This window comes from Pocillopora verrucosa, chromosome 10 (genome assembly GCF_036669915.1).
Source record: "Pocillopora verrucosa isolate sample1 chromosome 10, ASM3666991v2, whole genome shotgun sequence".
NCBI classification, from domain to species: domain Eukaryota; kingdom Metazoa; phylum Cnidaria; class Anthozoa; order Scleractinia; family Pocilloporidae; genus Pocillopora; species Pocillopora verrucosa.
Genome location: NC_089321.1, coordinates 4726891 through 4855414, shown reverse-complemented (window position 1 = coordinate 4855414; position 128524 = coordinate 4726891). Strand labels below are relative to the sequence as shown.

Below are 128524 nucleotides of genomic sequence, written 5' to 3'. Positions count from 1 at the left end.
TAAATATATACCAACCCATATTTGCGACTTCACTCTCCTACACTTTTAGTCCATCTATCTGAGGATAAAGTAGAGGTAATAAATAAGTATACACCAAGACGTATGTCTAGCAAACAATGTTCAAAAATTGATCATGTGCAGGCACTTTCGTTTCAATGTCCTACGATACGTTCTTGATCATTTGCTTTGGTAGGAACCCGAGACAACCCAAATTTAAAATGCACCACTTCTATCTCTAACCCAGGTCGATGAGCTTAACCTTTAATAGAATAAGAGAGAGGGTAAGTTTTGAGCTCGGTAAAGAAATAGAGAAAGATGGTTTTCGTCTTGTCACGAGCGTGGGACAAAAAAAAAAATTTTTTTACCAAGAGTACTTTTTTTTACCAAGAGTACTTACTCCAATCGTTCTGAAGAGAAAGAACATCGATAATAATATAAACTGTCACAGCTTCATCCAACCTTTGAAAGATCTGAGAAAAAAAAACAATCAAAAAACCAACTCAGTTCATAATTTATGAATTCATATTGAAATATCTCGAGCAATACTTTAGAGCTCAGTAAAATAAACAAGTGAGAATTTTCACAAGTGAAAGTGAAGTACACACAATATGCTTTGACGACAGTCATTTAAATAAATTATTTGCAGACGTTCAGATTTTTTCAGCAAACGGTACGTGCTTCCAAAGACCTTTACATCAGTCGATAGAAATTTCTAACACATGCTATGTAGCAGATCGTCACCATAGCATTCTATAGCTACCTCATGAAGATCCTTGAAAAGCAATAACAACCTGCTGGCTAAAAGGATACTGAAGGAACCATAAACATGCAGCTTCTCTTAAAAAGAAAACTCTGTGAATTCTACGTTGTTTGCGATGCTGAATTTTATCAATTATTCGGTCAATATTGTGATACATTTTTCACCAATCTAAAAAATCTTTCAGTTTTGAAATATTTCGTACTTAGCCAACAAGAAAATAAATTTACAACAACTTGAAGCATTCAGGGATTGATTTGCAATTTCCAAAGGGTATATTAATGAAAGAGGGGCAGTGGAATCTACCAAATTATTAGTTATTCGATCATAAGGCAAACATGAGGCGATGACGAAAGTAAGACTATTCATTCAATCTTATTTATGCAATTACTTTTTTGGAATCGTTGAAATCTATTCGGATAACACGAAAATTCCTTCAACCCAGCTTATCAACCTTATTGTCCGGATTTCTCCATTATCTGAACTTTTTCTCTGGTCCTAATTTTGTCATGAATATTTGTTTTTCATGATCAAGATCCGTTGCCATATTCTTTTTAAAACTACAGCGTTGAAAAGTGAAGGGAAGGCGAGTTTGTTTCGCTTTCAAAAAGCAAAAGCAGCGCTCGCACGCGTTGTAACTAATGAAGACCATTCAAACGAGGTCTGATTGGTTTAGAGTTGCTTTGTTGCCAAGTTGGATTTCACGCTCTATTGGCTTGTGCGGCATAGTAGGCAAGAAAAACAAGCCACACAGTGTCACGAATCTTCATTCGTGATCATCATTTCTTTGAAGCGTAAGCAATCCATTATTTCGATAAAAGACAAACAGTCTATAACTTTTGGCTTTCCAAGAATTATCAAAAATTCTTGCCTTTCTTTATAGCAACACCCAGTGCAATATTTCTGATATCATACTTTTTTCTTTATTGAACCATATAAGTTAGAGCGTTTTTTTATCTTTCCCTGATTATATGGACGTTAATTAACCTGGTTATCTAAAGAGACTTTCATATTTGCATGCGGTGGGCATTTAAAATTCAGAATCATTCCATTCTGAAACGAGGTGATCACACCTGGAGATGCAAAGCACTGCATCAGTGTGTTTATCGTGGTACATTATAACCTTCTCCTCTTTCAAACGTTGCTGTTTCAGCTTTCAAGCCGTTCAATTACAGCTGATACATCTTCTCAAAGCGTCACCCAAATTCCGAGAAAATCGTCGAATGGCATTTAGTTGCGTCATAGCATTTCGTTACTGATAAGTTTTATCACAAAAGTTCGACATCAGAACGCGGTTATTCTTTGATCACTGTAGTCGCAAGGATCGCTGGAAAGAGGTTACGAAATGGTGGCGCTCTGCAACTCGCCACAAGAAATTGTGTTCTGTCTTAGCGAGCGGTGTCGATGGTCGGCGAATTGAAACGAAACCCGATCGCATGAAGGGGGTTTCAACAAATGACCTGGCTATGATTGATGAACTTTTCTAAGTGACCGTGATGATCACGTGAAAATTTGGATACAGTTGTCATCTCTCAGATATTGCATCTTTCATTAGTTGCTGAGCAGTATTACCTCAACAGTTAGCGGTGGGATTTCGCGTGACTGAGAATTTTTAACTTCCTTGTTGACTTAAGGTTACCGAAACCACCAGGTTTCTGATCATTCAGAAATTTATTCCAAACTGTAGATTGATGCAAAAATTTATATCATGATTCACTAAAAACAGGAAAGATCGCAGCAAATTTGCATTATTTTGTGAGGCAACATCCGACCTTTCGCAACTTGAAAGATACTTCTCGAATTCCGCAATGGTGGTCCCAAATTTTTAGCGTAAGCAAAGCATGTTCTAAACCCTGCTTACTTTGCTTTTCATTCAAACGCTTCCAAAAGCGTTCTTCATTTGTGAGATAGCGGCCAATGCATCAACATTTGCATTTCACGAAGGGAATTTACATAAACATGACCCTTTCTAAGAATTCAAGGATTCTAGGAAATGAGCTCTAACTTCTGGTCATGTCTTCTCCTCGAGAGAGGGGAGAAGGTACAACTCAGACTTCTTGGTAGGGACCTAAGCTACAAACAAGTATTTAACTCATCTTCTGCTTCCTCTCTGACAGAACGCTAATCAAATAAGATTAATTTTGCAGCGACTCGTCTTCATCACGTTCCATTTTAGCTTCAAAACATGCTGGCGTCTAAGGGTAATTAGCAAGCGGAACAGAATGGTGATTTAACTATTTGAATCTCCAAATCAATTTCGTTGCGTTCAAATTTAGGTATGTTTATGATGCTGATCTGATTTGACATGGCGTCGCTCTGATTCACCACCACATTCTAATATTCCGAAAAACAACCTGGTTTCGCCGTATAGAAATCTTTCCCTCTCAGGATACTTAGCCATGTTCACACGTTACTCACCTTGTATAAAACGGATGAAGTAGCCCAAACCAACTTCCCACGATTTACGAAATGTCTAGTCTGGATGTGGAATGGAGACCTCCTTCGATTAACAAATGTTGACTGGTTTCACGTGATCATCACCGATCCAAGATGGTGGATACCCGGAAGTGAAGTTAGTTTGTCATGTCACGCAATTCAGGAAAACCTTTTCCTCGCAAAATGTGGTTAAAAATGTATCATTCCTGGATAAAGATATTGTGTCCTAAAAAGACAATTTGAAGCATACGACGTTCAATTGGCCCTTTTACGATGCTGTCTGCATAAAAGTACGTGAAAGGTGATAGCAAATCGTTTAAAAACTCTTCCAGTTTGCTGATTGTTTATAAGGATACCTTTAGTGATTATCGCTTTCAGCCGCTCGGGTAAGAACCGAAACTGTAAACATTCAAATTAACGGTGAACAAGCAAGGAAGGTTAGGAGGTATTCAAGTGTCTCTCGCAAATATTTCCCTTCCTCTATTTTTGCCCAAAAAAACAGAACGTAACAAAACAGACATAATCGATTGACGGCTTGATCATGTACATAATGATACATCATCTGGGTTGTAGTATCAAGTCCAAATTCCAAATGTCATGGATTAGCTGGGGGCGAAGTTCTGTCTAAATTGTCTCCGCAACCCCTGTAAGAGGATCCTCTTTGTTTGATGATCATCTCTTAGTAAAATCTCAAGTCTTCTTCTTCGGGCCTTCAGAGTGGAACTTTGACGCTTTCGCCATATTATCTACGAAGTCCTCAATCCCCTTGCAGTTTTTAAAGTACTTAACTCTATTTCACGGCTAATTTTTTAAAAGTAAGTAATATTAAGCACTAAAAATTGAATAAAGGTTGCAAAACTTTGTGAAGCAAATCTCCGCGCCTGAGTAAAAAAATATATAATAATATAAGTGCGTCAAAGTAAACAAGAAGTCGAACCGGAATTATTTGTCAAACTAAGTCATAATTTCCCATCAAACAGAGTATTTTAGTCCACAGGTAATAAGTTTAAAGCTCAATCAACGAGGGAGGAGTTTCGCAAATTTTCTCTGTGCTTTTTCTCGCGCCTCGAGCAGGCTAAGGCGCCTATATTTCGATAGATTCCTAGCGCGGTCATGGCCTAGTAGGGGGTGAAGATGAGGGTTGTAATTATAAACAGTGATGCCAACTTGAACCACACAAACATCAGGAGAAATATCTCGCAAACTGCAAGTCTTTCAACGTGGCTTGATCGCTGAGTTCTAGCGCAGTTGTTGTACAGTAAGAGGCAAATTGACATTGGTATACGAACGGTTGAAAAGTCCACTAAAACCAGTGACATCGACAAAACGCCTCTGCTCGTTCGATCGCATCGTGTAGGAAGCTTTGGAAATATTTTCCACACATGGAAAAATATGTAGGGGAAAGCCAAAAGCTCCCGCCACAACCAAATACAAATTCATAGAGCCTAGAAAGGAGAAATTCAAGTTCATTTCAGGTGAGTCGTTGTGGTGATTTTCTGAATTTTGATCATGCACAATTTTTAGTGGCTATCGATCCTTCTTTATCGTTTGGTCTCCACAGCAGAATATCAACTCGTACGGTTTTGATGTCGCGCCAAATATGCGTCAATTATCGGGGAAACAAAGGATCAATCAAATTGCTTGAGGCCAGAAGCACTAAAAATACATCTTTTGAATGCCCTTTGAATCAGAGGCTTTCATTGTAAACAAACTTCTCGACAGGGCCCCAAACCTCAAAGTCTCGAGCGGAAATGTTTAATAATGAAGAATGCAAAAGAAAAGTCCATGGGTGGCCCGTAATAAAGGAAATATTTTCGGCACAATAATTCAATAATCATGAGAAAACATTTTTTTCAGACCTGTCTAGGCTTAAAAAATTGCTGGCCTTTCATTTTCAGGAATTTTTAGAAGCTTTCTAAAATGTTCTGATTAATTTCAACAATTTCTGATCTGCAAGCAGCACAGGACCGGGTTAAACATCAGGTGGTATTTATGGCCGCATATTTTGGACTCTGCAGTGTTCGCTGGGAAAGTGAAAAATGGGAACAGTAAATAGAGAAAGTATGTAACCGTGTTTCTTTCTTCTTTTTTTTTTTACTCTTCTCTGGCAGGTCTAAAAAGAGCAAGAATTGAACCGATAAGGGTTTGTTATGATAACAAATTAGGCCAATGTTAATCCACAAAGCTTGCATGGAACTCATAGCAACAATGAGATTCCCGTGTCATCAGGTCTTACCATAACATTGAAGATTTGAGTATACATTTGATATGCAATAGACGTTTACTTAAACAATGTCACTCTGACACATGGTCTTTTAGATTTCCACAACTATATATTTCGCCTTCGAAATTAAAAACGTCCCTCTACATGTACATAAACGGCTTAAAAGGTCGCAAAAGATGCTATATGGGTAGCCATAAGAATTAGTCTGAAATCTCTCATGCTTTACAAAGATACAATGGAGGGCCAGGTTAAATCGACAGACATGAATGGGGAATATGAAAGCTTAAACCTAAAACAGTAGGCAATCCAGCAAACTTCCGCTAATGATAGTTTACTGGTTTTACATCATAACTAAAGAGTTTTTGTCATCAGTTGATCCTATTGGCCGATAAAAAGCGCCTTTCAAGTAATTATTAGTTAAAACAAGAATGAGCTTTCACCTCCTGTAAGTTCTAACTGACATGACCAAACGTGTGACTAATCTGAAACAGAAAAAATGCTGCTGCTGACACAGATTACGAATTTCAAAGCGGATTAGGCCAGTGCCAGCTACTTTAACTCTCAAATGATTCCTGACCCTTGCGATAGTAATGTAGACTATCTGGATGAGCCAGTTTCGTTATAGACGTTGTGACTAGCTGATCGACGGAAGAAGCAGGAGTCTTATTTGATTGAATAGGGAATAGCATGAAGAAACTACGTCAAGTTTTTTTTTTTTTCGCTTGATGGTCTTATTTGGCTTCTCTGCATTCATCGATTTGATCAGGATTAACTTGAGAAAGATGGGGGAAACTTGTTGCTTTCAGTTCTTTTTTTTTCTTTTTTCTTTTTTTTTTTTCTCCTGTTTTTATATTTTTTCTTTTGTTTCCTTTCGGTATGGAGGACAATTATCCAGGTCAATTTTTTCCTCATCGGCTTGGTTTTCCAGGAAATAACAGAAACCAAAATGCAGTTGCTCGATAACTCTGAAGTTTGGTTACCTGTAGGTGAATTGAAAGTACATGCATTTTTGTGGAACGTTTCAGGGGAATTGTTACGGTCTGCTTTTGTAGTAGTTGATTGGTCAAAGTCGTTCCCATAGTAGTTTGATATTTAGATAAAAATTCTGTAGAACAATTTTTCTCTGATCCAGAAAATCAGACATTAACACTTACTCCTGCACAGTTGAAAAAAGATGTGCACATAAGGTTCAGAGCCACCTTAATTATCAAAACCCTTACGGTGGTTCTGAAGCGCATGTATAAATTAACAATTGGTTCATACGTCAGCGTGCGTTCATCGAGATATAAAGCACGCGGGAAATTTGGAGAGCACTCAAAAAGATTCGTGCTCTGCAAACTTCCCAAGTGCTTCATATCTCGATGAACGCACGCTGACGTATGAACTAATTGTTTTATAACATTTTCAACCCGATGGAACCTTTTTTTCCTCGAGGGATTTGTTTGCTGACGTAATGAGCTTGCACAATAGGAATATGAAGCAAGCTCACGCAGTTGAATTTGATTAGACAAATTTACTAGCTATGTTATAATCAAAATTTTAGCTATGCAGAAAGATGAAACTGGATATGCTGACTGCAATTCAATAATAGGGTGTTTTTAAAGGCTATGGAGGTGCAAAGGCCCTGTGTCACAAAAATGATCCCAACATGTTGAGAGATCATGGAGCAATTATGAAATCTTTCAAGGGAATGCACGTAAAACTGTGGTAGTATCGATCCATTGGGGAACTAACTAGTCTTCAAATTAATCTACGCCACCTTTTAAGGCATATCCCTTTATTGGTTGTAGTTTCTCTAACAGACTTTACGTCATGCAATAGTTATATTTTAGTCTACTGATATAAATGATGCGGACACCAACGTCTCTAAAGATGCGCATTAACAGTTTCGAGGCTAGACAATTTTTAAAAGAAAAAATTTGATTTTGAAATAAGAAAAAGTAAACTCGATCCTTCAATCTAACTCATAATGAAAGGTGGCTATCACTAAAAATGAAGTATTCGTAGGATACATGCAGGTTTTCCTGTAGAAGGTTTTTTACTGAGCGCTGAACACACCTGTAACCGTTTTAGTACTCTAGAGTGACATGAGAAAAACTGATTTTGATCTGATCTAATCTCAGATAAAGAAGATCAAGATACATTTCAATACTTAGTTTTAAAAAATCTGCCTTTGGAAAGACAGGTTTTTAGATCGAGGGCGTTAGAAATAAAGACAAGCTGTACGGTCATGATCAAAATAATTCTAGTTTTAGAAGATGCACGAGATGGTTGTCACATTGCGGGCACATTAGACAACCATGCTTGATCTCTATCCTTGCATCGAATCCTAACCAGATTGACCCTGCAAAATGAAATAATATAAGGTATGCTTCATAATTTCTTACTTTAATTTTTCAAGATTTTTTTTCAGACTACGTTCATATGTACAAGAAAAAGCGAAAGTGAAAATTCAAATGGTTTGATAAATTTTAAGTCAATCAAAAATGTGCAGCACAACATATTATGTTTCACTTTGATTCAGCATGGTTGAAGTAAATTTTAAAAAAAGCTAGTACCTTCCTTTTCCAATCTCCTTCAAGCTACCAGTTCTTCTATTTCGAGGGCTTTACACCTCTTGGTAAAATTTATTTTTATTATCATTACGTTATTAGCACTCGCAACAACAAAAATTGCACATCCTGCATGGTCCTTATCGCCAAGGCAAATTTTCTTTAGAAGTAGTATACACAAGCAACCATTCTACCCTAAGAGAAATTTGTAACATATTTTTTCCAACTGCTTTTTTGGCGACCAGTTAGGCACGCACAAAAAATAAAATGCACAGTTTTTGGCCTTTTATTCTCAAGAGTTAAATGGACCTGTTTCATCTGAATATCTCATCGATATCATAAGCAAACGCAAACGGCCTAGTTTCCTTTCCACTTTCGTTACAAACGTATGGCGCCTGATTCTTCAGCCTTATGCTTTCTGAAACGTGCTGCTTGACGAAATGTTGCCTCGTCATCACAACTCATGTCAAGAGGGCGGCAGCAATGACCTAGATTTGAACTGCATGTTCTCTTGAATTGGATGCATTCAGTAAACATATGTTTCCCACGTATTTGTTCATTTCTCTTCAGCTCTCACCTTAGGTTATCCTGCTCTGTACGCGTGCAACAATTTTCTTAGCTAGCTGCAAGGCCTGCTGGGCCATCTCGGCAGAGTACACCTCATTTGGAATCTGGGGAAAACACATTCTGTCTGGGTAACGCATGCGTGTAGAATCACCAACTAGACACTCTAACTGCATCGCTAGATTTGATAGCTCGGGGTCATTTAGATCGCAGCAATTCTCTAGAAGGTTGTGGACCCTTGTCCTATCTGTATCTATTGCATACTGTGCCGCCTTCAAAGCCTTCTCTGCCGCCTGTGAGGAAGAAAAAATAGAAAACTTCAACCCTGTCGATTTATGAGTCATGTTCAAGTTAATTCCGTTAAATGTTTCTTTCAGAAGCACCTCAATTAAAGATAAAAAACGATTTAAGTGTCTGCAATATAACTTCTACCACTTAAGAAAAAAAAAAGCCTTTAAGACCTTGGAAGAGCAACTAATGACATTCCCCTCCGCTCACAATTGACAAGTATATATATGGTCGTAAGGGAAAGCCAAAGAGATACGATAAGTTATCAAAATAAAAATGGCTTAACTTAACTAAAGGAATTCTATTATTTTACTAAATGCTATACCACAACATTGAAATAATGATGGCAGCACATCAAAACTATTATAACTGATGAATAAAGGTGGTAAGTCTCTAAAGAAACTGTGGTGCTGCGTCGGTGAGAGAATATAACGGGGTTATTTAATATTATCAACTGAGTTGATAACGTAGATCGGCTATCGTAAAGAGTTTTAAAGCTGACGTTTCGAGCGTTAGCCTTCCGTCATAGCAAAGGGCGCTGAAGAAGTGCTAACGCTAACGCTCGAAACGTCAACATAAAAACTCTTCACGGTGGTCAATTTATGGTATCAACTCGGTTGATAATACTAAATGACCTTATTACATCTTACGTTTTCTCTTACCTGGTGACATTTGAAGCATGCCCACTCATAAGAAGGTCTCTCGTAGATTATGTCATTGCTTGCTGCCTGGATATCTGCAACCGCTTGTTTGAACCAACGTCTGGCCTCCCCTGGTTGAGGATTATTCTTACGATGTCGTGGTCTTCCTCTGTATTCCCGGCGCTGCGTGTTATGTTCCCTTGCACGACCTGCCCATGAATTAAAGAAGCTACCGTAGGACCCGTCTTGATTTCCAGCTTCAGATCTTGTGCTTGGGCTACCTCGAGGCTCTCCTCTTTCCAACCGTGAAACTTCGCCCTGTATGTGCTGACATACCTCTTTGCAGAATTCCTCATCGCCAATGTTTTTATCAGGGTGCCACCGCAAATACATCCGCTTGACTATTTTTCGTCTTTTGTCTTCTGGAAGAGTCCACGCTTCCTCTAGAAGGTCTGAGATCTCATCGAAAACTCTCTGTCTGCTTCTTGAGTTAGGGGGCTGCCTAGGCCTATCACGAAGGACTATCGCATTTGAAGATGACTCGGTCAAACGGTGGAATTTGTACAGGTCCGTAGCATCGACAATTTTTTCTTGGCCATTTCCAATGTTGACTCTGTAACGCCTTTTCACGCGGCTGTTACATTCACTCGTTACTTCTTCGATAATTATAGCATATATGTAGGTGGCATCTCCTCCTTCTCTAACTAAACTTGGGTCATGCAGCTCAAATCCTACATAATCGCCTGGTTCAAATTCTTCAAAGTCGTCATTTAATAGGTGGTGTTCATCTTGAGGAATAAAGCTACCAGGCTCAGGAAGAATTTCTACCTCTTCCAAAGGGAGAGAGTCATCTGGTCGTACGCCCATAGTATCGAGCAGGGACTGTATGTCGTTTAGGGAACAGCTTAACATATGGGAAATCAACAACGCACTTTCTCCAAGAAGTCCAAAACACACTTCTTTGACCACGCGAGAGACCAACAATATTGTCCTGGTGTATGTGTCCGTCCCTGTCGCGACATTGACGTATACCTTTGAAATTTCTTCACCAGCGGCTAAAGTCTTCTTCACGATGTATGGAACTTCTGCTTCACTCTCTGGGATGGGATTTCCGTCGCAAAAAATTGATGTCTTGAGGCTATTTACGGCAAAAATCCCGATAGTGCAAAGCCTTTTCTTGATACTTTCAAACACGGTGTCATCAATATTCCTCTTCAGTCGACAGTTCTCGTCTCGGATTAACCTCACAATGCCATAAAAGAACTGTGGTGACGAAAGCTGCTGCTTAAGTTGGGTAATAGCAGTACTCGATATAGTTTCAAAACTTGGCGAGCTGATATCTTCTTTGACAATAGAGGATAGCATTTTTGGCCGCAAAGATTCTGGTAACTTCATCATAAGCTCTTTGTAGTTGGTACTGGCATTAATGCTATATACATTCATCTGGCGTGGGTCGAGCAAGAGATTCTGTCGGAAATTATACAATCGATCTCGGATACCGGGCGAGACATCATTGAAAATCAGCTCCGAAGACTTGTACAAATTGAGAGGCACCACATTAGCATTGCCGTCCGTCTCCTTGCGTGTCGGAGAAATTCCAGGTAAGTAAAGTTGAGATATGGCATTCACTTCTTCATCATCTTCCTGAAGCTTATCAAAGAATCCTTTGACTGCCTTGATACACACTTTTACTTCATTCGGGTCTAGTTTCGAACTGTGGCACTTGTTATGCAGCAAGTCTAACACCATGGCATAGTGGACTATAGTGACAGATTTTGAGCAGCCAAGCTTCAGGAACAGACTACGGAACCTACCGAATTCCATTGGAATTCCATAGAGAAATGGCCTGATCTGCAAGTCCTCATAAAGCTCAAGGACTGCTTGACGCGGTAGAATGAACTTCTTTCCACTTTCCACCAAAATGCAAGGTGTATTCGCTAAAACTTTCTTTGCATCACTGTTCTCGATGTTGTTGGTTTGCAAGAAAAAGTAGATACGTTCCATTACTTCAGTTAGAGTTAAACATCGTTCTTTTGAAGCATTTATTTTTGCGCTGTTTTTTCCAACTTGCGAACATATATTTTGGCAGTGAGCAACCACAAGGTCCACTGTTGGCTCGTTTTGAATCTGAAGCTGGGAGACAAAAGCATTGCAGTAACTGTCTAAGTTGACTTTTGGAGGACAGGCATTGCGAAGATCAGAAGAACGATTCTTTGGATTAGCCCACCCTGGAAGTAAATGTGCATTAGTCCAGACTATTTCCGAGTGACTGACGGGAACTGCTCCTTGGAAGGCAAAATATGGTGTCTGACGACCTATGTAGCCTCCAAATGGTTGGCAAATTTCTTGCAGGCTTTCTTTGACAGGGTCCCCGGCTACAAATGGGATGTCGTAAACATCCTGTAACAATCCTTCAGCAATTACGTTTTTTCGGTTCATGAGATGATCGACCAAAACGCTCGATTTCTTGAACGTGACATCACTTGGAGCTGATACAGCTTCTCGTGCAACTTCTGTGGCAAATGCCCTAAAACGTTCTTTAGACACGCGGAAAACGAGACCTACGCTTTTCAAAAATGTTAGCCATTCTCCTGAGTCGAAGGGCTTCGCCGGAAACAAATCTACCGAAAGCATGATGCGAAAAACACCGTTTCGGGGGTCATAAAAAGAGGATGCGGTCTTCAGACTTCCATCTACAGAGGGAACAAAGGGAGTATTTTTCAAACAATTTAGCAGTTTTTCCTTTTCATCATCCTCAGCATATTCCAAAATCGTTTTGCGGATGTATGTCAGGTGAGACTCTCGTTCCCCTTTGCAGAAGATTGAGAAATTGGGTAGAATGAAGGTACAATAGAAATCAACAGCCGAAAAGCAATGCAGTTTAAGGAATTTGAACAGCTCAGAAATACTTGATCGCTGTTCTAGAAACACTATGTTAAGCTCACTCTCGAGAACGTCAATTCCATTTCGTGGTATTCCAACTGGTAGGACGTACACTTTACGATCATTGAGTCTTATCAAGCCACCGTGCGTTGCCAGATAAAAGGGAAGTCTTCTTAACGTCACTCTGTCGTCATCTCCCAAGAGTCGTTCACTTCTGCTGAAGTATTCTAGGACTGTAAGACATTCCTGGGGTTCCAACTTTCCTTCCAGTGACTGCTCGTCTGATTCCATCTTATGGTTAAGTGAGATGAGAATTGACGAGGGAAACTTCAAAGATGATACAAGCATGCACACTAAGCTAACTGAATTTGAAGACAGAGAGGTATGTACGCTGGTAGATGAGAAAACACTTACGTTAAGCTCAGGCAAACCAACCTTTCTCAAGACATCAACAAGCTTAGCGTTAGAGGAATCCGCAGTGGTAAAATCGATAGCAAATGCTGCTTTTCTTAGAGGGAGCAGATAGTGTTTAGTAGTTGGAGTTGTGCCCATAGGAAAGAAAACAGCCAGTAGTGACTTTCGTTCTGCTTTTTTTGTCTCGGTTACTGGAAGAATGCTCCAGTCCATTAAAGGCTCGAGTGTCGTTTGGACCTGGTGAGTCTTGAGTTCTCCATCTTTTTTAGCATCATTCATGATACCATTTACAAGCTCAGAAAGGAAAATCCACGCTTTGAATATCCACCCGCGGTTGGGTATTTCCCTCTGATTGGGAGACCACTCAATAAACCTTCCGCTTCCATAGGTTTCCAGTGATAACGTGTGAGGGAGGTAGGTAGCGAATGAGGTGGCATCAAGAGGCCTTAGACAAGACAAACGATTGTCATCAAAACCTTTAAAAATTCTTTTGTAAACTTCATCATGGAGGAATATGTGCGGAGACCCGGGTAGAAGATCTTTGTATTGTGAGAGAAACTTGGGATCTTCATTTGAAAACAACTTAAGATGTTGGTCTTGTGTAAGAAGGAGAGGAAGACCAGGTAACGCTTCCAGAAAGTTCTCGTCATTTCTGCAATACAGTAACACAGTAGTTACTCCAAGAACACTTTTTAATGATGTTTTATGGACGTCGCAAGGAACTGGTCCAATCGAGCACAAACGGTCACCAGAGCTGAGCGTTTTGTAGAAATCAATGACCTTACGGGGCGAAACACAGCATGTCGTAACTCCAGCTCGCTGAAACGAGTTATGCAACGCTAACGTTGAAACTACCAGGTTAAAGCCACTTTCAAGTAGTATGTCCTTGAACAGCTTTCGAAGTCTTGCAAGATTCTCGAACGCTTCTTTACTCCTTCCGTGTGATGCTGCGAAGGGTCCTTCTACATTAAGATCGTCAAAAAATGCTTGATGCTTCTCAATTCCAGTCGGTGGAAGCCAGGTTATCTCAGCAGTTGCGCTTTCTTCGGTAATTTTCGATGCACCATTAAGGGATCTCTTCTTTACCACTGGTAGAACCTTTGCTTCCATCTTGTTCATTTCCTGATACACTGAATGAACCAGTGTCTTCCAGTATTGGTCGGAGGGAATTTTGATGGGGAAATATGACTCATAAACGTTTAGTTTGCTGATGATCTCACATTCAGTTTGGGGGCTTGCGTCTTGCGTGGTGGGCAGTTTAAGGAACTTACGTACTTCAACCAACATCGAGATGTAACAGGATGTGACAACATCTGTTAACAGCGCATTGTTCCAATCACTTCGATATCCACCACGGTCCCCTTCATCCCTCCACAAACTTCTTCTTGCCTCGTGGTCCAAGGCAAAATGTCCATTTACGTGAACTGGAAGGTTTGTCTCAAGAGGAAGAGGAAGAAAACAATATGCTTTCTTTTGTCTTGGGGAAGTATACCTAGAATGTCTCTCTAAGAGACATGCAACGCCACCGCGAGGAAGCATGCCAAGCTCTTGCCTCCTAAAAGCGTTGAGAATACTTTCTTCTACATCTTTTTCAAAACCAACCTTTTGCACAATTAGCCACTTTTCTGCGTTGCCACGAGTGTCTGTTATATCTAAGACGTAGGACACTTTTTTTACCGGTATCTTCCTTGGGTCGATTCCCCCTTTCTCCTTTGCCGATTTCCCAATCTGTTTGATGCAGTCGGTAAATGCTTTTCTTTTGGCTTCATCTTCTTTTGACAATACTGCTTCAACTGTATAGGAATTCGCCAATTTTCCACTTGCTTTGTCAACTTCACAAAGAGTTATCTTTCTGACGTTCTTCACAAAGAGCAGAACCTCAAACAATTCTTTTTTAAGCCCCTCTATCATAAAATCCAGTTCTTTAACGGACACACAGTTTGAACTTATTTTCGAATCGCGAGTCATTTCTTTGTTCCTTAGCGGGAATCTGAACATAGTTGCGTTGTCAATCTTGAAGTGATCCGGCAAGTAGCAAGGAAATATATCAGGGAATTTCTTCCTGAGGGTAGCTGTATCGTTGAACCTTCCACCTGGTTCTAAAGGCGTCGCACCTGGAAGATACTTGCAATGTGGGTCAAATACGCACAGAACATCCCCAATCTCTTCTCCCTGAGACACAAAAGACGGAACGTCAGTCAAATGATAAACGGCGTTAAAGCCTACTCCATACTGGCCAGTTTTGTTCGGATCCTCACCCTTACTACCTTCACCGAGAGTCTGAATGCCTTCAAGATCGTCGTTAGTGAAAGGCTTGTTGTTATACACACACAAGGCGGGCCCCTGCAGAGGTTTCCAACAATCTTCGAACACTTTCACATCTGGATGGTGCCTTGGGTCCTTTATGAAACAAATCTCGGTTGCTTGTGCGTCGTCTGCATTTTGAAGAAGTTCTTTTAAAATTTCCTTTTCGCAGGGGTAACACTGAAGAATGCGTTTCAGGCGAGTTGTAAGTTTCTCTTTCTGTCCGAAGGAAATTCTGACCATGTGTTTTTGCAGGGCTTCTTCTCGACGAGTTTTAACACCAAGTAAGTCACAACTTGACCAAGGAATTTTGGCATGAACAAAGTGCACTCCTTCTTCGTCAGGCATCCAGGGGCAGTCCTTGAAACAAAGCTCGGATACTGCTTTCATCACTGCCCTTGAGTCAGGAAGGTAGATGGTTCCCCATTTTTCTTCCAGCAGAGCAGGATTACCATCATTTGATCTTAATGTTTCTCCCAGTTGATTTGCTAGACGCACCGCAACTCTAAGGTTTTCTTCGTCTAACTCGTTCTCAGAAAATTGCCCTCTCATCTGATGTAGACTTGAAATAAAATCTTTCTCTTCAAAACGTTCCCTTACACCGGCAAATCTCATTAGCTTAGGGAAGTCTTCTGCTAATTGTTTTGGAAGCTGGTAAAGATAGGGTGAACAGTCATCGCTGACTTGAAAAGCCAACTGGTCAGGATAGAGGAACTTTCTTCCGCAAAGGATAAACTTCTTGTCTTTCAACAATTCCTTAACGGCTGCACCATTCCTTGAAATGGCGTTCTGTAGGTGTAAGTACAGTGCTTTGCATACTGTATTTATCTCTTCCATGGCACTCAAATCTAAGGACGCAACGTTGGACGACAATGCCTGTTTCAATTGCCATGCTATATGGTCTAAATTCGCGTGCTTTTTGTTAAGATTCAGCAACGCTTTGACATCTCGAGAGACAAACACCCCGATAAGGGGTTCCGCGCAGCACAAAAGATATTTTTCGTCTTCTGCGAAGACATCTTTTGGGGCGAGTAACGCATCATTTTTGTACTCCTCGCTTTTCCATTTGAGAGGAAAGTTCTTTGGTTTCCTTTGAACGGGAATAAATCGAGCTTCCAACATTCGCTTTCTTACAGAGTCTGGTAGTGGTTCATCGAAGTACTTTATCTTCCTCTCTAGAAATCTTAAGAATTCCTTCACTCTCTTAAATGCTATTTCACTGTTTACTGCATTTAGTCTATGGATACTTTCCGCTCTTTCTGCCATTTCCTGCCAAGGAAGGTAATCTGATGCCATTCCCAAAAGCTCAAGCTTTGCAAGTCGTCTAGGATTCAGAAAGGTTTCTGCATTTCCACATGGAAATCTGCCATCTTCAGGTAGGAAGAGGCGAGCAGCATCTTTGCCTGGGTGAATGAGCTCAGAGGGACGTGCAAGAGAGTTTCCAAGTGGAGATGCCGGAATACAGGAGTGAGCTTTGACCAAATCATCACAGTTGTTATCCATTGCATGCAACACAAGCATATCTCTCATTTCTAAAGGAACTGCGGAAATACTCGGGAAAAAGACTTGACGGAAAAATCTATTTTTGTCGTAGATTTTTGAGTTAATCACTTCCCCACTTCCACACCTTTGGAAAGAATTCACGATAGACGAAGGGAGATCAATAACCACGGCGCGCTCGCTCATTAAGAGCTGGAAAACTTTGAATGAAGTATCGCCAATCGAAGGATCGTGTCGAAGAACTGGATGAAGAAGTACCACCTCATTTATAGTAAACCAGTTCTCTCCATCAGAAAACAAAGCGTGATCTCCAGTGGATATCTGCGTGTAAAATGACTGCGTGAGGTTTCGGAGGTTTGGGAATACTTCATCGGCTTTTGGCCACAAAGAATGGAACCTATAAGATCCGTCAGTTGGAGTAATTGACCTTAGATCTTCAAGGAGGCACACATAAGCTGAGCAAATGGAATCTACTATCAGCGCTTTGTTCCAGTAGACCCCATAACAATCTTTGTCGCCTTCGAGTTTTTCTTGTAAATGGCGTCTGTTCGCAGCTAATGCAAACGCTCCATTTATGTGTACTGGAAGGCCACTATGAATAGGAAGAGGAAGGTAGCAGAAAAGAGTCCCATTGACATCAATTCCATCATCGTTCTTAAAAACAGGTATAGGCAAAAATTTGTCGGCACCGCTCACAGCCAGTTGAACAGCCACCCCTCCTGATGGAAGAAGGCTAAAATCATTCTCAGCAAACTTCAGTGCAAGTCCATCTCCCATGGAGGAGACTATGAGCCAGGTTGTACATTCGGGATGAATGGTTGCTGCATCAGGTTTAAAGAAACGTAGACCGCATTCCGTGAAGACGCAGTGGACGTTCACCTTCAAAGAGGACTTTGTCAGTTCGATTACCTGTCCCTTCCTAAATGCTCGAATAACTCGCGATGACGCTTGGAGGAAACTGCATTGCTTCAAAAAATTCTGGTCGTCGTAACTCAAAATGTTTGCAGTGGGAGGAAGGGAAACAGGGACGGACAAGGCTCTTACTATTCCCTCCTGAGACAATGATTTGGTGACCTTGAACATCAATTTGACTGTTTCGTCTTGAACTTCGGGTGTGGTCAAGGAAAAAATGCTCACACGGAGGACGTTCTGTGTAAAGAGAAGTAAGGTTTCGGCTCCTTTAATTAGCATAAGCAGTAATTCTCGCATTTGTGTGTCGTCATACACCAGCTTCTTTATCTCACTTTTCAAAGCCTGCTCACTTGTTCTCAACGGAAATCGAAACAGAGTTCCATTGAACGAGTTGTCCTCTTTTTGAAGATTTAAATCACAGCCAAATATACCATTGAATGGTTTGAACTGGTTTTTAAATTTTCGAAGCTTCGTCACATCCTTGTTGACATTGATCTTCATTCCAGGCTTCGTTTTTTTCTTTAGAGCCTTCCCGAGATACGACGTATGTGGATCAAAAATCACAAAGTTATTTCTGCTTATGAACATAGGAACATCTGTTAAATTGTATACCGCATTGAAGCCCAGTCCAAACCTGCCAATCTTTTCTGTGTCGTGCTGTTTCGTTGCTTCGTTCAATTTTGTAATGTTCTCAAAGTCTTCCTCCTTAAATGTTGCATCATTGTAAACCCACAACGCGGGGCCTTGGCAACCCCTCATTCCCTCGTCAATCAGACAAGTCATTGCTTCCTTATTCTTTCTCTCGTCATACAGAAATTTGACTTCTGTGGCGCCAGCATCGTCGGCGTTTTGAATTAGCTCTTTCAGAACTGAAAAGCCATCCGTGTACTCTTCGAGAAGGCGATTAAGTCGGGTGGTAAGTTTTTCTCCTTGTCCAAACTCTTCTCCAATTGCCAGCTCATCAGCATCAAGCAGTCGGTTTGTTATACTTGGCACGCCAAGACGCTCAGCGGTTACATTTGGGACATTTGGGTGTACGTAAAAGTAGTCGATTTCTTCGTCGTCATTTTGTTCTCCATACATGCAACTGTCTACGGGCTGAAGTCTGACATAGGAGTTGTCTTCTTGATAAGTTGGGATCAGGATGTCTCCTTGAAGCGCCTCCGATAACTCTCCACTCGCCAACTCGTTCAGGATATTGACAGATAACTGAAGATCGTGTTTCACTTCTGAAGGGCTCATGACACTTCCGCTGTCGTGTTTCACTTTGATCATCCTTAGAACCTTTACCAGAACAGATGGATCGCATTCCCTCTGCATACCAAAGTACTCAAAAAGACGACAGTGCTGCCTGAAGTCCACAGGAAGACAACGTATGTAAGGTGCGAGATCAATCGATGGCCTTGTAACGAGTAAGTGACTTGGTAAAGAAAATCCATCTCCATTCCATACCCAAGGAAAGACGTTGATGGCCTCAAATTCCTCGTCCACATCATGGTGGTACTCACCAAGAAACCTGTATATTTCGGCCAGCATCACAATGTAGTACGGTTTCTGCACTTGTGAGTAGCACCTCACCGCAGTTTCTAAATGCTGGACTACTTGGTTTACACGGGGTTCATCTTGCCAGCCGAAAAACTGACTGATTGTTTCGGTTTTATCCACGTCAACAACAGGCATTACAGTTCCAATTAGGTTTGCAAACTGGTGACTCTTTAATTCAACAGGCTTGAAAAATTTTCTATTTTCTTCTTCTTCTGTTTTCCAATATGGAAGGCTGGGAGGGTAACCATAGGGTCGCTGTTCTTGTCTTGAAACCCAAGGAATAGTTCTTAACAAAATCCACAATTGTTGTCCACTAACCAGGTCCAGCATCTTTTGAGAATCCTCGTTGAGAAAGCGCACGATTATTTTAGATTTCTCCTTCAACGACGGAAGGTTGGGAAACTTACTTATCATCTTAGCACTTTGATAGAGGTCGGTCGCGGTGACGTCATCCTCGCCTTTCATTCCCAGCTCTTCAAGAATCACAAGTACTGAAGGGCTACCGTATGTGGAGGAAGGAAAAACATCCTCATGGACGAACAGATTCTTGATAATGACGTTTCTAGGGTCAAATAGCTCACAAGGCCTTGCTCGTCCTTTCTGTCTGGAAACGAAAGCCAATTCCTGCAAATTCCTCTTGAAACAAGCATTCTTGCGAAAAGCACTTGCATAACGATCCAACACATGCTCCATCAGCTTGTCAATTTGCTCTTCCGAGTAGCATCCTCGCTTGATGTCTGGAAATACAACCTGACATAGCAGTTCGACGGGCGTTAGAATCTTAACTCCAAGGAGACGTGCCAACGCCATTGAATCGTCTTGAGAAACATCAACGAGGTCTCCTCTCAGTGTAATTGGAAGAGGCTCAGGGGGTGCAGCACGCAGACCTTCCTTTGCTGACACGAATTTCTTCGCCAAAGTCTCAAAAACTGGTAGAGAGCACAGAACATCATACTCCACTTGATACAACTGCTTGCATTTGATATTGACTAAGAATGATCTCAGGAGTTGTTTTTCCTTAGTAGAAAGTACTATACGTACAATTTCGAAAAGTTTTCCGTTAGTCATCATACTTGAGGAAACCACCATTGCTTTCAAAACACCTTGAACGGATGGTGGATGTACAAACCTTCCTAAAACAGCTGGGTGGTGGCCAATAAACGAGGGATAATCGGTCATGATAAGCACACCAAGCTTGACGAGGATATCTGATACATCATCGTCTAGGTAATGACCATAAAAGTGCTTGACTACTACTCTGGAAGGTTCACAAAGTCGCGCCATGGTGACTGGTGTCTTTGACATGTTTAGCGGAAGCAGCGGTAGTTTACCGAGACTAAGAATATCGCCTGCATCGGCAAAACAGTTTTGCAGATATCTCCACACGACCCTGATCCACCCTTTGGGTGGATGACTATGGTTTCGATCTTCAGGGTACCACAGGACGGTGTTCCCCTCGCTCCACTCGAACGGCAGTGCTCGTGGAAGTAATGATTTCACATCGTCTTTACGGAGTATCCTCAGCTGTGTGGATCCTGAAAGAAAGTTAGATGTCTAAAATTGATTACTTCCTTTGTGAAAACCAACAAAAAGGAATTGGGCACACGACAAAAAAAAATCAAGGAGGGCAATAAAACAGGCTAAACATCAGACGCGCAACACTCAAATGTTTAATAGCTGAATTTTGTGTGACAAGGGTGGTTAGTAGAGATTTTTAGTTCGGAAATCGTGCCAAAGGAATCGATAGTCTTACATCAAGAACTATCAAATGAGAAAGTAATGTTACCTTGCTTTCCTGCGGATTCAAGCCTCTGAGTGATTGCCTCGCCGATCGTTTCATCCAAAAAACGATGTTCTAGCCCTGGGAAAAGTTCTCGGGGATGTTCCCTAGAGCAGATATACACGGGTTCCGATTGGTTGTTGAATTTGATGAAGTTCCCATCGGAAATTGGCAAAAGCTCCAAATCACAGAGCGAGTCAAATTTGCCATCTTTAAGACAAAAATTAAGGAGCAAAAGTTTTTCGTGCCTATTAAGTTTCTTGTAAAATGACGGAATTTTCTTCATGGTCGATCTCACGAGGCTGGGTTTGATTTCCTTGACAGAGGTATAGTTAGTAATAGCCTTGATGACGTGTTTTGGTACAGTGACAACGGGCACGTTAGCTGACAGCAACACTCGAAGAACTACTTCCCTGTTTCATTTTGATCAAGTAGATCAAAAATTGCTTCTTCCACTGTAATCCAGCGTCGAGAATCTGCATCGGTGGAAACAACATTGTGCTGTAAAAGTATACTAAAAAGAGGATTGATGAGCTTCGTCCACTTCTGGTCAATGCAGGTAATATTTGGCCACGCCCTGCAAGACAACAACCAAGATATCTTGATCACATTGAATTTCAAAACAGCAAGATTGTTGCTGTAAAACATATGAAACTTGAATTTCTTCGTAATTAACTTTAACGACATGGGTTTTTCATAATGAAGGTAACCCGTGACTGTTGATTTCAAATCTGAGATCAGAAAAAAGCTATTTAGATTACCGAGTGTTTGTAATAAAAAAGATAATGAAGTATTAATAAGCTCTGAGAATCTTTCATAGACAAGAATTCATTATGCACGCATGTATGTGTACCTTGTTATTGGTTATGACTTTCTGGTTACACTTAGCTAAAGAAAGCTCAGTGGTGAGTGAATTGATAGATATTACCACTTACTTGTAAATTGATGTTCTTGGTAGAAAACACGAGACCCATTTTGTAGCTTGCAAAATTAGGGTCGCATATGCCCTTGGTGTGGCTTCCTCCAGGAGACACTTATTCCACAACAGTGACTTGTCAGTCAGTTGCCGCCAACCCATACTTTCTCGCTCTTCTTGATCTGCATTTGGAGACTTGATATATCGCCTATTTTGGCTTAAAGCGAAGAACCCATTTATGTGCACTGGCAGACCTGTCAGGCTCCTCATCGGAACTGGTAATGGCAGGAAACAGAACACGTGGCCTTTGATATTTGGCGTCTGCATTTCAGGACCATTAGGCAATGGCATGGCAACACCCACTATGGGTAGATAGTTTAGCGCTTTATCTGTCATCAACTGTTTGAAGTTCAATGAAACTTCTCCCCCACAAAAGTAGTTGGTGACAAGAAAGGAGTACTGCTGCAGAAGGTCTGTTTCATGAGATGTACCGGACTTGATTGTCTCTATGGTAATTGGATACGTCACTGCAACAGAGTGAGGCATCAATTTCCGGGCCTGATCTTCCCAAGGAACTCCTTCCTCCTAGAGCGAACTAATTCCAAGTCTTTGTCGGCTACTCTAACCTGAAATGTTTTTCTGGGACTAGCCTGTGACTCTTCTCGAACATAGAGTTCAATTGATTCTAAGTGTTGAAGAAAGAGAAGAACCAAGTGAGCATCGGCTTCAAAACTTTCAAACAAAGTGTCCATTTTCTCCTCGGTGTACAGTGTATTCGATAGATCGGAAGGTGTGGTCCTTAGAGGGAAACGGAACAGGGTGCCATCATAATAACCGTTGGCAAACACTTCTTCGTTACAGTCCAAGATTCCTTTGAAAGGAAGGAACTGATCGGGTATTTTTTCCAACTCCGCACAGTCTTCATCAAGTCTCCAACATTTACCGGTTCTTCTGTTCCGTTTATCAGAAAAGTAAATTCCATGAGGGTCAATAAATCCAATTTTTTCAGCGCTAAGCACACTTGGTAGATCTTAAAGAAAAGAGAAACTAGATATCAGCTGTAAATTTTTACTACCGAGTATATTGCTATTTATTTGATTTCAATATATTAGAGATGTCAAAAATGTGCAAAGTAGATCTTAAGAAAATGAAATAATAATTTGAATGTAAAATTAGTATCAATTATACATGGCGCATGATGGGAAACCTTATCAATAACATAGTTATAGCTAGTAACTGTTCAATATAGCGTGGAAAGATTCCATTACAGGATACAATAACTTTATATATTTGACATTTAAGGAAGCTAGCAGCAAACCGAATCAGGTGAAATACCATTGCAGAGATGTCCTGACTACTTTACATGCCCGTAAGAACCCACTTTGACTTACCTGTCATATGCAGTACAGACTTAAAACCCAAGCCGAATCGACCAACTTTCATGGGGTCTTCCACTTTAATGCTATCGCTGACAAGTCGTATTCCTGTCCAGTCTTCTTTCCTAAATTTTGCGTCGTTGTAGGAGAAGAGTGCTGGACCCTACGACGAAAACCATGAAGAGAGATAAAGACTCAAACTTGGTAGCGATTTAAATACAAAAAATCGGGGGCCTCTTGGTTGGTACAGAGGGTTCCTGGTCGAACGGTTTTGGTTTCTAGACCCGAGAAAGTATATATGTTGATTTCTGGGGGCAGGCAATATTCCTGGTTGCTACCGCAGGATCCAAAATTGCAACTCCAATAATCTCCTCCGTCAGACAGATCGTTAACGTCTATCCAGGATGGTTTTACAGCTTAATCCCTTTGACATAAGTAGTAGCTACTCGATTTTGTTTTAATTTCTCAAACAAGTTTATGTCAACTTTTGTAAAAAATGAAATCTGCTTTAAATAGTTTTAAGATCCATGACATTGTTTCACCTGAAATTGTGCGAGCTCCTCATCAAATAGATGTTCAGTTCCATAACTGTTTTTGTCATGCAAAAACTTTACGCGTCTGGCATTTGCATCTTCCGCATTTTGAATGAGTTCCTGGAGGAAAGAACAATTTAAAATTGTATCATGCGGGACCAACACAGACGGAAAGTGTTTAATCTTCAGATTAAAAAGAAAATAAAAGAATGAAAGTGGAAATGGAGGATAAATATTCATCACACTCATTGACACCGAGGTGTAATGTTGTGTAGGTATATACCAATATCATACGAAAGCCAAAAATTAGTTTTAGTTCTGTCGATATAACAAAAAATGGTCACTCGTCTTCAAAAACGTTGCAATGTAAAAAAAGATATGAAATATAGACACTTTTTGTTTTCTAATCAGAAAGTGTCCCTTTTAGATGAGAAAACCAAAGATATATCTATTTACAAATTTGTACATATATATATATATATATATGTATATTTAGATTGCTTTAATATACAACAAACGGCGGGAATTTCGATCAAAACACCGCATTAATTACTACAATTGAGTAGTTGTAATTTGCCATTTTCCAACATGACGTATTTTATTTTAATTTTACTCCATTATCATTTTTGATATTTGTTTATTCCTGAGTTCAAGAGCTCTTTTCAGGGATTGTTTTTTGTTTGTCATCGGTTTTTTAAAAAAGGGAGCCTTGGAGGGGAAATTGTAACTGCAGTTTAATGGCCCTTTCCTGGGATCCTGTTATGATTTTTACCTGATTACATTCATTCAGAGACCTTCAATGGGGAGCTTGTTACTCCGGAGTAAACACTACTAATTAAGTTAGATTCTTTTTTCTCTCTAATTTTTGTCACTTATTTGTATTGACCTTATTTGTATTCACATACCACCCATAGTTCTTTCTTTGCCTTTCATTGTTTAACCCTTCTCAATCTTAAAATTTCTGTTTTTTATACGAGTCGCAACCATTGTAAATAGCTTTTTAGTTTTTAATTTGTAACCTGAAGAAGGCCAGAACAGTCAAGAGTTGGCGTCTTCGTTACTTCGTTATAGTACACTTAACTATATACACACACATATATATAATTCATGTATTTTGTGTGCGCTTTCTTCACCTTCAATATCTGTCCATCATCTGGATACTGATCTAGAATGGTTCTCAACTGTTGGATCAGCGATGGTTGAATCAAATTGAAGTCATCATCTACCGAGCAACCAAAAACGATAATACATAAATGGAACACCTTCAGCCTCCTGATCCTCCCAATCTCATCAAATGGATGTCGCCGGGAGATACGGTCCGCTTCTGGGTGGTGTTGAAACTTTTCGCTTTTAACGGGATTCTTTAAATGAACCCAAAAGGTTTTCCTCACCTAGGAGCTTCTTTCAGTTGATATTTAATATAAATATATACCTACCCATATTTGTGACTTCACTCTCCTACACTTTTAGTCCATCTATCTGAGGATAAAGTAGAGGTAATAACTAAGTATACACCAAGACGTATGTCTAACAAACAATGTTCAAAAATTGATCATGTGCAGGCACTTTCGTTTCAATGTCCTACGATACGTTCTTGATCATTTACTTTGGTAGGAACCCGTGAACAACCCAAATTTAAAATGCACCACTTCTATCTCTAACCCAGGTCGATGAGCTTGATCTTTAATAGAATAAGAGAGAGGGTAAGTTTTGAGCTCGGTAAAGAAATAGAGAAAGATGGTTTTCGTCTTGTCACGAGCGTGGGACAAAAAAAAATTTTTTAAGGTGGTACATGAGGAATCGAACCTCAGACCTTCGGATTCCGCGCTCCGCTGCTCTACCATGTTTTTTTCGTTTTTTTCCTCTGTACTTTTTTTCGTTCTTATTCCATTAACAAACATGATGCTATCGACACTGCTAATCCTAGCAGTATGCAGGACGCGTGTCATATGAACGTCGTAATAGACCTCGCTCACCGTAGAGTCTTTGTGGTTCAGTGGTAGAGCATCGGAGTGCGAATCCGAAGGTCTGAGGTTCGATTCCTCATGGGGACTCAGAAATTTTCCTTTGTCTCACGCTCGTGACAAGACGAAAAACATCTACCTCTTGTAGAATATTGCTTCAGGCCATCCCCTTTAACAATTAGAGCAGATTGCTATTGTAGCTGAGAGTAGGCAAGGTGATAACAAACCAAGAGTACTTACTCCAATCGTTCTGTAGAGAAAGAATATCGATAATAATAAAAACTGTTACAGCTTCATCCAACCTTTGAAAGATCTGAGAAAAAAAAAATTAAACAAACTAACTCAGTTCAGAATTTATGAGTTCATATTGAAATATCTTGTGCAACACTTTAGAGCTCAGTAAAATAAACAAGTGAGAATTTTCACAAGTGAAAGTGAAGTACACACAATATGCTTTGACGACAGTCATTTAAACAAATTATTTGCAGACGTTCAGATTTTTTCAGCGAACGGTACGTGCTTCCAAAGAACTTTACACCAGTTGATAGAAATTTCTAACACATGCTATGTAGCAGATCGTCACCATAGCATTCTATAGCTACCTCAAGAAGACCTTGAGAAGCAATAACAACCTGCTGGCTAAAAGGATACTGAAGGAACCATAAACATATGCAGCTTCTGATAAAAAGAAAACTCTGTGAATTCTACGTTAGTTACGATGCTGAATTTTATCAATTAATTGGTCAATATTGTGATAAATTTTTCACCAATCTAAAAAATCTTTCGGTTTTGAAATATTTCGTACTTAACCAACAAGTAAATAAATTTACAACAACTCGAAGCATTCAGGGATTGATTTTCAATTTTCAAAGGGTAAATTATTGAAAGAGGGGCTGTGGAATCTACCAAAATAATTAGTTCTTCGATCATAAAGCAAACATGAGGCAATGACGAAAGCAAGACTATTCATTCAATCTTATTTATACAATTACTCTTTTGGAATCGTTTAAACCTATCTGATGACACGAAAATTCCTTCAACCCAGCTTATCAACCTCGATTATCCGGAGTTCTCGATTATCCGAACTTTTTCTCTGGTTCTAATTTTCTCATGAATATTTATTATTTATGATCAAGATCCGTAGCCATATTTTTTCTAAAACTACAGCATTGAAAAGTGAAGGAAGGCGAGTTTGTTTCGCTTTCAAAAAGCAAAAGCAGCGCTCGCACGCGTTGTAACTAATGAAGAATATTCAAACGAGGTCTGATTGGCTCGGAGTTGCTTGTGAGATTTCACGCTCTATTGCCTCGTGCGGCATGGTATGCAAGACAAACAAGCTACACAGCGTCACGAATGTTTATTCGCGATCATCATTTCCTTGAAGCGTAAGCGATCCATTATATCGATAAAAGAAAAACAGTCTATAACTTTTGGCTTTCCAAGAATTATCAAAAATTCTTGCCTTTCTTTGTAGTCCATGTTTCCCTCGGTTAAATCTTTCCAATAAAACTAAACATATTGGCAAGCTAAAACTTAATACAATGACACAATGACATGAAAACTGAAAAAGCTGCATTCGCAATGTTTTACTCATCACCAACAGGAAAATCAGCAGACAATCCAGAGTGTTTTGATACATCATCCAGTGCGATATTTCTGATATCGTACTTTTTTCTCCATTGTACCATATAAGTTAGAGCATTTTTTATCTCTCCGTGTTTATATGGACGTTAATTAACCCGGTTATCTAAAGAGACTTTCATATTTGCATGCGGTGAGCATTTAAAATTCAGAATCATTCCATTCTGAACGATGTGATCACACGTTGAAGAAAAGCATTGTATCAGTGTGTTTATTGTAACCGTCTTCTCTTTCAAACGTTGCTGTTTCAGCTTTCAAGCCGTTCAGTTGCAGCTGATACATCTTCTCAGAACGTAACCCAAATTCCGAGAAAATCGTCGAATGGCATTTAGTTGCGTCATAGCATTTCGTTACTAATAATTTTTTATCACAAAAGTTCAACATCAGTACCTTAACGTGGTTATTCTCTAATCACTGCAGTCGCAAGGCTCGCTGGAAAGAGGTTACGAAATGGCGGCGTTCCGCAACTCGCCCCAAGAAATTGTTGTCTGTCTCAGCGAGCGGTGACGATGGTCGGCGAATTGCAACGAAAACTGATCGCATGAAGGAGGTTTTAACAAATAACCTGGCTATGATTGATGAACTTTTCTAAGTGACCGTGATGATCACGTGAAAATTTGGATACAGTTGTCATCTCTCAGATATTGCATCTTTCATTGGTTGCTGAGCAGTATTACCTCAACAGTTAGCGGTAGGGTTTCGCGTGACTGAGAATTTTAACTTCCTTGTTGACTTGAGGTTACCGAAACCACCAAGTTTCTGATCATTCAGAAATTAATTCCTAAACTGTAGATTGATGCAACAATTTATATCGTGATTCACTTAAAACAGGAAAGATCGCAGCAAATTTGCATTATTTTATCAGGCAACAGCCGACCTTTCGCGACTTGAGGGTTACTTCGCGAATTCCGCTATGGTGGTGCCAAATTTTATCGAAAGCAAAACATGTTTCAAACTCCGCTTACTTTGCTTTTCATTTAAACGCTACCAAAAGTGCTTTTCATCCGATAGATAGTGGCTAATGAATCAACATTTGCAGCTCACGAAGGGAATTTGAATAAACATGACCCTTTCTAAGAATTTAGGATTCTAGGAAATGAGCTGCAACTTCCGGTCATGTCTTTCCCCGAGGAAAAGGAAAAGGTACAATTCGGATTTATATAAATCAGAGTTGTCGATCCCTATAAATCCAGACCTATATCAGAGCAAAGATTGCCATTTCTGCTTTATGTTCTAGGGCCTGGCCTGTGATTTCATGCTCGTTTTCAAACCTTATCTAATTAAGATTTGCGCAAGTCAAGCGTTCATAAGATTTGCATCAATGCTGAAGCCAAGAATGAAACTTCCAAACTCGGTTCATCGGGTGTAGACGAGACAAATACGTTAATGTGTTATCAGGGTAAAAGTAGAATTACGAGTGTTGTATGGTAAATATACTATCTTGATCATCGAATTAAGGGCAGTTAAAGTAGGGAAACGACAGGAGTTACTCGACCTATAAATACTCTACTAACAGTAACAATGTGAAAACTCCATCACGCCATGGCATGCTCCTTATTAATGAATGCGATATTTTCTGTAAAAATGATTATCCATTCACATAAAAAGTTTCAAGCAGTGGTCATGGAAGGTGTCGGACAACTTCCATCAACAGAATCAAGCCTATCACAAATAAATGAAACAGAAAGGGGAACAAAGAATCGATCTCGCTAAAAGTTTGCATAGCACCGATCCTAACATATGGTTTCATAACTTATTTGATCTTGGCCCCGAACTTCTATTTGGGAGAAACGAGTCTAAGCTTGATTAAGCTTCACTGAAAAATTAAAAGAAAGAAGTCGGTTTCTTTAAATTCTGTTAAAGTAATGCTAGAAAGATCTACTTTAGTAAGAACTAGTACTCATGCGAGTGGGCAACTGACTGGAAATATTTGAGACAACCGGCCCATGAAGAGCTTTAAAACAGCTTTGCTTTGCATTAGGGATTATCATCTTGATTAGGCATTTTTGGGAACTAGTTATGATAAGTAAATTGCCTTTGAAACAATTTATCAGTGAAGTTAAACACATCGTTTGCGACAAAGATTTCTATCACTTGCAGAGGAACTACCTCTAAAGAAAAATGCATATAAATCGAATTGCGACACCGAAATTTCGGTAAAAGTTTGCTCAATCCTATTCTGCTGGAAATCGCTGTGGTATTTTAGGTGACTATTGTGAAATGCTAGCCTTAATATAGAATGTTTTCTTTTAGTTGGTTATATGATAAAATGCACGTTGATTTCCAAAGATTTACTTGAAAATTAAGATGCTTCAAGTCGCTTACTGATGTTGTTAGCGACTGACATACCGCGATGGAAGTATATATTTCATTATATCTGCTAATTAATCAATATTCTTCAGTAAATCTAGCTATTCGTCGTGCGCATTTTGATTTCATAAAAAGACTTGAGATACAAGGAGGTGGCAAAACACAGCAAGACGCAGTAAATAGCGAGGAGAACATCACAAATGATGGAACCAACCTGCTTGCAATGCCTTGCATCTATTGCGAAACATTGATCTGAACTGCATATAACTATCATAATGTAAAATGATGCTATAGGTTATTCGTGGCCTTTGCTCTGCCGTAGCTGAATCCCTTCCAGCCCACAGACAGGCCAGATGAATCTAGTCGAACTTTTCTTTGCGACATTTTGCTACACACAAGTATTGAACTCATCTTCTGTTGATTTTCTGACCGAAATCAAATAAGATTAATTTTGCAACGGCTCGTCTTCATCACGTTACATTTTAGCTTCAAAACATGCTGGCGTCTAAAGGTGATTAGTAAGAGGAACAGAATGGTAATTTAACTATTTGAATCTCCAAATCAATTTCGTCGAGCTCAAATTTAGGAATGTGTACGATGCTGATCTGATTTGACATGGCATCGCTTTGCTTCACTACCATATTCTAATACACCGACAAACAACCAGATTTCGCCGCATAGAAATCTTTCCTTATCAGGATGCTTAAGCATTTTCACATATCACTCACCTTTGTACAAAACAGGCCAAGTAGTCCCAACCGACTTTTTCACGATTTACGAAAATGTTCCGTCCTAATAAAGAATGAAGACCTTCTTCGAGTAAAGTGAATTCTCGGAAACTGTTGGGTGGTTTCCGACAGTACGTTTCTAGGAAAACACATCATTTACATTTCACGTGACCACCATCGATCCAAGATGGCGGATACCCGGAAGTGACACTGTCACTTCCGGTTATCCGCCATCTTGTCTTCTTACGGACCTCTAGAAAACCGCGGCCTCACAGAATCATTTCGTTCTATACAATAATAATTTTTTCCCAATAAAATATGGTTGAAATAGGATAGAAGCATCATTCCTGGATAAAGATGTTGTGTACTAAAAAGGAAAATTTGAATTGTACGGCGTTCAATTGGCGCGTTTAAATAGAAAAATACGTAAAAGGCAATAGCAAATCATTTACAAACTCTTCAAATTTGCTGATTCTTCACAAGGATACCTTTAACGATTATCGCTTAAGCCGCTCGGGTAAGAACCGAAACCTTAAACATTTAAATTAACTATGAACAAGCAAGAAAGGTTAGGAGGTATCCAAGTGTCTCTCGCAAATATTTTCTTTCCTCTATTTTTGCCGCAAAATAGAGAACGTAATAAAACAGACATGATCGATTGAAGGCTTAATCACGTACATAATGATATCATTTGGGTTGTAGTATCAAGCCCAAATTCCAAACGGCATGCATTAGCTGGGGACAGAGTTCTGTCTAAATTATCTCCGCAGCTTCTGCAAGAAAATCTTTTTTGTTTGATCATCATCTCTTAATAAAATTTCAAGTCCTCTTCTTCGGGCCTTCAGTGTGGAACTGAGTGCTTCTTTCAACGCGTCGTTTTCGTCTGTCTGGATGGCCAGCCTACATCAGAAAAAGAAAAGATCCTATCAGTCAAACCTGAGAATTTTCCAGTAGGGTTATGGCGTACTATGATCCTTACTGCAAATAATTCAGAGTAGTATAAACTGGAGAAGCGTTCCCATCATTTTAGGAAACAAAATACACATGTCAACTACCTTATAGCATCTAGGTTAGCTACAAAAACACAGTCATTCAAATGAGAGCTAATGGCTAAATTACGATACGCTCCCTAGTACAGCACTTATTCCAACACTTCGTCGACCATCACCTCCAAGCTCATAAAGTGCATCAACAGCGCTATCAAATTTTGAAAAGCTTTTGATTTTTGCTCCTAATTCGAGCAAATTGTGACACAAGATAACAACCCCATTAGAAACTGACTACTTTGTTCATTTGACAATGCCGTTGGCTCACCATGGATTTACAAAACTAGACCGAGTGGGGTACTCACGTTGGTTACATGTCGTTCCCTATCTAGTTCAAGCTCGTCCAAGTCCTCTGGCCTTTCTTGTCGTTCCTGTCCGGGATTTACAAAACTAGACCGAGTGGGGTACTCACACTGGTTACATGTCGTTCCCTATCTAGTTGCAAGCTCGTTTAAGTCCTCTGGCCTTCCTTATCGTTCCTGTCCTATGCTCCCGGACCCATACCCTGTGCCCCACCCTTTAGCCACGCCCTGTCCCGACTTCACTCTTCTCAGCTGCTTCTCCACGTGAATGACTTGACGTCGTTCCTGTTGCCATTTGTTGATTGCCTCTAACTCACTGTTTGTAGCTTCGTCGACCCTAAAAATATAGCACACATCTTTATAATAAATCCGAAAAAAGTAAGCTAACGTAATTTTCAATCACATATGACCTTTCCTTTTCTTACGTATGCAATAAAAAAAGAGAGAAAAGAACCAACGAACGACGGAATGAAAAGCTCAAGGAGAAAAGTGTTCTAGTTCCGGTTGCAAGAGGGCCATGTGGCGCTATTTGCAAGCTAAATTGCTGAACTCCTGCAGCAACACAGCAACTCCTACTTGCGAACCGATTTGTCACCTTTACACCTCAGCAATCACTTCCTTATTAACTGAATCATCCGTTAGTTTCCCAAACTACCGCAAATCCCTTCGCGTTCCTATTGTCAATTTGTTCCTGAAGCAAAACGAATGATTCATTAATTAAAGTCAGGGAGCAACTAAATCAAACGCAGGCGAGTACACGCAGGCTGTAATATGATTCCGTGATCTCTGTCGTGTGATAAGATCAATGGCAAAAAGAAGGTAGACAAATTTAGTAAGATATACTGTATTCACTCAGGGAAACGTAAAGCAACTGGTGGATGATATCATGCTAATCATGCCAGTGAGTATCATTAAGCACTGGCACAAGTCAATTAAAAGGCACAAGGTTGACTCAACAGTGGAGGATCGAAAACGGGAATTAGCGATATTTTCGATAACAATTTTAGTCCAGTATTGAGGTACCAGTTTCGCATTCGCATGACAGAAAATAAAGAAACGCTACGACCCTGCGCAAAATTTTTGACATAAAAATAGTCAGTGGAAAAACCGCTCAAAACTATTTTTATGATTCACTAAAAACTCTATTAATCAGTAGCATTTACTAATACAACCACCTCTCACCCCTTCCTGCGTACTAATAGTTCGTCCTCCACTCCTCCCTCAGTAACAAGTCTGCCTCTCACCCCTCCTGAGTACTGATAGACTGCAAAAAAAAATTGTCCAAAAAAACGGTCCAAAAAATGATCCAATAGCCCAGTCAATATTTTACCATATGCTATGCCCGCCTGACCGATCGTGAAAATTGATAATCAATGAATTTTTATATCAACTGATATTGACAGAAATCGATGTACAGAGGTGAACTAGTATGATCGATATTCATTGACTGACTCTTATTGTCATTGACTTCTATCTGTTGTTTTCCAATTTGCATCGCTAGTATTAATTACAGCTGTCATGGTCAATCCACACCGATATTAACAGATAAATCGGTGAGGTCAGTTAATTGATATCGAGTGTTATTGGAAAATGAGTATAACAACAACGTGCGCAATTTCCGTAATCTATTCCTATCGTTGCCAAGTAAGACTCAACAATGACTCAACTAGAGGTCACAGTCGCAACATCGCCTAGCAGCTCAAGCTATCAGCAAACAGTTGTATCTAGATCTAGACTGCCGCAGGCATGGATTAAAAAAGAAGGAAAGAAAGAAAAAAGAAAGAAAGAAGGTCAATCATCAAATACGCAGTGAGGACATTAACTCTTAACAAAGAAAGCTTTTGCGGTTGCCTGACAGAGATTCCCCGTTGATGATGACACCATTACCCTGCTATGGATAAACAGAATGAAGCATTTACCGACTGATTTACGAGTTTTCATCAAATACCAATTGGTTGTCAGCGCAGACAGAGAATTTGCGTTTACGCTTTCGTCATATTATCTACGAAGTCCTTGATCCCCTTGCAGCTTTTGAAGTACTTTAATTCTATTTCATGGCTAATCGTTTAAAAATAACTAAATTGAACAAAGATTGCGAAACTTAGTGAAGCAAGTCTCCGCTCGTGGGCAAAAAAAAAATAATATCAGTGCGTCAAAGTAAACAAGAAGTCGCACCGGAATTATTTGTCAAACTAATCAAACAGAACATCTTAGTCCTAAGTTATTAAGTTTAAAGCTCATCAAAATGATACTTACCATTACAGGAATCCAGGTCACGTGAAATGTCAGACAATGACTATGCCTTCAACTAAATAAGCAAATAGCAAATTTTCTTCGTATTTTTGCTCGTGCCTCGAGTAGGCTAAAGATGACGAGATTCTGTCGCCTATACTTCAATATATTCCTCGCGCGGTCACGGTCAAGTAGGAATAAACAGCGATGCCAACTTGAACAACACAAACATCAGGAAATATCTCGCAAATCGCCGGTCTTTCAACGTGGCTTGATCGCTGAGTTCTAAAGCAGTTGTTGTACAGTGAAAGGTATATCGGTGTTGGTATACAAACGGTTAAAAAGTCCACTAAAACCAGTGACATCAACAAAACGTTTATGCTCGTTCGACCAAATCGTGTTCGAAGCTTCACGTAACACACCACACATGGAAAAAAGAGCCAAAAGCTCCTATCACTAGCAAGTACAAATTCATAGAGCTTAGGAAGTAGAATTTCATTTCTTTTTAGAGGAGTCGTCGTGATGATTTTCTATATGAGCCATTCTGATCACGTACAATTGTAGTGGCTATCGATCCTTCTTTATCGTTTGGTCTCCACAGCAGAATATCGACTCGTGCGGTTTTGATGTCGCGCCAGATATGAGTCATTCATCGGGTAAACAAAGGATCAATTAAATCACTTGAGGCCAGAGACACTTAAAATACATCTTTTAAATGCCATTTTGAACAGTGGTTTTAAATGTAAACAAACTTCTCGACAGGGTCCCAAAACTTAAAGTCTCGAGCGGAAATGTTTAAGAGAGGAGAGGTTAAAAACAGTTAATATGAAGAATGCAAAAGGAAAGGTGCATGGGTGGCCCTAATTATACGAAATATTTTCCGCACAATAATTTTATAGTCATGAAAAAAAAGCCTTCCGTTTCGGACTTCTTTCGTGGCTCATAATTTCGCCATCTTCTCGTTTTAAGGAACTTGTAGAGGCTTGCTAAAATGTTCTGATTAATTTCAACGATTTCTGATCTGCAAGCAGCACCGAGGACTCCGAAAACTTTAGTTGTGGTATTTGTGGTTTTTTTTTTCTTCTTCTTTGTTTGTTTTTTTTTTACTCTTCTCTGACAGGTCTAAAGAGCAAGAATTGAACTGATAAAAGATAAACCAGCCAGACGAGGGTTTTTTATGTTAACAAATTAGGCAAATCTTTATCCACAAAGCTTGCATGGAACTCACAGCAACAATGATATTTTGCTTTGGAGACTCCCTTGTCATAAAATCCTACCATAACATTGAAGATTTGAGTATACTTATGTACTGCAGTAGACGTTTACTTTAACAACTGATGTCACTTTGACACAGGGTCTTTTAGCTTTCCACAACTACATATTTTACTTTCAAAAAATAAATGTTCCTCTACCTATAGATAAACACCTTAAAAAGTCGCAAAAAATGCTATGTGGGCAGCCATAGAATAGTAATATGGAAATTCTAGGACGAACCTACTTCATCCAAGAAATTGTAATGGACGGAATAGAAACTCGCAATACCAACTGAACAAGGATGGATGGGGTAAGGGGTAGGGGGGTAGGGGCCCTATTTGACCAAGTAGGGAACAGCCACGAGTGATGCTATGGGGCTCTGTGTTGTTTGTTTGTTTCCTTCCGTTCTTGTGCAGCTTTATCTTCCTTCAGTATGTTTGTTTGTTTTTGTGATGTTTTGCATTTTGTTTGTAGGTTTGTTTCTTTTCTTAAAAGGCCTTATTTTCTTTCTCAAGGTTTCTTTACTTGCCCTTGTGCCGCTTTATTTAGTATTACGATTCTAGCTTGCTTGTCTGAGTTAAGAGGTTAGACTTTTTCAAAGTCTCTTTCGATAGCTGAGTTCGGCACTAACTTTCCACTAGCTTTTAGGACGAGTAAGTATTGCTTGAATCGGTTTTTGAACTTAGTACTCCAAACACAAGGTTGATATTGCTAACGGAAAGATTCCCTGAAAAGGTAGAAGATGTAAATTCCCTACGCTTTGCTTAAATGTGACCTGATAACTAGACTAGACGAAACCAGACCCCCTCCCTCCGACTCTTCGGGTCCAAGATGCTTGCTTACCCCTACCCTCCTCCCTGAAGTAAAAAAAAAAGGGCACAAAGTTACAAAAAGGGTTTTTACCCGAAGAGAAGAACATGACAGGCACAGAAGGCGGATTGTAAAGTTACGTTTATTCAAAACGCACATTTAGTCTTATTTTCATTTTTTTTTTAAATTTAGAAAAACTAGTTTTAACTATAATACAAGAGGAGCCGACTCCGTTTGGTAACAGAATGTTAATATGAGCTGCTGCAGTTTTCATTCAGTGACGATCAGACACGTAAAGTCTGTAAGACCTAGATAATAGCTGTTTTTACTCATCAGACTAAAATGGTTGATTACTGAGGGTCCTATGAGAGTTCGTTTCAAACTTTACATAATCATGGTTCTCGGGGAGAGAAAATGCATATATCACAAAATAGTTCAAAAATTGCTGAACTAGACAATCACTGTTATGGCAATCGCCAAAGCCTCCTTCATTAATTGTTGAGAAGTTGGTACAAAAGAAGGACCAAGTGAAGGAACTATCTGCAGTCCTGAATGATGCACATTGTTCACAATACAGTAAAACCAACCAAGTAGCTGATGTAAATATACAAACTGCTAGAATCTGCAACAAAGTTAATCATTAATAAACTGATGAGAAATAAGTACATTTATAACTACTCAAGTCTTCTTTGCTTTCAATTAATAATACGTCAGGCCTGTTGCTAAAAGCCATTTCTATTCTACAGAGCCACTTATGTCTACCACGGTTTACCTAGCAAAACAGCAGAGGGTAAACTTTTCACGAGCCTTCATAAGAATTACTTTTCTCCTAGGTAAACAAGATGGCACCGGAAACCGAATCTTGACTAATACCTGTTTCGATAGTTCTGGTTAATGAAAGGAAAAAAATGAACGAAACCCTATAGCTTAGTACCGAAATAATTAAAAACCTATGCCTTTGCAAATAGGCTGTCTCTAAATTGCTTATTCATGCTTCTTCTCATTTTGAATGAAACTTCCTAATCTCAATTTTCATAGCATTTGGCTACAAGACACCCTACAAAAAAAAAAACTCAACACTAGTTCATCCTTTTATCTTTTGAATAATGATTTTACCGAGACATAGTACCCTTCGGTTATGCCAAATAAGAAGCACTAAAAAAATGATTATTCTGCTTCAGTATAGATTAATGATTGATATAAATTACGCCTATTTCAAAATACACTTTAGATTTAACATCTACGACGAGTTACTGGTTGATAAAACAGGACGCTCTCTCTTGAGTCATTTTCCTTGCACTAGACGTTTCATCTTAAGCCTGTTAAATGAAGTAAATTGGTGAACTAAAGTAAACCAGGTAAACATGACATGTGAAGATATACTACTTATGTTCTTGTTATTTTCCTAACGATTTTGTTTCTGATATTTTTTCACTGACGTTAAATTAACAAATACGTTAGGAACATTTCGAGAATTTAACAAATCAATTTAATCTGGCCCTAGTGATCCTTTTACACGACCCCGTTGTATTCAATTTCTTCATCAGAGCGACTGTATGGTAAAATAGTGGACGTTATGTGTAGAATATAATTAACCGTAACCATGGCCCGAAACCTAAGAATTTACAGTGATTGTATTAAAAACCAATGATCTTGTGATTTCAAGAAATAGAATTAGGCCTCTAAAGTCCTCCTAAATTGATCAGCCATATTTTACAAGTGGTCCACCATCTATAATAAAATGCACGTTCTCCCCAGACTCTCAAAGCCGTGTTTACCGAAACCTCCGTATCAAAACCCCACATTTCTCATTCCTATGCCTCGCCTATATACGAGAAAACAAGAGTCGTAAAATTTAATTGCTTGAAAGGTATATATTTGCTTCACCCATGGTAACTATTCAAACGTAGTAGCCTCTTGAAATTTCATAAAGCTTTTTGAAAGCGCACTTTTATGGTATAAAAATAAGAATAACTCCCAAAACGTGATTTTAGACATTTTATCTTTTTATTTATGTTGGCTTAATTTCATTCCAAATCTCATCGCATGGCAAGCTACATAACTTCTCTGAAGCAAATTTGTAAATAATGGTGCCTATATTTATACACAACATGTCAATTGTGTAGAATGCTCATTTACCTGCAGGAAAGAGGTCACATTGATATCCCCTTTCTCTAATACCGGCGGTTCTTTAATATCTCGTCAATCTTGGGTTTTACTCGTGTGACAATTTCTGTGGCAAGATGCAACGATTCCCGAGCTTGCTGGGACGAATAAACCTCGTGGGGGATTTGGGGACAAGTAAAACAATCTGGATAACGCATTCGTGCAGAGCCACCAACGAGTCTCTCTAACTGGCTTGCAAAGTTGGCCAGCTCAGCGTCATTTAAGCCGTTACAAATCCTATTTAGGTTGTGATCATCTGTCTTTTCAGCATGTAATGTATACTGAGCCGCCTTCAATGCTTTCTCTGCTGCCTGCGGTAAACAAATGGCATTACAAGCTTCAGCGGAAGAAATAGGCATAATGTATCTCAATAAGTTACCCACGAAACAAAGTTTTCGAATGCTCGGGCATCAAACATTAGGCTGTTATAACACCCTTGTAAAACTGATTTACCGAGTAACTTACTGAAATAAACTGTTTTAGGACCTCACTGGGTGATTCTAATGGCACTTAAATCCACGAAACAAAAACAAATTTGCTAAAGAATGGATACCTCTTATTGATTTTTGCTTCTTGGACGACTGAATTATTTCATTTCGTTTTCCTTAATATCTAAGCGTTCTAGGTTCTTACGATTTTACAAAGCGACGATAGTTTTACCTGATGGCATTTAAAGCATGCCCACTCATAGGAGGGCTTGCCAGAGTCAATTTCATTTCCCCCAGCCACCAGGTCAGCTTCGGCTTGTTTGTACCAGCGCTCGGCTTCTCCAGGTTGAGGATTGCTCCTTGAAAAACTGGGAGGGACATTTCGCCATGGCTTGCGGTCTGATAAGTGTCCTTGGGATGTATACTGTTGTAACACTTTTTCTTGGTATACTTCTCGACGTGTTCTGTGTTCCTTAGCAATCTCCACGCAAGCGTCGATAAATTCTTCGTGCGATCCACCCAGACGGAAAAGTTCATCCCTTATATGTTTAGAAACTTCAAAGCAGAACTCTTCATCGCCAATATTCTTCTCTGGACGCCACCGAAGAATGACCCGCTTGACAATTTGTCTTCTTTCACCCTCAGGTAAATCACATTTCCATGCATTTTCTAAAATGGTCGAAATTTGAAGGAGAACCTCGTCCCGATCTTCCCTATTTCTACGCTGCGCATTAGATATTTCTTCAAAACGGCAAAATTTGTACAATTTGGCTGCAGTCACCTCCACTGGCTCGTGTTCATGTCCAATGTCGACTGAGTACACCTTGGTAACAAGATGCAGAACCCAGTCTTCGTTGCAGCTAACATCCTGGGCAATCACCTCTTCGATAATCACGGCGTAGATGAACGTAGCAACGCCTCTGTCTAGCTGAAGACTCGGGTCGTGAAGCTGATAACCGACATATTCCCCAGGTTCAAAATCGCCAAAAGCGTCATTCAGTAGATGATGGTCCTCAACTGGAATAAAACTTCCAGGATCTGGAAAGATATCCATATCCTCTACACTGCAGGTATCGTCTTGTCGAATGCCCGATTTATCGAGCAGGGACCAGATTTCATTGGGGGCGCATCGCAACATACCAGGGACTAAGAAAGCGCTCTTTCCAAGAAGGTCACCATAGATGTCTATAATAACGCGTGAAACCAAAGACCTGGCCAATTCAGTATCGTTAGCTGCATTCTCCACGTTAACGTACAACATGCATTTTTCCTCACCGGGTACCTCACATTTCTCTTGGAATGACTTCGTATCTCTTTCACTTCCTGGGATAAGGTCGTCATCTAAGAAAAGGGCCGTTTTAAGACTATCCATGGCACACAGCTGAATTCTTTTGAGACTCTTCTCGATGTCAGCGATAACTTCTTCATTGAAATCCGACTTTTGAGAGTTGTCGTGCTTGATGATCCTTGCAATTCCCTGACCAAACTGTGGGGTGCAAAGTCGCAACATCATTGAGTCGAAAACTGAGCTTTTAACGAAGACACCATCAATGAGCTTTTCTCTCACAACAAGTGAGAGCATCTTTGGCCGTAAATGTAAAGGCAGTTTCATCATCAGCTCTTTGAAGTTGGTCATGGTTAATGTTACTCTAACCTTCATAAGCTTAAGATCAAGTAAAAAATGCTGGTGGAGCCCTTTGACTCGATCCTCATAGGCAGGTACATCATTGAATACCAACTCGGAGGACTTGTGTAACGTGACGGAAATTGTGTTCAAATTGTTTTCCAAGCAGCGGATTCCTGAGGGCGTTGCTGGCAGGTACAATGTGGACAATTTGGACAAGGCGGAAGCTTCTTCGGACTTCTCCTGTAACGTTTCAAAGAATCCCTTTACTGCCTTGAAGCACATTTTCAGCTCATTGGGATGTAATTTTGCGTCACAACAATTCTTTTGCAAGTTCTCCAATACCACAGCATAATGGGCACACGTGACAAACTCGTAACATCCCAAGGTTTGAAACAATTTACGGAATTTTCCAAGCTCAGGAGGAACTCTATAAAGGAAAGGCTTGATTTCGTCTTTCGCCTGAAGTTCGACAACCGCTTCACCAGGCCTAACGAACTTCGTTCCATTTTCAACCAAAATGCAGGGTGCAACTTCAAGGACGATTATACCCCTTTCGTCTGCATTATCTTGTAAGAACTCATAGATTTGTTCCATGACGTTCGTAATCTGGCGACGATGTTCAGATAAGTCAAGCTTGCATTTTCGGAGGTTTTCCAGGTGATGGCATAAGACTTCGCAATGCCGAAGAACTATATCTATCGGTGGCTTCTTAATTATTTGAAGTTGCGAAACAAAAGCATCACAGTATTTGTCGACAGAATCGAGACGGGGTCGACCAAGCTGATGCCAACATAACTCCGGATTCGCCCAAGCTGGAAGCAAGTGGGCTTGTGTCCAAACGATTTCTTCATAGTTAGCAAAAACTGCTCCTTTGAACGGAATGTAAGGAACATGATCTTCTTGCTTTTGCTTAAAAGGTGGACATAACTGTTGTAGTGGATGAGCTACAGGATCAGCAACGACAAAGGCGATATCGCGGATGGCGTTCAACAAGCCCTCACCAACTACATCATGTCGAGAGATGAGATGGTCAACCAGAGTTCTAGACTTCTCGTGAGTTTTCTCCGTTTGCACTGTAAGTGCTTCGTGCTCCACTTCCCTTGCAAATCTCTTAAAATCAACCGAAGATACCTCAGAGACCAAGCCTACTTGTCTTAGAAACGAAATCCACTCGGGAGAGTCAAACGGTTCTGGTGGGAAATCGCATGAAAGCATGGCCTTGAAAACATCGTTATTGGGATCGTATACACAGGATGCCAGCTTCAAGGTCCCATTTTCTGAGGGAATCAGAGGCGTACATTTCAAGATGTTTAGTAACCTTTCTTTTTCTTCATCATCTCCAGTGGAATCTGTCAAAATGGTGTCACGAATATGTTCTAGGTGAACTAGTCTTGCCTCCTCACCTAGGAGATTAAAACTTGGCAAAATCGAGTCACAGTATACGTCAACAGCAGAGATGCACGTAAGCTCCAAGAATTTAAACAAATCGGTGACACCTGGCCATGATTTCACAAATGCCATCCCCAATGCACGCTCTAGAGCATCAATTCCGTTTTTTGGTACCCCAGTTGGTAAGGCAGACACCTTGACTTTTTCGAGTGACATGAAGCCACCGTTTGTTGCAAGGTAAAAGGGAAGCTTCCTAAGGTTGCTTTTGTCAGTTTCTTGAAGGCAGCTTACACTTAAAGAAAAGTACTCCAAGATCTCTTTACAGTCGGATTCCACTAGTCTTTCTCTTATTTCTTGTTGGTTTAAAATCCATTTATATCGAAGTGATACAAGAAGCGACGAGGGATCCTTCAGAGAAGATACCAGCATAAGAGGTACAGCTAGCGAGGTCGACGATGAATACATAATGGTTGAAATGGTACGTGAAATAGCTTTCTGGTTAAGTTCAGGGATACCAAGTTTACGCAGAACCTTTACCAGTTTCGTACTTGCCGCATCAACGTTTGGCATGTGGATAGCCCCCTGTGCCCACCTTAATGGGACAAGAAAGTGATCAACTTGAAGAGGGATTCGACTGCTCCTCATTTGAGTAACGGGAAGAATACTCCAGTCGAGGAGGGGATGAATGGCGGCCTTAACCTGACGATCTATGTCTTCATCGTCGATTTCTTTGTCATTTAAAACATCTTGTGTAATATCGTAAAGGAATTCCCAAACCCTACATATCCATCGCTGGTCTGGCAATCCTTTCTGAGCTGGAGACCAATAAACATACTTGGATTCTCCATAAATTTCCCGTGGCAATGTTTCTGCCAAATTGGCTCCAAATGCATCAGCATCCAACGGTTTTAAGACGGTCAACTTAGAAGTGTCAGCGGTGCAAAATATATTCCGGTATATTTCTTCGTGTAGGAAAATTTGGGGAGATCCAGGAAGAAGATCTTTAAATCGTGAGAGAAACTTGGGGTTAACGTTTGAAAATGACTGAAGACACTTGTCTTGCGTAAGTAGAAGTGGGAGGCCTGGAAGCTTGTCAAGAAAATCATCGGCCTCTTTGCAGAACAATAGCACGAGTTTCACACCATTATCATCTTTAAACACTGTTTTACTTACGTCACAAGGAATGGGTCCAATGGTGCATAAGGGGTCGTGAGAACCAAACGTTTTGTAAAATTCAATCAGATCACTAGCAGAGATGCAAGACGTGACAACACCAGATCGCTTAAATGAATCGTGCATTTTCATGGAAAAGGCAACAAGGTTGAAACCACTTCTTAGCAACATTCCCTTAAATTTCTTTCTTCGTTTCTCTCTAGCCTCCTCCATAGCCTTCTCAGGTGGCTTCGCAAAGGGACCAGCATCTGCAAGATTGTTGAAGAACGCCTTTTGTTTTCCCATACCAGTGGGCGGAAGCCACGTGACATCAAAGAAAGATCTACCCCTTTGAGCGGAGTGTCGAACGACTGGTAGAAGATTTAACTTCCTTTTATCTATTCCTTGATATACAGAATCAACGAGTGTCTTCCAGTACTGATCCGTAGTCGGTTTCTGGGGGAAAAGGCTCTCCAAAGTACGTATCTTTGCCAAAACCTCAGTTTCAGTGGAACGGTTAAGACCAAAGCCAAGTAACCTCTGCACCTCACCAAGCATGTCAATGTAACAGGAGGCCACTACATCTTCTAATAGGGCATTGTTCCAGTCGCTCCGATATCCAACATGACCAGCTTCATCTCTCCACAGGTTTCTTCTTGACTCATGGTCCAACGCAAAATGGCCATTGATGTGAACTGGAAGATTTGTTTCAAGTGGAAGGGGCAAAAAGCAGAAAGCCTTTTTTCTTCTTTGCACAGGAGACTCCGGGAATTTTTTTTCCAACAGGCATGCAACGCCACCTCGAGGAAGCATCCCGAGTTTCTGTTTCATAAAGGCATCGACAATGGTGCTTTTAACATCCCCCTGAAAACCAATCTGTTGGACAATTAGCCACTTTTCTTCGTTTCCACGGTTATCAGTGATCTTCAACATGTAGGAAACTTTAACAACAGGACTTTCAGTCGGGAGAATTTGTCCTTGCTTTATTAGGTTTCCAACCTTTTTGATGACCGCAGCAAAGTATTTTCTCTTTTTTTCGTCCTCCTCTGTTAACGTTACTTCCACTGTGTAATAGTCTACCAGCTTTCCGCTTGTTTTTTCGACCTCACAAAGGGTTATCTTTTTGACGTTATCAACGAAAAGAAGAACTTCAAATAACTCTCTCTTCAGCTCCTCCATCATTCTGTCCAGTTTTTCTAGTGTTACAGGCCTTGACGAGATTTTGGAACCTATCGCCATTTCTTCACTTCGCAGAGGAAACCTGAAAATGGTTGAGTTATCTCCTGAAAAACGTTCTAGTTCTCCAAGATAACAGCGAAAAACATCAGGGAAATCCTTCTGGATTTTTTCGCTGACTTCAAACATCCTTCCGGGTTTTTCAGGACTCGCACCAGGTGCGTATCTGCAGTCTGGGTCGAATACTAACAAAACATCTCCAACATCTCCTCCTTTTGAAATGAATGAGGGCGCATCAGTCAAGTGGTAGACAGCGTTGAACCCAACCCCATACTCGCCAGTTTTACAAGGGTCACCTCCCTTGCTTCCTTCGCCAAGGTTCTGTATCCCATCTATGTCTGCCTTTGTAAAGGGCTTGTTGTTGTAGACGCACAACGCAGGACCTTGCAGTGGTTGCCAACTGTCTTCGAAGATCCTTTCCTTAGGGTGGTACCGCGGGTCTTTGATGAAGCAAATTTCAGTCGCCTGTGCATCATCCGCATTTTGAACAAGTTCCTTCAGAATTTCCTTTTCACACGGATACTCTGTCAGAATACGACGAAGACGATTTGCAAGTTTCTCAGTTTGACCACATGGAAGCCCAATCGCGTGAGATTGCAAAGCTTCTTCTCGACGTGTTTTAACTCCCACTAGTTGACAGGTTGGCCAAGGTATTCTATCGTTCACATAGTGCACGTCTGGTTCATCTCCAATCCAGGGGCAATTTCTAATGCAAAGGTCTGACACTGCTCTCATCACCCCTTTTGAGTCAGGAAGAAAAACGGTCTCTTTTTGCACCTGCGATGGATTCATCTCAGAAACGTTCATTACTTCGCTCAATTGGAGTGTCAGGTTCACTGAAACTTGAAGGGTTTGTTCATCTAGTTTAGTCTCTTCAAACTGACTCTTTATTTTCTGCAGGCTTGAAATGTAATCCTTTTCATCAAAAACTTCCTTTACCCCTGCTGCTTCCATCATCTCAGGGAAAGTATCCGTAAGATGCTGCGGCAGTCTGTAAAGATATGGTGCACAATCAGCCGTTAATTCAAAAGCTACTTCCCTAGCAGAGAGAAACCTCCTCTCGACCAGAATGAAATTCTTTCCTTGTAGAAATTTCATGCACTCATCACCATTGATTCCCACGGTTTTGTTAAGATATTTATAAGCTTCATGGCAAATACGGGTTACTTCTTGATACTTGGTAACATTCAGCAAATTCACATTTGCGGACATTGCACATTGGATCTGTTGAGTCACATGGCTTAAGGAGGCATCTTTTGTGTCTAGCTTTAAACACTTTTCAACATTTCGTGGAAGGCTAATACCAACCAATGGCTCACTGCAACATACAAGGTACTTTTTATCTTGAAGGAACACTTCCTTTGGTGAAAGCAACACTTGTTGCTTCCCTTGAAGAGCATCTCCTTTCCAGGGAAGTGGAAAGTTTTCTGGTTTTTCAAGAACGGGAAGAAATTTAGCCTGCAAAAGACGCTGATAGATTCCAGCTTGAAGTGAGTACTCTCGTCTTTTTGAGGATGGCGCCATTTTCATCTCCATTCTCTCCCTTTTTATCTTCCTCTCCATGAACCTCAATAGCTCCTTAACACGCTCTAATGCTGCATTAGGGTCGGTCATGTTTAACCGTTGGATACTCTCAGCTCTCTCTGCTACTTCACTCCATGGAAGATCATCTGAACACATTCCCAGCCCTTCAAGTTTGGTCAGTCTTTGAGGGCTGAGGTACGATGCCTCATTGCCAAAAGGAAACTTTCCTTCGTTAGAGGAGAACAATGCCGCTACCTCCTTTCTGGGGTTTACAAGTTGACTCGGGCACTTGAGAGTCTTTCCAGATGGTGATACCGGAATGCAGGCATGTGCCTTTATTAATGAGTCAAAATCGCGACCATTGTCTAACGCATGAAGCATCAAAAGGTCTCTAACGTTAACCGGAATCCTCAGCATGTGAGAAAAGAAGCACTGGCGATAAAAAGCGACCTCGCTGTATTTCTTTTTGTTCGTTGTTCTCTCCTGATTGCTCTCTTCAAAAGACATCAATATATCAGACGGTAAATCAATAACCACTGTATTTCGAGCAGATCTGTAATGGAGTTGAAGAACTCCAAACGCAGCATGTCCAATTTCAGATGCTTCGCGAAATTTTGGATCAAGGAAAACGATTTTGTTGATGTCCACCCACTGACGTCCGTCAGAAAAAAGGGAGAAACCCCTATTGGCAACACTTTTGTAGAAGGATTTCATGAGGGACCTGCAGTTGTGTTGTACGGTCGAGCTCTTTGGCCACAGCAAATGGAACTGATAAGAATCTCCATGGGTAACAAGTGACTTGAGGTCGTCAAGAAGAGCTAAATACGCGGAGCATACCGAGTCTTCCATGAGCACTTTGTTCCAATTAACTCCATGACATGATTTGTCATCCTCAACTTTCCTCTCTAAATTTCGTCTGTCAGCAGCTACAGCAAATGCCCCATTTATGTGCACTGGCAAACCACTGTGGATCGGAAGGGGAAGGTAGCAGAAAACAGAGCCATTAACCTCTACGCCATCAATATTCTTAACGACAGGCGAAGGAACATACCCGTCAATACCTCTTGAAATCAGCTGAACAGCTACTCCTGCCGACGGAACAAGGGTCGTATCATTATGATCCATGATGAAACTCATAGCCTCACCCCTGCCCATTGATGAGACAACGAGCCATGTCGTTTTCTCGTGCCCACAAGGAAGGCCACCACCAAAAAAGTCCACGCCTTTGTTGGTGAGATTACAGTCGATCTCTATGGTTACTGACGATTGTGGAGAATTGCTTACGTCATCTCTACCATTTCTTAGGTCCACCATAAATCTTGAGGCTACTTGAAGAAAGTTACTTTCTTGGAGAAGCTTCTTTTCCTCTTTGCTTAGCTTCCCTGCTGTGGTGGGTAGCGTGACAGAGGATGACAGCTCCCTTGGTATTCCAACCGAAGAAAGTGATTTTGTCACCTGAAATAGTAAAAGGGATGCACCTGGAGGCGAAGTACGCGGCAAATTGTAAATTCCCACGCGGAGGATATTTTGTGTAAAAAGAAGCAAACTTTCGGCCCCTTCAAGGAACATTTGCAAAAGTTTTCGCATTTCGTGGTCGTTGTAATCCAACTGCTTAATCTCGCTTCTTTGAGCTTGCTCTCTCGTCCTCAATGGAAACCGGAAAAGAGTTCCCCGAAATGAGTTGTCTCTCTTACTTAGACGTAGGTCACAGCCAAAGATTCCATCGAAGGGCTTAAACTGCCCTCTATAGCGTGCTCTTAGGGCCTCTGGGTTCTTGTTGAGATCTATTTTAACACCTGGCTTCGCGGGGTTTTTTATGTGCCTTCCAAGATGTGACATGTGAGGGTCAAAAACTACGAAGTAGTTTGTGCTTAAAAACATGGGCACATCTGTTAAATTGTAGACTGCGTTGAAACCAAGTCCAAATTTTCCAATTTTTTCGGTGTGGTGCTCTTTTGTGGCTCCGCTTAATTTCTCAATGCTTTCAAAGTCCTTTTCCGTAAATTCGGCGTCATTGTAAACCCAGAGGGCAGGGCCCTGGCATTCTTTCATCCCTTCATCAAGCAGGTGGGTCATGGCATCGTTGTTAGCTCTTTCGTCGTATAGGAATCTCACTTCAGTGGCACCGGCGTCGTCTGCGTTTTGGACAAGCTCCTTAAGTACTGCAAATCCATCGGTGTACTGGTCTAGCAATCGTTTGAGTCGAGTAGTTATCTTTTCATATTGGCCGAATGCTTCTATTGATGACTCCATGGGATCTAACACAGTTCTGGTCGAAGAGGTTGAAGCAAATGCAGGCCTGGAGAGAGCTGATGATCGCTTCATTTCCTTCCTTTTGATTAACTTCAAGATCCCAACTTGGATCTCTAACTACAAAGAATTGTATAATTACTCTCACTTTTTTGCCACTTAAGGATTACTGCAGTTTGTTACATAATCTGACAGCTCAACAACGAATACAATCTAAGATGGATGGATATTAAATAAGGATGTAAAGTGTTATGTAATGTTCAGTACAACTTTTTTTACATTCAAAATAAGTGAGGACTTACTGAACTATTTCAATAATATTTAATGTGGTCGACCTCCAATAAACAACTTCAACAACAGAAATAATCTAATGATGATCTCCTTTTTTGGGGGGGGGGCATGCATTTTTGAAGCTAACCTGTATTGATACATATTTTTGTGTACAATAAAAAGTCTAATAAACTGGAAGAAAAATCTTTTCAGTTTTGATGATACGAGCACATGAAAACCGTAGTCAGATGTTCGTTGTTTTTTATATTTTGGAAGAATCGGGTAATGGCTTTTTTTAAAATAATGATTGAAAAATTCTTCACTTTCATGGTCTTTTGTAAATCTTGAAATTTAAGTCAAAAGTCCAAACCTCAAGTCGAACAACTTGATGTGATACTTTTTTTTGACAGTTAGTACACTTATAAAAGAGTTTTCTTGTATGAAAGAGCCTATTTGATTTAATTTAGATATTATGCAGGGTGTTTTAATGATGTCTAAACAGTAGTCTCGATTTGGCGCCAAAATTTACACACAAGTTTTCCCGCACGCATTATCTGTTCCGAGATACGTATCTCAGTTTCAAGGGAAATTCCGAGTCTCCTCGCACGTTTAAGCCGAATAGTTTGTTCAGTGTAATTCCAGTGTCTCTTATATATATATATATATATTTTTTTTTTTTTTCAATCTTTACTGACTCCTTCCCAGTGGATTGCAGAAGTTGAAGCGAGAGTATTAAAAAAATAAGTTGATGCACACCTAGAGATAAAACAACTTTCCAAACATTTCACCCTCTTAGTCTTCAAGGCTATATCTACTTCTTCTTGTTTAGAATCTTAAGCGTTTCGATCGAGCCATTTTGTATCAGAGATACCTGTGGTGAGGATCGAATATCTGTTACCTCATTGGTTTGATATCTTTCACTGGCGGTGTCAATATAGTATTCGTTCCTAAGCTAAGTTGTGCTTATGTCCAAAGTAAGTGCCTTGATTCATGCTACTACCATGGTCTTGCTTTTTCATTTGTTGAACGAGGTATCTTTAATGCCTTAATATGTTTTATCTCGCTTTTGAACGAGGCTCGTATCTACATTTGCCGTTGCTGATGGAAGTCCTACCTTACAGCAATAAATTATTAACTTCTAAATTGAATCAGTCAAGTTAACTCGAAATTCTACCTCGAACTTGACTAGACCAGTTTTCATCCTTCTCCAAGCCAGTCCTCATTAGGGGCCTAGATTATCGAACTTTTACATTTTTCAAACGTTCACGAAATTTTGTCAGTTGCATCCTACGTATTCCTATGAAAAGATTCTTTGCACCAAAAAAGTGTAGTTCCGATAGCATGAAGCAAGAAGAATGCAACATATCAACGGAGAGAGCATCTTAAAAGTTAAATCTAATTTACAGATAACCATAATGAATCACTTTCGTTTACTATACTCACATACAAAGTGATGCCCGTTAACTTTAAACTCGGTTACTCATCTGAAAATCAAAACCATACGAATAATTATAAAGATATGGCATAAAATATTACCAGAAGAAATATAAATCCCTAATGGCCTAAAGAGATTTTCCACTCCGCAAAATATTGGTGCAGCTTTACAACTCATATATGATTCACTTGGGAGGGTTTTTCAGGGAGCGAGTCTGAAATTTATCCTCAGTTAGGAAGTGTGAAATCCCTTAGCAACAACGCCCTTCGTCGTTTGTTTCGTTGGAAATCAATGCACCCAACTGACAATCACTCTGCTGGAAGAGCTTGAACTGTAAGCGTTTCATTGATTGTCTTCCTATGGGTGTCGCTCGTCCAATTATAATTTACTGAAGTATGTCGGTATGACTCAATCATATTGACACACTTCAGTAAGTTCCGGAGAAACGCAATTCAACAAAACATCATTTGCGGTAGTCGGCTCTATTCTCTTACTTCATTAGGAAAACGAGAAAACTGTACTTTTCAGGGGTGAATAATAATTTCTTCGTGAGGGGCGGGATCAGTTTCTAAACTTCAAACAATATTGCAGTATTACTCGGAAGATGGGTTGTACATATAATTAAATATTCATGTAGATTCGGCTGTTATATCTAACAAGGCCTACTAGTCTTCCTCATATTGTTCTCTTTTATCCTGTTTAAAATTGTAAAATGTTGTCTTAAGCCAGATAATGCCATAATTACACCTGACCACTCCTAAATCCTAGGTTTGCTCAAGTCAAGAGCACTTACTTCAGTTCTGCTATCAAGGGAGAGTAAGTCGAAATTCAATTGTCACAGCTTCATTGTGCTAATATCTGAAAAAAATCAAACACATTCAGGCTAGAAATTATGAATTGAACTATCATTTGCAACGCCCAAAAGCTTCATAAAACAACTAAGAATATGTGGAAGTGAGGTACAGACAATTCTCTCTCAGTACTTGGGTCTGCGACTCAATCATCCGAAAAAGATCTTCACAGACGAAAATTACAGCACGTTGAAGAGACTTCTTCTGTCTACGGTATAAGTAATAACACCTCAGTAGGACTCACTAAAGCTTGTCGAACGATTGCATCAGACAAAGTTTTAGAAATTAGCAGATTGTCAGGGTGGGATCCAAGTTAACTTTGAAGAAAGGTACAAAAAGCGACAAAAAACTGACAAAAAATGATAGTGTAAGAGCCAACAACATCTGCTGCATCTGGTAGAAAGAAGCCTCTGGAAACGCTTGGTAATTTACATCAATACGAAGCAGCAAGATCATATCAATTATTTATCAACATCATAATGAGTTTTGCACGAATCTCAATGTTTACTTACAAATTTAGAACTTAACTTTCTCGGGCTTAATAATTTTTTAGTGTAACACAAAGACTTTTGAATGCCTGAAATGCAATTTTGAACAGGTCTAATAATACAAGAGGGTATGAAAATTCTGACAATACGATGAGGCCCTTAATCATGAAACACACATGAGGAAATGACAAAACGAGGCTATTTATCAGTTCAAAAACACAGAGTTAATTTACACGGTTTCATATTGCATATTGTCAGTTCTAACATGTTCTCAGAACGTAGCCAAAATTCCGAGAAAACCATCGCATGTTTAAGCTGCGTCAGAGCACCTCGATATCAACATTTTGTCAACACATCAGTACCTAGACGTAGTTGTTATCTGATCGCTATATTTCCACTTTCTGTCCTAGGACATGGCCTATGATTTCATTTTGGTTTTCAAACCTAACGTTTGAACGTTGCACTTGACTTACGAAGCGATTACGATTTGTTGAAGTGAAGCGTTCATAAACTCTGCATCAATGCCAAAGCCAAGAATAAAACTCACACGAGAATTCGTCTGCTGGCAAAAGGAATTTTTTTTCCTGGTTGCTATATCATTCATCGAGTGTATGTGTTCGCGTAGTTCCGTTGAAAATCATTGTTTTTTTTATGACCATAAAGTTCAAACTCTTGACCCATTTTCTGAAATATTCTTTGGGCTTTGTTTTTACATGTAGAACTCGTACAGAGAAGAAGCCTCCTCTCTCTTGCCCCGACGGGGCATCCTAATAATATACAGTTTATCATGACATACAGTATTTAGATGTCAGCCGCGGAACTGACAAAGAAAACTGAAATGATGGGTAGTTTGCGTTTAACAGTCGAAAGGTTCGAAGTTCGGTAACATAAGGTTTAGTCGCTTTGGTATTTTCAGTTAGCTACACTGTAAAGCAAGCTTTTATGGGAAGTATTTTTCTTTTAGTTGATTATCAGATAAAATGCATGATGATTTCCTAAGCTTGAATTGCAAATTGAGATGCTTCTAGTCGCTTATTAATGTTGTCTGCGAATGAAATACCGCGGAGGAAACACACACGTAATACATCTGCATATCAATCAATATTCTTTAGTTTCTAGCAATTCATCGTGCGCATTTTGATTTCATAAAAAGACTTGAGATACAAGGTGGCAAAACACAACGAAACGCAGTAAATAGCGAAGACAACATCACCAAAGATGGAACGAACCTGCTTTCAATGCCTTGCGTCTATTGCGAAACATTGGTCTGAACTGCGTTTAATTATCATAATGTAAAATGATCCTATAGGTTATTCGCATCCTTAGCTCTGCCGTGGCAATCCCTTCCAGCCCACAGACAGGCCAGATGAATCTAGTCGTACCTCTCTTTGCGATATTTTGCAACATACGAGTATCTAACTCATCTTCTGTTTCCTTTCTGACCAAAATCAAATAAAATTAATTTTGCAACGACTCGTCTTCATCACGTTCCATTTTAGCTTCAAAACATGCTGGCGTCTAAAAGTGATTCGCACGAGGAACAGAATGACGATTTTAACTATTTGAATCTCCAGAACAATATCTACTAGCTAAAATGTAGTTATGTGTATAATATTGATTTGATTCGACATGGCGTCGCTCTAGTCCATCACCACATTCTACAATACAACGACAGGCAACATGATTTCGCCGCACAGAAATCTTTTCCTCTCAGGATACTTAGCCATGTTCACATGTTACTCACCTTTGTATAAAACGGACGAAGTAGTCCCAACCGACTTTCAATGATTTACGGAAACGTTCTGTCTTGATAGGGAATGAAGACCTTCTTCGAGTAAAGTAAATTCTCGGAAACTGTTGGGTGGTTTCCGACAGTACATATCTGGGAAAACACAGTCATTTGCATTTCACGTGACCATCACCGATCCAAGATGGCGGATACCAGGAAGTGACATTAGTTTGTCTTGTTACGCACCTCAAGAAAACCTTTGCCCCGCAAAATCGTTTTCGTTCTATGCATTAATAATTCCTTCACCATAAAATGTGGTTCAAAGGGTATAAAAGTATCATTCCTGGATAGAGATATTGTGTCCTAAAAGGAGAATTTGAATCGTACGGCGTTCAATTAGCGTGTTTACGATGCTGTCTGCATGAAAGTACGTGAAAGGTGATAGCAAGTCGTTTACAAACTCTTCCAATTTGCTGAATGTTTACAAGGATACCTGTAACGATTATTGCTTAAGTTGCTCGGGTAAGAACCGAGACTATAAACATTTAAATTAACCGTGAACAAAAAAGCAACATCAGGAAGTATTCAAGCGTCTCCCAAATATTTTGCTTTCTATATTTTACCACAAGAAACAAAACATGAAAAAACAGACATAAGCGATTGAAGGCTTGATCATGTAAATAATGATATTATCTGGGTTGGAGTATCATGTCCAAACACCAAACGGAATACATTAGCTGGGGGCGGAGTTCTGTCTAAATTGTCTTAGCCCCTGCAAGAAGATCTTCTTTGTTTGATCGATCATCTCTTGGTAAAATTTCAAGTCCTCTTCTTTGGCTTTCAGTGTGGAACTGAGTGCTTCTTTCAACGCGTCGTTTTCGTCTGTCTGGATGGTCAGCCTACACCAGAAAACGAACAGATTCTATCGATCGAACCTGATAATTTTCATGTAAGTTTACGGCCGAATATGACCCTTACCGCAAAGAATTCACAGTATAAACGAAGGAAGCTTTCCCCTCACTTAAGGAAATATAAGACAAATCTCGAATATCGTATAGCATCGAAGTTCGGACACAAAAACACAGTCATCAAAAAGAGAGCTAATGGCTAAATTAAGGTACGCTCCCTAGAACAACAGCACTATCAAAATTTTGGAAAGCTTTTGGCGTTTGTTCCTCATCAGAGCGAATTGTTACACAAGGTAGAAACTGACTACTTTGTTCATTTGACAATGCCGTTGGCTCACCACTTACTAAAATCGACCGAGTGAGGTATTCACGTTCCTTACCGAGTTGTAAGATCGTCCAAGTCCTCTGGTTTTCCTTGTCTTTCCTGTCCTGTGCCCCCGGACCCATATCCTTTGCCCCGCCCTTTAGCCACGCCTTGTCCCGACTGGACTCTACTCAGCTGCTTCTCCACGTGAACGACTTGACGTCGTTCCTGTTGCCATTTGTTGATAGCCTCTAACTCACTGTTTTTAGCTTCATCGACCCTGAAAATATAGCACACATTTATATAATAAATCCAAAAGCAGTAAGCAAATGAAATTTTCAACATATGACCTCTCCTTTTTATATAGCGAATTTTACGTATGAAATAGAAAAGGAAAAAAAATAACCAACGAACGACGGTACGAAAAGCTGAAGGGGAAAAGTGTTCTAGTTCCGGTTGCAGGAGGATCGTGTGGCCCTATCTGCCAGCTAAATTGCTGAACGCCTGATTGGCAATCACAGCAACCCCTACTTATAAACCGATTTTCACCTTCAACACTTTGCAATCAGTTTCTTATTCACCGAATCATCCGTTAGTTTCCCAAACCACCGCAAATCCTTCGCGTTCCTACTGTCATAAATACCTTTGCGTAAATTACCTTTTCTGCAAGAGAGTAACCAGTTCTAGGAGCCGATCCCGCTCAACTTCAGCCGCCTGACACAGGGACTTGCTCTCATGTAGTTGAGATTTTAATAATTGGATCTCTTCACTGAAATAACCAAAATTGAGTAAAAACCAGCGGGCTGTTTCATTCGAAAGTAAATTACGGCTAAACAATGTTATAAGGAAGCCACTGGTTGACAAAATTTAAGGCAGTATTCCTGGTGCAGCTCTCAACTTAGAGACACAACAAGATTTCTAAGAGACACAAAAAGGAAATTCTGCGTTGATTGGTTAAAATTCTGCGAAACATCGTTTCTTGCTAGCCGATGTGGAGTTTTTCCTTTTCATTTTCTCATTCATCCTTTTGCTTTTATTTTCTTTCTTGCATAAAGTAACCAGTAGTACCACTTTTTACATACCTGCCTCCAACACTGTTCCGGCGTCCCCTACTTCCACGTCCACCACTTGGTGGTGTGGGGGGCAACTGGTATCCCTGTGCTGAATTCCTTCCCGACGTGCCACTCGCACTTCCTCGTGACATCACGTGTCGCCGAACTGGACTGCCAGGAACGGATGGACCCTGGGTCTTAACAGGCCCTTCTGAATGATACTGCGAAGGAGTCACCTGTCTTTTATTTGACATGTAACTGTTATTTTGAAGTCCTGCTCGCTCGGCCCTCTCCACATGGGGCCCGTTGGATAATGCTCCCTCTACATGGCCGTTTACCGGTAATGGTCCTTTACAGATCGGTTCATGAGGGGCAGCATTTTCAAAAATATTGTTATTCAGCCTTTCTTCATTTGTCGGTAAGTCCTCTGTACCACATGCTACAGATATTGTCTCGCGCTCGCATAGCTCCTTATATTTCGCGTTAGTGTTTTGCAGAGTTACTCTCGCCTTACTGAGTTCCTCTTCAAGCCGCTGTATCCGTCCATCTCTTTCTTGGCATGCCAATGTAAGGTGTTCTATTTGCGCCTTGTCTTGTTGATTGTTCATTAGTTTAGGGGGTGAGGAAGCTTCCTTTTTAGTTGCTGCACTCTTCAGCTGTTGTTGCTCCCTCTAAAACAAATGATATGACTCCAGTAAGTTTAATTCCAAGATAACACCGGAGTTAAATCATCTTACCAGGAACATTTGCAATCCAGAAGCAATCGCCACTCACAATGTCGGAGGAACATACCCTCTTCTTATTTCTTATTTCTTATGGTTGTTTGACTCCATTTTGAAAGGAACGGGTGCAAGCCCCAGTCTGGTAACTTTGCTGTGCTCTTATAACAGACATTTCACTCTCACAATGTATCTCTCCACTATTGAGTACATTGGACAGCCAGATAATAGTCATTTAGCAAACTCGGAAAATACATGTACCAACTGGGGTTGTGTGCGATGAACTATCAAGCCATGCAGCAGAAGGAGCGAAACTCCTTGCCGTGTTACGCAACAGGTAGATCGATTGGCTCCAGTATTTGTTATTGATACTGGGCTCGTGAAGTTCAACCCTATTTGTAAAACACTACCAGAGAGTTCTTCCCAGGTAAATCTCCGCTAACCAAAAACACGTAGGTTGACCGCGCAGTCAACCTTTGCTGCACACGCGCAAAGTAATTACAGCAACAATAATAAATACAAAGAGCTACGCATTCAACCGTTGAACAGACCATAAGAGCTGCAATAAGTTCATCATCGTGAGCTCCTTTCTCCAGTAGAGTTTGGACTTGAGCCTTCAGTCCCTTTAGTTCACTAGCCAGCACCTTATTGCGCGCTTTAGCTGCGTCGTGTTTCTGTTGTAACTTGGTGTGTTCTTGGTCCAAACTCTCTAACTCCGCCTGAGTTTTCTATCAAAAAAAAGTATCATGTACAATATACCAACGAAATATAATTCTCAACTACTCGAAATTGAAGTCGTTTCTTTCCCTCCTTCTAAGCGCATGAGCAAAGAATAAATACGTTTACGTCGAGTATGTTATTAGAGACATTTAGATGACACGTTATTAGGGAAATACAAATAAAAAAATATAGCACGAGAAGCTCAATTTTACACATAATGAAGCAAAGTTTGAGGTGTTACTTTTATTTGGTGTTCAAGAGCCTTCTCTTAGTTGCAAAATGAAAAAAATGCTAACAGATGGTACCTTATGTTTGTCATTGTGCCTCTGTTACGCTATACTGACGCTATTCCCGGGACCCCTCTTTTTGCTATGATTTTATATACGTCTCTCACCTCTTGCGCCTCCTTACGATCTTTCTCGATCTTTTTTAACACCGAGCGATGTTTTTCGTCATACTGAGAAGAAGCGCTGGATGGTGACATCATGGCTGATCTCAGAAGTATGTTGTTTGATGTGGTTGAGCCGCTACGAGCCACCTGACTCAACTGTGCCTTTAACTCTGTAACCTGTCGAGTGGAATACATGACCAACATTCAGAGTCTTAAAATAACTGAAGAGAATGTTGCTCTCTTTGCAATGACATCTGCAAATAATTAGACATTCTGGTCTTCTCGCATGCTAAGAACGATAAACCACAACCCCCCTCTCCAGCGTCTTCTTTTCACTGGTTAGCAGGGGACGTTGAAGAACCCAAGCATTTCTCACAAGGAGCGGGGAACGTAACTTAAGTTGTTGTGGTCTGCACTTGTTTCAAAAAGTGGGGGAACCAACATTTTTTTAAAATTGTCATCTGCTCATGGCCAAAGAGTTGCCAAAGTGTCGTACAGCGCCTTAGAGCGTTTTAGTATGGATAATGTGCTATATAAACGCCTCATCGTTATCACGACCGTTACAACTTTCTATTCCATTCTCAAACTCATAATAATTCATGCTGAGAAAACAAAGGAAATTACAAACGTGAAGGAGGTTTGGATGTGTGATCTTAATTATCATAAAATTTAGTGAACTTTTGCTTTGAATTTCTCCAAGAATTATTAATCGTTTGAGAAGCTATATCAAACTTTCGAAAGGGTGTTTCATCCGATACCCACACACCTTGAAGTTGGTTAAAAAAAAAAACTCGTATGCGCATTTTTTTTTCAACCACTTCTCGGTGTTTGGATATCGGATGAAACACTCCTAGTGTTTGATATATTACTTGAAGCACTAAAAACAGCTGAAGTTAAGTAGAGCTTTAAGACAAATTTTACCTTGTTTTGTAAAGACGTGATCTGCTGTTGTCGTCCTCTCCAACCACTGGAGTCATTCAACAGTGTGGTGATGTTGAAACCATCCCCAACCTCCTTTGCAAGGACCTTAAATGAATAGAAAAAATAAAAGAATAAATACACCAGCATTAACTGAAATTACATGACACTTTAAGAATAAAAAAATATTTGAGATGAAAAACCTCAATAAGTGAGTGTTCTCACCTTGTGTGCAACCTTTAAATCTTTCTTCAGTTTGTCACATTGATTCCTAAATTCTGCCACTTTATTGTTTGCTTGGCTCAGTTTGTCCTGCAGAGAGGCAATTTCAGAACTGTCCTACAAAACAGATGAATCTATGGTTAGCATCACATACTGCAGGGTGCTGGTTATATATAATTTATTTTCTACAGTGTCTACCACTTTCTGTACGATATTACAATGGAACACTACTAACTCAAACTTGGTTAACTCAGTAACTCTAAAGAAGAGCTGATTTTGGTCATTTACTATCACCTGACTCGACCCCCCTCCCTCCCCTCCACCCCAACTCAAACCATTTTTTTTCCCTAAGGAGTTTGGTTCAGCAAGGTTCAGGGTTTTTTCATGTGAGTTCAAAAATTTGTATATGAATGACTTGGCAGCTACCAGTACCTTTTCTGAGTCTGATGACTTTGATTTAATTTTGCGCTCTTCACCAGGCTGTTTTGAGTTACTCTGTAGACTTCCTGAGGATACCATCTGGCAAACAAGAAAATGAAATTTGTCCAACAGTGCAATAGAAGTTGAAGAGTAAAATATTTTCCACTGATTTGCATTTGATAATTTTAAAAGTAGCATATTTTTACATTACTGGTAAGCATCTAGTCAAGTCTTTCAACAAATGTCAGCATGCATTAAAGAAAGAAAAAAAATATGTGCTAGAGTTATCTTTTGTTTAAGAGTGGACAGCTACAAAATGAACAACTCTCATGCTGCTATATCAATACAATGTACCTCTTTTTCCATCTCTCTCATCTTCTTCATCAGTTGCCGTACTTTGTTTCGTTCACTTTCCAAGTCTGCAGTCAGGTCTCTGTTCTTCTTTGACAGTTCCATGATTCTACCAGCAGCAGTGTCAGCAGCCACTCCAGTGCCTAAGAGAACAACAGAGTTACAAAACTCAAATAGAAATTCTACATAAAATACACATATTTATGTGCCATAAACCATAAACCATAACTATATGCTGCATATGACAGAAAAGTGCATGGGTTCTTTACTGTATCCTGCTAACCAGTAAAAAGAAGATGCACAAGATGAGGCCTGTAGTTTTTCATCCTTTCCAAGAAGACTAGAATGCTAACCAATTGTGCATGTCATGACAAATTCAGTTATTTTAACCCTTTAACTTGCAAGATCTGATTTTTAATTCTCTCCTCTAGCTGCTACAGATTTTCTTGCAAACTAGTTATGAGAATTTGGTAATGAATCAAGATAACAACTTCTACTTGATAAGTTTGAATTTTCTCTTTGCCTTTTCACTGGATAAAGTACGGATATTATGGGGTTACAAGTTAATCACTTCTGGGAGTTGAAGGGTTTAGACCCAGAGTGTTGGTTCGGTCTGGAGCTTAAACCCTCGAAATACTGCACAGCAGCTAGGCACTCTAGAACATGAAGTAACCAAGTGCAGTTAAAGGGTTGCATGGACAAAAAGCCCAAAGTGACTGTCAAGAGACCAAATTGAATACAGCTGCAGATTCTTCCTTCAGATTGTTTTATAATCCCTTGTAGAACACAAGGAGAAGCATATGTTTCCTCAAAAATCATTTGGGGCCTCTACCTTTCCTTGAACCACTTAAAATTTTAATGACTGAGGATTGATCATAGAGATTTTTGTTCTGACTAGTCAAGCAACACATATTTTGTAATAAAATCCCCTTTTGCCAGGTGAACATGCTACTTGAAAAATAGCTGCAAACTAAGTTTCTAGATAACTTAATCAATATTACTTAAAAGTGTTGCAATAGGGCAGCTCTGCCATCTTTCTGTGAACTACACACAACCCAAAATTCCTCTATTTGCTCTGACAAAGAGCTAACATTTAAAACATCAGCTTTAGAAGCTGTCTCCAATAACCAATTCTTATTATCAACTCAGTTGCTAAAACCAAATTATCTTACAGTTCTCTGCAACAATGCAGCCCCATTTTTTTAAATAATAATTATACACTATACCCTTTCTGACAGCTAAATTTATCTGAGAATAGAGACCAAATCTGAAATGCTGCCCAAAAAATCAGCAATTGACTGGCTTGAACACCTGAAAAACCCTCATTCTATACAGAAGAAACATTTATTATATCATTGTTAAATTAGTTTTTACCCGCCAAAGCCTTTTTCTCTTCATCTCGAGCTTTTCTCAGAATCCTCATTTCTTCATCTCTCTCACCAAGAAGCTTGTAAAGTCTTCCATTTTCATCTTTAAGAACCTGTATGATTCATGAGAATGAGTTTATGCAAATGATACCCTCATCTGCTCAAAGAAATTTTATTCTTGTAACCATGTCAAGATGAAGGACCTATCTGGTAGAGCCTTAATCTAATAAAATGCCAAGGACTAGTAACAGGAAATCTTAAAATCCTACTCGAAGATGTCAGGGAAAAACCATTTTAAAACACTGCCTAACTGCTTGTGCAGGGGTCAAGAGAAGAAATTTTTTCTGCAGTATAATTTTTTTTTTCTGGATGTACTAAGATTCCAGGATAGCAAATAATTTTGGATTTTTACTTTATAATCAACTCACCCTTATAGTGTCTTTCAAGTCTTCAAGTTCCTTGTGTATGGGTGCCTCTTCCCCAAAAGGCACCTTGGAATCAAGCTGAAAGTAACAACATTTGTAACTTTTAAATTTCAGCATAACAGAGGTACAAAAAACCCTTTGACCCCTAGGACTGACTAAAACAAAATTTATCTTAACAATATCATCCCTGAATCAAAAGTAAGGTCACGAGAGTAAAAGATAATGATAACCAACTAAAGAAGCTCTCGATTGTTTAACAAATTCTCTATGTAAGCACCTCAGGAAATGTATAGAGAACAGTATGGAGAATATGCGTGTTGATTTTTTGGGTGTAAAAGGTCGATAATGTACTACTAAAATTATTTTTTATTAACAGATCCAAGTTACTTTCTGGAATCAGCATAAAGAGTAACCGCTCATTTTATTCTCCAGGGCCGGGTTGTTCAAAGCTGGGTTAAGATAACCCAGGGTTAGTGTAAAATTTTATTTAAGATCTGAAAGCTTGAAAAAAAAATTCAGCTTAAATCTTTTTGTCCTCAATTTGTTGATTGAATGCTCTAAAAATAAATGAAGAAAATTGTCCTCAAACAGCTTTTGAACAGAGAAGTATAGAAACCTAGATTAAAATTTAACAGTGGGTTAGCGCTAATCGGCCTTCGAAGAACTGGGCCCAGAGCAATAGTGTTCCCTTGTGTACAAATTGTGAGCAAGTCGAGAATGAAACTCCAAGTTAGTATAATTATTCTATGTAGTACTCAAACTTTGAAATTAATCAAAACAAAACTGACATACTTTTAAGTCCAAATGATCGCTTTTGTAGTCATGCCCCCAGAAGCCTTCAACCGTTGTAGCTTCTTCGTCGTCCCTTGATGTATTGTCAGAATTCTTGGTCTTTCGTTGTTTTCTGGCGAGAAGCTTTTTCTGTTGTTGTTCCTGTATTAGCTGGAACTGTTGTCGCAACGATTCGGACGCGTCCATGCTCATATTTTCAAAAGGTTTTTAGAGGTTTATTTTTAGCCATGTTTATCCGACATTTTGTTGCCAACAGACAAAGTTGTCGTACTCAGTCTCCTCTCTGATACTACTTCAAAGTGAGGTTCATCAATCAAAACATGGCGGAGATTTCTTATCGTGTTACCGTTTGATAGCAGATTTATTTAATTTTTGCCCTGTAATTTTTTTTCTCCTCCGATTTGTAGTGAAGAGATTTAAAATTTTAATATAAGTCCTTTAGTCTGATGAAGGAATGGAAAACTACGAAAAAATCAAGAGTATTGGTCGTGGTGCCTACGGAACTGTATATTTGTGCAGACGAAATTCCGATGGATGCCATGTTATCATCAAACAAATTCCAGTGGAAGAAATGAGTAAAGAAGAGAGAGTGGCCGCTAAAAACGAAGTTCAAGTGCTTTCCATGCTGAAACATCCAAATATCATCGCATATCTTGAGAGTTTCGTCGAGGAAAAAGCGCTAATGATAGTGATGGAATATGCCCAAGGAGGTACCATGTACACCTTTCTCGAGGAACGCGAAGGAAAGCTGCTTGACGAAGACGAGATAATACGACTTTTCGTACAAATTGTGTTGGCTCTTTGTCACGTCCACCAACAAAATATCCTTCATAGGGATCTTAAGACTCAAAACATTTTACTAAACAAGACAAGGAAGGTTGTAAAGATCGGAGATTTTGGCATCTCAAAAATACTGAGTAGCAAAAGCAAGGCTAATTCAGTGATAGGCACGCCATGTTACATTTCGCCTGAACTGTGCGAGGGCAAACCATATAATCAAAAAAGCGATATTTGGGCTCTTGGATGTGTTTTATACGAACTAGCTACGTTAAAGAAAGCGTTCGAGGCGTCCAATTTACCTGCTTTGGTAATGAAAATTATGAAAGGGAACTTCATTCCGATTTCGGAAAGATACAGTGAAGATTTCAAGAATCTTGTTTTAAACATGCTTCAGGTGGACCCTGCTAAAAGGCCAACTCTGCGGCAAATCATGGCACAACCGCTTGTTGTCAACGCTTTGTTTAATCTACAAACTGATGTGGGACGAGTTCCATGTAACAGAGCGCCAAGACCAACGGCAGGAATATCAGGTGAACTTAATTTTTACGCTCATCTCAGTGTAGAATCATGACAACATGGTAACTTTTTTCTAACACCTTCATTTAGAGAAGTGGGAAAGTTTTCTGTATAACTCCAGTATAACCCCATACGGATCAATATCAGTGTCTGGGCAACTGCCCACCTACCCCTCCCCTAACTCAACAACAGTCGATTGATAACAAGTTAGGGTTAATGTTGGGTTAGGGGAGGTGTAGGTGGGCAGTTGTCCAGATACTGATATTGATCCCCCCATACTATTCTCAGACAAAGCTTTAGTCCAAGAGGTTATGTCCTGCTCTCACTATTATTTCATCTATTCATTTAATTATCTTTTCATTTATTTATTCAGCACCATAGACTTTTCAAAGAGTAGTTTTCAAATATAAAAAAAGTGGTAAGGAGACCTCTTGAAGCCATAGGACTTAGATTAACCCTTTACACCCTAACATCAGTATGTATATTCTCCTTGCTGTTCTCTTTACATTTCCTAATGTGCTGGCAAGGGGAATTTTTTTAACCATCAAGAGGTTCTACAGTTGATTATCATTTCCTTTATTCTCATGACCTTAATGTTTGATGCAGAGGTGATATTGAAAGGAGAAATTAGATGCTAGTCACTCTTCGGGATTAAAGTGTCCAGGAAGTCCCCTTGAAGCGACTATAAATTATGAGTTAATTATTTTTGTCAGGTGGAAAGACTGAGGAGCATGACAGATCCTGACTGGTTGTCAATTTTGCTGTTGTGGTTTTTTTTGTGTGTGTGTTATATTTCATCAAGGAATTGTAGGTGAAAATGAAGGATGTGTAAATGAAATTTGAAACTGAAGAGCATGACAAATTCTGACTGGTCATTTAGATTTTTCATTTGTTGATTCTTTTTGCTGTTGTTGTTGTTTTTGGAGTTTATTTTATTAGGGAACTGTATGCATAGAAGAAGAATGGAGTTATACAGAATCTTGCCATTAGTCTTGTCAAGTAATGACTTTAAATTCAGGAGAACCAGTCTCGACTGACTTTGTGTGAATGATTCCTTAACAAGAAAATTACATGCATAGGTTACCATAGTTATTGCAAGGCCTTGTTCTTTCATGTATGAATTGTGGATTGGTTTGCTGAACTGGTTATATGTGTTATGCAAGTTAATTAGTACATGTAGAATTTTGAAGCAGAAACCATTCATGCTGGTCAATTCTGCAAGGCAGTTGTGCTGGGCATGTCTGTCTAAAGTACAGAAAATTACATGTAATGTTTAAAAGCTATTTTCCTATTTACAGCTGTCATACCTCCAAAAAGTGGACGATCGTCAACTGGCAGCCGTCCCACAGGTAATCAAGTCTATCGCACCAGCTCCACAAACTCAGCATCTGTAATTCTTGAAGGACTTCCTGATTTTAAGCCACGAGAGCCACAGTATGTGGTGTACCTGTGGGGCGGTGGCATCAGATCACCAGCCAAACTGACACTTCCGCAGCATGACTCTGACGTGGTTCAGGTAGCCATAGGTAGGGCACTGAAAACAGGGGTCTCCAAAAGTGGACGCATGATAATCTGGGATTCCAATAAAAAGGCAGTGGATATTTCTTCAGATGGAGCTGAGAAGGGGAGATTGTTAGAAGATATGTGGGTACCAAGGTTCCTGGAGGGGCAGTCTGGAGTGACAATAGTTGAAGTATCCTGTGGGGATTTCTTTGTGGCTTGCTTGACAGGTGAAGTTTTTAATGAACCTCAGTGTAAGATCCAAGCACGTGCTAGTTATTTTTTTGTGTAATTTGTGTTTATTTATTTTGTTCCTTATCTTTTTTTCATACCTCCATGTTAGTGTCTTTTGTTAAGTTTCTTTGCATTTTTCTTCGTCAGTTACAACTTTCCACATGTTTCTTACACCACACGTTTTTTTTTGCAGTCCTCTTGTATTTAAAGCCAGAGTCTTTTACACATACTCACTTTTTAAGTCAGGTTACTTAAAGTTGTGCTTGGCGCAGTTCTCTATTTTAGAAGTCGTTTTCCAGCTATATATTAGGGGTTATCAAAGAAAGTATTTTTGTAGTTTTGCTTCATTTTTATCCATTTTTGTTGGCAGTCTTTTTATCTTAATCAGTTAACTATTTATGTTTCTAGTTTCAACCTACCACTACCATTGCTCTGTAAAATAAAAGTATTTCAAGTTGAAAAGATAATGCTTTTGCGATCACACCCAGACCAGAGAGGTGATTGTGGGAATTGATATCATGCAGAAACTTAATCCACCTTACTAAATGGTGATTTGTGTTTCAGAATAATGTTTTTTTATACCTGCATGTTCATGATCACTTCTTGCACTAAGAGCGATTAATTGCTGTATGGGCTGTTGTATCTGAACAGCCCTTCCTTTCAACTTTATTGAATTGTCTTTTAAAACCCTTTGACTCCCAAGATCTGATTGCCTATTCTCCCCTATAGCTGCTAAGCATGAAAGTTTTTAGTAATTATGTAGTATGGATACATGATGCATTAGACAGGTTAACACTACACTGATATTTTTCAATATTTTTGGGTGCAGTGCAAAATGTTTGTTATTTTAACCCTTTGTTTATTTTGTGTAAAATACAGTGAGTTAAGTTTTCAGACCTAAGCATGTTTAAAAACCTGTACTGTTGATCAAAATTGTAACCCCTGATGCAGCATTAGCGGCTCAGTTATAAAAGTTCTCCAATGTCCCTTGTGTTTATCCTTAGCCAAGTATTACATGTGTTATGTTTATGACAACAAGAGAAAGAGATGCTTTTAAGAGAAAATGGAATTGTCATTTTATGAAGTCCTAATGAAATCGTGGATTTGTTTTTAGATCGTGGAATCCTCATGACATTTGGAAATGGTATGCATGGTGCATTAGGACATGGAAATCACAATGATGTTGGTCAGGCCAAAATTGTGGAACAGTTAATTGGATTTGAAGTTAAGCAGGTAAGAAATATTCTACACCCATCAAAAATAAACAAACAAATAACATGAAATACATAAACAAAGCGTGGTATAGAAACAAAATCATTTCTAGAACATTTTTAATGAAATATGAGGCCTGTATGTTATACTATCTTCATGATGAAAATTATTACAATGTTTCACTTGTCCACCTTTGCAGTATAGCAGTTGTTTTTGTTTCCTTTGTTTTTCTCCTCTTCATCATTTTTCCCCAAGAATGATTGACCACAATTATGTCTCACTCTAATTGCCATGGTAATTAGCACCTTGGTGGTACATGATGGTACATCTATAAGGTTTATAAAACATTTCTACGCTCGCTCTTTGTGGCCATTGATAAACTGACCTGAGTTGCCTCACAGATAGTTCGCTTGGAATTCCAACTCATTCTTTGACAAAAATGGTATTCAACTGCTACATTAGGTTTCCTTGTAACCAATAGTGAACTCTTATGGTGGTTATCAGTATTTTATGTCAAAATTTTTTTGTGTGTGTACTGTGCTTGCGTGCAATAACTTTCGGAACCGTACCTTTTTACCACAGATTTATTCGATTGTAAATATGTTGTCAAAAAGTGCCCCTTATTATTACGTCAGCTGTTTGCTAAGTGTTACATAATTAAGTAATCTTCATACCGTATATGTAGGTGTCCTGTGGTGCTTCCCATGTCATGGTCGTCACGGCTGATCGAGAACTCTTCTCATGGGGACGGGGTGACAACGGACGTTTGGGGCTTGGAAACCAGCAGTCGTTCTCTCTTCCACAACCTGTCAGTCTTGAACCTGGTTTCACTGCCAAACAGGTCAAATGCGGCGTAGACTGCTCTTTTGTGCTGACATTGAACAACAGGCTGTTAGCTTGCGGTAGTAACAGATGCAACAAGCTAGCGCTAGACACTGAAGACCAATCCGTGGACGAGTCACATATACTGAGACCCATCACTTCCCTGCCCGTGATGGCCGAGCCTGTCAAGGCTGTCACCATGGGAACGTCACACACTGCGGTGCTAACGGACAGTGGTAAATGCCTGACATTCGGTTCCAATTCATTTGGCCAGCTCGGTTATGAACGCGAGGGAAGTTGCCGGGAGCCTAGAGTAGTTAAAGCTTTGGAAAACAAGAAGCTTACGTTTGTTTCTTGCGGAGACACTTTTACAGTTGCAGTAAGCAATGATGGAGAAGTGTTTTCGTGGGGAAAGGGTGCTAGAGGGCGGCTGGGATTGCAGACGGACGAAGACTGTGCCACACCCATGTCTGTTACTTTATCAACGAAACTGAAAGTCTTGTCTGTGTCGTGTAGCCACAGTACTACCTTGATGTGCGGGCAGGTGCTTTGAGTAACAAAGCCCTTCTGATAGCTTGATTTCGGTGAGGCTCATTACTCGCTCTTTTCCAATTCCATGCAGCCTAACTAGTAAGGTTTCGATTTCGACACCTTGGTTACCTTTACTTGAGTTAAACTCACACTCGCACTGGGCTTAATATACACCTGCATGAGTACTATGTTAAGCTGCTGTCGTGCAAAGAGATGAAGTGCCCTCTGAACTTATTAGCGCAAAGAGACAACCTCACAAGTACTTGAGACATGTATTTTTCAAAGTTATTCAAAGGAGACTACACACTAGTTCGGTAAATCAGGAAGGAATGCAAATAACTGTAGACTAGAAATATAATTAAATAATATTATTAATTATAAGAACGCAATGCAAATGATGAAGTTGAAAAAATCTGCCCTCTCTCTTTGCTTGTAATCCCCGAGATGTGAAGACTACAACGTTGCTCTTTTTAGGTTCGAACTGTTTTTCATTTTGGTGGTAGGAAGCACAGGTAATGTGTACAATTTTCAAAGAGTACTCGTAGCTACGTGCAAGATTATGTGTTCAAACCTTTTTCTCCGATGGAATTTAGGCCAAAGTTGCGTACTTTATCCCCTTGTTGTTGATTCATAGAGTCAGTTCAACCCCGTTGTTGAGGTACGCACATAGATTGTATGTTCTGCTATAGGATTTCTTGAACTACGCTAGCTCGAGAATGAGCTGAAGTTATTGAAGTTGAAGAGAAGTATTCCTCGTTTTTAAAAATTGATGTCAAGCTTTACTTTATCAATCGAATCCTGCAATAAAAGTTTCTCTGTCATTTGATTTTCTTTTAATCCTTTCATTGGCTAGAAGCCCACCTTGTAATTTTCAAATGAGCGATTCTCAAATACTGAAAAAAAGGTAAAATTTCTTCCAAAAAGATTTTGAAGAAGACCGCAAAAATTGGAAGAGCGAGTGAAACGTGATTGACGGGGAAAATAGGGGGAAAAAGGTTGAAGACAAACAGTGCAAATCATACCTCAACGCTGAGGTTAAAATACCTCTCAAAAAAGGGTCTAAAATCATTCTCTTTCCTCGTAGTCGGCACGCCAGTTGAACGGGAGAAACTTCGATTAAGGTTGAAGAGTTTTCATAGGGTGAAATCACAACGCATCAGCTGAGCTTGTCAAGCTAATTAGGAAGTAATAGGCGAAAAAAGTTTTGAATTGTCCTAAGATTATACAACTGGTATAATCCAAGACGGCTGCCTAATCGGGTAAATTTTAAAGGGTCAATGACTTAAGGAAAATAAAAATACAGTGTTCTAGCCTGTTGCATGAGTTCAGTTAGAGGAACGAATCGCGATAGTAGCGGCGGACCATAAAAGGGAGAGAGGTTTGGGTCTGATGAACTCAACCCTCTCTCGACTTTTCCCTCCTCCCTTATTACTGCGCTACGTTTTAATAACTGAATGATTGGAACAGGCCAATAGTGTTCGAAATTAAGTAGAGGTAAAAGAATATAAAGGCATAACGAATCACTGCTACATTTCACGTCATCGACGAACACGCGAAGAATGATGAGAACGGCGTTCTACCGTTTAAGTTATAAATTGTCTCAAATACTGCGTATGCGAGTTTGATCTGTTGGTAGGAATATCCCATATGCAGCATCACCCCAATTTAAATCCGTCCAGTTGTCTGACTAATTAACTATATGACTATACTTAATGGGATCTTTTCTATAGTACGTGTCCCATCTTTGAAACCAAACAAAGACAACACCATCAACTGTGATGATGATGTGTAGCGTTTATCTCTAAGCGCGAAGCACATCACCGACCCTGTCTCTCATGGTAACTGGTTAGTGACGATTGATGACCGTTCCTCTCCCCGTAGTGGGTAGTTTGAGGAGGTGATCGCATTCAGAGCGGTTGAAGGGACATTAAACAGAAATGAAACTGAATGGGGGAGGGTGAGGCAGAATAGCAGTGCACACCCTTGTTAGGATATCCTTTCTAAACTGTCTCAACAATTTATCAATTTCAGTTCACTAGCGAGGATTAATTAACCATTTTAGCTCCAAAGTCAACACAGATTCTTTTCATTGAGTCTGCGTGCATTTTCCTATGACAGCAATTAACTGAGAGAATCATTGTTGAAGGTTGCAGCCATTACTCTTTACTAATCATGATCAGTTCCTTCTTTCTCAAGACCTCTACCTGCCGAGATGTAATAGTGTTGTGAGGAGAATTTTAAGCTGATCTCTTACGAGCTTCAAAGGATGACAACCCGATTTGATTTGTACTAAAGTCTTCTGTTAAACGCTGATTTTTTTTCCTTCTTTTTTTATCGAAGTTGTGTCATCCTCAGGCATAATTCAATACACGTAGCAAAAAAGGATATCATTAACACTATGAAAAGAAACTCCTTAATTCGTCGTGATCCAGTCTCTGTCATAAAAACAAAGTAAGCTACATTAAAAACACAAAATATACTGCTTTAGAAGAAATAAATAAAACATGACTGATCAGAAGCCGCGTGTTGTTATTCAAACTCAATACAAAGCAATTGTGATCATGAATTTTAATAATTTTCATTTACTGATTTCGTGCATAATTCATAAGCTACGAATTGCTCTGGGGTCTTCATTTGACGGTCGCCCGGCTGATTTATGTTCCTTTTACTGTATCGACAACACTTTGCGGGAATAAATCGAAATTCCTGTTAAAGCTACATCGCCACAAAGCTAAGTTGGATACTTCGCCAAGGGCTGCAGCGAGGATAATTTCTAAGTTAGTGATTACAATCATGGATAATCTCCTGTTTGACTACGATCACCCGACTCTTCGAGTTCTCTTCGTTTCGACGATAATCATACTGGGACTGTTGATTATAAACGATTTGGTTCCTTGGGGTCCGCTGGGCCGTCGTACAAGACACAGGGAAAGCAACCTTGTTCTGATCATTCTCGCAATACTCGCGTTGGCAGTCGAGTGGACAGTTTACATGTTTTTGTAAGTCAAAACAAATGAAGCTTATGGAACTGTAGCCTTCGATCGAACATCAATCGCCTAACGGCCACTCAGATTCGATTTTCTGTTTTTTGAGAGAGCTCCCTACATTTCTGCGATACCAGCTCATATTTGCCCTCGCGGAGCATTACGACAGATTCAGAATTTCCGATTGATGTTACATTCAAGTGAACGAAGGGAAAGTAAGCTGATATTTTAATTTAATTTAGCGATGTTCTCTAGGACGTGGAATGATTCGACATTTATAATCCCAACTGAACAGAAACGGTATGAATTGCAGAGACTGAGACATAAAAAAGAACCAAAGATCGGATAAGAAATAGAGATGGTTGCCAGCTGAATTGACCATGTGGACGATTTGAATATTTAAATGCTGTCATGTTTCGTCACATTTGACTTGCAAATAAAGAACTGAACTCAAACATAGTGAAATCACGCGGCTCCGTCTAAGGGAGTATTGACATTGCACCTGGGTGACTTTTCAACCATCCTAACGGAGCGATTTCATCCAGGTTGCCTCTTGTGGCTTTGCAATTCTTTACATGCATGGCATCTTAAAAAAATCTTAAACTGCTATGAGTCATTCTTCCTGTGTTCTAAGCAAGGATGTCATTCCGCAATGAAATCTCACAACAGCACCATGTAATACAGTAATTACAAATGATTTGAACTCAGAGGTAAAATTTGATCGCGTAGTCCTGGGTATGGTATGTTACCGTAGAAACTCAGTACCATACGAACACCATATGAACAACTTCTTCACGACATTTACGCTTCAAAAGAACCAAGCAAAATGACCCAACAAATTTCAACAAAATTTAATGTTCCTCAGAACGATAAGACATGATGAGTCATATGATATTTTGTGGACAATTCAACAATATTTTTTATAAATCAACAAAGGGGAGGGGATGTGTCCGTAAAGAGACTGTGGTGCTGCGTCGGTGGGAGATATAACAGGGTAATTTGGTATTATCAACTGAGTTGATAACGTAAAATTGGCCACCGTAAAGAGTTCCAAAGCTGACGTTTCGAGTTTGAGCCCTTCGTCATTTGTTCTGACGAATGGCTAATGCTCGAAACGTCAGCTTTGTAACTGTCTGTTTACGGTGGCCAATTTAACGTTATCAACTCAGTCGATAATACCAAATAACCTTGTAACATTTTTCATATCCATTATTTTTTTCCTTTTCTTTTAAATTTTCGGAGCACTCCTGGTAGTCGAGATTTTCTTTTTGTGGGCTGTGAGTCACATTTACCGTTTGTTCTCCAATAGAGATATTCAAGGGGCAACCCACTCAATGTAGATGTCTCCTCTGGGAACAAGAATGGGTCGCTTGAAGTATACTGGCTACTTGCTCTCGTGACAACTACGTTGTTTACCTGCATGTAAAGATCACGATTGAATATTGGATCACTTTCTCCAGGTCTGTGAGATCCAACAGGTTCTTTTTTGTTTGTAGTGGACGAATTTTTCACTGATTTTCTTCGACAACATTTTCCTGAATTTACGCCTTGAAGTTTACGTTCTACATCGATATTGCCGGCCAAGTTTTTCCGCGCCTCTGACTCATTTTCATTACGACAACATGGCGCATTATCTGGTGTCGTTTGAGTGCCTCTGAATGAAATTCTTTGTCTGAAAGCTTTCCATGTAGCGATAATCTTGGACGAAAAAGACGAATTAAATGCGATTTCCTGGGTATTAGTCGTATTATCATCGTTGACACAGTTATCGACTCCCATCCGAGTTGTTTTCCTCATAAAATTTTCATTCAGCCGAGCACATGATGCGAAGCTCTGTAAAGCCTGAGCGCTAGTTTGTTTTTGTAACAAACTGTCTTTGGTCTCGGAGAAAGCTAAGACAATATGATCATTTGAGGTTTCATCCGGCTGGCCTTCGGAAATCTCAATAATGGGACATAGCCCCCTAGCACAACTGGCCCTAGAGGGTCCTTGCCTGGCCGAGGGTAAAACTGCGGGCGCGATTTTCTTTCTTCTGAACCAATACTTGATTCCGCGGTTCCTAACTCCATTTACATCATAATGCTTTTGTCTTGGGCCCTCACTGTGAGACATACATTGAGGTTTCCGGCGAATTTCCTCATCTTCGACTGCAATCGTATCAAGTTGTTGGACTCGCGTTTCATGTTCATGATTTTGAAGACCAAAGGCTTCCTTTAACCCGCACGTGATAAAACACAAGAAATAGTAGAGCTTTGATGAAAGCATGTTGTAAATACCTCTCAGTTTCTTCTGATAAATCTCAGGTGCAGGTATTTTCTATCAAATGCGGCAATGGCTTCATTACATAGGTCATAATAAGGCTTACGTCACCATTCTTTCCGCGCGCAAAAGATTAGAGCCACGTGACTCATCTCCTTTATTCGTTGTTCTTTCTTCTTTTTTCGTTTTTTGTTTTGTTCGTTCGTTTTTTTTTTTTTTTTAAAGAAGCCTAAGGAGCTTATGCTTTTGCTACGAATCCAGTTTGAAATGTAAGGTTAATCAAAATAGAGACAACATCCGAAGTAAGTGATGGGTATTATGTCAAAAAGAAATGTGCTAAGCATTATTCACAATACGTTTATCGAGAGCAATAGATTATAATCTCTTCTCGAGAGTGATGTCTTAAACTGCCGTAGTAATCAAGCAATAGTAAAGGTCAAAAAGGCTTCACCAATTTTTCTGACTTTCCCGGAGCGGTTGGGTTGAAAAAGTTGTTTACTTGATTAATAGCTATCAAACCAGTTAGGAAAAAATGAAAAACGGATGTAATCCAAGCGGATGTCGCCACTTTGCATACGGTGATGAGCGCGCTCGAGAGAGAATTACCCTCCCGACGGCACATAATTTCTATCTCCGCCGCGAAAACTTGTACCAAAAAATTACTTCTAATCGCGTTGAAGAGATTTCTAAGAGTGCTCAACTTTTACCTGTCAGGTAAGTAAACTAGCGCGTACTCTGTCGAGAAAATGCGTTTAGTTGCAGGACGGTACAGTGGTGTGACAACCTTATCCTGGCAAGAGACATCTTGTTGCCATTAGGGATAACTCCCCTTGTTAAAAAAGGGGATTACGACATTTTCGCCACCAGTAAGCTACCAGCTTACTGGCCAGACATACAAAAGTTACACCATTCGAAAATTACATCGATGACCACAGTTTCCATCTGATAAGTCCAAAACCTCCATCCATTCATAAACATCGACGAAAAATTGCATTAAAATCCTAAATTTTTTTCTTAGCTCCTCCCTCTGTCATGAAGTTTTAGCCTTCGATCGATAAAAAATTTTTCCTCTGTCTAGATTTTGATCAGCCCTTATTATTTTGGATACCATCAAATTTTTCTGTTTTTCTTTATTTGTATACTCGATAACTGGCCCGGGGCAGGAGGCCATTAATAGGCTCCTGCCCGGTGGCGTAACGGGAGAAGAACGTCCTCATGACTAACCAATCAGAGCGTGCGCAATATTAGCCCCAGTGCTGAGCCAAGGAGTAAAATTAAATACAAAAAAGAAGTCAGTGATCTAGCTCTGATTAATAAACAGAAGTAAGCATTTGACGCGGAAGTATGTTCTGTCCGTGGACGTTATCTAATCCACGAAGTGAGGAGTTTAACCAAAGCGATCGCATGTCACTACTGAACGTTATACTGTAAAGGAAACTTACATCGGTATCAAATTGATCACCTTTTATTAAATTAGTTAAGAAGTTTTCTTTGGCCAGGTAGCTGTTGCAGCCGTGCAAATTCAATTTAAATTAAGAAAAAATTAACAATATTCTTCTAGCTGGGGCGCGTATTTTATCTCTGATCATATATATGTCTAGATAAATATTTACACATAATTTCATAATTGAATTTGCATTGACCTAAATAATCGAAAAACCATATCAAATAATATCGAATATCGAATAATCATTTATCCAAGGGCTATTTTGTTCTTTGCAATAAGTTTTAAATTTAAGTTGTCGTTCTGGAGGTATATTTATTCTTAGGCGAGCCCAACAACAAGCAGAAAACGTATTCATTTTGCAATCAACCTTCCGCAGGAGCCCATGGGCTTCTGCCTTCCGTTACCATTTCGGTAATTTACAAAAAGGAAGACTTCATATCACTTAGTAGCGACCACGGAGCCAAGAATTGTCATAAGTGTTGTCAGTGTTTTTCTTTAACGCTACCCGTGTTCTCTTAGCAACACGAATGGTCTCCATCTTTGATATTTGATAACGCGGTAAACAAATCTTTCCATACTCGACGCAAACAAATCCATGTGGACAACAGGTTCTTTTATTCGGGCAACAAACAGCCTTTGGTAAAGGACAACATCCATACGGCACTCCAAGAGCAAGACAACATGTTTGATTATCACGACAATATTGCTTATCGGAACATTTAATTGTCTGGATATCTACTACCTGAGATGTCTGAAATCAAGATACAAACAACTGGTAATTTACATGTTAGCTGGATCATATCCGTATTTTAATTGGCTCGAACTTATGATCTATTGGAAGACAGACACATAGATGACGTCAAAAATTGGCTTTTTTATCATTTGAAACAAATAGATTCCATGTTTGCGAGGATCTGTACAGTGATAGACCGCACAGGGCGTAAACATGTGATAAGAACATCAGTGACACACTCTGCTGGTCTTCCTGTGCCACTGTTTTGTTCTTACAACTTTTTAACGTTATTGGTGATCTATTGCTGAACAGACCCACGGCAATATGCAATCTATTTGTTAAATAGAACTTAGTAAACAAAATCAAGGGAAACGAAAAATCTGGGGTTACAAATAAAAGTTATCAGAAAACCGTTTCATTAATGTAAAACTCAACGACAGAAAATTGTAATAGACAGACATTAAAGGATCAGTCATTTATCGCGGGAAGGGAGGGAGGAGGGGGTGGAGGATTTTGATTGTGTTACAATAGACTAAAAATTGACCTGATCCTCCCAAAAGACTCTGCAGTATTTTTATGACCCCCGCCTTTAATCAATTCACTGGCAGATAATTGGCAGTTAAGTTTCTATAGCCCTTCCTTTATACTTTGTTAACGACGACTGATCCTCTCTCGTTTCTCCATAAAAACTGTAAAAAAATCCATTTATGAAAAATGAGGTTTGAGTCCAAACTCCGCAGAAAATGTATTAAATGTGTGAGATGAAACACAAGATTTGGCTAAAAAAACTTCGAAACAAAGGGGTAACAAAAACAAAAACAACCATCAAAAGTACGCAAAAAATGTCCACGTTACTTTTCCAGTGTGAAGGTTAGAGTTCTTTGACGAATACAAAGAATACAAATGAAGAAGAGGAAGAGAAAAATTGTAATTTGAAATTTAAAAACGAAAGAGATTTTCTACAAAAACCATGTGATCCCCAAAACATACTCCCCTCCCCTACCCCGGCGAAAATATCATGACTGGGTTCTAAGTATCTTACATGAGGAGCAAATTTAAAACAGTGATTTTTATTTTATTATAGTTATATTCAACAACGCAGATGCCGATTGATTTAATCAACATATACTGTTAAAATGATAACACAAAATCGTTTGCAAACCTACGGATGTAAATCTTGATGGCATCTTCAGGAGTGAATGTGTCTTCGATTCCTCGGCATGTGAAAAAGTCACAAAACTGCACAACACCGCTGAAATAACGTACCACTTCATCTGCTCATTAAAGAAAAGGAAGTAAACTCAGAAAGTTACGAATTCAGCTTACTCTCCTGCCGAGAGATCATAAGGGGACAGAGGAGACTTCTGGTCCAGGCCTTGGGATATGTCAATTTTACTTAAGTTGTTTATGGATAGTCGTAGCTGGACCACCCTTTGCGTGTGATGATATGTGAGACTAACTATTGACAATCAATAACGTTTAAGAAATTTGTCCAAAACAACCAAAATTACTAATCCGTTTTTTCTTGTACAACCCTCATTAAATAAAATAAAATATTCCATTTTCTGATCCGTATGCTGCGAGGCGTGAGTCACGTTTCGCTGAATCCGAAACGAGTGTTATGATTTTGTTTTCATGCACATGTCATGCATCGATTTTCGTTTCGCATATGGCCTTATGGCATCCGTCCTCTTTCAGTGAGCTTTGGTCGCCTGTGAGTTAGATTGATGTATTGGGGAACAGCTATGATATTTTTTTCCTATTAATATCAAACTGACTTCGGCAAAAAGAAACTACTTTAGGAAACCAGGATGCTTTCCATCTCAAGCTAAAAATAACTTAACTGAAATCGACAAATCCTGGCCAACGCCCTTTTTTTCCGTCTCTGTTCCCCTATAACCTCTTGCTCATACACAATAATGCTTACAAATGCGCAATCACTGTCCTCCTACGAAAGATCTTAATAAATACTATTCCTAAATCCAAGTGTAGACGTCAGGGTCCACAAGAAAATTTTAATGAGAATCAATTCAAGATTTTTTAGGAAAGAAGTTAAAAAGAACTTGAAAAAAGTGCTCTGGATTTCGTTTTGTATCAAAGTAAACTGATGTGGTGACCCTGACAAAGTCCTAAAAGCTATGTGATCGTGCTATCTTAAAATGCTCGTAGCGGTTTCCATCCACGAATATATATGACTCCTATCATTCTGTTACTCAAGCCCAAAATAAATCGAAAAAATTGTAGTTTTAGTTAGATCCTTTATCCCAATAACATATCATGAATTTTTCAAATTGTAAAATCCAACCCTTTTCTAAAATCAAAAAAGTAAAATGACTTACATTACCACTCTGCTGCTTTCTCCCACGGTGGTTACACTAATACTAATTTTGAATACTATCTGTGGAGAGAAAACACCTATATTATCTATATTTGTAATGAGACTCATGATTCCTCGTGACAATAAGATGACCAGGTGCACGTGCCCCTCATCCATTTCGAATGGATGAAATCATCAGTTAAATTAGACCAAAACCTAATGCGTTTTATTTGTCTCGTACCCTCGTGACTCTGACGGTGAAAATGTAGCCTTGAAATTTCGGTTGTCTTGTACCTTTAGTACATGTATACATCAAAATACAAAAGTTAATGGCCAGAGCATATACGGGCCAAATGTCTACGCAAGTAACAAAGTAAAAGTTAGGTACCTGCCCGACAATTTCGTGGTGGTTTCGTTGAGTCCCTTCATGTTGCTTCCAGCTGCTGCATCTTCTACTTCCTCTGCTAGTCTTTCTAAGTAGCTGCGTTTTTCCGGCTTGACACTTTTCTTTACTTCTTTGTTGATCGCGGTGTATTCTTGGAAAGATGCCACCTCCAATGACTATGTTGTGAAGAGCACAGGTGTCAGAAAATATCAGTTTCCCCGCTTTCATTTATTTTTCCAAGTCCATGTGTTCCCATCGTTTCTGTGAAGCTAGTACTGCCTGCCCCAATCTTTGCATTGAAGTCTCCCATGACTATGTTGACATCCTTTTGACATCCGATGCACCCTAGCCTGTTGTGAAACTGGTCTTTACTTCCTTCTTCGCTATCGTCTATCGTTGGTTGGTGCATAGCACTGCACGACATTCATCTTGATCTGGCTCATCCCGGTTCTGAAGGATGCTGATGGGTGCTCTTTGTGATGACGTTAGTCTTTTCTGTCAGGACTGCTTCCAGTGGGTTTCGCTAATTCCTAAAACGGAAAGCTGACATTCTTTCATCTTTACTGCAACCTGTGCGGTCTTCCCCACCTACATGGTTTTTACGTTCCATGTACTAATCTTTATGGCCCTGTTTGAGAGAAAGAGGGCCGGCCCTACGGCTTCCGTGATATTACGGCTTTCACCACATGGCTTCATATGTCTTCTTTATGAAGGTACTTCCTCTTCCAGGGACGAAGTTTGAACCTGTATTGACGTTTCTGTAGCAGTATGGTTTTTCCCAGGGTGGGGTTGCTGACCCTACACCTAACCGGCAAGTGGCTCAAAAGAGCCACTAGGTGGATCCTAAAATAAGTCAATTGTCTGTGAACTCATTCCACGCGCGAAAGAAGACACTTGGTTTGCGGGACATGATTCTGCGGGACCTGAACTAAAGGTCTTTGTTTCGGTATCAAGAAGAAAAATTTCACCTTATTAACTAAACAACAAGGCATAACAGTCTGAGAGGAACGCGTGACAAACCAATTGAAATATCACAGGGATCCCTAGGTAGCCTACGTGTAGTCGTACCCTCCCCCTCCCCTAAGGTGGGGGAGGGGAGGGGGGTACAGCTACACGCAAGGTACGGCTAAGCACGGATCATCGCCAGAGTTTCTTTATCAACGCCACCTCGAAGTTAGTGACCAAGTTAGAGGCCACACGTGATTGATTGATTCAACACTCCAATAGAATCTCCAAACTTTCAGGTCTTAGTTCGCAAATGGAAATGTTAGATCAGGGATTTTCGGTGAAACTTTCCAGAGCTCTAGCTTTTTGCGACCGCAAAATTGCAATCCTATCGAGGACGTTTGTGCGAATTTCCTTAATTTAATTAGGCTTCATTACCAGCTGCTGAGTCCGCAGAGACCACACTCGAGGTCCTTGAGAGCGCAGCTGTTAATTTAAGGAGATACTAGAAGATGCGAATGCCAAGTCCATGGTATTCATAAATCCTGTCATGAAATTAATGTAGTTTACTCTGTATGCTCCACTTGTCACCACCGTATCGGATCGATAACAGTTTTAATAACTGGGATATGAAAAGTTATCGATTTTGTCATTTTTACATGCGGTTTTCGGTTTTGATCGAATTTTTTTCGGTTTTTCGGTTTTGGATAATTTTTTTCTACGGTTTTGCGGTTTCTAATGGGCCCCAAAGCCTCCCTCTTGTATCAAAGTAGATGAAACAAGGGCAGTCTAAGACTTTCATATCCACCTCCAATTAGCCAGTCTGTGGCTCCAATGCAATTAGCTGAGGTCTTTTTTAACATCTCAGCTACGTCAAATGCCATTTCCTTTAAAGGCGTCTGACAGTGGATTGTCCCCTTTAGGGGCAACCAGCCGAAAATCAAATCCTTACTTTCTGGTCACAAATGACCACAGAGTGCCGTGATGACAACGTTGCTTCATAGAGGCAATATGGAGCGCCACCTTGGAGTACGACGAAGAATCCTTGGTAGTCTCCTTCAAACAAAGTGAAGTGAAATATCTCGCCATTGGTTCTCTTACATATTATCAGAAGTTTTTAATTTTCATTGCCATTGAAGCGATTGTCATCTCAGATATCATCAATCACTTCGGCCTCTATCACTTATCGGTAATCTTTTTTGAAAACGAAAATCTGATCATTTCGAGGCAAATCGACAGAGTTATAGTTTTGAATACATCCCTTGCAGCAGGGAAGTGAACTTGTAGGTTTTAAAGCTGCCCCTTTTCGAGATAAATTATAAGAAAGTTTACTTACCTTTGGACGCTACTGCTTTTCCGCAGCTTAGAAAAAAACACCTGCGTCATTGGCTGAACGAAAACTCGTGACTCCTCGTGACGATGAGGTGACTGGGCTCTCGTGATTATCAGTCATAGATTAGATTTATTTCGTTCTTGTTCATTCGTCATTGCAATGTCAGGGGAAAAAAAGGGGCCAATTTTCGTATTTTCCGACTTGAAAACAGAATAGCTACCATCAGAGATGTGTAGTAATTTGTTGATTTCTTTATTCATATGTTCATGTATGTATCATGTCTATTATTAAATTTATTTTGATATTTATGGGTCGCTTTATGAGAGTTTACTGACTGTTACGTGGTCTCGAAAGAGGACTGGACACAAAGTTAGTTCTAAGGAGATGAGCAAGAAGTCGGCCTGTTCGCTTCCTTTGCCAGGAACTTCTCGAGGTATTGCGCACGCAAGATGACAAAAATAGAACCTTACAACATCACCCTGAATCCCACATTAAGGTTTCGAAAATAAAGAAAATGGTCACCAACTAAAGAAGCACTTGATTTTAAACAAATCCCCCCTCAGCACCTTAGGAAATGTGTAGAGAACAGTATGGAGAATATGCATACTGATGTTAGGGTGTAAAGGGTCGACAGGGGGCCAACTTAATTTACACAATTCATGATGAAACTAGTATTAAACCTCAAAAACGTTACATGTCATGCTCCTTAGTGCAAGCACTTCGGGGACATGGAGAACTCCCGGCTATACTAGAACTAATTTCACCCAATTACTGGTGCATTAAGATAGGATATTGAGCTTAAAATTTGTATGGCAAGTGCAGAAAACTGTTTTTAGGGCCAGTAAAATCTTGGGAAATCAAAAATTAAAGCAGTGCGGAGAATTTTTAAACTCGTCATCGATTTATTTTTGGCGCATGAGATCATGCTTTTTGCATGAGACGAATTAAGTCTTTCGAAAAAGACAAAAAACTAACCAAGAAGAGAAGGCACTTCACAAAATAGACAATGTAGTTCCTCGAAGAGGATAATTGTCTCATTTGTTAACAACTGAGCTGAAAATGTAAATTAGCCACCGTAAAGAGTTTTAAGGCTGACTTTTCGAGCGTTAGCCCTTCGTCAGAGCGATCGGAGGAATTGTGGGTTGTGTGTGGGTTTACATGCAGAAAATGGACCTACTTCTCGTCACCATATTCCCACCAATAGAGCAGTTCCATTTTCTGCATATAAACCCATCAACAACCCACAATTCCTCCAATCGCTCTGACGAAGGGTTAACCGGCTCGCAACGTCAGCCTTTAAACTCTTTGCGATGGCTAATTTACGTTTTCAGCTCAGTTGTTAACACTAAATTACAATGTATAACCTAATCTGAGTGCAACGATAGAAAAAATTTGCCTTTGGGCGCTTGAATTACAGGTTACGTATTTACTTTGACTGTTGCGTATAGAGAAAGGACTTCTTCATGAGTTGCTGCTTTTAAATTACACCTTCCTTGGCTGTATTGCAACGACACAAATAAAACAAAAATTAGGTAGCTGCACAGCACCAACCTTGAGTAATACAGCTCAGTCTACGATGACTTTAATGCTTCAAGACTGTAGTTAGACGCGTTCATGGTCCATCGAAATGACAGACGTTCGAGTCCTTTGAACCTCCAATCATGATAAGATTTAATACGTCGTGCAACTTTCTGTGCCTATTCAACAAGTATCTATTGTGACACTTCAGTAAAGCCTTGATTGCAACTCTGTTCACCTTGCTTTTATAACATTCCCGATAAACATCTGGTTTTGTATCATGGAGAATGGTGCATCAGAAAGACTACGGATGGTGGTAATGATGATGCTGCAAAAATGTGCTAGAGAGCGCTGCTGATTTAACAAATGTATCCTGAAATAGTATATTAGTCTCTTCTTTTAAGAAGAAAAACCTCAAAAGAATCATCAATTCAATTACCGTTCACAATGGAAATAAACTGTTGGATTCACAATTCAATCTGGACGAAGCCCAAGACGCAAAAGATGCATGTTGCAAGTGGTTTAATTCTCCTTCTTCAAACATTTTGTAGATTCTTGGCCTATGAGTGATGAATTAAATTGTACAATGAAAAGCCCCTCCAAGGATACATTCTAATCGTATTTCCTTATGCATTCGAGGATATTTTAGGGAAGTACTACAAACTTATTTTGTTACCATACCAAACCCTTTCAGAGGCGGTCTCCTCACGGGGATGGCTCTAACTTTCCCAAACAGTGACGTTCAGGGATTTGAACTTCCTTAAATGCAGCGCCTACATGATATGCATATATCTGTGAGTCAAGTACCCATCGTGTGGCTGGAGTGACGAAAGGGCTCGTCTATTCAAGAGATATATACCCTTGACTATTTTACCTCACGACTACATTAGTCTAGCTTTGGCTGTAATTCTTCTTTTCAGAGATATGTTTCAATCCATCGTAAGTTTCGACGTCTTTGTGGAAGTTCTGGTTCCAAACGTAGCAGTGAGTTTTGACTTGAAAGAAACCACACTGAGCATCTTTTCTCAGCTAAATAATCAGCCGATGGTCGCCTATCACTCAAGCTTTGTGGGCTGGATGCCGCACCGTGGGGACTTAGAGAGGGCCTCCTAATTCTTTGAAAGGTAATGAGTTCCTTAAACCCTCTTCGAAAGCGCGGATTTCGCGCGCCTATTATGATAGGATTACACACGCTATACAGAAATCCGCAGATGTAGGCGAAACGTAAAAAATGTTGTGGAATCTGACTGGCGTCTGCAAAAAGAGTCAAGATTCCGTACGCGAAAAATGGCGTCCAACAAGCAACGAATGCTGCTAAAACAAACAAAAGGGTGATAATAATCTTTTTCTGTGCTAAGATACCTCGATCATCGATGATAGCGGTGTCACGGATCCGTTTACAATGCAACTTCACCGCCTCTATAATCCTCCAATATAACAATATCATTGCTAAGATGGGAATTGTGTAGACCACGGATATCAGAAAGACCGTATGTGAAATGTCCAATGCACTGCGCGGAAATCGAGGACCACACATATTTGATGATGATTTGTACACGATTTCAGTCCATCCAAAAATGGGACCTATGGAACACGCTAGCGCCGAGACCCATACCACAAGAATGATCATCAGAGAGCGTCTTTGTGTTATTATCATTTTCAAAGGCTTAACAATAGAGAAGTACTTGTGTATACTTATGGCTGTAAGCGTGAAGATGGACGAAGCAAACCAGAAAGGTACCACGAACCCGTTGAACTGACACAGTGGCTTGCCAAACACCCAGCCGTGTTTGAGGAGCGCTACTATCATGAATGGTATGCAGAATAAACAAACTCCTATCCCTGTGATCGCAAGCTGCGTCAGAAAAAGGTTTGTCCGTGTCCGCATTTGGCGATTGGAGATAACAACGCCAACCACGAGGCCATTTCCGATCAAGCCAGCTACAAGAGTCAGGAACAAAATTGCTAGTTGAAAAAAGACGAGATTGTCATAATTCGCCTTTTCATCGTAGCTGTTGATAGTGGAATTGTTCTCTGCTATACTTGTTTGAACTGTCTTCTGCTGATTGAGGGATTTCGCTTCCATTATCACTCGATTCACAGCGTATCGTGCGATTCTCAAAAAACTTCGACGCTAATTGAATAGAAAAAGCTCTATTATGATTTCTAAACTTAATGGCAAGGTGCGCTGATTACAAGAACCGAAATGTGAGGTAACGTGCGCAATACAAGTTTACGCTTGTCTGTGTAATCGCATTCAAACCATTTTATTTTCACAAAACAGAATCACTTAGAACGCCGGCTTGTTAAACAAACTTTTATCTTTTTGTGTACACACCGCCAGCTATTGACATGAGAATAAAAGAAGAACTGAAAGCAACGCGTTGAATGAGCAATTAGCACAATAAGGTCCTAACCTCCTCGGTCATTTGAAAGTGAATAATAGGAAAGACCTGAAAATAATTATCTTTTATCCATCTTATCAAGTAACATTATCGTTCAATAGCCAATATCGTTCAAAGATCTTCATTAAAGCAAGATTCAATAATTCGCATAGTTTTTTTTTTGTCTGCAACAGAATTAAACATATTATCATTAATTATCATACACTCAGCAACTGAGTATCTTTTGTTGATTAAAAAAATGTATATCATTCCAATATTACATACACTTCACCATGTAAGGGATATCGGAACGCGAAAAATATGCCTCGGTATTATACTGTAGAACAAGGCAAAAATACTGACGGAAGGCGGAGCAACAAAAAAGCCACACTAAATTGTCTCTGTATTTTATTCCATTTGTAGGCTTTTCTATTAAATAGGGCCGTCGGGTGTTTTTCGTTACTCATGAAAAACACTTCAATGTTGTCGCTGGTGTTGTTTTTGTTTTTCGCGCACGGCTTATGCGATCTTTAAGATGTTTAGGATGTATTTCGAAACGCAGAAGCCATTATACTGGAAAATAAAATAACAGTGAAACAATCAACTTCCTTTCAATCATTTCACATTTGATACGAGCAGAAATTTTGCTCATTGTTCGTTTTTTAACTCATCACTACTGGGCTCGGAAAATTACTACGCAACTCGCAAAATATCTGCGCGAATAATTCATTACATCATCGAATAAGGTGAAGATATTTCATTGTTACTGATTGGTCATTCGCTGTACAGATTTTCATTATCATCATCATTATTATTATCATCCTGGAGCCCCCGAGCTATAACCTCAAATATCACGTTACGCTTAGCAATATGAAATTCTTGATTCAGGCTGTTCAGAGACGTTTTTGACGGTTATGGTCGAATACACAGTTCCTTTGCTCATTCGTCATAAACAAAATGGTCGGAGGCCGCTTAGTGAAGAGTGCGCTGACGTAAAAAAAAAAAAAGAAAGAAAAAAAAAAAGAGCACGCGAGCGACGAGAGTGTTAAAAATCGAACGCACGTGCTTTCTACAGCTTTTGACGAGAACTGCTTTGTGTGACTCGTCATGCAGAGTCGATTGATCAATCACAGTTGGAAACAAATAGCTGATTGAATCGCTTTATTGATAAGTATGAAAAATATAAAAAAAGCTTTTTAGTCTTTAACCTCGCAGCTATTGTAAGAAGTTGGGTTAAAAATCAGGGTACAACGTTCAAAGTCTACGCGTGACACGCATGCGGCTCTATGTCACGCAAGTACCGTTGAATAGGTGCTTTACGTAAGCAACAGCTTTTGTGTCTGGTCTCAAAAAAAAAAATCCAGACAGTGTGTATTGAATTCGAAATGATTTCCAATTTCTTGCCTCGTGAGGACGGAATGCATCTGGGATATTCTCTGTGTGTGAGGATTGAATGATGGATTTTCTGTCGCTCTCGTTGGGTAAGTTCCTTGACCTTGCTTCGATTTTAAAATCTTTTCTCACGTGGCGTTTGAACTATATTGTAAGCCGGTAAATGGATGAAAAGCTGAGTCATGAAACTTCGCACAGTCGACAAAATTCGAAAGAATGATGTGATATTTTTAATGAATTTTGGTTCGTTATTTGCTTATTCTTATCATGAATAACGGTTTTGTCTTTAGATTGATATAATCTTTTCGCCTGAACTGAAAAGCAGTTATTTCTTCGTCGATTCGTTACGTAAGGAGCGTCTGATATTGAACCTTCAACCAACATTGGCAAGAGTTTATGAAGGACTTAGGCACTAGGCTTGTAAATAAGCTTATAGCGGAAACATTTTAGATTAAAATTCAACCATCTGGATCGATAATTTTTAAGCCAATTTACGATGCACGGCTGCGATACTTATTTCAGTGCCATTAACTAGCATTAGAGAAGCGAATTCGAAATAACTGTTACCTAATAAAATTGATTTAGCTGTACAGGAAAATTGAAATCATACGGTATATGTTTAACCCCTGAACACTCACCGAAGGTAAATTTATGCTCTCAAAATTTCTCTTCATCCGGCAAGCAGAATATTTTTTTAGTTTTCACGGTATTTGACTTTCTCGAAATGTTATGTAAAAATATGTTGTAGTTCCTGACTCTTCGAAGTCGGAAGTGTAAGATATACTAGATTCACAGACAGGATGGAGAGAGAATTTAATGTATCGTGTTTTAACCGACGTCGAAGCTTTACAATCGTTTGCATAAATGCCACGTTTCGATGTTGCAACTTGTAAGAAACTTAGAAATGACGTCCTGCTAAGCAATTCTTCAAGTCTAATTCCATACTGTGATGTCGAAACCACGATCCATCTTATAGCTGTTGGTTTAAGACAGTTGTTTGAGACCCGTATATTATAACAAGCAATCGAATCCAATGAGAAGTTTCTCTTTGTAAACAACTCAGTATGGTAACTTTTTTCCCACACAGCAAACTATGAATACTCGAACTCACTGTTTATTTTACTGAATATCTACTTGCAAGTTCACAAAATAGGATTGCCAATACTCATTTAACGTAACTTCCTTGTTTAACCAGTATAGATATATTTTAAGCCAGCAATAAAGATATGCAAAATGAAACTTTTGCTAATTATTAATAACAATATACATTGACAAAAGCTAGCTCTCTCACTGAGCTCGCAACAACTTTTAACACAACAAGACAAGAACATTAACCATCATGACCATTCCAAGATGGCGGCTGAAAAACGAAATCACTTCATGTTCAAACCAAACAGGACAGCCATAGCAACACCCAAATACGAATCCACCATAAGGTAATTTTACAGAGCTTCATCTAGTCATATCATTTTTTAACTGAGAAGATGTGATTTAAAATTTGAAAAACTTACGGACATTTATTTGAGTATAGGTGAATGACCGTTGGTATATGTCCGCAAACTTACGGGCTCACGTGAAATATGAACAAGTTGATGCCTTCAATTTGCAAGATGCATGAGTCAAATTCACTTGAAATTTTCATTACGAACTATTTGAGCCATGTCATTACTTTTCATGAGGATTATCTTGGCTTTACTGTGATGTTTGATTTTGGAGGCGGTTTTCTTTGCATTAAGGTAACTCCAGAACTAGGGTGATTAACCTAGCGAGCGTCACTTTCTCTTGCTGTGAGTCGACAGAATTTGACAACCTTTTGTTGAAAATTATATTTATTATGTAGCTAGGATAGTTATGTTCACTATTCTAAAAGAATCATGCACTGGACATGAATGATCTCGTTTATTTTTATGAAGCGAAGCAAGATTGTGGCACTTCACGCCGAACCTTTTATGGTATTGACAACACCCACTCTTAGTAGCTTTTGGTAACCTTTTCCTCTTGTGGTGTCAAATCCTTCGTGATCGTTTGGTAATTCCATATCATTTCGGCGTGAATATTTTCTCTCGTTTAGTCCGGGATATAATAGTGGACAAGAATGTCTTTAGACACCTGTCCGATGCATTTTCGATCAAGCCGGCCGATTTAGCGGGCTTTTGTTCCTGGCTAGTGAACCTAAACCGGCCCAACTTTCATCTATCAAGAAAAATTATCTCGCGGAACTTTGTTTGACACTCACTGACAATTAAAATAAAGCTTTGTGTAGCATTTCGTTACCGTGGCAAGTTGGCTGACTTTCGAAAAAGGTAAACATATTTTAATCCAAAATACTTGATCAACATCAAACACTGCGTTATTTGGAAGCGTGACTGCCGATGTTGGATCTGAAAGATCGAGATTTATCGATCACTTTTGAGAACATAAAAACATTGTAATGTACTCCGAAACGCACTGAACGACTTTATTTAAAAAATGTTCATTTCAAAATACTTTGGTTTAGAGGTAACAAATCCAGTTTGGTGAGGTTCTGTCGACAATTTATTGCAAACCTGATAATATTTTTTCAAACAAAAGAACTGACATATTAGTAAAATCTTTCAAAAAGTTTTATCTGAACCCCCCGCGCTTAATCCTGGATCCGCCTCAGTCCTATTCAAGTTTGTTGGTCAATGCTCTTAAATCTGTGACCCTTGAAGCAAAAGCTACTGAGCAGAATCTTTAACTCCGCAAAAGACGGAGGTAGTTACAGTGTCGGCTCGATCTTGCGTTTTGTGATAGCAATAGTAATATAAAGTTGTTGTATTAAGATACTTAAGAAAAAAGCAACTTGACAAATAAAAAAGCTTATTTTTCAAGAAGAGCATGATAGCAAACCCCACAACTAATTGGTTCTTAGTGGCAACCCTACAATGTGATTGGTTCTTTGTGGCAAACCCTACAATGTGACTGGTTCTTACTGGCAAACCCTACAATGTGATTGGTTCTTGGTGGCAAACCCTACAATCTGATTGGTTATTAGTGGCAAACCCTACAATCTGATTGGTTATTAGTGGCAAACCCTACAATCTGATTTGTTCATAGCAGCAAACGCTACAATCTGATTGGTCCTTGGTAGCAATCTCTACAATCTGATTGGTTCTTTCCTCCCTATTTACGCGCACAGTCAAACGCCCCAATGTTATCTTCATTTACTTTACTAGCGCACAAGTGAATGCTAGTAAATCATAATGATTTTTTTATAGTTTGTTCAGCGCTTAAGGGTGTCCACTCATTATCTATTGCATCTCTTGCTGTACAACTTGAATTTTGATGAGCCAATTTCTAAGGAATCATCGTTAGATTTTTTTTTTTTGGTAGAAGAGGATCTGAAGTACTCTTTGGGAAATTATCGAATGAATCTGCCCTTTTTCACCTCCTATGGTGTAAAAGAAGCTTAACTGTGTTCATTTGTTTACCAAATACTATATTTGTGATAAATAGTTTGGTTCATCCGATGGAGGAAGTATGTGATCATTTATTATCATTGATCATTAAAACAATATTTGGCAATATAATTATATACTGAAGAGCATAATAAGATAATAAGCCTCAGAGTGCGGGGAAAGAAGTAGTTTAGGATCAGCACTGTATCCGCTGTAATAAAAAAGTGTTCTGTTTTCTCAGACCAGTGTTGGTCAGCTTGTTCTAGCAATTCGTTTTTGTGTTTCTTTTTTTTGTTCCATTCTCATTTCCTTTTAGGAAATTTCCAACGAGAATTTACTTGTTTTCTTATCTTTTGTAAATAGAACCCTCCTTCAGTTTACCAAAGGAAATAATTTCATCCATTGTATCATTTCGTTGTTATTTCAGGATTTCATGTTATCCTTTATTGTTATAAAACTATTTCATAATTTGTATTTGCAAGTCAGTTCTCAAGTTTTATTCAAACCAAACCTTTCTATTTACAAAATGCATTGAACTACACATTCTATTTCTTCATTTTCCTACTTTTCTCCATGGACAAAGGCGTCACCTCTCCTTGCCGGTTGAAAGTCAACATCTGTGGGTCCCCTAGGCATGTCGTTTTGTATATAAAGTTATCATGGTTTATCCCCAGAGTAATAAAATTTAGTTGTAAGAATATCTAAAATGCGATGTAGCCCTGACTAATAAATTGTCTAAAAAAGGAACTATTCAAATTTTCTTCGGCGCTTTAAGATCGCTTAATCTTGTAATTCTCTCACTGTACACTTGAACGAAATCACCAACAATATGTAGAGTTCTTGTAAAATGTAAACCGACTCAGTGAAACACAATTGCGTTCACGAAGATCTTTTACAAGATGGGAATTGAGGACCTTTGAGTTTTTTTAGCCTGGGTGGGGTCGGAGGAATTTTTTGGGGTGATCACACGGGGGATTATAGGGGAGATTAGTCGTCGCCAACGGAGTTTAAAGAGGCAACTATAGATATTAGCTTCTAATGAATTGTTAATGAGAGGCGAGTGGGGGTGGATTAGAAGAATATTACATTATTACTGAGCCTTATCAGGAAAATTTTATCGTGACATAACCAGAGTCCTTTGAGACCCCTCTCCCCTCCCCGCCAGGCGATCAATAATGACCAGAGTCCTTTGAGACCCATCTCTCCTCCCCGCCAGGCGATCAATAATGACAAGTGTCCTCTAAGACCCCTCTCCCCGCCAGGCGATCAATAATGACCAGAGTCCTCTGTGACCCTCTCTCCTCCCCGCCAGGCGATCAATAATGACCAGAGTCCTCTGTGACCCTCTCTCCTCCCCACCAGGCGATCAATAATGACCAGAGTCCTCTGTGACCCTCTCTCCTCCCCGCCAGGCGATCAATAATGACAAGAGTCCTCATTGACCCCTCTCTCCTCCCCGCCAGGCGATCAATAATGACCAGAGTCCTCTTAGACCCATCTCCCTTCCCCGCCGGGTGATCAATAATGACCAGAGTCCTCTTAGACCCCCCTCTCCTCCCCGCCAGGCGATCAATAATGACCAGAGTCCTCTGAGGCCCCTCTCCCCTCCCAGCCAGGCGATCAATAATGACCAGAGTCCTCTGAGACCCCCTCTCCTCCCCGCCAGGCGATCAATAATGACCAGAGTCCTCTGAGACCCCTCTCCCCACCCAGCCAGGCGATCAATAATGACCAGAGTCCTCTGAGACCCCTCTCCCCTCTTCCCTCTCCGCTAGGCGATCGATAATGACCAGAGTCCTCTGAGACCCCTCTCTTCTCCCTGCCAGGCGATCAATAACGACCAGAGTCCTCTGAGACCCCTCTTCCCTCCCCGCCAGGCGATCAATAATGACCAGAGTCCTCTGAGACTCCTCTCTTCTCCCCGCCAGGTGATCAATAATGACCAGAGTCCTCTGAGACCCTTCTCTTCTCCCAGCCAGGCGATCAATAATGACCAGAGTCCTCTGAGACCCCTCTCTTCTCCCAGCCAGGCGATCAATAATGACCAGAGTCCTCTGAGACCCCTCTCCCCTCCCAGCCAGGCGATCAATAATGACAAGTGTCCTCTGAGACCCCTCTCCCCGCCAGGCGATCAATAATGACCAGAGTCCTCTGTGACCCTCTCTCCTCCCCGCCAGGCGATCAATAATGACCAGAGTCCTCTGTGACCCTCTCTCCTCCCCACCAGGCGATCAATAATGACCAGAGTCCTCTGTGACCCTCTCTCCTCCCCGCCAGGCGATCAATAATGACCAGAGTCCTCATTGACCCCTCTCTCCTCCCCGCCAGGCGATCAATAATGACCAGAGTCCTCTGAGACCCATCTCCCTTCCCCGCCGGGTGATCAATAATGACCAGAGTCCTCTTAGACCCCCCTCTCCTCCCCGCCAGGCGATCAATAATGACCAGAGTCCTCTGAGACCCCTCTCCCCTCCCAGCCAGGCGATCAATAATGACCAGAGTCCTCTGAGACCCCCTCTCCTCCCCGTCAGGCGATCAATAATGACCAGAGTCCTCTGAGACCCCTCTCCCCACCCAGCCAGGCGATCAATAATGACCAGAGTCCTCTGAGACCCCTCTCCCCTCTTCCCTCTCCGCTAGGCGATCGATAATGACCAGAGTCCTCTGAGACCCCTCTCTTCTCCCTGCCAGGCGATCAATAACGACCAGAGTCCTCTGAGACCCCTCTTCCCTCCCCGCCAGGCGATCAATAATGACCAGAGTCCTCTGAGACTCCTCTCTTCTCCCCGCCAGGTGATCAATAATGACCAGAGTCCTCTGAGACCCTTCTCTTCTCCCAGCCAGGCGATCAATAATGACCAGAGTCCTCTGAGACCCCTCTCTTCTCCCAGCCAGGCGATCAATAATGACCAGAGTCCTCTGAGACCCCTCTCCCCTCCCCGCAAGGCGATCAATAATGACCAGAGCCTTCTTAGACCCCTCTCCCCTTCCCGCCAGGCGATCACTAATGGCCAGAGTCCCTTGGCTTCAGTCAATGAACATATTATGAAGGCAAAAGATGCGTCAGTACGATTTGAGTTATCACAGAAGGATATAAGCACATTATTAACCGGCCTTAGTCGGTCCGTAGTGGTAGTAAACGTTTCGCCGGTTAGGGCTTTATCGTATATATAAATATATTCAGATAAGAGGAACTTTTTGATCAGTAGGACGAATTATCTCTTTTGGAGCTTTTAAACTCTTGCGCAAGGGTAGGAATATCGTAAAGATTATGAGGAGGATATGGATAATCGCCGAAAATTTTGTGCTCCCGTGGAGGAGCACAAAATTTCAAGCCTTGAGAACAACTAGGGCGTGATCTTCGCTTTAACCCTTACGAAGACCTCCTCTTAGAGCCGATAAGTTACTGTTATAAGTGCCTTGTTTCCAGTTAATTAAAATGTATTGCAAAAAATCATTAGCTCCGTGCTAATCTACCTCCAACAATTAAAAGAAGAATGACGGTGTTTCTTCCTATGCGGCCCTTAAATATTTTTTATATTTTAGGTGAATGGCCAGGCTGCCGTAAGGACAGTGCAATCCCTTCCGAACAACAAGTCTGATCCAATCCATGGCTAAAGTACAATCCCTTAGGCGACCCTTAGATAAACATACACCAAAGTGAGATCCAAGTCAGTTATTTTAGCAACCTTTACCAAGCTTAATGGGCCATTAACACACTCTACTCAACCAGCGAGATAATGTATTTCGTATAGTGCTCTCACATTTAACATTAGCAATGTTCTAAACTCTCTTTTACGAGAAATTGGACGCCTCAGAGTGACTAGTATCTAATTTCTCCTTACAATATCACCCCTGAACAGACGTAAAGGTCATGAGAATAAAGGAAGTGATCACCAGCAAAAAAAATTTTTTTTCTGTTAAAAAAATTCTTCGTGTCAGCACCTTAGGAAATGTATAGAGAATGGTATAGAGATTGTGGGTTCTGATGTTAGGATATAAAGGGTTAAGCTTAAGTTGAGCGGTAAGTCATTTAAAAATGTTTGATTCACTCTTTGTCAAGTGTGACAGTGTTAAACAAGGTGAGAATATTTGTTTTTCCTATTTTAGAAACGGATGATTTAAAGTGAACGAAACACGGGTACTTTCCCTCTTTCAAGCCTCGCCAAAGAATTATGGATAGCGAAACACCTCCAACGAACCAAGTCTGAGACAGTACCATCGATAGACAGAGTAGCATACACTATCAAGATTGCCAAAATTGGGTTGAAAACAGTACATCTGCCATCAAACTGACTTTTTAATGGAGACTTCTCTCACTGTTCTACCAATCCGTTATGATTTTATCTATACATCGACAGGCAATCTTGCCCTTGCAACTGAAGGTCTCTTCAAATGCCTGATTCGCTTTTGTTTGTACAAAAATTAGAGGCTTCAGCAGATGTTGGTTCCTTGCTTACGTGGAAAAATGGGAACGTTATAGATACGCTGGAATAGCTCAACAACTACGAACGCTGTAATTCTTACGGCGGTGAAGGAGCCTGGAATACAATTTCAAGGTACTTGATGTTAGTATAATCGACAAAGCTGGCCAAGATGGTTTTACATTCAGCCCTTATGCAATCGACTGAAGCAGAACATCCAGCCGGGAATATGGCGGAAAAGCATTCGTAAGGAGAGGTATGCGAAACCCAGATTGTTGCTTTGTAAATTGGATTTATTATTAGCACTGATTGATGTTTTACGGCTTTTGCTAGGGTCTGTTAAAGTACTAAGGTGAAGCATACTCTTGTTATTGCCAATGCCTTTTCAAAAAGACTTTCAGGGTTGAAAATGAAAAATACAGAGGTTGATTACACCACCTGAGTGATATCGAATTTATGAAATTAAGGTGTCACATTCTTCTTCGTCCAAAATTTTCTAAAACTTGCTAATTGTTTACACAAGGATCCAATTGTATCCGGTTAGGACACAGTGAAGCCATTGTTTCGATTCACAGGAAATCTCTGTTCTTCTTACACTGTAGGACACAAAGGGTCACTGAGTCATCTGCGAAATCCGGAGCAGTGCTTGCATATGCTACCAGACCCTCTGACCATCTTGATGGCTACAAAGGTGTAACCTCTGTAGATTGATGAAGATGATAAATATGGCGAAAAGTGGACTGCAGTAAGTTTACTTCAGCATTGCACACTGGCCGTAGTTTTTATGTAGAACAGTACAGCCATTTTCTCCCTTCATTTCAGTGAGGCTGAAGTGGTCCTTTTTTTCTTTTCGCGCCTTCAATAGTCATTGGCTTGAAGTTAAAACAAATGCATTTAACATTCTCACTAATACTCCACCCCCATTTTAATGAGGCCCAAATAACGCATTTTTTTTTCTGTACCATCCCTCAGATGCCCTTCATTTCTGCTATCAGAGGATTATGGTCGTAATCCTTCCTGCTCTCACACGCTCACCGCTAAGCTCTGATTGAGGAAGAGATATCTAGCCAAAGGCTAATCACGGATCTCCGCGAACTGTTTTAGCTAACTTAAGAAGACTTGCGTTGTTGTGGCGTTTGGGTGTGGTGGAGATAAAAGAGGTTTGCCGATTTTCATTATCTTTGTATAGTGAATATATGCATGGAAGTTGAATGTGACTAGCTTTTAAAGGAATCTTACCCGCAACTGTAGTATTTTTAACGGTGCATCCGAATCATGGCGTTGAAAGATATTACAGCACTAATACCTTACTTCTTCAAGTTACAGCTAAATTGGCGCCCGCCTCAATAGTACTTTCCGATTGCTAAAAACCCTCACTTTCAAAACGAGGCCAAGTGCAAAACCATTCTTGTGAAAATGAGATCTGCTTGCATCAAAAGGAAAATCAGTTTTACATCATAGGCCTTTCACTTACCCTCGTTTGAAAGCAGTGTCTTTGTGCATCTCGAAGATGGCCTATTGTATGCAAGATTATCTGCCTAGGCTGTGCGATGAGAGTGCTGATAGACTTCCCATAAGTGGCGTGCCTAATTTGCTACTTTCTGGCCTCGACATCGTGTTTAAAAACAATCGAATTTCCTCTCAAAGCGAGGACAAGAAGGCTAGTCAATTTGCATGCACACAAAAGAGTGACAGTCGTATCTGCCAATCTGACAAGTTTATAAGAGACGCACAGAAATTGAAAGAAAATAACTAATGCGGCATACTTGCATATTGCAAATCAGGTATACATTTTGCCAACATAGTTTGCACAATCGTGTAGACAATACTGCCTTCATCCATCCCAGATACGCGGCAAAATTTCACCTGGCAGGCTGCTTTCCGCACCATAACCAAGATAACCTCAAAACTTCTCGTGACAAATTTATTCTGTCTAACGTCTGGCTGAGATTGTCTTGAATGTGACACGAGGTACCTACAATAAACCTGGGACATCCCTCTGAAAGGTCAAACTCCAACTGTTAGGTTGAAACAGCCCAAATTTTTACGTCGATTTGTTCTCATGTGAGGTGCGTTCCGTTGTTGCTTCGTCCAAGCAAGAATCGATCAATCCTTTTTTTTTTCAATGAAAGGACGCAATGGGGCGAAAGTAAACAAAGTCAATTCGAAAATAACCACCAGCTTAAGGTAGTTCAAATAGACGCTAAAAATAATGAGAGTACAAGTGACGGGTCATCTGATAACAAAGCCACAGCGGAAACGGAGACAGCCCGGCATGTAAGCTAAGGACATCAAAGCAATCAGCGATAAACGTGATCCTTGTAAGCTCGAAATTAAAGGGTTGATTATGCGGCACAAACTTTAACAGACTCCCGTCGACAGTAATAAATCTTCGTTGGAGTGACGGGGGGGGGGGTTGAATAGGATAAGAAGGGAGGGGACGTGGGGTACATAATCTAAAGCTCATCCCTTACTAAAGCTTCAATTTATGCTGAGAAAGGCGGTAAAATATTTCGTATTTGTCTCCCAAGTTACAAAGTCTACGGGAAGGCTGCTGTGTCTGTATTTCTCGATTGGCCTCTTCGTAAGGCCCGCTTTCGTTTGATTACATCAAAAACAGGGGCATGTAGCCATTTAAAATGACTCTTGCTGTTTGTTACTTACAACAAGTTATACAAGACAACGATACCAAACCAAAACACCAACAGGAAAGCCACATTTTTATCTTAATAGAGCACTGGCCTCTCTGATACCAGGACTTATCTATTTAATCAAATTTTTTTTTTGGCTGGCGAGTCCGAGAACTGAAAGAATGATAGACATCGGGTGATTCTCCTCGTCAACCCCAGAGAAGGGGAAAAATTGAAAAGTTTCATGGTAAAACTTCGCCTTGATTGAGATTTTAAGACTACAGTAGTTATACTGGACGTTTGACATGTATTCAGTTCCCAAGTCTTCTTGTCGTTTCAGTTTGTTTACTTCTTATTACTTCTCCAGATGATATTCCGTGATCAAGATAATAGACCCCATTAACTGCACGACCAGCTTTCTGCTAATTTTATCTTGTATTACATAAATTCTGATCGTCTTTGAGACACTTAAATTGTTTTACCCATGCAAATACTTCAAAGGCAGTTTTCCATACCTCCCAGTGCTCCTCAGCACTGGAATTCTCTTTCATTTCAGGCTTTAACTCTGCACAGTAAAAGTTACCCTTACTTTCAAATCATCACTGCATAGAAAACTTCACTGGGAGTACCCACCGAAGGACCACCGTGGACAATTTAGTCTTCGCAAATCTTAGCTGCTTTTGCAATTTAACCAGCCAAAGAGGGTAAAAAGGACTCCGAACTAGCCTTCTCTCCCCACCACCCAATCAAAACCATGGTAACATCAAATCCCCCTCCTAATTTCCTTGGATTTTTTCCAGCAACCGATGAAACTTGCATTCACGCGATCTCGACTGCCAACATTGCAGATCCGATTTGAATTTTTTACAAGTGGTCACGATGATCCGATTTCATAGACTGAATTTACGTAAACACGACCAGAGCTCGATTGAGGCACCGTGAACTCCCGAAAGATGTTAAGCCAACATGCCGTTGTTTACCATTGACTAATTATTCAGGCTGGTTATTTTTATACTGTCGGTGCCTGTTTAGAAACCTTTGAAGTGGTTCCGCCTCATTGCAATTGGACATTAGCCATCTCACTCAGGCAGACAGACACCCACGCTGGTCAACCGAGAGCTTGATTCACGGCGCTTACAGGGAAATTCTTATGTCCGGAAGGTTCTCGCGCTTCAAATTCCACCGCATAATTGTGATAACCTCTGCAATTCGGCTTGATGTTCCTTGAGCAATTTCTGACCAGATGAAGGCTTAGAATTGCTTACATTCCAACTTAAAGTGTCCGGTTACACATTAATTGTATTGCTTCATTCTTGGCATATTTCCACTTTGTTGTTTGTTCCATTCGAACGGCCTCAGAGGGGTCAATCAAATAAGTTCAAACCGTCCATACGCCGTTTAATTGATGACATTGCTACAAAATGTTGCTCAAGGTCGCGTCAATCCAGTTCGCCGACTAATGCGATTTGGTTTAAAAATATAGTTCGCGCCTTTGTATACGTAAAAAAATCACGCACCCATCGGAATTTCAACGTTAGAAATTCTCATCGTAGGAAAAAATGCCCCTTTTAAAAAACGGACTGCTCTTTTTATCACATTTACTTCCTTTCTTAATAGCTGTCGATTTAGTTATTGAAAACTCTTAGTTCAGAATTTGACTCAAGTCATTACGCTGTTTATTGTACTACCTGAATATTTCCTTGCTGAAGTCACGGGATTTCTATGCGAAGAATTTTCGTACACTGGACATGTGACTTCCCCTTCAAAACGACTCTTTGAATCGAATCTTTCTGTCCCTCAGTCGGGATAAATTGATTCAATTTGGTTAATCCAAACTATTTTTCATGCACTAGTGCGTGATTGTTATTTTTTTAAAATTATTAAGTCCTTGAAGGATTGTAGCTGTGATCAAAGCACCTTCATTGCAACTATTTAATTCATGTTTCTCTTAAGTCACAGATCTGTACTTCATTATCACTCATCAAACAAAGAGCACTAACTAATATTGGTTTGTATTTCAAAAAGCACCTAACCGTAAACGTGTTTACATGTCAAAAATATAAAGAGTACAAGTTTTCCCCTTATAAACGTTAATTTGAAAGAAACACCCTCAGGAAAAAGATCGTCACTTTACTACAGCAATATAAAGCGCGCTTTTAATTTCAATGAAATCGATCACACCATGTTTTCCACTTCAAAGAGCACGTGTTTTCGGTGGGACCTTGCGCATGCCCACTGATTGCGCGAGGTAAGTTTAACAACGAAGAGTATAAACCGCCTAGAACGAGCTACGCTAAGCTGGCATACAGTAGGCAATTCCAGTGACTGCCGCCAGATTTTGCTGTGATTCTACGCCAGGTAGACATCTTGTAAAGGTAAATAATAATGTGTAGTGGCATTCCACTAGGGCGGTCGTGCCAATAACATATTGCGTGAGTTCTTGATATGGTTTCTTTTTTCGGCTCGCTTCATGCAAACTACGGTAAGGTGCAAAAACACACCTTGGCATTAAAACTCTGATTCCTCCCTTTTTTCTTGGGAAGATTTCGCATCTTTTAGCCTATATCGGCAACACTGAATGAGGTGTTCAAATTTAAACATCACTAGAGTAACGAGGTTTACCCATACACACACCTCTCGTTCTCCGATGAAGGTTACGATTCGGAAAATGTCGTTTGTTTTGATCCATTTCCTACAAAGCACTCTTAGGCACGCGTTTGATAAATGCCGCAGAGATGGGCTTCCGAATTGCTTGAATTGCGTGCGGCTCGTGAAAGGCATCAAGCATTGTTTGGAAAAGGAAACAAATTAGTGCAATCACAAGGCTGTTAAAAAATATATATTTTTAGTGTTTTGAAATGGTCTTACACGTTTGTATAGAAGGTGTTGTAAATCGGCTAGTTTCCTCTTTACGTTTAGTGACGTTTTAAGTCGCTCAAATCTCTGCTTAAAGGTTGCATGCACTGAACTGCACTGATTCAACTGAGCATACAACGGAAAGCGTAACAAGGGACAATCAATTTATTCACTTAGATGTTAACTTTGTTACCACTCATAGCGTGACTACCATTGTTCATAGCGTCCGCTCAATATTACTGATTTTTGCGCGCGAAACTTATGGAGATTCTGTTGACCAAAGAAGCCCTTTCTTCATTCGCGACTAACAGTATGTGTTCTTGTAAGCACTGAGCCATTTTCCGGGATGAGTGTCGTGTTTATGTCGGACAGAAGACACTACTTATGGTAACCAAATATGATTAGAATGCAGCTACATGCAAAAACAAATATGTTAACCTGAGTGGCTCTTCAGAGTTTCGTCGGTCATGAATACTCAGTCTACGGCCAGCCAAAAATACAAAGCACTTTTTATGCATCACCTTCTCTCTCTAAAGAGCCTTGTTGGAGTTTGTTTAGGTAAATTTGGCGGAAACGCTAAGCTAACTCTCTCAGGTCACGGTTATTTGGTTTCGCTCCTTTGTTCTGTCTGTACTCCGAAGACCACGCGACGGCCAAGTCTCGGTGCAAACGATGTAAGGCAGCGTAAGAGAAAAACAAAACATCGAGTAAAGCTCATGTCAGTTCCGAATAAGTAATTCTAAATGAATACAAGCGATGCACTCTGTGTTTTTCATAAATCTTTCAATGATCTTCAGCTTTTATCGTTAACGTCATTCAAAACAGTGTACTGTGTTTAATATACATCACGAAATTGCATCGAATTGGTTTCGTGGATTAATTCCCGGTGGAACAACGTCGAAATAAAACTTGATCTCTATCATGAACTCCCGCAATTGTCAAGTTTGCCTTTAGGGAACGAATTCTTCAACTTCAAAGCAAGTCAAAATGAGGGCAAAGTTTGATTGTATGATTCCATGGATTCATGTGGTTTCGTATACGTTATTCCTTCAAGGTCATCTTTGGTACTTAAAATGGTTGAAGCTCTGGGAGGAGCATTCCTGAGTAAAGAGCTTCACACCGGAAAAACTCGCCAAAAGCAATTTGATGTGGGTTTCTCTTAACACTAGGTGTACAATGATTCCGTGACTTGAATGATACTTAATTGTACACGAAGAAAGTCGGGCGAGCAAATGATTAACACCCCTCCATGCTCGTAGTGAATCTGATATGTCGTCGGCTTACAGCCTAGAGACGTTCTAGCTACGGGACAATAAAAAAGATAAAATAAAATACCAAAAAGCAAAAAGAAAAAAAAACGTGTTTCACGAGTAATCATAAAGAGTGGCTTCCAGCTTGGGATTCAGCTATGATCAAACTACGACTGATTCTTTTGTCGAGGTTACTACAAGGGGTTATTTAATACACGACTAATTTTATTTTTGTCCTTCCACGTTACTGCGAATAATCAGAAGTGCCAACAAATGTTTTGGGTGACTTGAGCAGTTTCTAAAAGACTCTGTGAGTGTAGTTGCGTTCGTACTCAAAACGCAAAAAGTGTGATTTCTCAACTTAATTGATCACATCTTAACATGGCAATGTTTGGTAACATTAAAAGCTTGTATCGTAGTTGACTATGTGAACAATCATGTCTAGTTTAACTATTTTATGAAAAGGTCTTCTCTTACATAGCAAACACGATCGAGTAGCGCTTCATTTCTGTAGATACATCAGCACAAAGGTTGAAGCACAAGATTTAAACGTTTGATGGTTTAATGCCAAAATGAGTGAACCTCGAAGATATTTTTTGTCAATTCATTAATTCATGCAACAAAAAGCAATACACGTTTACCTCAAGGAGAAAGTAATCAATCGGCAAGACGCACAACTTTTTTTCGCAAGCATCTTTACAACAAGTCTAACTAAATTGCGACCAAATCTACTTAGTGGCATTGCTACCATTGGAATCTATTGTGTTTTCCATGTTGGCACGGATGAGTTTAAAAAACCAAACATTAGAATCTTAATCTTGTATCTATTATGATCTTTATATTTTGCTTTAGCACTAAAAATCCGCGGCGACTGTTATCAAACTGGAATTGAGATGGATATTTCTCGTCTTAAAATAAGATAGTGTTATTGTATGCACTACTTCGTTTAGCACCCTTGAGATGCATTGATGAAAACAAAAAAGCTCTTTAGAGAAGCATGCGCTATACTTGTTTACTGCCAACAACACTCTGTATGGAACTAAATGATAAAACTTAGCATTTTCATTCTCGGGATAAGTTGAGATTTTACTTCTCCAGCGTTGGATTGATTTAAGTTGAAAAACAATGAAAGCTTCCTTCAATGCAAATATCGACAAATGGGTTTCTAAAATGCAAATAGCTTGAACAAGACTGAGGCTCTTTTTCGCGAAATTCAGTTTTCGTTTAAACCAAAACAAGAGTACATCTTTGCAGTTGACGTTGTTTTTTTTTTTGCTACTCCTTGCCTCCGCTGGGCAAAACTCGATGTCCACGAGGTACACCTTGGTTATATACATCACAACGCATTGCGCATCTTTAACACAACTCTTAAACTAAGTGTGCAATCCAAAAGTTTATTAGTTATTTTTGCGCAAGATTTTCTCCGTGTCAGCTTCGAGGCTCATGTTTTGTCTTGAGCATTTCTTCAACAGTGGTTCTCGACGAAGAACTCACCACTAACTAGATAATCTAGTTGAACCCAATAAGGGGTCCGGCGTCTTTCCGGGCTTCATTCTTGTGGACAGCGCGGAGATAGCTTTGTGCAACTGCGCTATCAGTTCTATCTACTATTAAATCGAACAATAGTTACCTTCCTACCTGTACTGAAAACAAGGCACGATGTTTGAAAACTGAAAAGGAGTACGGCAAACGAATTTTAAAGCGGCTTTGGAAGGTTTCTAAACTTCACTGTGAGAACAGTCTTATGTGTTCATCACTAGAAATCAATACATCCCAGATGAACCACCCTGAATCGCTGTAACATTTTGAACACCTGGTTGCATACATGTCGAATGTACCTTACAGTATTTTAACTCGAGTTTATTCGAATCTCTGTCGTATGTTTCGAATGAAACTTTTACCTCGTGGAGGAAGGCCAATTCTCTATTTTGGAACAAGTGCTGAAGTTGTCCTCCTCCTTACCTTAGCCCGTTTCTTTTTTGAAAAGTTAAGTCATCTATTGGTGTATTTCATTCTTACACTCTTCTTCAGATTATTTTCTGAGGTTATCCCTTGAGATTTCGCTTAGAACACTTCTCGATGATAGCCAACAATGGAATAAGGTTGTAGTTATGTTGTGCCTTATCGCAGTCTCTCGTCAGTCACATCTGTAACGCCTTTTTTTAATAAACAACGGATTTTAAGACTTAGACTTTAGAGCTTAGCATTTCTCATCTAAGAAAAAGGGTTTTATTTCAAGGGAGAGTATTTTTGAGTAAGTAATTATAGTCAACACAAACGTTAAGAAGGTGCAGAACATAACGGGTATTTTGTTAGCTGTATGGAATCATTAACACTGCAATGCGGAAAAACGTGAAGCAGTTAGCTTAAAATTGTAGTTTTCATCACAGAGCAAGTGTTGATAAATCGGCCAGCAGGTCAAAATCTCCAAAAGCGTCAAGAGAAGAACCAAACCGGGATTATGTCAGCTGAATACAATGATTACAATTTAAAAAATATGAAATTGTACTCGGTAAATTTGCAATTCCCTTTTTTATCCATGGAGCAAGTACTTCTAAATGTGTCGAAATTAAAATTTCTGAATGTAAAGACAAATCAGAAAAAAATAGTTGAACACCCTTGTTAACTGGAACATATTCAACCCCGAAAAGCTTATTAAAAATCTATTTACGTTATCGAGAATGTTCAAAACAGTATTTGGAGGTGTAAATTTTGTCAAAAGGAGCCATACCGTCATTTTAGGTCTTACCGTGAATTGTTTAAAAGATTCCACAGAAGCACATGCCTACTTGTAGGTAGATAGGTTATTTAACTTGCTCTTAAATATGTTTCAGCCTCTCCATATTTCAGCTTTGTTCTTTTCGTATTTTGAGGTAGAGAAAAATGAATGAGAAATTTTTTCCCCAGAGAATTCAAACCTCCACCGTTTACAGGAACGTATAAGACTAAGAAATATTTTCGTTATAGCGATTGAATCACATAGACAAAGTTTGGTACATAAAAAAATAATCTTTTATGGTGAACTGGATGGGATCTTTTTTTTTCTGTGTGACATATAAAAGATTGTATAATACATCTTCTTAAATTAATTTAAAACGATTGAAAAATTTGGCGATGTTTTTAAGCTCCTCCATAACATTTCGAGATAGAAGAATATTCCTCCCGTCACATTTCGCGTTCATGGCAGGTCTCGGAAAATTACCAATTAGAAGAGTTTTAACAACTTTTTGTTTGTGTAAAATAACAGTAAACACATCATATAAATGTGTCAAAGTCAAGAATTATTTAAACCTTTTTCATTAGAAGGACCGGCTTAGCTTTGTTTCAAGACCCGTCATCTATACGATCCAAATTCTGATCCCTAGGGCAAGGAAAGGGAAATAATGGCCAAAAATACTTCAAAGTGCTCTCGGATTTGTACAGTAGTTTATCACTTCACAAACTTTAACGTTATTTAGTATAAAGCGCACACAAGGCGTCGTTTAAAAATAGCGTGGAAATTTTAATTGGCTTTCAGGAAAGCTATTCTTTTTGTAGCCGAATCACGATATTCATGATTTCTCCGGGTGTTTTTGTTTCTATTTGAAGCTCGCGTGCATTAAATCTTTACACGAAACAGGTCGGTAATAGATAACTCCTATGTTTGTCTTTGAAATTATCACCATCTCAAGGAGACCCTATCGTTGAATCCCAAACAAGGCGTGTAAGAACAACCTTAGAAATATTTCATGCGTGTTTAGATGGTGGTAAATGGAAATCAAACGATTTCAAAGAGAGTCTTTCATCAATTATTCACAGAAATCACTCTGGCGTAGCGAGTGATTCCAAAGGGCCGCTCTTTGTTCCCTCTGCAATCTAACGGTTTGTTACTGGAAGTGTAGCCTACATATTCACGCTGCTTTCAACGGTTACCTCAAAAGGGTTCCTGAGCCTGACTGCTGCGACAAGAAGGTAAAACACTGCATCTGACTCGTCGCGCCAAAATCGTTACATCTTGTACGCGTAAATGCGTTTATGCGGTGCTAAAATATTTTGAATACTGAATGCGCTTCACCATTTGTTTTCTACCTCCCCTCTAGCTTAATACTTTGTAGCCATTTTGTATTTGTTTACAAGACTTGTAGGGCCACCCAGAGATTTTTATCCTCTCAATGCCGGCCCTCTGCCAAAAGTCCTATCACTCACTAGGCACATCGCCGTATTAAGGTGATGTCGCAAAATCACAGCGACCACAACGCATCGAAACAGTCTATTTGCACCTACGTTCAGAAATAGGAAAAGGAGGCACGGTTATTCTGGATAATTTCCAGATTGGCGTGCAGAGTAAATAATTTCAGTAGGGAAGTTAAAGTAATTAGGAAACAAACTGCATATGCAACCGGCAGTTATCTGGAGAAAGAGAACCCCTCTTGGATATCAGGCTTCTCAAACTGTTGTACAAGTGATGAGATTTGATGAGATTAGCTTAAGTGCTAACTCATTTTATTTCTCGGCCATAACAGCGTATGCCTGTTAGTGCCCTCGTGGTGATCTCACTTCTGTTCACTTTTCAACGTTCATTCGCGCAGCAGATATCTCGCAGCAGATTCAGCCGCGTGTTTAGAACCACTTGGGAAGCGAGCTTCATTCAATGGTTAGGCCATTGTTACGGAGAACGACAAGTAAACAGACCGAATGCGCCCATCCGATTGGCCCGGCACTTGTCAAGCACAAAGCCTTGCTGACAGTTGATAGGGTTTAATTGTTCGTTATTATTTGTATGCTTAGCGACGCCATGCAGAAACTTGACACAAAAGCTCTGTTCCTGGCTAACAATCCTCGCTAACAATCCTCGCTGTACAATGGCGGACGGCTTCGCTCACCGATAGTTTACGAATTCCCGCGATCGCCGCCAGCGGGATTCCCGTCTCACTGGCGCTAGTTCTCTCTAAAATAAATCATTTACCAATTAGCGGCCCCCGCTGTAGAGCTTTCCCGCCGGGCCGCTCATTGGCTGAAAGGCAATCACGTGCTCGCCGCCTGACGAAAGGGTACCTTTCACTTCGCTTGTGATTTGATGATCGAATTCGCGACTAAGGAGTTTGCGTGTTGTATCTAGTTGACGTTGAGAGGTTAGCTGATCGGAGCAAGTTTACATGCTCTGTGCGTGTGGCGGGAAAAGAAAATCGCATGGCGTCACGGTATATATCATAAAGACATTTGGATCTGCGATCGATGTTACTATATAGGCAGTTTCTCTAAATAAGGGTAAAGCACCAGCTTCTACACAGTTTATTTCTTAGTAGGAGATAAGCCTTGTTGTGATCCGTTCGTAGATTTCTGCCGCATTGAAGCGATCCGTGGCCACGTGTGTGTGTGGTTTGTTTACGTCCGATCGACTAGCCCTTGCGTCCGCTTTCTACTGAAATTAAAGCTCGATCAAAACAAATTGGCTGTAAAAATCGGTACAGTTGACGCACATTGCTCACAGAGCTTAACAGGTTAGTAGTCTACGCGGGGGAACGCGTCGGGAGGATGGTGGTTTGTGTCAGGAAAGAGCGGCATTTTGAAAACATGTTTGTGGCAGAGTGCATTTTCGCGTTAGAAAATTCAACCAAATCCGGCCATTAGGTGGATGCTCTAGTATCTTGTTTAAATGTTGAATTGACCTAACCAGTATTTTTTGTCAATTTCCTTTTAGATTCGGGGCAACTGGAATGAAGAGGCCCTCGATCGCTTGTAGGATTGTAGGCGTATAATGAGCGATTCATTAGTTCAGGTTCTAGAGACATCAACGATGACAACTGATCGAACAAGCAACAAAGATCGTACGCATTCCAAGGATGGTGAATCGCACGCCTCTCACGGGCCGCACGACCCAGCAGCGCCTCAGGATCACGCGAGTAGGGAGCTACCAGAAGGAGAAACGCTGGAGGAACGCGAAACGCCTACCGCGGAGGCTGAAAGTCGCAACCAAAACGGACAGGAAAAGGATGACAAGAAGGTACCTTCCTCTAAGAGTATTCCTGTAGTATGCCACATCCGTTCATCATGTGACATGCTGTACGTTGATCTTCATTGCTTCTTATAGAACGCTGTTAAAAGCCAGAGCGCAGTATTTGGTGTGTTTTGCTTTTATTTTAGTAAGCTAGCGTTTATTGCACGATCATGAATAATGAAATCTTGGCAGTGTTTGTTGGTTTTGTTCGCGTGTTACGGCAACCGTGTTGCCGCGAATTCCCCACATTCCCGCGTTTTCGGTGTCATTTGTATACAAAATCGCAAAAGATAATTATTTGGCTCTTCGAGAGCTGAGCCGGTGAAATCTTTGAGCAGTAGTCGTCCTGTGATGTGCTTGTGTTGTAAGATTGTAATTTCCCACGGCTTTGTTGGTGTCGATCTTTTGTGCGTAGCAAACATTTCACTGAAAGCTCTTTCTTCCAGCCACCACCGAGCGTGTGAAGCAGCGCGGACTAAATGTCTCTTAACCACACCAGATCCTGTCCTTTTGCTGGGTCACAATGTTCCAAGGAACATTCTCTACACTTACAAATGAAATTTGAGTTACGATTTTGCAAAGATATCGGTGGTATCCGCTTATGGTTAGCGTATAGGATCACAGTTCTCGCGTTACTAGTACTGAGTAAAGCAAATGACAAAATTTGTCATTAAATCATGTTGTCGTCGCTATTTTATCCGTGAGGACCCCTATTTCGATCGTCTGGTTATTTTCAAGTCTTTTTATTCGCGTGATTTCGTTACTACGTAGAGTGCTCTGCGTCGGTGAATCGTCGTATGCGAGGTAAATATTTAGCCTGATTAAAATGAGCCGCTGGTTGTGCTGCACTGCGTAGCTGTGTACCGTAAGTAATGTTTACATCAGCCGTCATTTCCCTTCTTTATTTTAACCCTTTCTGTACGGAAACAAATTTACAAGAAAAAAAGAATGTCTTTCTCCTGCTCATCTTCACAGATTTTTTCGCGACAACGAGCAGTTTAAGCGTTGCAGTGAAATTAAGTTAGTCTTCACGTAGAAATTTCGGAGTCTGCCTATATCTCTGCTGACTCTCCGTGTCTTTGTTGATGATACGTAGTATCAGATAAGTCATTCGATGGCATTGTGACGGCCGTGAACTGGTTTTGCTGACGGAAGTTAGGCTTTTACGACAAAAGTTATGCGTGACTTATTCAAAGCCGTCAACGAAATTATCGTGAAGCCCGCAAAGCTTGCTAATTTACATTCTACAGTACACGGTTTTCAATGAAGCTGCCTATTTCGGATTGATGACGTTTTAAATCTCCAACCATCGTGAACATCCCTTGTAGCGAATTCATTGCTCACCTATTAGACAGTTTTAGGGTTCTGGGCGCTAGGAGATTTCTGGAGTTTGTAAGAGAGGGATTGATGGAAGATTCGATAGGTTTAATTGACTTCAAATTACAATCATAGCTTCGACGCCGTTCATCTTGTTTTGTCAATAGGACATCGGAAGTTCTTTAGTCACGGGAACTTTTTGTTTACCCTTGAATCCCGCCGAAAAAAATCTGGTTTCCGGATCTAAAAAGCTTCGTTACTGCCCTATGTGGTCCGGGAAATTTTGATCGAAACAAATTTAGATTCAGTCTAGAGAATCTTCTTTGAGACCGTTAAAGCGACTTCCTCCGGATTAAGTTGATAAATTGAATGTAATTTTATATCGCTGTTTCATTTCTCGCCAATGCACGCCAATTTGTCATTACACAGCAGTCTGAAGTAAAGACATTAGTTTTCGGATGTGTTTTATTTTGCTGTATTTCCCTAGTTTTATGTTCGCGATAACGAGATTCTGGCCCTATGTATAATCTTAGTTTTAGCTGTTACCTCAAGTTTTTATGAATTTTGTTCTTACAAGCTAGGCGTGTTTCTTTTCCCGGATCGTGAATCGTCTTAAACGTTTCTTAAAGCCTACCATATTTTTCAATTTGTTTCTCTGCTTCATGAGGAAAATAAGAGTAAACAATACTCAAGAATAAAATTAGTGCGATATGTGACTTAGTGAGCCACGCTAAGCGCAATATACCAGAATCAATACACACTTGCAACATTTTTTAGCTGAGTTAGAGGCGACCTTGGAGCAGTTTTCTTTCCTTTCACAATAAGCTCTATAAGCTTTATAGAAACGTTATTTAGGCTTTCTCCAAAACTGTGTATTTGGATAGTTAATCGCTCACAAGAATATCCTCCGTGAGTTGTTAGTGTTTATGTTTGTGCATTTACGAACAGAATTTCGCGAAATCGTGAGTTGAGATAAGAAAAAAGCTCGTTATCGGAGTGTTCTCCGTTTTCGCTGTTTACCTAGGAAATGTAGATATCACGAAATAACCCTCAATTATCAATGTCTTAAAATTGACCCAGCGTTTTCAATAAACTTACGTACTCCAAGTAAAATATTTAATGGATATCAAGATATTTACGTTGACGTTTTACAGCAACCCTCTCGCGGTTTCCCTGTCAAATTCATTTTTTCGTGCATTGGAGACTTCTGAGGAAGCAATTTTTCGTTTTAAAACTTTTCCCTTTCAGAATTTTTAAAGGCTGCGTTATGTTCAATTTACTTTGGCTAATTAGACTCAAATTTCAGTGACAAATATTGTCGCCGAGACCGTGTCAGTCTCCCAAGGCTGAAATTCAAGTCCAGGTTTGGCTAAATGAAATTAAGGCTTGAACAAAACAGCATTAGATTTAATGGGGATTGTAATTTTTTTTTAATTTCCGTTGGGCATTTATCTAACCATGAATTCCTCTAGAGAACAGAAATGCATTTGATTGAATAAAGATAACAGATTTAGAGTTAAACGCAAGCGAGGCAGTTATTATAGTTCAGAGAAGGATAACAATTCTTTCAGTAGGTGTTGTTGTAAACTCCTGAATAACTACAGTTTGTTCTTGTGACTAATTACCCATGTCTACTTTTAAACATTTCTATAATATTGAGTATTGAATTCCCCTGTATCACGTCAAATAGCTTGCAGTTTGCTATCTTAGTTTGGCACTCCAATTGTTAGTATCTTCAATATTTTTTTCCTTGATATGAGAAGCCCTCAACATAAGTAAAAACATTTTGAACATGCTTTATGCTGGAAATGTCATTGGAACGTTTTTCTATTATATTTCTCACACTAACAATTTCTTCTGGGAAAATATTTTAGAGGATATTGCAGAAACTTTGGGTAATATTTCCACTTCCTCACTGCCAAAAATCGTTTTGGCAAATTTTCCTAAGATGTGCTAAACAATGAGCTAGAGAGGCATTTTCTTAGTTGGAGTTAACATTAAATCTGAAAAACCTATCACCTGGTGCTCGATTCCTGTTCGCTCACAAGTATATCTTACTCAAGTTTAAGGTTTTCTTTTGTGTAATGTTTAACGTAATCTCAAAACAGAACTGAAAGCCACAATAATGCATTTTTATTAACAAAAAGGGAATTGAAATCATCATGAAATTTAACAAAGATTGCACTCCACAGACATTTAAATTTACAGACTACTGCCTAAATAATATTTAGTAATCTCAAGTAGTAAATTACTCTTTTGAATATACACCATATGAAGGATTTTTTCTGGTAGGTTAAATGTACCCTGAAGTGTTTGTTTCAAAATATTTAAGGCATGTTATTTTTTGGGTGAAATATATTTAACCTTGAATGGTCTTCCATTGTGGAATTTACAAACAGTTTTGAGCTGTGATTGCAGTTAGATTTTGATCACAGTTTGAAGCCATCCTCGATGAATGTGGAAATAACTGTCTGCCTGCACCCTAGACAACTGGGCCCGGTAGTTCAAAAGAGGGTTAAGTCTTAACCCAGGGTTAATGTCAAATCTGATTTCAGGTATGAAAGGTTTAAAAGAAATTCAGTAGAATTCTTTTTGTATATAATTTGATGATTGGATACTCTGAAAAGAATAGAGAAAACTATCAAAAAGCTATAGAGAAAAGGAATAAAGAAACCGGCATGAAAATTTAACCCTGGGTTAGCGCTAATCAGCCTTTGAACAACAGTGGGCCAGTATATAAACAGTACCTACCTGGAAGCAAAACTACTTTTCCATGCAGCCAGTTCTTATATTTGAGTGGAAAACTTTTGATAGTCTGAAAGCCAGCTAAGATTGAAACACTTCTAAATTGGTTTAACATCATTTGAATTTGTGTAGGTGTCAATAAGACAACCACAGAATCAGAACAGAAGGAAACAACCTGCAAACCTTCCAAAAGCAGTAAGTGACCATGACAACACTGAAGGTGTTCCAGTCTAAAGACACAATTTCAATTTTAGCCCACAAATATGCCCACTAAATATTGTGTTACCTATTGTCGTATTTATGCTCAAGAGTTCTGATACTGATTTTTTCTAGGAGAAGTGACATTAAGTAACTTCTTGTTTACATCAGAGCAAGGCACCCTAACTTAACCAATATCTCAGTTCTGCACTTTGAGTTTACAAGTTCTCAATACAGCAGTCAGCAATAATGAATAAAGCAGTTAACTCTAGAAAATCAGCGTGCATGTTTTCCTTACAATTTCAGTTAACTGTCAAGTAGGAAGGTTATGAGATTTAAGAAAATTCTCAACTTGAGAATGTAGTCCATTTCACGTTTGGTTATTTTTTACTGTTGCCATAGTATTCATAAAGTTACTTTGAATTTAATGTCAGCAACAGCAACAGCAGCAGCAAAAGTCATACCATGGAGGACGAAACATTCGTTCAAGTCCAGGAGGAACATGGCAAGCATACCCTTCGTGGCCTGTAGGATTCACATCACCGCGTTTCCCACCAGCAGCTCCTATATATGGCTATGCACATCCCGGGGTAAGATGAAAGAGAAAATGCCCACCCTTTTTCAGAAGAAGACACAGGGTTGTAAATATTCCATACAGGAAGAAATATTAAAGGGTTAATGTAGAGGTTGAGTTTTGTAACCAGGTTCACTCAATCACTACACAGAAGTCGCTTTATTCTAAGAGGAATATGCATGCCCTAGAAATAAGGATCTGTAGAATTAGTCGCTAGGGAGTGATTTATGGGAAGGACACTCCTCTAGTTTATTTAAGTATTTCCAATGTGAGACCTAAGTTTAAAATTCAAGGATAACACAGAAAAAATAGTGAAATAACCTACTACTGCCCATCACTAGATTCAGTGAAAAACTAGTTCGTCCAGTTCTCTGTTGTCGCAGTAAATTAAGCAAAAGTAAGATAAAGGCAAATAATCAGCACTCTGAAGTTGTTTTTTCTCAAGAGAAAGACGGCAATAGATATTGTTCTTGTGTTGATTGTGCTCTATGTTGCTATTCAATTAGTAGTTATCATACAAGGTAGTCTCCCCTGCAAGAATTTGGTCACTTTTGTTACAACTGTTGCGGTAAAGTCCCAGGTAGGATTTTTTACCAGCAATGCTAGGCAAAATCAGAAAGTATATCACTTTCATTCTACCTGACTCAAAAGTCACCAGAAAGTGATGACATAGCCACAGGTGCAATTAAAAAGCAGTGATAAGCATTTACTTTTTGAACAAGGAAAGATTTAGACAAAGAGTGGCAAACTTAATCAAAATCAATGGCACTGAAACTCAATCTACCTTTTTCCATACTTGGCATTTCCTGCATTGTTAAAGGTATTCAAATGTAGTATAGGATTATTTAAACAATGTTGGCACAGAGTTGGAATTGTCGCACCTGACCAATTTTGAAACCTTTGCCAAAGTATTTTTGTGTTGATTAGTTCAAATTGGTCAACATTTCCTCATTAAGATGATTCAAAAAAAAATTCCTAAATGGTTGAGCAAGTTTCTCTTCTAGCACCATATCAGTAGTTCTTATGTAGATTGGTGAATGTGGTTGTAGTTTTCGTTGAGAAGAATTGAGAATCTTAATTGAAACAAGTTTTGCAATGAATATCAGGGTTAGACATCATGTTCCCATGTGGCATGAGCTTTTGTTTGACAATGTTTTGTTTATAGTAAGCCAAATCCATTCTCACAGTTTTATAAAACATTTCAACTATGTAGTCTTGTAATATAATGATGAAAGGCTATCCATGAGGTCATTCACACTTACACCAAAACACGTGTTTGGTTATGTAATAATTCTAAATCTAAGTTATTAGTTTCCATGAGGTGACCTTCACTGGCAGCAAACATGTGCAAAGTTATATGATAAGACTTAAGTAAATACCAGACTGCAAATTTTGGTAATAGTTAATTTAAATCACTGGTGTGTGGTAACTTATCACTAGATGTAGACTCCCTTTCATTCTAATGGTTGGATAGTTTACTAGGGGCAGTGATCTCTGCAGTGTAGACATTTCTGGTAGCGTGCACATACCTTAACTTGAAATCACAGGGTTAGACAAGGTTTGTGTTGTTTACATTTTTTGAATGCTAGTGGTTAAGGGGTAAAGCAACAGACAGGAAGGAAAGGTCAAAAGTTTTGTAATTTCATCTCTACATTTAATTAGGCATCTGTGTCCTTCATAGAAAATGTCTGGCTCGCCAGGGTGGCTTTACTGATTGCATAACCCTCATAAACTTTAGAGGGGCTAGTTTTACTCACATTCAAGTGCCAGATCTGTGCTATCATTTCATGGTAAATCTTAAGTTGGACTGTTTATTAGAATATTAGTTCTTTATTCCCCAAATTTATCTTTTGCACAGATAAAACCCAATTATCACATTGATGAGGCTCATTGCCAAGCTGTTTGCTCATGTGGGGTCCTGTCACTAACTAAGATCACAGACCACATTCCTCAGATTCTTTCTCCACTTCTATGAGACTTAACTTCTGAAACAGGAGAGAGGGTGTTATTTCATAATCTGGAGAGAATGAATGTCCAAAAAAATATCTGATTAACTTAATGTTTGATTGACATCTAATATTAAAAAAAATAAGGGGTTGAAGAGTTTCACCAATTCATAGGAAAATGGTAGTAACCTTATTGTATGACAGATACTTATTTGCATTAGGTTGGTGGTGGTGAAAATATTTCCAGTGAAGTTTTATGGAAATTGAATACATATGACATTTTCACTCTCTTAATGGCAAATAACTTCATCCTGGATGTTGTACATATTTGGCAGAACCCACAATTTAAGCTAGTTTGAAGAGCTCATCAAACCATACATGGCAGTTGTTCTCACTTTGGGGTAGGGGTCCTATTTTTCCTCCCTTATAATGTGGTGAAGACTTGCATGGTATACTGTTAACCAGATTCCTTTAACCAAGATCCAAGCCAAATTGCTCTGGCTTCAATATGTGACTTGAACACTCTACAGAAGCATATATTGACACCTTATGTTTGCACATATACTTGTTGTAGTCTTTTCATGTGCAACAGCAACACCTTTATGTTTCCTCATGGTTATTAGGTGTGAAGGGAGGTACAATTAGGTCAGGATAATTTAGTATTATCAACTGAGTTGAAAATGTAAATTGGCCACTGGTAAATTGGCCATTGGTAAAGAGTGTAAAAGTTGATGTTTGGAGCATTAGTCCTTTGTCAGAGTGATAGATGAACAGCAAACACTTGAAACATCACCTTTGAAATTCTTTACTATGGTCAATTTACATTATCAACTTGGTTGACAATATTAAATTACCTTGCTATACTGATGCAGCACTACATATAGCCACTATACTGACTCTCCCACTGATGCAGTACCACAGTTTCTTTAGAAACTTACCCCCTTTATACCATTAGGTCATACAATGATCACCAAGTTACATGTTAGAAGATCACCATGTGATCACTGTACTGATCAATAATATATAGATTTAGCCAAGTCTAAAAAAGCGGAGCTCACATTTTTTTTCCCACATGTCTCTTCAACAAAACTAAAGCCCATACTATGGATAAAGTGCATGGTAATATTAATGGATTTTCATTCGCAACTTCTCCGCGTCCATGTAGAGGACTGATTATAAGATAGCGCCTGTGGTACAGTTGGCCGCACATGCTAAAAGTAGCACCTTGTACGGTCATTCATATGGTCATATGGTCATACATCCAATTTTTTGTTGGCTTGATGGGTTACTACTATTTTGTATAATTATGGGGTTATGCTCTGCGAGCTCCGCTATAAATTAGACATATCAGAGATACTGTTATCTTCCAAAAAGCATCTTCCCTTGAGCTAAGAGGCTGCTTTTTTTCAATCTCACTGACACAGGCATATAATATACCAGGCAGTCCACCACCAACATCAGGACAGAGAAGTTTATCAGTTAGTGACAATCAAGATGAACCTGAAGAGAAGCTTAGCAAAACAAACCTATACATTAGAGGACTTTCCCCTGGAACAACTGATGAAGATTTAAATAATTTATGTAGCAGGTGAGGGGGCAAAGCTTTTGGATTGTTCTCTCTATATTTAATGGTTTGTAGTGGATTTCACACTAGTTGTCAGCTTGTCTGTGCACCACAACTGTACCTCCTTCCTTCCTTTTGTAGCTTCTTCCTTCCCAATTCCTCCCCTCCTTTATTCCTCCTTCCTTTTTCCTCTTTTCTTTTAAGCTTAGTCTTTTGGTGCCTTCCATCATCGTATCATTCAATTCTCTTCTCCTACCTTCATCCATATACTTGACTGATTCATTCACATCACCCTTGGTATTCAGTCAAGTCGCCAATGGATCAATTTGCCAATGCCAACTCACCAATGAATAAAATCGAGTAGAGACATTGGCAAGTTGGTCTGCAATCCAGTAGAACCTATTAGAAGTTAAACATATAGGAAAGTAAAAGATCTTTAGAAAAAAACAATTTTTTTCTTCCAACAAAGTTTATAAGGATCTCATAGTGAATAAAGTGAGGTAAACATTGCCAATGACTGTAAAAGCTTCAGATGCAAACAAGTTATTGTGTGACAACACTGTAAAGACTCATCATGTCAATTGGTCAGATTTTTTCAAAAACTTGGCTTTCTAGACAAGATCTTTAGTAAAAAACAGTTCCTCTTTTCCAACAAAGTTTATATTTTATTGTTTTTTCACCAAAATTCTTTTACTTTTCCATATGTTTAAGAATTTAAAGAAAGCGAAAAAACTTTAGAGTCTGTAATACATTTCAACAGAAACTTCTGTCATCTTCGGTTAATTAATGTACAAAGAGTTGGAAGTTGAATTATATAGTTAGTAGAAAAATGCTAATTATGATAAATGGTGACAACCAGTAAAGCATGAATGTGTGAAAATTAAAAGGATAGTTTTAGATTTACATGGTGTAATCAACTAATTACAACATGTAGATCGCTTTGTGCATTAATTAACTGAAGATGACAGAAGTTTCTGTTGAAACATGTATTAAAGACTTTAAAGTTTTGTTGCTTTCTATAAATTCTTGACTTGCCTGCTAATATCAAGACTCCATATGTTTAACTTCTAATAAGTTGTACTGGATTGAAAAGCAACTCGCCAATGTCTCTATTTGATTTTATATGTCAGCGAGTTGGCATTGGCAAGTTGAACTGTTGTCGACTTGACTGTAATTCTCTCCCTTTCTACATTCCTTCCCCTATTCTTCCAACTGGCTCCCTCTCTAAATTATTCCTTTAATTTTTCTGGCCTCGTTTCTAGCTCCTCTTAATTTTTTCAATCACCCAGTCATTTTTATTTACTGTTATTCACACATTGGTTCTATCATTGTCTATGCATTCATTCATTTAGTCTCTCAGTCATTCCTCCATCCATTCATATGCATATTTGTAGATTCATTCATTTGTAAATGATTATAATCTATCTATTTTCAGTCAAAAATAGTGTGGTAGTTTGTGTGTTTTTGTTTTGTATCAAGTATTAAAAATTTTATTTGTTTAATCTACATCCCTTTCTCTCGGCAGATATGGAAATATTATTTCAACAAAAGCTATTCTAGATAAGAACACTAATAAATGTAAAGGTAAGCATCAACAGCAGCTTCTAACATTCACAAAGCCTTGACTGAATATTTTTATTTTTTTCGTCTTTGGTTGCACATCAGAACTCTCTTTTAATAAGAGAGGTCAAGCACAACTCATGTGCTGTTATCCAGTAAAGAAAAGTGACACACATTGCAACATGAATGGTCCGTCTCTATGTAAGGTGACTTAAAATTTAGTGGTGATGTGATGTTGCTTGGTTTTTTATGTTATTTTCAGTTAAAGAAAAATTACATACAAAGGTATTGTAGTGATCTCAAATCCTGGAGTGTGCATCATTTGTGCATTAGAGCTATGGTGTACTGTGTGGATCCTTGAACAAAAACTGTCGACTATTCTTGTCTCTGTCAGAACTTAATTTAGCCTATCTTTGTAGTAAAAATTTCAACACTCTAAAGGTTGTTTGTAACAAGAGTTGCAAACTTCAATAAAGATGTAATTGAAATAAACATGTGAAGAAAGCTACAGCGTGTCAGTAAGGGCCCGTAGACTTTGATGATCACCTGAACATCAACTTTACCAACAACACGTGGAAATACACAGCATAGCTTTATGACTGATTTAGTCAGTTGTGGGAGTAATGGTGCATGGGTAGACATATTGCAGTGTTGTTGTGTCATCATTTATGCAGTGATGCATAGTTTTAAGTTATGTTTTGTGGTATTGAGAGCTTCTCTATTTCTACTTCTATGAGACTTGTTTGATTTCATACAGACAACAGCACTTCGTGAATTAAAAATAAATGTAGCAGATGAACTATAAATATTCAAAAGAATGTGCTGTGTGGGAAATAAAATACTAGTAGCTGGTTATTTCCTTTATTCTGTCACCTGTCTGTTTTGTTTGTTTATTGATTAAATTGTGTTTTTTTTCAAACAGGGTATGGATTTGTGGACTTCGAGTCACCCACTGTGGCTCAAAAAGCAGTTACCGCCCTGAAGAACAAAGGAATTCAAGCCCAGATGGCTAAGGTTAGCAAATGTCATTTTGCATTGTCCTCTTCACTTCCTGTTCATATCCTTTGTCGTGCAGTGGGTCATTTTGTGGTGAGAATACATGCCGTGCTGCAGTTGAACACTTAATCTTAATTTGTTATGATGGCTTTGAAATCAAAGTTAATTTACTTTAGTTTTCAATTTTACGTGCAACTTAATATTGGAGGGTGGGACAATCTCATAATTTATTTAATCGCAGTGAGGGGGGGTTAAGTCATGCCTCGTGTTATTAAATATGAAAATCAATTCAGTTGTTGAACTTAGTCCATCTACAATAGGGAGAGGTAAATACCTCAGTACACAAATGAAAATAAACCAATTGTATTAATTGGTTGGATATCCTACAGATCATTTGAGATAAAACAACACTAGAATTTTCTGACATCTCAAGATAGTGACCATCTGTAGAGGCACGTGTAGAAACCTATTAGGTTAAAAGAGGATAGACTCTTACTATCAGGAGGCTTTTATTAACATGCAAATTTCATTGCAGTATTAAGACTGATGGTCAAAAATAAACCTAGAGCACATGTGACAGAACATGTGCTAGCAAGAATGACATGAAAATAAATCATGTATCCAAAATCTTTAAATTGTTATCTAGCTGTTACCTTTCTCTTTTACACATTTGAGACTCCTGAAAGAAATTCAAAACAATTGCCTATTTAGGTTAGCCTTACTTGATCCAGTTAACCCTTTTCCATTCTGTCAATTGTCTGTGCTTGGTTTTAACAGTTGGTTTCATGGTGTGGAAACTCTCACTGTCTGTAAATAGATCACAGGTCTTGGTATATTTTGTTGTGAACCCAGTTCAATACCTTCAAACAAAACTTAAAGTGAATCACAGGCTAAAACAGAGGGTTTGCTTATTTAGATTGAATTAATTCAGTGAGCCATAGTTCTGTACTCTGTGAAAGGCCTCCTTGGTGTAGAAAGGAATTGTTACCACTTGGTCTATTTCAGTGAGGGTTATAAGGACAAAATTTTGTTGACGCAGCATGCTCATTTAAGTTTAGAAGCTTTCCTAAAAAATAAGTGTAGGATTTTGTGGATTAATTCTGTCTTTTCTCATTGAGAAGTTGTTTTAAAATGCCATGGGCCTATCAGTTTTTGGACATCCCAATGCGATGTTTCCAATAACATGTTTCTGTGAGTCTGTTACAGAAGCACGGTTTGTGCCAAAAATAGCCTGACATGTCTAGCCATTGTAGGATATCAGAAGCACTTACAAAACTTAATGATTTGTCATCTACACTTACACTACGACACCACTTATTATATCTGCTAAAACACTGGAGAACGAATGTAATTATGTAAATCTGAATGCTTTTCTTCTCTAAAGCAACAAGAACAAGACCCCACCAATTTATATTTTCTATATCTACCACGAGATTTTGATGAAGCGGTGAGTGAAAACAAATTTACCCTTTGTGATGCATTGGCTCCTCATCAATCAAGTAGTTGAGCAAACCGATGTATGTAATTTGTTACATGAAATGTTCTTCCTGTCTTTGAGTTTCTTTTTTATGATTTTAAGTATACTTTCAAAAAACAACACCAACAAGATTATCTGCAAACATATTGCAAGCCAAAGTGCCTAAAAAATTTGAGGAAAACTTATACAGAGGCAATAAAATGGAATGATCTGTTGCACCAAAGTGTAGGGGAATTTAAATTTTATCTTTACTAAAAGAAAAGAAAAGTTAGAATGCTAATTTTAGGTGAAACATCTAGTCTTTTTTTAATTTAGGTGCAGTTACACCAAATTATGGTACATATTTATCTAAAAAGAGGTGTGAATGACGATAGAGTGATTCATTTAATAGGTGCTTTAAACAGACAACAAATTGTTATCTTAGTTAAAGAAACTAATTTTACTCTCTTTGTCATCAGAAATTAGAAGCATTGTTGAGAAGATATGGCAAAGTTATATCAACAAGAATTTTAAGAGATACTGACCATGAGAGTAGAGGGGTAGGATTTGCAAGGTAAATGGTTGAAATACATGTGTCTTAGATTTGTATCAAAGCTTTACAGTAAAGCATAATGACTTGGTCAATTTCTTTGTTGCAATTGGTGCATGGGAGCCCTTATACTTGAGGGTGGTAAACTAGAAATAGAACTTTTCGCAGATCCCTCCTTCTGGCAACCAAAGGCACAAACCCTTTATGCCATCGCCTCCTCCCAGCACTCAGAAGTTGTGGAGCTGGAATTGCTAGCTATAAAACTCATTGCAACAATACTAAAGAATGCAATGCCCATAACAGCAATAACATGCAAAGATGCATGTATAGGCTTCCCTGCATGCCACACAATGGGAAGTGCACAGATGCAGTAGCAAATTATACTGGTATGCTAACAAACTTCTGAGCACTCCCTTGTTCCTTGCGATGGCCAATTGTTGTGTTTTAATTGTTACAATTAACCATGTATCAAACTGTGTGACATTTGGGACTGGGTAAGTGAGCAAAACTGTTATCATGTCTGATATTTTGAGCTTTAGCCCTTCACTCTGAGGAAGGGCTAACGTTTGAAAGGTCAGCTTTGAAACTCTCAACAGAAGCCAATTTATGTCATTAACTCAGTTGATGATACCAAATTACCTTGTTATACTCTCCCACTGACACCGCACCAAAGTTTCTTTAAAAGTTTATGACCTTTATTCATTTCTTACTATATCTCTCAGGTAACTCCTGTGATTGATAGGGAACAGCTATTCTTGTCACAAATTGGCCAATGTTTTCGTGATGGGAAGCAGAATCTAGTTGTTTGATTCAAGAATGCAGCTGTGTAATAATGGCCACTGATTCATAAAAGACTTGAACGTGATTTACAAGTGAAGGCTGAATGTCACTTGTTCAACTCCCTGTAGTGAAATGTGGTGACATGTGATATATTTGCTTCTTGTTACTAAACAAAGCTTTGATATTTAACTTATAGAATGGAAAATACACAGATTTGTGAACAGATAATCAAAGATTTTAATGCTAAAAAGATTCCTGGTAAGTAAGAAATTGTACATTATGATATTTTGCCAAAGGTATTTTTGTGTCCTCCAGAAACTTCATTCAACAGCACATGTACCTAATTACTTTGTCACTTAAAATTTACATTCAGACAAAATATTGTGGACCACTATGGCTTATCAACATATCTCTTAGATATTTGATCAAGTAGGGATGATTTTTAAAAACGGTTCTATTTATTTCTGAAGTGGTTTTGACCAGTAGATTGATTAAAAGGTTGGAAACTCATCTACATCCATAAAAGTTCGGCTGTTTCAATTTACTTGCCAAGCTTTGTATCTACCAATGCAATAAGTTCTATATGCATTGACTTAATGAACTCTCTTCAGCAACATAATATGCTTTGCCTGTCATAACCTGTAGGTAGCATTGAACCACTTGTGGTCAAGTTTGCTGATGGAGGTCCCAAGAAAAGGCAACAAACTCAGCAAAACCATGGTACAACTTATTTTATCTACATCTTTGTCAGATTTAGTATGGTCTTTACTCTTATAATGACTTCTGCTTTGGTTGTCCAAATGAAAGTGACAGTCACTGACAACTGTCACACTTTTCCTGAATGAATAAAGGCCCTTAAGTAGCATGTCACTGAGGAAATGATTATTTTTTTTGTGAACAGATAATTCATGGCAAATAAGTAGACAGGAGGTCAGTATTCATTTATTACTTGATAACCAATGTCAATTTCTCACATAGTTTGACAGTCAATGCCAAACTGACATGCTACATATATGTATTACTCATTTATTAATTCACTCAATATTGTAAATGGTTTGAATCCGGGTTGTTGTCAGTCGAATGTACTTAGTCCTTAGTCCTAAGTACATTCAACTGACAACAATCTTTCACTTGACTCTGATGATGACTTCCGCTCAGGTTGTCGAAACGTCAGTCACCATTACCAACAACAATCCTTCTCAGGACTACACTCACCCAGACAATCAAACTACACTATTTCACTCAATATTCATTGATTATTTTAATTGACTGGCTTAGTCATTTACCCTTTTGTGTCTACAAAAGAGGAATGCTACTGTTTTATTACACTCGTCTTGATGAGAAATCAAAAGGTATTTATTTCGCATATATTTTTAAATTGCAACATTTTTGAAAACAGGTGTGTATATATATATATGTAACATTGCTTTTTCGTTTGTTTTTAGGGAGTACCCCTGCTTGGATATGGTGAACCACTAGTCATGCAAAATGGGTGTGTTATCAATGTTTTTTACAGTATGCAGTGTATCTTTATTTTGTTTTACTGAATTAGGAACTAGATTGTGTTGTATTTCATAAATAATGTGTAGGTAACACCATTTATTGATAATTGCAATGTGTATCAAAAAGATGGTTCCCTGATTATAGTAGTTGAACAATTTTATGGAAGTTTTTGTCACAAATTTTTGTCATCAAATTGTACTACAAATTTAGTATTCAACACTTGTTTTGGAAAAATGTCTTTTCAATATGCATATGAAAAACATCTTTCTTTTGGGCATTTTATGTAGATCAACTGTAGGCAGTTCAGGAAGAGTTATGACGACTCATGCTGCAGTCCTCCCAGGACAGGTGGTTACAATTTCCATTTTACATAAAATATCAGAGACTCATTCATTGCCTGACTCAAAACGTATTTTGCTTAAAATATATTACTTTAAATGAACACTAAAGAAGTCCTCTTTTCTGAAGATTTGTATAGGTGTTTAGTGAAACATATCATTTATGACATATCACTTTGTATTTATATGTGTAAAATCTATGGGTAAATCTATGCAGAGAAATACCAAAACATATATCAAAGCACATCCACAGTACATTAAAGCCAACAAGTTTAGGAAAATCTTGAATGTATTTACTGAAACCAAAGCAACATTTGTGCTTTTGCTCTCCTGGGCCATCAGAAACAGGTTCATATGCTTATATCTAGCTGATAATTTTTATGTATTCATGATGAGAATATCCTTTATCTTATTGGTATATTTGTAAAAGATAATTCCTTACCCTTTCCCATCCTTGACTTTTTTACTTGTGTCCTATATGGTGTTAGAGATGGTGAAGCACTTTCTACTCTTCTCCTAGTCAGTGATGCATTCCAAAAAGAAAAACAACATATCTCCTATCTAAATCTGAAATTGAGACTTTCGTGTGTTTGTTGTAGTCACGGTTCTTATTTTATGACATTTCAACAAACCAATTTTTGAGAACTGTGTCACCAACTTTATGCTAGTATTGAAATGTGAAGTTGACTTTTGAAGATTTTTAAACGTTATCTGGAATTTTTACTTTTTTTGAACAGGGAACAGCATTTGTACAAACAAATATTCCATTAGCATACCAACTTGCGACAGGAGGAGGTGGAAGCTGGCTTGCACATCAACCTTACATTCAGATGCAACATCAACTACAACCAGTAAGAACAAGATTTAGTTATTTCACTGTTTGTTTCATAGTTTGGTTATCAGAACTGTCCTTGTTTGAGATGATACACTTGTAAACTATTCATACTTTAGACGTAAAATTGCACTTTTTAGAAAAAAATATACAAAATTGCTATGGGATCAATTATTCAAAAAGTTTTCCATGCAACAATATCACCCTGAAATTGCACAGTCAATTATCAATAACTACTTACCTCTCTTTAATAATTCAGGGTCAGCTAGCAGCTGCTGCAGCAGCAACAGCAGTAACACCATCATCAATGGAGCATAATGTTGGGGCTTTGCAGCAGAGCTCTGTGCAACATCTTACCAGTCAGATGAACCAGCTTCAGATGTCAGGCTCGCAGTACTTAACCAGTCCAGTTCATGGCTCATTCTCACAAGCTTCATGGCAAATGATGCATCAGCATGGACAACCACAACATCCACACCCACACTACATGTCAGTAGAGGTAAGAATGAGGACTGCAACAAAAAAGAGATGGAATTAAATGCATTAACACTGCTAATTGGCTCAAGTAGTCCAAAATTCTTTATCTAAGCTACATTGTTTAAAGCCATAAATGAGGATGTATTACTGCAATCCCATTTAAACCTGGTTTATTATACACATTGGAAAAAGGAGTTCAATTTGAGCTACAAGTACTTATACACATGCTCTAGCTAATAAAAGAGATCAAAGAATATTTCCATTTTTGCAATTTGTTATGCTCTAGTGACATATTCCAGGTAGAAGTAAGCCCAGATGGATAGGAGATAAAGTGCTGAGTGAATTTGATTGCTGGCCAGGACGATAAGGGACGTAAACTTCACAATGTGCACACCAGTGAGAATTGAAAATAATGTAAATTGAATTTTAGGAACACTCAATGGTCGGTGAAGGAGATCCTCTTGGTCCACCCATGTCCCCACAAGCAACAGGCCTGCCGCAACACCTTGCTGATCCTGGTCAAGGGTTAGATGAACATAGAATGGCAGGCTACACGTCGCATTACCAACAAAGGTATGGTGTTACATTTATGCTCATCTCAAAAAGAAAAGATGTTCAGATTTATAACATCGATGTAACAAAAATGAGTGCGGAAAATTACAGTGGTGCACATTAAAAAAATGGGGCTGGTAGCATGAGCTAGGGCTTCCACCCGTTTGAGCCAGGTGGCATTTGACAATGACTTAATCCTTATTTTAAGATCAGGGCCCTGAAGTGCACCTTTAGATACAGAAACAAAACCTGCAGCCTCTATTATTTGAAGTGCTATTTCAGTGCTGGTTGGTTCCAAATACATGCTTACTCTCGCATTTCATTATCAGAGTACATACAGAATGTATTGTTTGATGTACATTCCCCCTGTAATATTTACATTTTCTAGCGAAACTGAAAGGAGAAAAAAAATCATCAGTAGCTTTGTAAGTGGAGTGCTTATTTAGAAGGTGAAATGAGATTTGTGAACCTCTTTAGGATCTCAATAATTGCGCGGGCTGATTTTTCATGTAAACACGTTACAAATTATTCTCTGGCCTAACTACTGTTTCACACATATAACATTTTCCGTCTATCTGTATGGTATATTAAAGGTTGAGATCGGTAGCAGGGTCAAAACAATGCTGACTCACTGACTGACTGACAAACCAACTTACTGATTAACCAACCAACCAACTGACTGACTTACTAATTAACCAACCAACCAACTGACTGATCAACTGGGTGAGTGACTGGCAGGCTGTCTGTTTGCCTATCTATCTGTCTGTGCCGGTTTGTCGGTAAATCTATTTGGTTGGCTGGCTTACTCACCAATTGACTGGTTGGTGGACGGACTGACTAACTGGCTGCATGCTGATTGAATGACGTATTGACCAACTGACTGAGTGTACGACTGACTAACTAACTGATTGACAACTCAACCACACATTTTGTTATTTTTTTTACATATATCAACATAATATATGCGGTTAAAAATAGTTGTTAGAAATAGTCTTGAAAATAAACATTTTGCTATAATTTTCCTTACTGAACGAGGTTTGATATGTTTTGGCCTCAAGGCCAATGAATCTCTTTTTGTTACAAAGTACTTATGGAGCAAGAGAGACAGCAATAATATATAGATTTAGCCAAGCCTAAAAGCGGAGCTCGCATTTTTTTTTCCCCGCACGTCTCAAGGGCACAACGCCTTGCCCCGGCCAGGACTAGAACCCGGGTCTTCCGACTCGGAGCCCAGTGTACAGACCACTGGACTACTGGACTACTAGTCAAAGCTGTGGCGTTGACGTGCCCGCGGTACAGTTGACCACGCATGTTAAAAGTAGCACCTTGTACGGTCGTATGGTCCTACAACCAAATTTTTCGGCTTGATGGGTGACTACTATTTTGTATAATTATGGGGCTACGCTCTGCGAGCTCCGCTATGAAATTTTTAATTTACATAATATTGGAAAAAGCTAAATATGGCCAAATACACCCAGCATTTCCTTGTATTGCATTTAAGACTTTGCACAAATAACGCTGATTTCACCAATAACACTTCTAGATTGTCGCGGAATCAAGAGGACTGTATACTTCTTTGTTTTCTAAACGCGTTTATTTTCTTCCATCACTCCTGACAATCTGAACTTACTAACACTCTAACGATCTAAAACCAATCTGCTCTTACAATTCAGTGCGACTTCGTTTTACAGTTCTAGTTGTGAAATAAAGTAATTTTCCCACAATCACGAGTTCAGTAAATTCCCAATCCCAAAGTACTGTAATATACCCTATTTTAGTTGCAATTTCACAATTACACGTTTCTTTCCCTTATTTAGTTCACTGTACGCATGTAAATCAGTGTTGAACTTTGTTTACAACGTTGTGAAATATCATGTCACGAAATCTTCCTATTCGCGTTACGATCAGTCTAGTATTTCGTTACATTGTGTGACAATTTATAACATTAATCATTAATTATAAAGAAATCGTTCTCGACTTAGATAACAGAAAAGTTATTCAAATAATTTTTAAATTATTCAAAAGATTCTGCTCCTAACGGGAATATTGACAAAGAAAGTTCCCGTTACATTTATCTGTGCATCAAAGTTCAGTTTCAAGTTATATAAAAGGAAAAAAATTCTTTCGTTAGCTACGTACAATCGAACCTGTATTAAGCTGCACCGTATCAAGTGGTCTCCCTGTATTAAGCGGTCGGTTGCTAAAGGTCTGAATTTTTTCCCCTGCACCAAGTCCCAACAACCTGTTTGTATTGCCTTCCATCTGCAATGAACGGTCACTTAAAACGGGACCACTAATATAAAACGAAGAATACTCTGTCAAGTAAAATTTAATCCATGTTTATCTCCCGAAATCAATGTTATTTCCCGTAGCTTAATACAGGTTAGATTGTATTTTTGTCATGCAAGCACAAAACTTCTTTTCTTCTTTATTTAAGAAAATGAAGATGGAAGAAAACTGAAACCACGAATTATTTAAAGTAAGTGTATTAATGATTACAATATAGGTCTAATAAACAGTTGCCATGCTAATAATCACAGAAATTATTCCAGCGGTTGCTGCAAACCCATACCACTCGAAAATCCATTGTGTTATTGCCAGGAGAGCTTTCCATGGTTAATTAAATCTACCCTGTGGCCACTTATCCTATGTCAAAAATGGTTCAAGGGAAGCTATGCGATACGGTTTAACATCATATACCGTTTGATAAAGTGTTAAAGATCTCGACGAAACAGAAGTGTCTACTTTTTAGATTATACTGAGTTCAGTACTGTTACTTAGTACGATCAACTAAATAAACTACTTTTCTGGGCAGCCGTTCCTTATGTGATTTTGAATGGAAATTTCATGAAAGTGTTCGTTTTCAGTAGTCAGTTAAACTCGACAGTCGATTAAACAATTTTGTCATCCAAATCCGTTCGCGAATACTTCATCTTCAGTTGTAAGTGTTGTTGTTTCTCTACCCCTCTTTTTTCCCCTTATAAACTACTTCAAAAGAAGGTCTCTTCTTTTCAGTTTAAACATCAGATATCGCATTTCCGAGAATTACGCCCATTATATTTCCATGGGTAATAGAAATACCTGCAACTTTGAACTATTTTTCTTTTCAGTTTGACGTGATGAAAGGTGTCAATGTGTTCCTGAAGAATTGAAAGTAACCTTGGAAAATGAAACGAGTGAGATTTTACACGCCATAGAGGCACCTGAAGGGATCAGGAATGGGTATTAATTTTACTTAAATCATATGGCGAACTTGATGTTGTCGGTTGTTTAATTATTTGTTTTTCTCTTTTCTTTCAACTTGGAGAGAAATGGAGAGTCTATTTTTTTATAGATCTGTTTTGTCAAATTACCTCAAAGAGCTCCATCTAATTTGGTGGAATCTTAAAAAGAACGGAACGAAAGGCAATTTTTTCTGCCCTAGCATGATTTATGAAATATTTCTCGTGGAAAACACGATCACCGCGAAAGCCACAGCCCAATTTCTATCGAAACGCACCACCTGATAAGCAATTCCAGGAACCTCCTTATAAGCAATACTTAAACATGAAATGGAATTAGACAGCTGTTACTTTTTGGCTACTGTCAGCAGATCGGCCGAAGAGTCGTGTGAAAACATTTAAAAGAGATCCTGTGTGGTGGTAGGCTTAATTATATTCAGAACTTAATTTTTTTCCAATCTCCATCTTGCGTGGCAGAGGCGGGGTGTGCGTGAATTGAAGTTACGTGCCCAGACAAGGGGACACATTCTCGAGTCACGTGTAACCTCTCCTAAGGGCGAGATTGGTTGTTGTTTCGACGAGAAAGAAAAGATAATTTGTAATTGTTGTTGTTGTTATTTTTTTTTAACAAAGAAGAGAGGAAACCTATTGTGATTGATCCATATTTAATTCGTAATGGTTCCAACTGCAGTTGTAAGGAATAGGAATCGCACGTTTGAGTGAACCCAGCTCCTTATCTCGTTCTATGTGAATTGGAACAACAAATTGCCGAATCAGCTGTAGTTTGAGCTATTCTTTATTGTTTATTTTATGAAAGATGCAATGCGAATTTGTACAGAGCTCACGCTAAAGACATTTCATGTCCAGATTAGTCAATTAGGTACTACAGACTGAAAAATTTATGCTTGGGAAATGGCCTTTTTAATTATAGGTTAGTGAAGTACATGCACGGTAATTAAATAGAATGAGAGTATGACCTTAAAGAGAGAATTTCCTTTCAGAAACAAGGGAATTTCTTGTACTTATAGAAGTCCTAGGCGCCCTTAGTCAACAACGATTGCAAAGGCTCAGAGAAATGGCGTCAAGAAACAAACTTCCAGAACACTTTCTAAAAACGTTATTCGAACAATCGAATGTAAAGGCGTCATTGATATTTTATGCATAGACGTCGTATATGTCTAAAATACCACAAACAAATCACAATGAAACTTTCGAGACAGGGGACATAAAAACATTATCTAAGTTGTGAGTACTGCAGAGGAATTTCCTCTGAAAGGTCATTCTCTATTGCTTACAAAGCCCCAATTGCATCATACTCTCTTTGAGCTAAAGGTGTCAAAGCATTTCGAGAATTTATTGTACATAAGGTGATGATAGAGAGCTTTCCTACCTTTAAGCAGTTATTTGTTCGAAATCAAGAAATTTTTGTTGAATCGTCTTCGCCTCTGTCAGGAGCCGGTTTTATAGTTGATGTTATCCTCTGTTTTCAATTTTTTTTTTTCTAACGTCCATTTGTTTGTTTTCGGCTATCTTATTGTTTGCCAAGAACAAAGGAACGAACGTGGCTGAACTTTCCATTAACTTTAAATGAAACCTTCTACATTACCTTTTTTAATAGCTTTAGTGAGCTTCAAACTTTTTCAGCTTCCATGCATGCATTTACCGTCGGAGAAAAAACCCACATTCGCAAATTCGGCTTCGTATGAGCAAAATTGTGTATTAGACTTATCCCTACATTTCGAAATGTTGAAATATGAGCAACTCTCCATTAACAGGCGTATTTTGCACTCAGAAAACTTATCAATCCTAAATGAATCATTTAAATTCCAAGTGGTTTTACTGTATATTGCTTGACTTATGGAAACAAACCAGGAGTTAAAAAATACTTAAAATCTGTTCTTTGAAAAACGAGTTCGAATTCACCAAACCGATCTTATATTAACAGTACTAATGGTGCTAACAAAATTTTTCGCTGGCAAGAAACTAATGATTATTTATATCACTTCCAAAACAAACCCTCAAACTACTTCAAATTACATGACTGAATGTTTTTGAGGTTTGTCGCTCGGAGGTGTGAGAGACTCTTGCGATTCAATTTAAAGCTTTCAAAGCCCGGGGAAACCTTAAAAACACAAGACATCAATAAGGTACAATGAAATATGTTGTTTGTCGTCGTTCGTGATTTTTGGGACAGCTGAAATACATCTTATTTTGGAATCCAAGTTTTTTGAAAACAATTTGTTGTGACGGAATATTTTAATTAGAATTACATAAGTGTTTTTGGAGTGTGGAGTGATTTCAGTCTACTTGCAGCCGTTTTCGGTTTGTCACTCAATATGTTTGATCCACAAGACTGTGTGTGTGTGACAAGCCTGAAAGAAGTGCCATCAGATCAAGTGATTTATCGTGCGCTCAAATTTTTAAAACTCCTTTCAAGAGGAAAGCAATACATAGTTTACAAGGGAAAAGAGAATCCACTCTGTTGTCAGCCTTAAATGAATTAGGACTGGCTACCACCGAAACTTTGAGAATGACTCTGTTCGCGTGACAACCAACGAATTGGGGCCGACTTTACGTCTGGTGTATAGAACACTACTAAATGCTATCGCCTTGCCTTTACTTAAGGTTTTTAGAGCTTTTCAATGGAGTTTCTTAAGTCCAACACTAAAGTAATCAGAACGGGAAATCATAACAAAGGGAATATGAGAGGTCAAAGTAAGGAAACACATGCAAGCCGCCTAAAGCAGAGGTAAACCAACTCGCGGTTGGTTTCCATATTGGATCTAAATTGTTGAGAGGATGAAACTCGATTGAAAATCTCTATTTTAGCCGTTAAGTGATATGAAGTTTACCAGTGAAAATAAGTTTTTACAATCTTGGCTGCTATGCAGCTGTGTTTGTGTATTGGGACGTAAGTCTCACTTCTGCCTGTCTGAGATTTATGTTCAGCAAGGTATAAGATTTAATGACTGTTTATGTGCCAAACTAAATTTTTCATGACCAAGTACCATAGGGTGACGT

At 39.3% G+C, this 128524-nt stretch overlaps 8 protein-coding genes and 2 non-coding genes across 21 annotated transcripts in view; 4 read left to right on the top strand and 6 right to left on the bottom strand.

Moving 5' to 3' along the window:
* LOC131771359 (sacsin-like) overlaps positions 1-3278 on the bottom strand; it is a 25307-nt gene extending 22029 nt beyond the window's left edge. Inside the window, exons 1-3 of the mRNA XM_066173037.1 lie at positions 3176-3278; positions 398-470; positions 16-58 (exon numbers count right to left, since the gene is read on the bottom strand). Coding sequence (XP_066029134.1) covers positions 16-19 — 4 coding nt within the window. The 5' untranslated portion in view covers positions 20-58; positions 398-470; positions 3176-3278. The remainder of the gene's footprint in view (positions 1-15; positions 59-397; positions 471-3175) is intronic.
* Positions 3279-6986: 3708 nt separating this feature from the next.
* On the bottom strand, positions 6987-34487 carry LOC131771333 (sacsin-like). The gene is given in 15 exon segments (XM_066173009.1): positions 6987-7761; positions 8547-8826; positions 9484-20555; positions 20807-21217; positions 21220-21377; positions 21736-22267; positions 22270-22746; positions 23108-23255; positions 23635-23745; positions 24759-24847; positions 25062-25104; positions 25830-25902; positions 30269-31168; positions 31620-31953; positions 33873-34487. Coding segments are annotated over 10 exon segments (13281 nt in total). The 5' UTR covers positions 25066-25104; positions 25830-25902; positions 30269-31168; positions 31620-31953; positions 33873-34487; the 3' UTR covers positions 6987-7761; position 8547.
* On the top strand, positions 25608-25679 carry Trnar-gcg (transfer RNA arginine (anticodon GCG)). The gene has a single exon. It is a non-coding gene; the product is annotated as a tRNA-Arg (tRNA).
* Positions 34488-36053: 1566 nt separating the features above from the next.
* LOC131771350 (sacsin-like) lies at positions 36054-53016 on the bottom strand. 4 transcript variants are annotated; one of them, XM_066173118.1, is made up of 6 exons: positions 52473-53016; positions 50183-50247; positions 49398-49438; positions 38739-47804; positions 38052-38389; positions 36054-37231 (listed from the first exon to the last, which is right to left on the bottom strand). In XM_066173118.1, the coding sequence occupies exons 4-5, from the start codon at positions 47757-47759 to the stop codon at positions 38087-38089; spliced, it is 9324 nt and encodes a 3107-aa protein (XP_066029215.1). In that variant the 5' UTR covers positions 47760-47804; positions 49398-49438; positions 50183-50247; positions 52473-53016; the 3' UTR covers positions 36054-37231; positions 38052-38086. The 4 variants fall into 4 exon arrangements, with proteins under 4 accessions (XP_066029215.1, XP_066029216.1, XP_066029217.1 ...); XM_066173119.1 differs by having other exon boundaries at positions 38739-47800; XM_066173120.1 differs by lacking the exon at positions 50183-50247.
* A 37-nt stretch (positions 53017-53053) lies between these two features.
* On the bottom strand, positions 53054-61289 carry LOC131771349 (coiled-coil domain-containing protein 13). Its single transcript, XM_059087126.2, has 13 exons — positions 61047-61289; positions 60258-60332; positions 59837-59942; positions 58466-58605; positions 58124-58210; positions 57695-57808; positions 57473-57577; positions 56555-56728; positions 55992-56168; positions 54752-55392; positions 54328-54438; positions 53746-53949; positions 53054-53356 (listed from the first exon to the last, which is right to left on the bottom strand). The coding sequence occupies exons 1-13, from the start codon at positions 61236-61238 to the stop codon at positions 53191-53193; spliced, it is 2292 nt and encodes a 763-aa protein (XP_058943109.2). The 5' UTR covers positions 61239-61289; the 3' UTR covers positions 53054-53190.
* An 83-nt stretch (positions 61290-61372) lies between these two features.
* LOC131771334 (serine/threonine-protein kinase Nek8) lies at positions 61373-67451 on the top strand. Its single transcript, XM_059087111.2, has 4 exons — positions 61373-62356; positions 63641-64072; positions 65191-65309; positions 65974-67451. The coding sequence occupies exons 1-4, from the start codon at positions 61501-61503 to the stop codon at positions 66661-66663; spliced, it is 2097 nt and encodes a 698-aa protein (XP_058943094.1). The 5' UTR covers positions 61373-61500; the 3' UTR covers positions 66664-67451.
* Positions 67452-68340: 889 nt separating this feature from the next.
* On the top strand, positions 68341-68558 carry LOC131771383 (small nucleolar RNA U3). Its single transcript, XR_009339186.1, has one exon. It is a non-coding gene; the product is annotated as a small nucleolar RNA U3 (small nucleolar RNA).
* Positions 68559-73348: 4790 nt separating this feature from the next.
* On the bottom strand, positions 73349-78997 carry LOC131771351 (uncharacterized). Of its 3 annotated transcripts, none has more exons than XR_009339183.2 (4): positions 76770-78997; positions 76404-76462; positions 75231-75338; positions 73349-74082 (listed from the first exon to the last, which is right to left on the bottom strand). XR_009339183.2 is itself a non-coding variant. In XM_059087131.2 (4 exons), exons 1-4 carry the CDS (start codon positions 76992-76994, stop codon positions 74051-74053), a joined length of 423 nt encoding a protein of 140 aa, XP_058943114.2. In that variant the 5' UTR covers positions 76995-78997; the 3' UTR covers positions 73349-74050. The 3 variants fall into 3 exon arrangements, 2 of the variants coding, with proteins under 2 accessions (XP_058943114.2, XP_058943112.2); XM_059087131.2 differs by having other exon boundaries at positions 75227-75338; positions 76409-76462; XM_059087129.2 differs by having other exon boundaries at positions 76409-76462.
* Positions 78998-80344: 1347 nt separating this feature from the next.
* On the bottom strand, positions 80345-82808 carry LOC131771381 (neuropeptide FF receptor 1-like). Its single transcript, XM_059087161.2, has one exon. It carries the CDS (start codon positions 82646-82648, stop codon positions 81479-81481), a length of 1170 nt encoding a protein of 389 aa, XP_058943144.1. The 5' UTR covers positions 82649-82808; the 3' UTR covers positions 80345-81478.
* Positions 82809-84299: 1491 nt separating this feature from the next.
* The window catches only part of LOC131771324 (RNA-binding motif, single-stranded-interacting protein 1), a 44861-nt gene continuing 636 nt past the window's right edge, over positions 84300-128524 (top strand). The window contains exons 1-22 of one of the 7 annotated variants that reach the window (XM_059087096.2): positions 84300-84427; positions 91868-92437; positions 92784-92926; positions 93154-93341; positions 104598-104900; positions 109089-109151; positions 109589-109744; positions 113099-113262; positions 114764-114822; positions 115721-115812; positions 117179-117241; positions 117730-117824; positions 118777-118838; positions 119226-119300; positions 119482-119510; positions 120026-120072; positions 120371-120431; positions 121159-121272; positions 121513-121752; positions 122161-122303; positions 124720-124761; positions 125393-128524. The exon at positions 125393-128524 is cut by the window's right edge and continues 636 nt beyond it. In XM_059087096.2, coding sequence (XP_058943079.1) covers positions 104655-104900; positions 109089-109151; positions 109589-109744; positions 113099-113262; positions 114764-114822; positions 115721-115812; positions 117179-117241; positions 117730-117824; positions 118777-118838; positions 119226-119300; positions 119482-119510; positions 120026-120072; positions 120371-120431; positions 121159-121272; positions 121513-121752; positions 122161-122303; positions 124720-124726 — 1716 coding nt within the window. In that variant the 5' untranslated portion in view covers positions 84300-84427; positions 91868-92437; positions 92784-92926; positions 93154-93341; positions 104598-104654 and the 3' untranslated portion in view covers positions 124727-124761; positions 125393-128524. Of the gene's footprint in view, positions 84428-91867; positions 92438-92783; positions 92927-93153; positions 93342-97029; positions 97187-102735; positions 102869-104005; positions 104165-104291; positions 104398-104597; positions 104901-109088; positions 109152-109588; positions 109745-113098; positions 113263-114763; positions 114823-115720; positions 115813-117178; positions 117242-117729; positions 117825-118776; positions 118839-119225; positions 119301-119481; positions 119511-120025; positions 120073-120370; positions 120432-121158; positions 121273-121512; positions 121753-122160; positions 122304-124719; positions 124762-125392 lie in introns of those variants that run through there. The other 6 variants (XM_066173745.1, XM_066173744.1, XM_059087097.2 and 3 more) reach the window with 6 other exon arrangements.

Bases quoted from the DNA above. Each gene is read 5' to 3' on its own strand.
- LOC131771350 (XM_066173118.1), bottom strand. From the start codon at position 47,759: ATGAAGCGATCATCAGCTCTCTCCAGGCCTGCATTTGCTTCAACCTCT. The intron at 38,390-38,738 runs GTAAAACTATCG...TGTTTACCGCAG, and splicing joins CATGCTTTAAATGCCATCAG to GCAGCAGAGAAAGCATTGAA.
- LOC131771349 (XM_059087126.2), bottom strand. From the start codon at position 61,238: ATGAGCATGGACGCGTCCGAATCGTTGCGACAACAGTTCCAGCTAATA. The intron at 59,943-60,257 runs GTGAGTTGATTA...TGAATCATACAG, and splicing joins ACTTGAAAGACACTATAAGG to GTTCTTAAAGATGAAAATGG. The intron at 53,950-54,327 runs GTAATTTACGCA...CTATATTTTCAG, and splicing joins GTTACTCTCTTGCAGAAAAG to GGTCGATGAAGCTAAAAACA.
- LOC131771334 (XM_059087111.2), top strand. From the start codon at position 61,501: ATGGAAAACTACGAAAAAATCAAGAGTATTGGTCGTGGTGCCTACGGA. The intron at 62,357-63,640 runs GTGAACTTAATT...TCCTATTTACAG, and splicing joins ACCAACGGCAGGAATATCAG to CTGTCATACCTCCAAAAAGT. The intron at 65,310-65,973 runs GTAAGAAATATT...CCGTATATGTAG, and splicing joins TTGGATTTGAAGTTAAGCAG to GTGTCCTGTGGTGCTTCCCA.
- LOC131771351 (XM_059087129.2), bottom strand. From the start codon at position 76,994: ATGAAAGCGGGGAAACTGATATTTTCTGACACCTGTGCTCTTCACAAC. The intron at 76,463-76,769 runs GTACCTAACTTT...TTCTCTCCACAG, and splicing joins ACCACGAAATTGTCGGGCAG to ATAGTATTCAAAATTAGTAT. The intron at 75,339-76,408 runs GTAATGTAAGTC...TTTAATGAGCAG, and splicing joins TGGGAGAAAGCAGCAGAGTG to ATGAAGTGGTACGTTATTTC.
- LOC131771381 (XM_059087161.2), bottom strand. From the start codon at position 82,648: ATGGAAGCGAAATCCCTCAATCAGCAGAAGACAGTTCAAACAAGTATA.